The sequence below is a fragment of the Anser cygnoides genome, chromosome 8 (genome assembly GCF_040182565.1).
Source record: "Anser cygnoides isolate HZ-2024a breed goose chromosome 8, Taihu_goose_T2T_genome, whole genome shotgun sequence".
Classification (NCBI taxonomy): domain Eukaryota; kingdom Metazoa; phylum Chordata; class Aves; order Anseriformes; family Anatidae; genus Anser; species Anser cygnoides.
The window spans coordinates 30822381-30944792 of record NC_089880.1 but is presented as its reverse complement, the minus strand read 5'-3'; the positions used below and the strand labels follow the sequence as shown (position 1 = coordinate 30944792).

Here is a 122412-nt window from a genome sequence, read left to right as displayed (position 1 = left end):
TAAGGTAACACCAAATTGTTGGGCAGTTAGGGGAACGAAGCTTCTACTCCTGTATGTGCCACTGGCCTACTAGATCACCTCTGGGAAGTCATCTAAGCATTCATCAATAATCTGCAATATATTTTAAAAAGCCCATTAAATATTTGGCCAACCTGTATGTGCTTTCCAAAATACCCATCTGTGTGTTTTGTAAACAGAACAGACCTTAGGTCAAGGAGCTATAAAGAAGGGAATTTTTCCTCATTTATTTTTAGTTTAATTTCCTAGGGAAGTAAGCCATCTTTGATCTGTTTCCCTCTGGAACGTTTTGAAACCACTCTGCAATTTAATCAGGTTTGCAGAGCCTTGGAGACATTAAATACCTCCGTTTTTTTGTGGAAATTGCTGTTCAAGTAAAAAGAGACCCAGGGATAGGATAAAGGGAGAACACAGGAGCCCAGGCTGTGTTAATTCTGTTGCTCACAGAACTACTTGTTAGAATAGGTTACACCAAGGTTGCTCCCACTCATTTAAGAACAGAAAACCTCAGACATGCTTGTAGCAGGGTTGTTTGCATTTAGCAACACTACTGGAAATAGAATGGTTAGATGAAGGATACAGAGCTTTATAAAGATGAGAAGCATTTTTGATTAAAATATAGCAGCTATGGACAAGTATTTTGTCTCTGAAGCAAACCCATCTCTCTAGAATGTCACAGGTTTCCCAAAGAAGTTGGGATCTTCAAGGTTAACAGTCAATGCAAGCAAGCAATAAAGCAACAAAGAAGCGTGTATGCTTGAGGAATCCTTTCAGATAACAAAGGATTCTCCCATGTTGCTTCTTGAAATCTTCCCACATGCCTGCACAGACTTGACTATGACTATGCTATCTGCTAAGGGTGGCCCTGAGGTCCTTTTCCAGATCGGACTCACCTTTCTACCAAAGTGTGAATCTGCTCACATGTGCCAGGCGTGTCAGTCTGCCTGTGGAAGCAATTGTGACAGTGGTTTGTGCACCATTCTTGAGGTCATGCAAGATGAAAGGGGCAAACCGAGCATACCCCTCCAGAGATTGCTGTTGACGTGTTTGCCTCCACTGATTTAGCCAGCATGGTTCTACTTGTACCACTTACTCCATCCCAAACCAGATTTCCTTTCCAGGATGAGGCTAGAGAAGAGGAGATGCCAATAGGATACCTGTAAGAATCTGTGTCAAGGCTATGTTTAATTTAAGATCTTAGTTAAATAGAAACAGTACCTAAAAGTGATAAACATTAGCAGAAATTAGTCGAATCTCAGTTGGGAATACCGCAAGTCTGTAGCCAAGGAGATTCAAGTTCAAGAATCTGTCTATCAAAATGAAGAAATCTGCAAGTGATCATTCCAAGAGACGAAGAATTTAAAAAATGAAGCAGATGTCAAACGCTGCTGTATGAAGAAGGCTGCAGAAAGGCCAGTGCAGCTGAGGATTCAAATTTCCATTTCTCCTCCAAAAGGAGCTTTTCCTGCAGGAGAAGTACGAGTCTGGCCACCATTCCTGTGCAAGTGTCTGCTGGTCTCCCCACCCGCTCCACCTAAAAATGTGGAGGTAAGTCCAAGAGGAGGGGAGGAACAGCACACCGCTGCTGTTTCCCCCATCTTCTGAGAGCACCAGTGCCTGGAGCTGCTGTTCCCCAGAGAGGAGGCGTGATCCTGCTGTGGGTCAGGCTCAGGCTGGGAAATTTTGCTCTAGGAGACTGTTTTATGCATAGCTGTTGTGCTTCATGCAGTAGTTGACATGATTTGATTCAGTGTCCAGAACTCAGTGTAGCTCCCTTGCCATGTGTATCTCTTGTGATCTCTGATGGTGGTGGCGATGAAGAACATTGTTCCCTCTAAATCTCATCTTTGAAACGCTTAACTCAAGGCACGTTGGCTCAGATTCCAGCTCTGCCGTCATTTGCTTTTGCTGTACCTGACTTGAGCCATCTATAAAAGAAATAGCATGGATGTAAGGGACGTAGTGAAAGCTGCAGGCACTCGGGCAGTCCTCACTCCTTCATTCTGTTACCCTTCCTTTCTCATTCACCCAGTAGAATCCAGGCACTGGCCAAACGAGGCAGCTCCTTCTTGCTCTGAGAACCAGCATCTTCACTCTTACCACATATGTCTTGAAATGATAATTACGCACGTATAGTTTACTTGTGTGTAGTTCCTTAACTATAAGGAAATTACCTGCCTGAGAGAGGCAGAGATTTGGCCCTTAACGAGTTTAATTCCTTTCACTTAGTTGCCAGTAGATGGCTCTCTGAATTTACAGTCCCTTATTTACTTCATTGTTTATTGAATTATGCTGGACGCATTTCCAGTGGAAAATGTTTGGTGTTTTTGCTTTGAGGAAGTTTACGTAAGAACAAGGAAGCGATGGAATGAGTAAATAGACTGCTAAGAGACAAGGCACGGGATCAGTTCACTTTTTGCAAAATGTTTTGTGGCTACAGTCCAAAAGATTTTTCTTGCACAGGATTCAACGTTAGGAATTATCAGACTCAAGGAGTTACATCTGTGTTCACAAGATGCATTTGCCACATTTGATTATAGCCAAGTAAAATTCATTCTCAATAAAAAAAGAAAGCATTTCAGTCACTTATTTTAGAGGATGTATGTGGTTTATGGACAGGACTGGTTCTGAATTCATCGAAACGCTTCTTCATTCACGCCCTTTCAGTGTAAGGGAGAGAAGGGCAGGTGCTGTTTCAGATATGTGTGTTGATAGAGCACTGTGTCTGAGCTATGGACTTCAGATGGGTGGCCTGTTTTTGTTACAAGGTACAGAGAAAACAGAGGCAGAAAGGTTACGTGACTCAGTGCCTGTCAGTGGCAGCACTCACCTCGGCGCTCGAAGTAAGACGCCACATCAGTCACGCTGATTTGTCAGCAATACAGAGGCAGGATTTGTTGGCACTATGAATTGCAACGTCTGGCACTGTTGAATTTATAATTGTGAAAGACTGCATCTTTTCCTCGTATTTCTTCACTTTTTCCTCGATTTCTTTTGATTATTGCTCCACACACTGCAAGATTTAGGGTCGATCTATAGAAGCTCTTTCCAAGGCCATGTGTACATTTCTACTGCCCTCTGTGATCTCAGCATTTAAAGTCATCAGCGCCAACTTTGTAGACTGTTGTTGGGCTGTTACTGCCTGAAGAGTAATGAGAAATCTTTCTGTTATTTTTCTGAAATTGACTTGTTGACTCAGCTGCCTTGGGAGATTTTGTTCATATTCAGTCCAACCATGTGGAGAAAGCCTGTTTATCTGCAAAGCAGTTATCTCCCGATGAGGGCATCTAAATAACTCTTACCAACTGTGTTTGATAGAAGTTTACTTGTATCCATTTTGTATCTTTGAATGGGGAATACACCTATATTGTCTTTTTGTACCTAGATGTTCCACGTTAGATAGGGTGGAGTCAGGGTTTTTTCATCTCTGTTGATACTTGTGTGCATTTACGTGCTTCAACAAGATGAAAAGCAAATCCTTGACAAAGAGGTGAATGTCCCTTGCTCCGTGTAGCTCTGCAGTGATGATGTACAAGCAGCACAAAGGCCCTTTGCTGGCAAGCAGAGACTGTTGCCGTAGTTTAAAGCTTGACTGCTCCCAGTTCCTACCCTGCTCTTCCAGGACAGGAGGCCTCTCCGGCAGGGGTGGCAGAGCAGGATGTGTGTCCCCACCTCAGCCAGCAGTTTCAAGCCCTGGTATCCACGCAGACTTCCCTTCCTCGCAGCCTCCGATGTCAGAGCACATCTGTCAGGCGCGGCTGGGGCGCGGGCACGGCTCACCCGCCTGCCCTTCCGCCGGCAGCCTCCGGCACAGGGGCGGGAGGGCTGCTGGAAGCCGGGCTGCCCAGGCTCGTCTGGCCAAAAGGCAGTGAAAGAGCGGGGCACTGACAGAGGAGCAGAGCTGGCCCCAGAACTCTGCAGCCGGTTACCTTGAGCCCCATGCCACACGCTGCGGAGATGCAGGAACCAGCTGGCACGCGGCGCAGACGGTGCACGGGCAGAGGCAGGCGGTACGGGTGGCTGGGTGGCTGCTTCAAGCTGCGCCGTTCCTGCCCGACAGACAGAGCCTTGAAGTCGCCCGTGTCACTACTACGGTTTGAAACATACCCTCTGCTTTTCAGCAGCCCACACTAACAAACCAGTTGTAGAAAGCTTTAAAATAAGGTATATGTAGCTTTTGGGGATAATACTCGGCTGAATTTGCACGTGCCACCAATGAATCAAGTTCTTCTGTCAGTAGTAGTAACTGACCGGAGAATGAAACCTGAAATCCAAGAGCTCTCTTGATGGACCTTAGCTCCTCTGTGTCTGTATGAGGGCTCGTGGGGCCGGATCGCTCTTGGCACCTTCTGGCAGCGACAAGAATCCCCCTTTTCAGAGATGCAGGATTCTCAGTTTCAGCATAAAAGAGCCAGGCAGTGACAGCTTCCCTTAAGGCAGGACTAAATGAGTCCTCCTGCATCTCAGGCTGATGTCATTTTGGAAAGGAAATTCCGTGCGGGATGGGGGATGGGGAGAGAGGAAACGTTTCTGGTGGTCCCGCATGCCGAGGTCTGTTCTTGTGAGCACACAGCGAGAACTGATTCGGATGTCAGAAGGTTTATGGCTGGCTGGGTGTCCTGTACACCCTCCGTGATGGACTTAGCCGGGGGGGAATCCTACATGCCAGCAGCAATTCAAGAGCAGAAGTCTTTGTCTGGGCAGACAGTTGGGGGCTATTTCCTCCCCTCCCCTTGGGTGAAGAGCAGCCCTCGCTCGGTGGCACACAATGGGTCTTTGCTTTGCAGCATCTCCATCTGCGTGCACGTGTGGGATGCGTGGCAGCACGCTTCTGTGGCAGGCCACAACCGTATCCCCGCCGGACCCGCTTCGCACATGCCACAGCCCCATTAGCTCCGGAGGGATTGCTCGCGTGGGTACGTATCCGCAGATCGCGGGGCCTGCCATTCCCTGGGCAAACACACCCAAACAGAAACGCAGGGTAACTGCGTGCAGCTGCGAGTCGGTGGCTTCTGCCGGTGGAAAAATGGGTGTACTCGGATTGCAGGCACAACGTGCTAGAAACATTCACACAACGCAAACAGATGGGATCGGATGAATTAACACTTGCCACTTTGGGACACTTCCTGGATTACTATTAATAGGTCCCCGGGTTAGATTAATGCACAGCATATGTCGCGTAGCGTTGACTCGGAATTATCTGCGAGAACGCGTCCCGGGTCCAACCCTTTTCTGAAGCACCGAAATAGATTTATTTTTGTGTGTTCCTCCCCGTTTACCCCGTTAAAAACGAGCACCTCCGGCGCAACTCGGAGCCCGCTGCCCAGCTCCAGCCCCCTCCCGGGGCCGTGCCGGGGGGTCCGGGCCCTTCCGAGGGAGGGAGGCGCGGCGAGAGGAGGAGGAGGAAGGAGGAGGAGGAGGAAAGAAGAGGAGGAAAGAAGAGGAGGAGGAGGGCTCTGGGCCGGCTGCGCCGCGCGGGTGCGCGCCTCCTCCGCCCAGCATCAGGGCGCCCGCTCCCGGCTCCCGGCCCCGCAGCGCGGCCATGGCGGAGCGCCGCGCCTTCGCCCAGAAGATCAGCAGGTAGCGGGGCGGCAGTGCCGGGGCTGGGTGCGGGTGGTGCGGGTGCGGGTTATGGCTGCGGGGGGGGGGGGGGGGGGGGGGGGGGGGGGGGGCTCCCGCCGCTGAGGGGCGGCCGGGTCCGGCTCGGCCCGCGGCCCCCCCCCCCCCCCCCCCCCCCCCCCCCCCCCCCCCCCGCCCTCCGTGCCGGCCCTGGGGCCGCTGACGGGGCGACGCCTGCACCCGGCGGGGCGCGGTGGGGCCGGGCCGGGCCGGGCCGGGCCTGAGGGGGGCCGCGGTTCCCCCGACAAAGGCGGCGGCGGGGGGGCGGCTCTCCGTGAGGCTGCCCGCGAACAAAGGCCGCGCCGGCCGCTCCCGGGCGCCCCGCGGCGTTTCCCTGCCGGGCCCGCGCTGCTGCGGCCCCGGCCCCGGCCCCGGCCCCGGCCCGGTGGGGAAACGGAGCCCCTGTGGGGGCCTTCGGCCTTGAGGGGACAGCGTGCCCCTGGCAGGGGGCAGCTGGGTGCTGTTGCTGTCAGCCCCGTGGAGCCGCAGAGCTGTTTGACGCCAAGCAGCGCCGTTTCATGCGTTGTTATTATTATTATTTTAGGCTCCTGAAATTTTCGCTGTGAGTTAGGCTTCCAGTTCCAGGTGGGAGCCGCGGATTTTCTGTGGGCAGGCCAGGCCGGGCAGCTCCGTGGCTCCCCTCCCAGCTGGGACTTGTGGCAGAGTTCAGGTGGGAGCCGTGGGTTTCGCTGGTGCTGTTCGGGAGGCTGTGGGCAGGAGTGAAAGGAGGGTCGTTTTCGTGCCACTGAGTGATAAAACTGTAGGGACAACCGGCTGCAATTGCAGAAATCGTGATAAAGGCCACTGAAAAAGAAGCTGGTCAGAGGAAGAGGCTGGGAAGGAGGTAGAGGAGGGGCATCCATCCCACCCCACGCAGGATCTGAAGGCAGGGGTGAAAACGCTGCTCCTCTCGCCCATCTCTGCAGTTTTGGGTGTGCTCTGGCCAGGGGTTAACGTGGCAGGTCAAGGTCTGAGGAATGGAGAGGACTGGATTCGCTGCCACACCATTTGAGCTGGTTCGGGATTGTAGTCAGAGGAATAGTCACAGGAGAGACAAATACTAGAAGCAGGAGCGTTGGAGTCCTGCAGCCCCGGCAGGAAGTTAAATAAAAGGGCCCTGGGGTCACCACCGTGGTGCTCCTTTCTTCTGCCTCCATCAGCCTCTCGCGCAGCGCAGTCGGTTCATCAAGCAGTAGCACGGACACGTTAATTTCATGGGGTGGTGACCGTGAGGGTTGCAGCTGTGCCACCATTGTGTACCTTTGCATCTAAGCCGCTTGATGTGTTTTCAAGCCAACCAAATGGCAGCAGCGTGTGCGTGCGGGCAGAGGTGGGCTGAGTCGCCAGGCTCATTTGTGGGGTTCACCGTCCTTGCAGGCCGTGCCTGCGCAAGGACCAGGCAGCCTGCGGTGAGGTCAGCTCCTCCGGGAGCAGAGCTGTCGCAACTCCAACTCCTCTTTCTTTCATGCTTATTTGTCAGGCTGCTGCGTTTCTGTCTGGAATTCCCCATGTTTTAGTATCGCCGCCTGAGAAATCTCAGGTTCGCGGACAGCCCGTCCAGTGCACGTGAAAGCAAAAACTTCTGGGCAGAAGATGAAGCCAGGGTGCTTGGACTGAGCTGTAGCCCTCCTCGTGCTGGCACAGAAAGTGCTGCTCTGCATGCTCCTGTTCCCGAGGCTCAGAGACGGGGCTCTGCTCACCAGCAGGCAGCATACGGAAGTCCCAGGAGCTGCCTTGGTGGCTGCTGGAAGCCCTCCCCCGTTCCATTGTTTAAAGAAGAATAGATCCATCACATATTCACGCTCTGCCCTCCGGTTTGGCTTGCTTATTGAGGTAGACATACCATTTGTCTTATTCACAGGAAATGGTCATGCCGCTCTTGGTCTGGCTGAAAGTGTGTAATTCAAATGGGGCATGATGCAGGTCCGTGAAGGTAAATTACTTTAAGGCCTGCGTACCAAAGAGATGCGAGTCTCTAAGCTGGTTATTACAGTAGTGGTGGAAAAAGAGACAGGAGGTTGGCTGTTCTGTTTCTTAGAAAGACCACAGATGTGGTCTTCACGGCACTGATTTACTGCCTGTGCTCTCCTCAAGCAGTGTGGTGAACCTCAAGGGTGCACACAGGACGCCGGGGTCGGGCGGTGGCTGTTTGTTACTACTGACACATTTAAATGTTAGGGTTAGCAGCTATCAGTGACTCCTGCAGCAGTTTGAAAAAATCTTTTTAAGACAGCCTGTTAAAAGATATCTTTCTGACCAGGTCATGCTGCTTTTTTATTGGAAGGCTTCAAACCAGAAGAGATTTTTAGCTTGAACTTTGGCCACTCCATGTACTTATTCATTCTTCTTGACCCTCTCAGAAGAAACTCTCAAGTTAAACTTGCTATAGAGGGGTAAACAGTACCTGAAATCTTGCCTGAAATTGTTAATTTTTAATTGAAAATATATTGTTAATGATTTTTTTATTAAACTACTGGAACATCCTTCTGGAGTATCATAATACTTCTGTAGTCGCTTATACGCTATTTTTTCCATCCCTGTGTAAGAACAGACGTATTTCTATGTAGTGCCTCTGTTCAGCTCATAGGGTTTTTGGGAGACTGGAAAAGAGTTAGCAGAAGGCGGGATCCACTTCAGCTAGGTGAACTACGGGCATTAATACCTGTGGGTAAAAGCCAAACAAGCACCAGTACGTTACTCTTGAGCCAGCCAAGCTGCCTCACCAAGGGCTGAGCATTTGGTCTGAGTGCTGTGTGCGGCCCCTCTGGGGCTGTGCTGTCCCTGCCACATGCTCACCCCTTTTCCTTATCCCCATATTTTTTCTGGTTGTGGTGTCGCATGTGAAATGGGATGTGGAAGCACCACCTCCGAAAAGGTCAGTACCGAGTTCCTCAACGTCCCAGGCACTGAAACGTGCAGGATCCCAGATCTCCAGTCTTTCCAGGGGCCGGCAGAGGAAAAGACCTGCAGATTTGGTTGGAATTCATATAAAGAGAAAGGAAAAATCGCTCTTTAAGCATCACTCAGCATACACAGCTAGGCAGATGAATGCAGCCTTTCATACAAGTCCCTGTTTCAGTGCCCTCTCGTTGCTCATGAGCCATCTCGAGACTGGGCGATGTAGCCCAGAGCTGCTGCTTCGGTCAGACCATCACCGTTCTGAAGGCGTTTGTCCTTGGAAGAGTTTGTTCTTCCTTCCCTGCTCCCGTGGTTGAACAGGGTCCTTCTGACCTGGAATAATGCACCTGCCTTACCCTCAGTTTTACTATGCCTTTCAGCCTCACGCAAAGCTCAGGGTGTGATTTTTTTACTGGTGTTTTTTATTCTCCTGCTGAGGATTTTCGCTTTTCAAGTTCCTGGCTTTTGGTGGCATCTGCAGAAAACACTTTTCACCCTCCCGTATCCACCTGCTTGTCCCTAGGTGCTTCTGCATGAACGGGAATCACCCGGAGCCGCGTGGCACTGCTGCCTGGGGCCGCGGTCCTCAGCAGAGCCCTGCCTGTAAGGAGCTGGTCCTGCTCTCGGATCATAAGTGATCCAGAAATTTTCCACCATCCCGAGGTTTCACATTGCGTATGGACACATTTTTGGAGTCCTTGTCTTGTATTTGCTACATTCGGAGCTAGTGCCTCATTTCTGTGGAAGCTCCCTTGACACTGATGGGGTACTGCAAGAGGAGCCTTGGGAAGACTAAACGTACATTTGTGTTCGCTTAGAGCCCTTTGGCACGGCCTGAGCGATGTGTCAGGGATGCTGACAGCCGCCTTTGCCCTGCCTGAGGTTAAACAGGGGCGGCGTGAAGCCTGCGCCCACCGAAACCGACAGCAGAGCTGCCGCTGGCTTCCATGGGCACCACAAGTGCGGTGGGCTCAGCAGGGAGCCAAGCACTCTGTTCTCTTCCTCTGTCCAGATGCCGTTTGCGTTGTCAAAACGCTTTCCTGGATAACTGAAAGTATTTTTGACAGAAGCTTCTTTCCTCTTCTCCAAAAGCTGCGTTGCTGGCCCTGTTCAGCTGCTGTGGATGTCTCGTGCTGGAGTCAGCAGCGTGCTGCGAGGCTTACGGAAATCCCCGGCTGCTCGGCGCGGGCGAGAAGGCAGAACAGCTTGTCTCTGAGGCTCAGCTAGCGCTGCTGCTTTGTCCTAGGCTTCCTTGTTTGTCTTTAACGTGAGAGGTGGCTGTGTCCTTCTGGAGGATCCAGTCCTGTGGTTTTCACAATCGGGTCTCCTGGGAGCTCAGCCTGGGGGTGATCCTTTCTGCCTTAATACCCGACTGTTGTCAGGAGAGCACCACGGGTCGCGTCGTACGGCGACTGCTCCTTTAATCAGTGGTGAGGAAAAAGGGAACATGTTGTTGTTGTTCATCTCCTGTGCCAATTAAGAACCCACACTTACCCCGCAGCACTCAGGATCGGGCAGGGTATTTCCTCCGCTTCAGGTCGTAAATCAAACCCATTCCACTCGAAAGGAGAGGAAGTCGCTCCGGAGGAAGCAGGACTTCGGGTTTTGGAGGAGGGCTGCGTGCAGCGCACGGCGGCGCTGGCGGGGTAGCTCGGGGCCAGAGCTCTCCCTCGAGCCGGTTCCCTCGTGCACCACGCCGCGTACCTGTTGACTCACACCGCGGTGGAGCCTGGACGGAGCCGTCTGTTGGAAAAGAGAGACTTCCACAAAGCGTTTGGAGAAAGAACGATGTCTCCTACGACATGGGTGCAGGAAAGCTGAGTGTTTTTACAGAGAAGTGACAGCTGTCACCGCATGACGGTCAGTCGCTGGACACTGAGTGAGCACTGAGTTGTGCTAACACCCAAGTCTGAGTGGAAACCCAGTGCTAAGCTCCATTTGGGGCAAAAATAGTCAGCTCTGTTTGACCTGTGTTATTTGTTTCTGAGAAAGGGAAAAGCTCCTAACCCCTCGAGCGACACAACCCAGCATCCAATGTCAAAAGGATGCTAAGGTCCTTGAGAGGTCTTGGTGAGCCTTTCCTTGGGAAGACGAGAAAAACTGATATTTCCAGTACGTTTCCTAAGCTAAAAACAAAAAGGAACATCTCGTGGGTTTGGCAGGGTAAGCCAGATAAAAGCAGGAATATTTTTGTGTTCGGTAACGAAAGATGGACGTGCAAACCAACGGCTTCGTTTTATTCGCGGCTCTGAGCGCTGAGAAAACAACCCGTCATGTTTTGCTTTATAAGCCAGCTCCAAGGGGATTTTTTTTTTTCCTCTCCTTTGTCTTTTTTTTTTTTCTTTTTCCCTGTGTGAACCACATGCACGCACAATAATTAACCAGTGAAGGAGGTCAGAAAGGAAGTGACTGGGGAAGGCGTACTTTAAACATAGAGACCCTGGGCTTCGCGAGACCGCGGGCTGTAATTAACTGGAATGTTTGTCTAAGGATCCCAGGTTACATGCTGAATATAAGATAGCTATTAAAGAGGCAGTTTTTTATGTGTCCTTTTAATTATCAGGAGCTTTAATGGCTCTTGTGTTCCGCCAAATGGATTTTTTTTTTGTTCAGCTGGAGACTATTTTGAGATTTATTTCTTTTTTTCTGGTTGCATTTGGCGTGCCCAAGTTGGTGTAGGAAGCCTTGCTTCTAGTTATAATGGAAACAACGTTCAGGGTTATACTCTAACGTGACCTGGTCATGAATAGATGGCTCTTGTCACGGACAAAGAGCTTTTGGAGATGGAGGAGCGGAAGCCACCTGCATTACCGCTGGTAGGGAACTGGTGCGATGAAGCCGCGAAGAACCCGTCCTAAAATTTGTCAGCTAAGGTGTTTGCTCAACAGGAAAGGGTTGAGTTGTTTCCACTCACGGGCAGGCCTCACTGGGAGTGAGCGATCAGGATGAAACTGCGTTACGAGGCGAGGCTGCCAGCCGGACCAGAGGGCTCTTGGACCTAACCGATGCCACAAAACCAAGCATAAATACTCTTGGTGTCTAGATTTCATTAGAAGATGGTTTCTAAGCGTCAGAAGCACGATGCTTTCCAGCAGTTCAGTACGTCTGTGAGTGCAGCGACGCAGAAAGCTAACTCCCGAGGTCTGTGGATTGGACTGCGGGCTTGGAGTGAGGTGTAGGAAGTCCTGGAGGCGCCAGCTGGGGATCTGAGGTCCGGCCGTAGCCAGCTCGCTCACGTGGGGAGGGTTTGGTTGCTCAAACGCTAAAGGGGGAGAGCAATGGGACTCGGGGGTAACGATGCCAGTCGGGGTCACACCGGGTGTTGTTCAGCAAGGACTTTCTGTGATTTGTCCTTGCGATAGTCCTCAGGGGAACTCTTTGTATTCCTTGAGGTTTTTAATGGGGCGCCGACGTGGAGCAGCCGTCGACGCACAGCACACGGTAAGAAGCGGCGCTGATCAGTGCCGCCCCTAGGTTTTATGGCTTCTCTCCGCCTTGGGCATCAAGTGACCTTCCCAGCAGGGATGACGTCGGGCGGTGGAATCGCAGCCGTGCAGACTCGTGGCGCCCCTGAGCAGCGGTGTCGTCGTAGCCGAGCTTGCTTCTGCTTCAGGTTGGGGTAAAACACACTCGTAGCGGAGTGAAGGTGCACTGACAGGGTGCTCCACATTCAGCAGGGGTCCCAGCCGGGGCCAGCACGCAGAAGAAAGGACTGAGAACCTCTGGAGCACGGGATGCCAGGCACGTCGGGTTCGTAAAGAGCTGCTGCGTGCAGGAGGAGCCTCGCCGAGTAACGCGTGGGCATCCGTCAGCTGTGCCTTCACGGCTGAGAACGAATTTCCTCCTCGGGCTGTACTTTCCGTCTGGAAACAGCGCGTGTCTCTTGAAGCAGGGAAAGATGTTTAGTTTTTCCAGCGCTGCGCTGCAGGCAGGACGTAGGTCCCAATCCTCTGCGTACCGTGACAGTGAGAGAGCAGGTTTAAAACAGATCATCTGCAACGCGGGGAAGCGTTTGCGTCGTATCAGCTGCGGATGTGCCACGTTTTCCATGCCAAGCAGCCATTTTAGTGCATCCCAAGTTGTGCCGGAGATACCAGCAGAACGCGTGGTTTGCTCTCGGGTGTGCACGTCGGTGTGTGTGCTCGGGGGGAGCAGGGACGGGGGCGCCTCAGGGCGCTCGGACACCCCCGGCGTGGTCCGTACCCAGCGGGAGCCCTTTGCTGTGCTTCCAGGAGCCACCCTGCAGAAGTGAAAACAGAGCCTCCTGCGGGTAAGGTCAAACATGCAGCAAACAACGTCTTGCAGCCAGAATAAATAAAACCTGTTTTTTTTTTTTTTTCCTTCTGCAGTCCGCTTTTTAAAAAGACAACATAATGCTTCCTCTAGCTAATCTTACTCCCATCGTTGGCCCGAGGAAACATCTGCTGTCCACGGTAGGCTTCCTTGCCCCAGCGAGTTCCCTTTTAGAGTTTCCCTCTGTCCCATTGGCATCAGTTGCCTCCACCTGCCCCCATCCCTGCCCACCCTTCGCTGCCGCAGCAGTCCCTGGGCTGGGAGTGCTGCCTGACGGCTGGGCAGGAGGGCTTTATCCCCCGTTATATCGCAGGGTGTTAGCAGCCCTCGCACCGTGGTGGCCTGCAGCACCTTCCCCTGAGCGATGACTCTGTTCCTGCAAAGATCGCTGATTTGGCAGAAATAAATCCCCCTGACCGGTACCGTGCCCTTGCAGGTGGGGACCTGTGGCTTATTTGCTGCTTCTCGTCTCCGTGGAGCTGGACACCGCGCACCTGGGAGGCAGGGCAGGCTGCGGTGCTGCAGGATGTGGCCCACAAACTGGGCACTGCCCTCTGCAGCAGCACCCTCCTCCTGCCCAGGGCGTGGGGACGGGTTGGTCAGCAGCTTTGCGGCAAAATGGTTTTGTGGGGGAAGAATCTGGGCTGGGGCTTTGCTCTGAAACAAAAGCGTTCCTGCCGAGGCGAGCTGCGGCATGGCATTTGGCTGCTGGCATTTCCCTCTCCGATGTGCTGTTTGCTGAGGGGTTCCCTCGGTGGCTTTGCCCGAACGTTGTGCTTTCAGGCTTACTGCTGAGATCACGGCTTGCCGGGGAAGGTGAAAACCCCAAAAGAGGCCCCGGATATGTTTTACCCTCCCTCCACAGGACGACTGGTGTGCGTTTCTCCTTGCTGGTGAGAAAAGTTGCCCGCTAGTGGGATTTCTGTCCAGTGGAGAGCACAAGGCGTTGTGCCCTGATAGTTGTGTATCCCGCCACCAGCCCACCGTTGCCTTTGCTTTGTGAAAAGGGAAAGGTTTTTGTGGTGACCCGGCCGCTTGTTTCCCCTGTGCTGCTCCTGTGGCTTGTCAGCCCCCCCTGCGTGGGACAGCTTTCCTGCTGCGGAGCTGGGTGCCGCAGGGGCTGGCTGCTGGACGGAAAGGGGCTGCCAAGCCTCGTCCCTGGGACTGCAGCAAACAAAAATAAGCGAGGGATGAGAAAGAGAGAGCAGAGCACAAGAGCAGATGTGTGGTCAGGCTTGGAACTGCCGAGGGGTGCGGAGAGCGCTGGAGGAGAACTTGCCATGGTGGGAACCGGAGGGAGCCTGCTGGGAACACGTTTATTTGTGCTCAGTGTCCTGTATTTTGTTGCCACGTGTGTGCACAAAAGAGCAGTTCACAAAAGGAAAAAGATGCACTGTTAAGAACATGGATGTGGAGCCTTGCGAGAATTTCGTGATTCTCCAGGAGTTTAATACACGTGGTCTGCTCTCAGCAGCCGGTGACGCTCTTCTTCCAACCAGCGCACTGAGGGCTTGGTTTTACTCCCGCAGCAGAGGAAAATTGGCTGTGTTGTGATTCTTTTACAGAGATAACGTTGTCCCTGTCTCGTTTCAGAACCGTAGCTGCTGAAGTCAGGAAGCAGATCTCAGGGCAGTATGGAGGGTCTCCCCAGCTCCTCAAAAACCTCAATATCGGAGGCAGCGTCTCTCATCATACGACTGTAAGTAATGCTCGGAACACGGAAGAGTGAAGGAGGTGTGCACAGTTTGATTACTGTTTGGAAAGAAATCGCAGGGCCTGTTCACATAGTGACAGGTTGTTGACCTAAGCTGATAACACCAAGGTAAATAATTCTGTGCAGAAAAATGCTAATTTTGGAGGTCTCTGTTCTGCAAGTCACTTGGTGTGGTTGGGAGTTCATGTTCCTGCAGAAGCTTTGTAGGACACAGGGGCTCCCTTGACCAGATCTTAGTTGCTTTATCCCAGAGCAGCTTGCACTGGACATTAAATTCCACGTGCACGTCTGGGTCTCCCCACAAAGAGCTCCTTGCAAGCTTGTCCTCTTCAGGTATCTGTGTTCTCATCATTCTCAAGAGTGGGACCACAGTTACAAAGCTCATTTGGTTTTCAGAGGAAATTTAAATGTTATTGCGAAAGTTTGAATGTGGTTATTCTTCAGGAGTGTATATTTATTCACATGTTTACAGTCCACTTTCAAGAGTGGCTGAAATGTAGGCCACGCTGTGAGGTTCACCCTCTCTGAAATCAGATTTCCTTGCATGGCCTCTCAGTAACCTTCAAAACTTACTCAGCATGGTGGTATAAATTTCAAGAGTTCAGTAAACTTTTCCAGGCTGGAACTGTATTTTTGGAAGTGTTATTTTGATTTGGGTTGTTCCTCTGGGTCATAGCAGTTTCTTTTGCAGCAGTCAACTTAGAAAACAACTACTATAGCATCTCGCTTTCTTCAAAGAGGGGTGATTAGATCAGGCAGTGCTGGAAATATGCCTTGAATTTGATAATCTGTACAAGCATTCTGAGGTCACGAGTTCTTCTCTCGTTTTGGGGTAGTGTCCTGAGCATCTCAGAAGGGATTTCAAAGACTAAGTCGGCCCCTAGTCAACTCGAGTGACTTTGGTGCAGGCTGAAAGTTCATCTTTAAGGAGATAGGGCTGTGCCGGAACAGCTGGGGGCTGGAGGGGGCTGGAGTTGGCGTTGATTCCCCGTACATCAGCTGCGTCCAAGAAGAGCAGAAGGCCGACGCTGCTGTGTGTGCAGCCTTACTGCCGTGAGCACAGAGCAGGAGGGGTTAACGTGCGCAGTGTGTCCAGCTAGTGCTTTATCACGGCAGGCTCCGTAGGGGTGTGGAATGATAATGCAAAGCCCTGACTTGGCGGATCTGACTATCTTCTGCATAATCCAGTAATTAGGGAAAAGGGAGGCCCTGCTGCTGTTAGCAGCATGGGGCTGGGTGGAGCGCTCTGGGTCACGCGCCCACTTCCCTGCGGCGATGGATAGCTGAGGAACAGGCAGCTGCCTCTCAAGGACCTACTGGAAGTCCATCCCACAGACGTCGGGGCCTCACTTGTCTCACACATGGTCTCAGCCAGGAGCAAGTTGGGTGAATTGCCCTTCTACTGCCCATTGCTCTCATAAAGCAGGATCTCCTCGGTGTACCTCTCCAAGCTGTTCTTCAGCCAGAAGATAGTTTTGATGTATTTTTGATAATTATTATTCGTTGGTTGTATCGCTTGTTTTCCATCTGAGTCATCTCTTCCACTTTTTCTTTCTACTTCTAATCTTTTTCTGTTCTGCCACCATCACATGCTCAAAGCTTCAGTCCTGCTGATCTGCACATACAATTCTTAATGCAGATCTGATTTATCGGTCACAACATTGTCGGCCCTGTCTTGGCTTCTCGTGTCTCTCGTTATCCTGTTGCTGTTGTGTTCCCTGGTAAATCTACGCAAGAATCTCTAAAAATCCTGGCAAAGGTCGTGCTAACTGGAAGCAGCCTTTGAACCTTCCCTATCAAACCGCGTTGTGTGACGGCTGATGTGCTTAGCTGCTGGTTTGTCATATTAAATTCTGAGCTGAGCAGAGATGCTTTCAGAAGTACGATTACCATGGAGTGATAGTTTGTAGGGGATAGTCTGTAGGAGAAGTGGGTTTAGGCAAGCCATAAATCTCTGTCCTAAGGCTGCATAATATAGCAGAGGTTTGCTTCTAAGGAATTTTGGGTTAATTTCTCTCCCTTAAGCATCATCAGAATCTGCTGTTCTTGCCTGTTGTGTTTGGTAACAAACATTTTGCCGAGAGAAAACATTACTGCTGTTAAGCTGAAATAGCAATTTGCTGTGAAGTTCAGAAGTTTGTGTCGTAAGACTGGTATGGTGAAGAAATGGAGGGCCCTGGGTCTTCATGGCAGTTCTGTGTAGCCGTACGGGTTTAAAAGCCCTCAGCAGGATTCGTGGCGTGGGTTTACATTTTAATAATGCCGTGATCGAGTTTCGCACGGATATGCCCGCAACGGCAGCAAGTTGTACTGCTGAGTGCGTGACGCGGAGCTGGAGGACTCGTAAAGGTACAGCAGATGTGGTGTCTCCTATCGGGCGCATCTTGCTGGTCGTGCTGAGTACTTACGTAGGCAGCTACCGTCCAGATGAGGTCACATCACTGAGTCTCTGTTGGCAGTTGCCAGCAGCAGCCGCTTCTGGTAACACGTCTGTGAGTCTGGTGTTATCTGATCACATCCAGTGTGATGTAGGCATCTGTAAGCAGAAATGTGTGCTTTTGTGAATGAAAGGCAGCGTGCTGCGTGTGCCTGGCCCTTCTGTTTCTTGTTGGCTGAAGCCAGTGCAGGAACTTTTCACGCTCAGCAGCTTTGGGTGTGGTTGAACCCAGGATAAATGCAAAAAACTGTCAGCTGAATTTTAGCAAGTCTCTTTCCTTTTGCTTCACAAGCAACAGCCAAAATGCTGCCAGAATTGTTTCTAATTTTGTCTCTGGTGGAGCTGGAGAGAAGATGCTGCTTTTGGCTGACTGCACAGGAGCTTGCAATTTATTATTGTCAACCTCCGCCCTTCTGCCACTTTGAGAGCAGCTGATTTTAATTGTGTGTCCCTCAAACCACAAGTACAGGTCCAAAGCCTTCAGAGGCCTTTGCTGTGTGCCCTCACATGCTGAATGGATCTCCTCACAGGACGCAGCCTTTGCAGCATGGAGCTTTTATTTCTGAAATCCAGAACAGGAGGCGCTGACAGGTTGTTATGGAGAAGTAGGAGCTGGTGAGGTCTTAGTACGATGAAGGAGCTTTTATTTTCTGAAGCTACTTCTGCAAGTCCCTCTAAACCCACCGGTATGTAGAGTGTGTGCTTACACCTTGCTATTTGGGTTCAGGATCGTAAGCCACGGGCTGTGCTCATCTCTTCTGTGCTTTGAGAGGTTTGGTGTTCCCTTGTGGGAGCCCGGGCTTCTCCAGCTCCCACTGAACAGCTGCTCAAGAGCAATTTATGGGATTGAATTCACTGGAAACAGAGATCTTTCACTTCCCTTCAAAGAATTCCCCAGCATCTTGCAGGACGGGATATTTACTTTGTTTATTTGATGAACCGGACTGTTTACTATGGGCTATTATAATCCCTTGTGACTAACCACTTTCGTTTCTATTCAAGTTTGTGTTTTTTTTTTTCTGTTGAGCAACTCCTTGTGCTCTGGTGCTTGTTAACTCTGCCTGCTGACCCTTGCACCTTGCCTTTCTGCTGACTGCCGCGGTGTGGCGGAGCATTTGAGGATGCTGCAGTGCTTTTACCTGGATGAAGCTGGGTGGTTGGGCAGTGGTCAGACTGCCATTAGCGTGACTCAAAGCTTTCTCTGCATCCTGATGTGCCTGTTTTGGTTTGCTGTTTAATGGCTGCCTGTTGTGCTGCTTTGGTTTAAGAGCAGAGTTTAGGATTGTATCTACAAATGGACCTGTACTCCATTTGTTCCCTGTGTTTGCTGGCCTTTTATGAGAGCAGGTGATGTTACCAAAGGACAGAAAATAAGCACTAGGTATATGGACTTCTCTTCCTTTCCTGATGTGTAGTTGAGCTGTTGTCTTCTGTGTTCTGCAACCGTTGTTGCTTAATAACACTAATATTTTTCAACTCATACAATGACTTGTAAAATCTTCGATTTCTGAATACTTCATTTTTGAGTGCTAAAGATAGTAATTGACATGTCCTTGGTGGTTGTCCAAAGGTTGACTTTTTTCTCCAGAAAAGAAATTTTTCGTTAAAAAAACACCCAAAACCTCTAGAGATATATTTTAATTAGAAGATCAGCATTTCACAGAACTTGCAAAGAAGCAGGAGGTATGTATAATCAATTGTTTTACAGCAAAATGACAGCTGTTTCCAAAGGACTAGGGGTGATACTTCCTATCTGCTAGCGTGTGTTACTGCAGAACTGAGCACTGCTAAGAGGAGGAACACCGGTATGAGAAATGCTAATTAGCCTGGGAATAAAGGGGGGCTGGATTCTTGGACATGATGTGATTCGATTCGACCGCGCATCTGAGCTGCTTTCAGTGCACCATTTTCTTCATGTAAAACAAAGGTGCTGACATTTACATATCTTTGTAAAGCTCTGCCAGGTTTATGGGCATTGTTAGGGCTAATTGAAGCTTTGTCGCGGGTTTATTGGATGTCAGACTTGGGTTCCGTAAAGGCAAAGATAGTATCTAATTATTAAATAAGAGAATATACTTTAATTGTATATTTCCATTGTTTATTTTAGCATCATTTAAGAGTAGGAGAAAAGATAATTTATGCAAATGAATGGAAAACACTGCAAGGGAAAATCTGACAATATCCTATGTGGGATAGAAAAGGGCGTTTTGAAGTGTTCGGAGCCAAGTAATTTTATCACCAAAATTACTAAAATGGAAAGGAAAATGAGCCAAGTCTTAATGTTCTCTCAAAGCTGATTAAGGCTTAATAGTGACTCCCATTATATGTATTTCCTGGAGGTTGTGCCCTGCCTGGCTGAATGGTCTGTCCTCGGCAGCCAGGGGAGGATGGGAGAGGCATCCACATCCTCTTCCCTGCCTCCTCCCACTGGGGATTGCTCACAGTTAACTCTGCTCTGGTGCAGGCGCTTTCTTTAGTGAACCCAGACTGCTAGGTGCTGGTTATGGGATCTGCAGAGAGTCCTGCTGCAGGGGCTGAGCTTTTTACAAGCAGAGTTGGTGAGTCTGGTGTTCACAGAACAGTTGCTGAGACTCACTTGTCTGCAATAATTTAAGCAGTTTAAACATTAGCAGAGATAACTAATCTTAACTAAATGCTATTATACCAAGTCAATTCGCTTACTTACAGGAAGCGTTACGACAGGCCTGCTAATAAATACTCAGTATCTAAAAATGCAATTAAATCCTGGTCTTTGTTTATTCAAGTTCGTTGTGACACATCTTCAGGAGTAAAACAGCCAGCTCTGACCGGCGGAACAGGAGACCCGAGGCTGAAGGTCCAGCGTGGTACCCTGAGCGTCGTCGGTCAGCAGCGCTGAGCCTGGCCCCGCGGTGGCTCTGCAGGGTTTGGCTGGGTGCTGGTGCTTCCTGATGACTTCCTTGGGAGCTCAGGGGCAGCGCTGAGACGTTGTGACCATCCATACCCAGAGCATGGTTTGTTAGCTGATGCTTTGCTCCCCACAAATGCGAACCCGCAGGGTCCGGAGGGACCTATCTGTGCTGCTCTGATGTATTGTTTCTGCCAAAAGTCTGTGAGTTTTCTGCAGTCTCTGGTCAAACTGTGTTTGATTTTTTTCATCTCTTTAAGAAGGGAGCTTTGATGTTTCCTTTGTCTCGGTTTCGGGGCTCTCAGTTTCGGCGCAGTTTATCAGAGGGTAGCGAACTCTTTCAGATCTGTCTCAGCACTTGCATTTTCTATATCAAAGTCTTTCCGTTCTTGAAATGCTCCTGTGGTGAAATTACATAAATCTTAGTCATCAAAGAAGGTGCTTTCTTCTTACCCATCCTTGGAGGTATAGCTCGTGTTTTCTGTATTTTGTAAGAAGCTGCTTTGGTATTCCCAGATAACTAATTAATCTCTGATTAATATTTCTATACCCAAATGGCTCCTTACATTAGCAGCCAGTTATAAGAGCAAATAACCTGGTGATATTTGTACATGAAACTGGTTTTGTGACTGGGTGTTAGTCATTATATGTAGGATCCTCTTTAGGTATTATGTATATTTACAAATATTTTCTTTCATTAGAGGCTTTCCCCATTTCAAACTTCATGACACTATACGAATTTGGCACCCATTACAGATCATTGGTCTTGTCTGTAAAAAATAATCCAAAACTTAATGGTAAGTGCCTGTAGAAATTTTTGCTTACAGAATGCTTACAGAAACTTTTTGAGGGAGTTTAATAGATATTTTTTTCCTTTGCACAGAGGAAAACTGATTCGTGATTTACAACAACGTGCCTTAAATATCACTGAATTTCCTTAAGGAACATAACCTTCATATTCTTTTACACAAAGGTCACTTTCTCAAACACATTTTCAAGTAAAACGTATTTTTTTCTAGAGAGTTTCTATCTATCCTAGACCAGTGTCTTGAGAAGGGTGAAGATGCCCTTTATTTGAAGAAGATTCTTTGGTGGACCAAATGGATCTTAGCTTCACCAGCAGTAGTACGTTTGCAGTTTGAAATAAAGGACTTTTTAATCATCTATTCTCTGTAGCATTTGCATGTTTCAAAACACCATGCAAAAGAAGTGCTGAGGGCAAAGCAGGAGATAGGAAGCTGCATTCCAGAGGCAGCCTGCGTGCATGTGGTAGGGACTGCATTTTCTGGCTGAGGAGGTGTCATCCTCGCTGAGGGCTGGTAGCCGGCTGTGGTTGATGAAAAGCAGAGATTGCCTAGGAATCTCCTTAGCTCATTTGAATATTTCCATATATTATAAATGCAGCTGAGAATTTAAATGCACGAGTTCTCTGTGCTCGCCAGTCATTAGGAATATGAAATTAAGTGTATGGATTTTCTTGAACTGCAGCAATGAGAGCGGATGGTTCTAAGAAAACGGGATTCTTAGAATTTGGAACCAGGGATGACCATTTTTGGAGCAAGTGTTACGGTGAAGTAAAATGTAGTTTACACGAGTAGAACATGTTTTTTAATTCCTTGAGCATTGTCAGTGGTTAATATTGCATTGCTCATGTTTCAGAGCCTCTTAGATTAACTATGGCCTGTAGCTTGCAATTAAAACCGAACCAGATGTTTCTGTTTAGCAAATATATTTAAACCCTTACCCTCTCTAACTTGACTGCAATTTTTATTTTTTTTTTAGCGGCATATTTCCCGTATTCCCAGATTTACACCGAGTCCTTTCTGCAGTCCATCAGATAGATTTCTTGCCTGCTCCTGCAGCTCTCTGAGATACCAGTCTGCCTTTCAGGGGGACTCTGCCTAACAGGAGCAGGCCATCTGCATTCCTGAATGCTCCGCAAGGGAAGTGCCTGTTTGCCCTGGAGACCTAGCCGATAGCTCAGAGGAGGCTGGGGCTCAGCTTTGAAATGCTAATCTGTTTCTTCTGTCCTTCCAAGATTTTGCCCAGGGAGGCCGTGGGTGGGAAGTTGGTATTAATTTAGAATTTGAAGCTTTGGCACAATCTGTTGCAGTTTTAGCACATTATAAATTGTTTAATATTTAAGGCGGTATTGAAGTTAAGGCGGAACTTTGTCCTACTTTCAAAATGACCAAGAAAAATCACCCTGATTTTGAAAAAGTGCCAAGTAAAACTAGTAGTCAGGATTCTCCTTGTGACGAGGAGCTCTGCGAGGTTAATTTTTCAAGGTCTCTTATCGTGTCCGCACCAGGAATTTTACTCCTCCACAGGAGACAGGAGATACAACCCTCCAGTCTTTGCCAATATCATTTTTACAAGGCCCCAAGTTGTACTGTGATCCTCAAAGACAAATGCAGACTGGGTCTGTGCCCCTGGCAGGTAGGCATCTTGATAAAAGGAAAAATGGTCTTGGACTGGGACAAGGGGAGCTTGGGTTCAAATCCCTGTTTTGCTGGATGCGTCCTGCCAAGCCATCATGCCATAACCGATTAAAATGCTGCTGTGACCCCTTGCGAGAATGAGCATCTTGGGAGGGTGAGTAGGGGAGGGAGGAGGAAATGAGAAGGAAATGGTGATTTTCATGGCTGTGCTGACACATGCTAGCAGGAAGTCTGCAAAATCATAGCTGGGACCTGAGTGTGCTGCTGAGAGTGCATGTCCCACAAGACTACTCGTGGTGCTCCGTAGGATAGGTGTGAGTTAGGCAACAAACTGTTGGAATAGGATCTAGAAATCTCCCCTCTGCCCAGCTCTTTGTGTAGGGAAATGATAGGTTCAAGTCCCTTAGGCAAAAATCTGAATGCCTGTGGGTATTGGGCCGCACAGCAGTGATCTTCACAGGCTGTTTTCAGTGCTTCTGTCAGTGTCTGTGAGATGGGGTTGGTAATTGTCCCTTTTTCTGCCCTCGCTGCCGCTGTGATCCCTTACTGGGCTTCTGTGCTGTGCTCAGGACAACAGACCTTAATTTTTTAGGTACTAGCATAGATGTAATTGCTTCATTAAGGAAGCAAACTGCAGGGGAAGGTTGTTCAGGCAAGGGCCCATAATGATGGCTAATGAAATGGTATGCTAATTAAATACTTCTCCTTTGGTCATTCCTTAAGCGTGATGGAAAAGTGCCTTGATGGAAAGTGTCCCCGCTGCCTGGTCAGTGCCCAGCGAGGCGTCCCTGCAGCCTTCTGGATTGCCTCGTCCTGCACGCCGCTGGCTGCTGCTGTCCCCGTCCCTGCCAGCCGCTCCAGGCCAGCACCGCAGCGTGGCTCTGCCCTTTTCTTCCCATTTTTTGCCTCCTTGGTAGGGCAGAAAAGGGCACGAGCCTTGCAGCGTGGTGCCCCAGGTGCAGAGCTCCTTCCGTGGTAGCCGTTTGTCCCTGCAGCTCCTGGGTGGGACGCGTGGCTGAAGTAAGTGGGAGTTCGTATTACCCTCCACGGGGTTATGCAGTGTCCTCCTGGAGAGGTTCATGCTCCTGTCACCAGGTTTGTGCAGGTGCTGCTTCTGTAACTGATGATGATGATATGGGTGCTCAGAAGAAGAAATAAATAGGAGGGAGACACGTTTTGGCTAGTGGCGCACTAAAACTACAGCAAAATACTATGTTTACTGTCTAGAGAAGGACAAAGTCGATAGGAAACGAAATTTTATTTTCAAGCTTTTAAGGGGATATAACAGTGAAGAATAACACAGCCTTAAAGAAGAAAGCTTGACTGTCCCTGTTTCAGGAGAGTTATAAACCTTTGAAATAGGGTTTTGTAGTGCAACTGCTGAGAGCCATAGCTGCAGCAGCACAGATGCACGTATGGAATACGTGCGTTAAATAGTTTATATAAGCCAAATCAATGGGGCTGGTGTCTCAGTTAAGCCAACAGAGTGTGTGCCCTTGGTCAGATTAAGGATATTTGCAAAACCATGGCTTGCAAGTGATGTTTGATTTGGGGTGATTGGGACGTGTAAGTGTGAAAAAGGGATTGTTTGATTTCTGCCATACCAGAAGCTTAGGGGTATGTCGTGTTGGGTGTTAGGTTGGCGAGTGAGCAGGCCGTGCCCCTCGTAGTTACACCAAGTGTCCCTTTTACGCCTGTGTAGTCCTATTGATTTCTGTAGCCCCAGAAGAGCTCTTGCTGTGAGTGAAGTGGCCCTAGGGATCAAGACTGAGTGAAAACTGTGTTAAGGAATTATCTGAAAGTCTATCCAAAAATTGATCTTTAATTACAGGCTGTTCAAAATCAAGAAGTACTTTTTAAAAGAGCAATAATCACGATGCTGAGAACAGGCTTTCCTTTGCATATTTTTAGCATGTATTTGCTGTTAATTTAAATCATTCTGTTGTCCTAGCTGAGAAGATGGTCAGAGCTCCCGCACAGCTTCAGTTTCTGGAGGGGCTTCCTAAACCCCTGTTGGTGGGAGCAGACACCCTGTGAGCGATTTCCTAACAGCAACGCTCCAGTATTCATTCCCCTGCAAGGTGTCATTAGCGGGTTGGTAGGTGGACTGCCCGCTGGCAGATACTTGACTGAAATTGTCCCTGTGTTATCTGGAGTCTGATGAAGAAAAAACCATCTGCATATGGAGGAAACACCTCTGATGCTTTCTAGGAGCCGCCAGGGCGAGGTGAGAAGGCATTTTGTGGCAGCAGAGGGAGGATTGCAAGATGGAGCTCTGTCTCCGGCCTGTCAACAAACAGCGGTGTGGAATCACAGAATGGTTTGGGTTGGAAGGGATCTTAAAGACCATCTAGTTCCAGTCCGCTGCCATGGGCAGGGACATTGGAAGAGGACATCTTTGTAGCTCCTCACATTCCCTACATTTCTGCAGCAGCAGTTTTCAAAACCTTCTCATATGCAGCTGAAAGTGGGATTTGATATTCTCCTGATAGTCTGGAGATCAGCCATACATCAGAATGATGCACGAGGATAAGGACGAAACTCCCATACACTAAGAAGGTATCACAGCCATCTTAGGCCATGGGAGTTGGCTGTTGAGGTAGACTAGGTCTGGAGACTCAGCGATGAGATAAAACAGGTTCTGCTCCTCGGTTAGCAATGAAGCTGGGATGGTTACGTTGGATAACCTGGTCTTTATCTGAACTTGTCTGACTCCTTCAGTGTGAGCACTGGACCTGATGGATTTGTTTAAGAATTTCAGACAGCTGATGCTTTGGCCAGGCTGCAGGTAACAGAAAAATAGCCCCTTGTATACTGTTCTTGATCTTGGTCTCATCCACAGCTTCAGAGGGATGCAGGAGCATAGAGCAGGACGGGACAAGTTAAGCCGTCAGCAGCAAGCAGCCATCGAGGAGCTGTGGTGATTCAGTTCAAACACGGGGATGCCATTTGGGTTCACTTTCCATTTGGTGTGCTAGTTCATCCTTTTTTCCTCCTCCTCTTTCATCACTTCTTCCCCCACAAATATCTAAAGCTTAAAATAATGTGCTTGCCTTTTATCTGCCAATAGTCTGACACGAAGTAGTTCCTCTTCATAGCCATGAATTTACGTTTGGCCTGTTTACTCAGGTGCTAGACAGTATTTCTGGCTGCACAGATGGTGAGTCTAATACGGGCTTCTGGGTTTGACTTTTATGTTTGTTTACATCTTCATGGTACAATAGTTATCTGAAGAGACAAACTGGAAAATTGTGAAGTGTAACCTTGGGCCTAAAACTGAGGTGTATGAAGGGCTTGGAAATCCCTGGAGCCTGGAACTGCGTCGCCCCACTAGCACTGCTGCCATTTTGCTAGAGGGCCAGCTGGTTCTCCTTCTGTCAAATGTATCACAATGCTGCTGTTGGACAAGTGAAATTTGAGTTGTAAAATGCCAGGAATCGGGAAACGTGGCACAGCTGTGGCAGTCCCTGCCCTGTGTCCGCTCAGTCCTGCGTGGCCTCTGCGTTACTACAGAGAATTTTTTCTTTGGCTTCTGTATTTTTCTGCAGTTTATCAGGGTATGAGGAAACGTGAAAGACCAGAGGGAATGAGGAAAAGGTGCCTCTTTACTAGCCTGGGAAAATGTGTAGGTAAATTAATACATGCTGATCTAAACGTTTGCACAGTCGGTTCCGCTCTACTGAGCCAGCCCACGAAAATGGTGGGTGGGCTGAAAGTGTGGAACAGGGGTCAGCGGGAAGAGCAAAAGTAGGTCTTAAAATGTTAGGGCTTACAAATAGGGTGAGCCAAGCAGCTTTAAGTCGCCCTGAGGGGCTCTCTCAGCCTGCTGTGGCAGTGGGAGGGCCTGAGTGAGGGTTTTCCCACATCTCTGCCACCCCAAAGCTCTGTGGCTGTCACCCAGTGATTTTGTTATTTTTGTCTTCGTTTACAAGAAGTCCCCCTTTCTATATTCTTTGGAGATTCAGTGGTGGAAAGGATTGTGTGCACGCAAAGTAGCGGCAGTAGTATGTAGCAGCTCTTCGGAAAAAAGCATGCACTTCTAGCAATTCCTCAACAATGATACATGACGATTACATTGCACCTCTTTACACAGAAATTAATTGTGCCTTTTACCTAAATTGCAGAAATTAACACTGGGTTTCTAGACATGTTTTATTTTGCTTTTCTGTGTGGACCAGATTCTTATCAGGTATGAAGTCATCTGGCCTAACTCACCTGACTTTATTGGAGTCACGCCATCTTCCTGCTGAAGGTTTGGCCTTATGTGTTATAAGAAAATTACAGTATTCATTGAGGTTGGCTGTGGCAGGAGAGATTCTTTCAATACCCGCTGTGCTAGCCAAGTCTTTTTCCCTACTAAAAAGTTCATTTATTTTAGAACTTTTTGGCAATAGATGTTTAAAAAGTAGACTTTTTAGGTTGAAATAACAAAATTTTTGAGAAGCATGTTTAAAACTTGAGTACTGAGTTCTTATTAAAGCCATCTCCAGTAGAAGACAAGCCATGGGGTAGTTCCCTGTTCCACAGAAATCATCTGGATGACAGGAAAGAGGAAGTAGTAGAGACAAATTGCCGATTTTTTTTTTTTTGTGTTTTTGTGACTCATATGAAACCACTCAGTCTTGCTGGAATGTGCCAGGGAATTCTAGGAAAGCTGTCAGTTGCTGTAGAAACAGGTTCCTCAAAACTAGCTTTTAGTGTTTCATTTTCTTAATGTCTATGTTTATGTGCGGCCTCATAGTATAATGTGCTCATATCAGAATATGTGTGTATCAGTGTAGTATACATATGTAAAATTACAGTTATGTAATGTATACATTCAGTTTATGCAGATTTATTTTTTTTAGGTATCTAAAAAACCTCACTTTTTTCAGTGTGGTGAGATCAGTACATCCAGTGAAACCTACTGCTGCTCGGCACGTGTGGTTGCTCAGTCATTCCTCGTGCTTTGTGTGCAAGCTTTGTGCCCAGGAGAGGCTTTTTAAGCATCTGTTTTACTTAGAGCGGTGTCCCTTCTTGGTGTGGACTCAGTCATATTGGCACAAAAGGGCCCAATGTCAGGGAGAAGAGGTAGCTAGACTTGCACCATTGGTGGACAAACTGTGTTTTGTGTTCACCAGAGAAGTCACTTAATTCAAAATAATGTTAGTCTTCAGAATTCAGTGACTTCATGAGCTCCTAGTAAGTCAGCCCATGCTTTGAATTCCTGTTTAGGGGCTGTGCCTGAGGGTGAAGGGGTTTTTTGCGTCTCGAATTAGGTTCCTTTTGCATCAGAGCAGCAGCGTGGTAAGAAAAAATCCTAAGTCACATACACATGGAAATTGAAGTGTAATATTTGCTTTTGAAGCAAACTCTGATGAATTTCTTGAAAATAGAGGGAAATCTGTTGGTGGGTGTTTTTGTTGTTGTTTTGTTTTTGAGATTTTGATGGTATGCATAATAGGAATATCTAGAGAAATAGCAGATAAAAGATAAGACATGAAAAATAGCATTATGATATGTATTTACTAAGGCTGCTACCACTGGGTTACCATAGGTAATCACTAGGGTTAATTATAGTCTGATTACGTTTCCGCAACAAGGTAGAAGAGCTGGTTTAGAAAACAAAGTAGCATGCATACGTGTATTTTTTTTCTTTGTCCTTGTTTTAAGACCCTTCCATTGCTTGTCTTTTCCCAGGTGCCACTTACAGAAGCCGTGGAGCCAGTTGACTTGGAGGAATACCTTAGTGCACACCCGATGCCAGTCGAGTCTGGCCCTTTGCGAGACTTGTTTGAGTTTCCTTCTGATGACATTGAGGTTGTGTACACCCCCCGAGAATGTCGAACACTCGTGTCGGCTGTTCCCGAAGAGAGGTAGGAGGTGACAGGGTTGCAGCTTACCCAAGGGAATTAGTTGTTCCGCACTGGAACGTCTGCAAGGCTGAAGCCTGGGCTTCTTGTCCATAAATGCCTGAAACAGTACATACAAACCTAAGTGAAAGCCAGCGTGGTCAAAAGGCAGTATCGTTTCTGTGATTTTAAAATGTTTGTTTTTATCCTTTTAACAGTGAGATGGACCCTCATGTGAGGGACTGTGTAAGAAGTTACACTGAAGACTGGGCAATAGTGAATAGAAAGTAAGTACCCTGTGACATTCGTCAGCTTGATTTCATATTTCAAATTTTTTCAGGGTGGCTAACTGGTATGAAGAGGCTCAAAAATGGCTGACCTGGCTACTGATTTCATGTATGTTGGCTTTTAGTTGCCCAGCTCAGCTGAACTGATGCTTTGTGTTCTGAAAATTGGATCTCATATACATCAAAGCCCCTTAGGACAATTTTGAAAATCTAGGCCATTTTCATCAACTGCAGCTCCTTTAGAATATAGGAATGCAAAATTATTTTAGGGAAGTAAAGTTGCTGTCAGCACTTATTTCTTACTTTCTGTCTTATGCTTTTAGCTCTTTCAGTTTTGTAAAGATGTAAGGTTCACGTGCAGGCACAAGCACCTGAAGGCACGGTATTCAGCAGTGTTTATTTGTTCACAAAGAGACTGAGAAAATACGTGGTTTAAAAAAATGATTAATATTTAAACTATCACAATGTTTACCTAATGAGTTAACTGTTTAGGCAGCATGCATACATTGACTATCTTATGCAAATTAGCTGGAAAGTTTCTAAGCACTTTTACTTTGAACGTATACTCTCTCGGATGATTGAAGGTGTGATGACTTCAAGAGCTGTTGTCAAGGAGTAAGTGATCCATGTGATGTGCATCACCTAAAAATGACTTGACTACGGCTACAGCTCTGCCCTTGTGGCAGTTGCTACAATTCACTGGTTTAATGTTGTCTGGAGCACCACTCCAGGGGATGCTGAAGATATGCTCTGCGGTGCTAAGATGACCTAATAAAAATGTGGTTTGTAATCTCATACACAAAAAAAAAAAGAAAAGGGAAAAAAAAAGAAAAAAAAAAAAGAAAGGAAAAAAAAAGAAACCTGACAGAGATGTTTTATTAACTCCCAGCCATTGTGAGCAGAGTCTGGACTGTGCAGTAGGCTTGGACCCACTCAGCAAGCACACATCTCAGTTTCTTAGTGACTTTCACTAGTATCTGTAGTACCTGGCTGTGATTCCTGCGCTGAGGAGCTGTAGTTGGAAACAGTAAATCTTTCTGTCCTGTGCAGGTCAGCTGCAGGTTGTGGTCTGTGTCCACAGACACAGCGAAGGAGTGCAGCGAGAGACATCAGAGTTGCCTGAGTGGGTTGAGGGTGTACTGAGTGATTGCCACAGTCAGACTCTTGCCCCTTCAGAAGAGAAGAGGCACTTTCATAAACATTCATGGCAGTTTTTACTGGGATAACATTTTGTCAGTGCACTGGGGTTGCTGCTGGAACAGAGGAGAAGCGCAAAAGCCTGTCTAGAAAGAACTGAATTGTTTTTCATGTAAAGTCTTGCTGTCTAGGAAACCAGGGATCTGTTACTTGATAGTGGTAACAGATTTCCTTGATCTATCCTATTGGATGCTTACAAGTGCTTTGGCTAGCTCTGGGGCACAAAATCCAGCTTTAAAAGAACATGACTTCTGATGTGCCATACTTCTTTCTCTCCCACCCCAGGGGAAAAAATCTTTATTTCAATCTTTGTCTACAGTTCTTTGTAGCCAAAATATTTTGGGGGGCAGAGGAATCCATCCATTAAGTGAATAGTTAGTTTCATGGTATTGGAAAAGGTAAATAAGTTTTCTTTGTTGGCCTGAAAAAAAAGTGTTATTTCAATCTTAGGGCATCCGTTGCTGTGTGCTAGACTGATGCAGCAATGACCACAAGCATTTCTGAAGCTATTTCTGGCTTAGAACAAATTTAAGGTTTTGAAATGCAGACGTTTTGGTAAGGATTGTACAGATTGCATTGTTCAGCTCTCAGGAAGTATAGCCTAGTGAGGAAAACACTTTCCAACTTTTTCACCTCCCTTTCATTATTCACTGCTAGCACGTCCATGCGTTTGCCATGCCTGTTTATCCTTCTGTGTTAATTTTAGTAACAGGGCAGGATATGAACAATTAATTCTAGATGTGAACCCAGCACTACTTCAGGAACTGACTTAAGAGTTTGTATTGTAAGGACGCTGTGGCTGTGGCCATATGTGTGGGTAAATATAGACGGTGCCATTTGGTATCCAAAAATTTGTTAGTCAAAGAGGTCTGATCTTGTCAGCAACAGCAGACAGACTGTTTACTAGCAAGTGCTCTTAAGCTCTGGATTGTTCTGAAGGACCCGATTCTGTTTATAAAGATGCTTTAGGAAGATGCTCATTTTAGTTGGTGTCAGAAACTCAAATGTTTTCCAGCGTGCTCAGGCCCTTGTGCTTCATGCTGTCCTACCTGAAGCTGATGCCTTGGTTTTCAGGATATTTGTATTCTCTGCTGCTAGCCAATTCCTGCTTCAGCAGAACTGCTGGCCTTCTGTCCCCGCGTTATTGTTGGTTTAAGCTTGGCATTACAATTGCACGTTTTATGATGCCCATAATTGGGCATTGATAATACTTCCTTGGACATCACCCAGCGTGGCTTTATAATTGAACAGAGTCACAGTGTAGTACAGGAATACTGCTTGTGGGATTGTTACCCAGCTACAGCGGACAGTGACTGGAAATACTGTTTGCAGAGAGCAGTTTATGCTTTGAGATGCCCCACGCTGATAATACTGGGTTTGTTCTGCTATTCTGCTTCTGGGTTTGGGATCAAAAAGAATGCTAACAATGCACTTGAAATACTTTGTTTTTAGGTACCACAAATTGGGGACTGGATTTAATCCCAACACTTTAGACAAACAGAAGGAGAGGCAAAAGGGGCTCCCCAAACAGGTCTTTGAGTCCGATGAAGCTCCAGATGGCAACAGTTACCAGGACGAACAAGTAACGTACCTTTGAAACCTTGCTACATAAAACCTGATTTATAGCTGCATTTTAAAAGTGCAGTCCCTTTCCCATTATAAGTTGCTTTTAATCTGTTGAATCTCAGGATGACCTTAAGCGACGTTCAATGTCGATTGACGACACTCCCCGGGGCAGCTGGGCATGCAGTATTTTTGATCTGAAGAACTCCCTTCCAGACGCACTTCTCCCAAACTTACTGGACCGAACCCCAAACGAAGAGATTGACCACCACAATGAAGATCAGAGGAAGTCCAATAGGCATAAGGAGCTTTTTGCACTACACCCAGCACCAGATGAGGTATTTTTATATGGATGTGGGTGAGATTAAAAAAGTGGAGGATATAGGGAATGTGAAATCTGTCAGTCTGCAATTGATTTAGAGGAGTTAAGATCACCTCTGTTTAATTTCCATGAGAACCTTCGCTATTTTGCTGGAGTCATGTTTTTTTCAGCATGCTGTCTTGCCATACATACTACGTTCTGAAGATTTTACTTTATGGTTATCCAGTCCTCTATAATGTAGAAACATTAGGGGAATTTTAACATATAACTGCTGGTGAATACAATACACTGGTAAACCTTAGATTAGATTGGTGCTAGTGTATTAAGAGAAAAAAATGATGCATGTGCTTGCTTCATAATGGTATGAGTGGTTTGTACAAGTCTTGTGTCTAAATGGCTGTTCCTGTGACAAATTTCAGGAGGAGCCTATAGAACGACTTAGTGTCCCCGAAGTACCCAAAGAACACTTTGGCCAAAGACTCCTGGTGAAGTGTTTGTCCCTTAAGTAAGTATCACTCCAACAGACAGCTGCACTACAGGAATGGAGAATTTAAATCTGCTGTTGTATCCACATGCACCTGGAAGTACTTTGCTGCCTTGTTTATTACCCTTAAAGTGATGTAACTTTGTTTAATTTGGTTATAGGCTTAAAGGTTAATTCTGTAAAGGGTAACTTACAGGGCAGTGTGCATCAGACTTGGTTTATCTTCAAGACTTCCTTTATATTGGTGTGACATAAAAGTATTTACCTTCCTTGGCATTTTTTTGCATTTGTTTTCAGCAAGTCTGTAGCTATACCTGTCCCATATCACTGTGCTTGTATGGGGCTCTGCAATTGACCAGCCATTGGTGTTCAGCTCTAACAAGGATATTTAAATGGGGAAAAAACAAATTAATAATTCTTGAGCCTTAAAACGTAAGACTAAAGCCTTACAACGTAAGCAAATCAAAGATTTGCCAAAGTTTAGGCTCAACAACCTTGACTGTGTCCCTTTAAGAGTGAGGACTTTATATACTTAGCCAGCATTAACTGGAGGAATAGAGACCTGTTAAACAAGTTTAATGAAGTGAAGCTCCTGAATATAGGGTTACCTGCAGCTGGTTCATTGCCTATAACTCTTCTCTAATAACACAAGGTAAAATTTTACTGTTATTCCCTTGGAGAAATAAAGTACAAAACTGATTTTCCACACTGCTGTATTCATCTTCTGTGTCCTCAGTTAGGTCAACCCTTCTTATTAGAGAACTCCAGTTAGACTACATTGTAGCTCATAACTGAGATATATGTGTGGGACATAGCTCCTACTCATAGAGTACTCCAGGACCTAATATAGCCGTAGAGATGAACTGATTTTGCAGCCTTTTATGAACTGGAACAACATAATATGCAGTAGCAGTGGAGCTTCATCTCCAAAGAATGGTGTCTTTAGCATAAATAAGTTAAATTCTAGAAATTAATAATTTCTGCTATTTGAGCACCTCTTGCTGACTGCAAATTTATAGCAAATCTGCCAAAGTACGTGCTTGTTTGTGTACCACAATAATCTCTGAAACATTACTGTTTTAATAGCTAGCATCCAAGATTGTGCTATTGTAATGGCACAAAAAGTAGTATGTAGTCTCTTCCCCAGGGAATTTTTCAGTCTAAGGAGAAACATGGGTAACATAGAAAGGTTACCTTTCTATTTCAGATGACCTAAGCAGGGTCATTTTCAGGTTAATCTCACCTTTGTTGCAGAACTAGACAAAATACCTGTTTGATGATGTGGTCCTGTATGTCGTTCTGCCTGGTGGCAAAGAGAATTCCAGGCTGAAAATCTCAGACCTGGATGCCAGGCGCTGGGAGATGCCACCAGGGATCAGGCATTAGTTGCATGGGGAAGCTGTGCAGGCAGGAGAACGGCATTTCAGTCCCTGCTCAATTATTATTATTATTATTTTAATTTCTTCAGCATCCCATGTGAGTTTACAATGAGTTTAGTGCAATTTGGTAATTTAGTGTTTTTTTTTTTGTTGTTGTTTGTTTGTTTGTTTTTGTTGTAATTGGTTCAGTTAGCACAAATGCTTGAATGCCGTTAGGCCAAAGGTACAGTGGCACTGACTAAAAGGTTTAGTTTTATAGTCTGTCTGGGATGGATGCCATATCCATTGCACTATGTGATGTTCTGGTTTCCGTGAAAAACTTCCTTGATAAAAGTTACTCTGAAAAACTGACATCTTCCTGAAAGCTTTTGAGGTACTGGTATTTTCTGACAAATAGTGAAAAGCAGAAAAATGGCACAATAACTGTCCCCAGCTCTTCCAGAGGAAGGAGCTTTCTCATCAGTAATGCCAGGAGGAGCAGTTGGCTATTTAGCCATACCAACATGTAAGCCCTAGTATGTTAGCACACAGGACAGCTTCTTGGGGTAATTGGAGGAGGCAAGCACTACAGCTATCCCAAGTAATAGTTTCCCTTCATTAAGGAAACTCTTACGTTCATCTGTTCAGCTTTCAAGCTTTCAACTAGTAGAGGATAAAAGAATTTATAGATGTTGGGATTAGATTCCCAGGACATGAAATGTACCTTCCTGTTTGGTCAGTGACTTGAAATTTTAGAAGGGTGTTTCTTGGTGGAAGAGAGCAGAGGCAATGCAGAGGAACTGGGACAGGTGAGGAGAAGCGTGGTGAGTGAGACCTACCTTTCCAGGAGGAGGAAGCCTTTAGCTTGGCTCAGCTATTCCTGACATTTCAGCTAACAGGGGTCAGCTTTCACCTTACCCAAAAAGGGTTTGGGGAGTGGGTTGGTTGTTATTTATTTTCTTACAAAATGCAAGTCAAGTGATTTTTATGTATTTCTTTCTATCAAGATTCGAGATAGAAATTGAGCCCATTTTTGCAAGTTTGGCTTTGTATGATGTTAAAGAAAAGAAAAAGGTAGGTTTTTTTATTACCTTACATTTCAATGGAAACATTACAAACCTATGTTAAAAAAAATGGCGGGGATTAATTCTGAAAACAAACTGTTAAGAAGACAGTGACATACTAGCGGTTGGAAGAATGATGAAAGAATTCCATGTACCTTCTTATGTGTTTTAATTCTGCTTAGTAACACAATTGAAGTATAACTACTTTTCTAAAAATATTATTTAATATGTGAGTGCCTGAAATCAGAATATATATATTTTCCGATCTTGGATTTCAAAAGTGTTAGTCTAAATAAAAGGTTTCAGTAAGTTTTTCTTCTGTTTAAGACTTTCTTCTTCTCTTCGTTGTGATTCAGTGTGGTTTGTGACCAAGTAACATTTTAATACATGCTAAAATCAAAACAAAGCTGAGCAGTCTCTTCAATATCTAAGTTATGAAAAATGCAAAATTCATTTATTCTCCTATTTATGTTCTGTATTTAATATCTGAAGTCTCTTAGTTTTCCTAATTCAAGATATCTCTAACATTTTTCTCTTTAGTATTGCTAATATGCATTTTGACATTTATCTCTTTAAGACTTGAATTTAATGCATTGAGTTTTAAGTTGTATAGATGAGTATGTGGAATATTATGTGAACTTTGTTTAATATTTAAATCACATTTCATAAGCCAATTTTATCATCTTGTGAATACATTTTTTTTCTCTCACGTAGTCAGTTCTTTAGTGACCTCTGGTGTTGATAACCAGCTCACGTTCATTTTGGCTTTGAAGCCTTGATACAGTAGAGGATTTTGTGTTTCAGCATGAAGAGCTCACTATTTCCTTCCAGATGCATTATTTTTTTCTGTGAAGGATCTTAAAGATCATTTACTATTTCAATACTTTGATATTTTCAATTTAGATAGCAATTGTATTTTCTAGTCCTGTAACTACGTACCTTACAGGAGGTAGACAAAACTTTATAAGCAGTGTCTATTATTTGCTCCACTTGTTTTCTCTTTTGCTACTGTTCTGCTTTTATTTCATAATGAAAAGGTCATTATTTTTCCTTTTTATGCCTGGATTTGAAAGGAAGCTCTGTTGGTGGGGTTTTCTTTGCATGTGTTTTGAAGTTGTCTGTTCTGTTTGTAAAGATTTCAAGGAACATATAAAGTATAACTAGTGCTTGAAGCTAACCTATTTCTTCTTTAGATTTCAGAAAATTTCTACTTTGATTTAAATTCTGAACAAATGAAGGGAATGCTTCGTCCACATGTCCCCCCCGCTGCTATATCCACGCTGGCCAGATCTGCCATATTTTCTATTACTTACCCCTCTCAAGATGTCTTTCTGGTAATAAAGGTAAGAAATACTGGAGAAATTTTAATTTCTGTTGTCTCTTCTATTTTAAATAAAATAAAACCAAGTGTGATTGACTACCTGACTTATTAACACTTGGAGAGCAGCATTCTATTTTCAAAAATATAAATGTTGGAACCACAAAATTTTGTTTTGCTTCAAATATTCTTATTTGGTACATTAAGTTCTTTTGTAACAGGAACAGTTCAGTGGAGGTATACATTTTTATTGAAAAAATGAAAAAAGCACAAATGTTTGCTTGATATAGAGTATTTTTCTGGGTTTTGACCTTGGTTTTGGTGAAACAATGTGATGACTTCCTAAAATTAGGGATAAGTGAGTAATTCAAAAATATGTCTTGATCTGAATGTCATTTCAAAAATGATATATGCCCTTAAGGCAGGTGTTCAAATGTCTTTACACATTTAATTTGCTGAGATAGTGAGGTCCGTAACTGAAATTAAAAGCCACATTGGTTACTCCTGGAATAAAGTATATGAAGAGAGAAGTTTTCTTTCATTTGATTGAAAGAGCAGACAAGTGTTAGTAGTTTACTTTGGCATTTGAATCAGTTTTTTTGGCCAGTCTCTGCATAAAAATTATCCTATTGTAAAAAGGGGATTTCAGTGCATACTTCTGGTTCACAGGCAGTGGTTGGTTACATTGCCTCCTAGTAAAGTTTTTTGAGAACATTGTTGACTGTGTTCTGTGCAAGGTCTTCATGTACTGCGTTTTAGATGAGGAGTAAGCTTTTGAAAATGAATTAGGGCTTTCTGGCATGACAGAAGAGTCCCAGGTGAGAAAAATGCTTTCAGAGTTTTGGAGTATAATCTGAGTTCCACTTCTCATACAAGTTTCTGAATCCCTTCTAAAAATCACATTCTGCCTGTGTACACATATTCACTCCTCTGATTTGCACAAGATATGAGGAGAAGATAACGGCCTGTTTCTGAGATGGGGATCTGACCAAAGGAGCTCGTGACTGCACATCAGTGATTGTAAAACCAGTGATCCGAGAGGAGCTGGTACTGATTTACTTAGGTGGCTTTTTGATTTGATGATGAAAAGGATAAAGTTAGGGATAAAGAAGACAGATGCATAGCATGCCTTACCAGGTGAATTTTTCCATGGGACTTACTGATGTTATTCACTATGAAACCACTTTTCAGACAGCTGCTATTGCTAGCATAAACTCATCAGGGAGTGCAAGATTTGACGGGAAGTAGTCTTGTTCTTTATAATGTGTATCTTGTAGCTGTACTAATTGACAAGTATGAATGGCACTTTATAAGCATAGGAGAAGATTAAAGATTTTTTAGTCTAACAACAGTATGTGTATGGTAGTAGGCGTGCAATGGAGGGGCAGGATGCTTCTAAAAGAACAGTCTTCATGTTTGTGATAGGGAAGAAGTATTTCTGTCAAAAGCTGAGCGTTAAAGAGTTTCTTGCTATGTCAACATTGACTTATTCAGAGCCTTCAGAAACGAATATCTACTCTTTTACTTATATGTATTTTAAAAATTGTTATCCATTATTTCATTTGAAAACACGCTGATTTAAAATACTGCTTGTTTAGCTGAACACAACTGAGACACTGTCTTGTGCTGCTGCAATAGCTCCTTAATAAGGAGACCAGAAATAAGAACAGTCTTCGGAAAATGATGATGCTGAAGACAATGTAAGCTGTTGATAAAACCTTAAAAATGGGCTGAAAGTGGCTCTAGAACATAGGAAACCAAAGTGAGTTGGTATATGTTCCCTTTGAACCTATGTTTTACACTTGTGATCCAATTATAGCTGGAGATCTGGGAACTTAATGGCTCTAACAAATTGAGTGTAGTGGTTGTTTCTGACTCACAAAGGGAAATCAAGTGTCAATTCTTCTGAAAGAATGTTTTTGCTTCCTAGTGTTTGTTTAATTTAACAATCCTTGCTGGATACATGTCCTTATAATGGTTCATTTTCCCTTCTCAGCTTGAAAAAGTATTACAGCAGGGAGATATTGGGGAATGTGCAGAGCCTTACATGATTTTTAAAGAATCTGATGCAGCAAAGGTAAGATTTGTTGAAGTTTAAATTTGGCTATGAGCATTTTAAGACATTTTGTTATTAACAAATTAAGCAGTCAGGGTATTTTCTTTCACCTTGGACTCAACAGTCATTGATACTGTTCCTGTTGTTAAAAGGATCTGTTTTTAATTAAGAAGCTAGTCATATTCTAAAGGCCAAAGAAGAGTCAAAGACCCTTGAATCTTGATGCCTTATGGGGGGAGAGTAGTTAAAGGTCATCAGTTTTTGTAGCTGACAGGGGAGACATGTGGTGAGCATCAAGCTCAGTCATCTGTAATTCCCTGTCCCAAAGGATCAGCTGTGCGCTTATGGCTGGGTCAAGTGGAGGCAGCCTTTGATGTGAATTTGCAGTAAAATTTCAATTCGTCCATTGCATCTGCAGCTTAACTCCATCTTAGTACCTCTCCCTTGCTCTAGAAGGGTTACAAGCTGATGAAATATGTTAACAGGACATTCTCCATCAAGTCTGGTTTTCAATCGCAATGCGTTTCTGATTCTTTTTTTCCGCTGTTTTCTTCTGTTTTTTTCTTTTTGCTAATACTGTGAAGCAAGACCATACTCAACAGCAGGATAAAGCTGCTATTTTTACATGTACTAAGGGTAGATGAAAAAAAAATTAATTTTAGTGTTCCTTTTTTTTTCATTAACAATGCTCCTTTAATTCTTGTCTTCAGCAATTTGCACATTGTCCTCTAGAGTGCAGTGGATGGCATGGGCCTGCCCCAAAGTGCTGACAAAGTTGTGGTTCCTAAAGTTCTAATGTATTTCTAGCTGAAGAAGCTAACATTTTTTGTCTATCTCTGTCTTTACGTCACTGCACCAAAATGTGAAAAATGGCTATCTTCCACCTGAAGTGTTTAGATAACAGAAGTAAAAACCCCTATGTTTCCTGTGATTGACAAGTTGGAATGTGCTTACGTGAAATTTTGGAGTTGGCTTTGCAGGATGCTTGGAAATGTAGGTTAGAAGGTTGATTTTGCGAGGTCTCCTTCGCAGCAAGGTGCATAAGCATGTGCTGAACATGCGAGAAGAATGCAGGTAGCAGAGCTGTCTGTTATCCAGCTCCCTGTCTGTGGGCTTTTTAAAGGACTGTAGAGAGCAGCCTTTCTGAAGCAAAAATTTGCTGTTTAAAATGCAGAATCATGGCAAAGTCCTTTTGTATCCTCTTTTTCTCAATAACATGAGTATGGTACTGCTTCTTTGAGGAATGTTTTCTGCTTCCCAAGCAATTCCAGATGATCTGAGCACCTGATTAAGGGAGGCCATTTCAGATCTCGCAGAGTAAAATTCAGTTTTTCTTGAAAGAGCAGTGGGCCAGATGAGCTCACTGGGATTTGACAGGCTGCTCAGGAAGCTGAAGAGCATAAAGTCAGCTGCTCTGACGGTCAGGCTGTCCTGTACCTGGTACTGTTGGCCTGATGGCAGTGTAGTGAAGCAGAAGACTGTTTGTATAATAGTGATCTTCCTCTAGAAGGCATGATCGAAGCACAAAATCATTTCAAGCTAGAACAGATGCCATTGTTACGTAGTGATTTTGCTAACTGAACCTTTGTTTGTATTCCTTTCTTTTTAATGGTTTGGGTTTAAACTTTCTTCACAGAATAAAGAGAAGTTGGAAAAACTGAAGTGCCAGGCAGAACAGTTTTGCCAAAGACTAGGCAAATACCGAATGCCTTTTGCCTGGACAGCCATTCATTTAATGAACATTGTGAGTAGCGCTGGAAGTTTGGAAAGAGATTCCACAGAAGTAGAAGTTGGCACAGGAGGTACAGTATATGGCATCTGCATAAGGGAGTGTGGTCAAATCCAGAGTATACTGAAGTCTTGCTTCATGCACTGTGTCTGCTGTTGCTCCTTTTATCACTTCCCCTCCCCTGCTCTAGGCCTTCTGATAGTGTTGGGTCGTGGTTGAAATAAAACAGCAAAGTCCATCATAACAAATGGATTTATCTTTCAAGGATTTTACAAGCAAACCATCTGTTATATTATTTAAAACCAGGCTTCTAACTGAGAGAGTGTTACAGGCTGATGAACATTTTCCAAAGGAGTGGATTAATCTTTGTGAACCACACGGCTCATCTGAAACTGCTCTTCAGCATCCCCAAAACTGCCAACTTCATCATCTTTCAGAGCAAGAGAAATACATAAATCTCCAGATGATAGAGACTTTTATAATAGCAGTAAGGCACTGGGGTGAGGTTGCTGTGAGAGGAGCAGAAGTAGTCAGCTGTGCTTCATAGCCTCCTGATGCCTCAGGAGTGTGATTGTCTTAGCATAACCACCTCTTCTATCACGCTTATTGCATAATTTCCAAAGGCAGCAGCTATCTTCTTGTGTAGAAAATCCTGCTTGGTAGGCTCTTGGACAATTGTTTTTCTTTTTTAATTTCTCTCCCTTTTTGTTTTTTGAAGAACGCAAAGGATCGTGGTCAGAGAGACGGAATTCCAGTATTGTTGGGAGGCGTTCGTTAGAGAGAACCACAAGCGGTGACGAGGCTTGCAATTTGACCAGTTTTAGACCAGCTACTCTGACAGTGACAAACTTCTTTAAGCAGGTATTGTATGAAGCTGCCTAATTAGGAAGTTGCTTCTTGGGCAGAGTTATTTGATCATGTGAAGTTGGGTTAGACCTGAATGAGTACTTTGTGATGCTTTCAGTGCATGCAATGTCTGCTCCCTCATCACAAGATACCTCTGAACAACATGCAGTGGGTTTATTACACTGTGTGCTTATCCTGCCACCAGCAGGTCCGCAGTTGGTTGATGGATTCTTTCAAGAAGTTTACTGTGAATAATTACATTACAGAACTTGAAACTATTAGCTGTTTTTGACTTCAATGATGAAGCATCATTATGGCTCAGAGAGTTAACCATTCTAACCCATAGAAATGGGTCTCCCCAGAAGAATGTCGGTTTATTTTGCTCCAGATTTTTCTAACGTGCACTGGAAAAATCACAGTTTGGACTTTTGGTAAGCATATTTGGCAAAATGTTCATAGAAGCAGGTGCACAAAAGCCAAAGATAACTTTCGGGGGTTAGTATGTGACAAAAAGTATTCCAGATATTTGTCCTCGTCTAGGAGTTGCATAGCCTCTATCAGGATGTTCACTTGACTCCTTTAGTTTCATTGGGTGATAGAGAGTCCTCTTGAACCATCAGGAGGCTCAGAAACAGTTTCATCAACGTGATTTGTGGTTGGCATCAATTCCCTGGACACATCCAGTGATGCCCAAGAAAACAAGGCATTTCTCATGCCTTTTTTGCTGAGTGGCAGCTCTCCTGAGCCAGAGCTTGGGATTTCCCTGAGAATCAGTGGAAAACATGATTAAATAGAGTAAAATCTGTAGTTAAGCTTAGAAAATGGTTTCAGTTCATTAATTTTTTCTAAGGTTTGCTTAATGCCACATCTGGTTAAGGAAAATTATTATTTGAATGTCACCTTTGTGTATAAAATGGATTTAATAGTGTACAACCAGATATTTTTTGGACCGATTCCTTGATCACTGGGAATACAAAAATGTGTATTCTGTATATTGCAAGTTGACTAAGCTCTCTTTTTTCTGATTGTTTTGGTTGCCTGCCAATTTCACTGTGGGTAGCCATCCAAAGTCTGCTCTTAAATTCACTGGTGTAAAGAAGGAGTAATGTCATCCAGGGCATGAAGTTATACTGGTGGAAACCATGTAAATGGAAGGTGACTCATGCCTCTTGTGCTCAGTGCTTTCAAGAAGCTCAGTATGACTGAAATTGGGGTTTGCAAATGTTATATTTGGGGTCTCAGTGACACAGAACAGTACAGGAAGTACCTTTTACTTAGGGTGTTAAAATCTAGTTATGTCTTGTATTTACCAAAAACTTAGAAAGTGAGGGGAAAAAAGTATTACAGTATTGCTAACGAAGCTATTCCATTCATTGGCCTTGTTCTGCAGCCCTTTTTGTAATACACATCAGTTTAAACGTGGTCATTAAATAAGTAATGATCTACAAAAGCATATATATTTACTTTGTTCTCTCTGGACTACTTTGAAACAGTTTGTTTTATTCTTATTTAAAAATCGCTACACATTGATTTAAGATTTTAAGTTTTTAATTCTTCTTACCTTTTATTTTTTATCTTCCCTTCCTTTAGTATCTTTGAGAACGATTAACTTAATACTACTGAGCATTTTTATCCTTCAATTTGCTTTTTCTTTCATATTGGGTTTTATTACCTTTATAATCGGGTATCTTCTACTTTTGGATAGCTAAAGGGTGGCAAAGTGACATTTTCTATAGTGTTGTAACAAAATTTTGAGCTACTAGAATGTGGCACAAGGAAGATTGACAGCAAACTCCTTCCAGTTCCCACTGTTCATTAACACTCCTCTTGACAAGTAAGACTGTTTTAGACTTGTACCAAAGAAAAGGCAGGGGAAAAGGAAGGAGGATCACAATGTGAATGATGGATATTTTTTCAAGCTATTATACTTGCTAAAAAATGGATATTTTTGGGAAATCTTTTAACAACCATTCTCAGTTTTAAAAAAGATAATATTGATGGGGAGACAAAAGGTTTTCACTGAAAAGTTCCTGCAGCTGTCACGATGATTAATAAGATAAAAAAGAAAGGAGAAGGGATGGAGAAATTAACTGTAATTTAGCACGTTAATGTTAACACCTTGTTCTGGGAAGGTACATTTTGATGTCAGAGGAGACTACAGTATCAGATGGCTTATTCATGCTCTTGCAGTCCTCAAGGATTGTGTAGATAATCATTTTCTTCCTGACACCCAACAGGAGGGTGATCGCCTGAGTGATGAAGATTTGTACAAGTTCCTTGCTGATATGAGACGGCCATCATCAGTATTACGGAGATTGAGACCCATCACAGGTATTGAGCAAGATCTTTCTGGCTTATGCACGTTAAGGTTGTTAAGTTAGTCCTTCCTAATTGCCACCCAATTCTTATAAGCAAGTAGATGAAAGAAAACCTGGGAAGTTGTTGACAGCAATCCTAGAGGTGGCATTTTGGCAGTTTTTTTCACTGATGTTCAAATGCAGCTTTGCCACGCTGAGTAGCATCTGTGAGAAGGGGATACAAACCCCGAAGCAAACCTAGCAGGTGCTGAGGAGCCTATCTTTCCCTGAGTAAAACGCTACTCTCCAGCTGAGAGGAGGTCTCTTTGCTGGTTATCACTTGGTTAGTAGGAACAGATTTCATCTCCTGTTTGAGAAAGAAAAATAGAAACACCAGCATGCCAGCATTGAAACATCACCAGTCCCTGACCTATGCTATTTCTGACAATATTTACTTAACCTGCTCTTTAAAATCTCCATTGACAGCAATTCTGCTGCTTCCGTAGATTATCTCTCCCAGCACTCCCGTGTCTCTCTGGTGAGATTAGGTATTAAGAAAACTTTCTAAGATTATCTTTCTGAAAAGTAACCAGATTATGGTCTGTCCTGCCCTCAGGGCAGTTATCACAACCTTTCAAATACCTGAATACTGTTACTAGTTCACTTTTACTCATGTCCATTTTGTAGTAGACTAACCACTCAGGGTTTTTTTTCAGCCCTTTGATAAAGTTTGTGATTTTAAAATTGCTTGTGGTTTAGTTACTCTGTTCCTGAGCTTCTTTAATCTAACCATGCTTTTCTTCAAGCATGGTGCTCTAAACAGGGTACGCTCTTCCTTCTGAGACCTCCTCTATACCAAGCAAAGCAGAGAAATTTGTCTCCAGTGTCTTACACATGAAACTGCACTAATATATCCTAGGATGAGTTGTACTCAGTTATCCGTGTGGGTCCCTTCCAGCTAAGGATATTCTGTGATTCTGTAGCGGTTGTAGCTTTCTTCTGGATGTTGGCTTTTTGTCACTGTTGTCAAACAGCACTTTTCTACAGACCTAATCCATACCATTTTTTTTAATATCTATATCTGTATGAGTGGTGTCTCCTTAATGCAAGCCCTTCACTCTTATATTGAGTTTCACCTTCATCATTTGATGCCATTTCTCCACTTCTTCTGTCCTCCAAATTTTCACAGTCATTCCAACCTCAGTGATATCCACCAATAATGCGTGCTGTCAGTACTGTCAGCTGACTTGCTAAGGAAAATATTCAAAAATCTTGTTGCAGATTAGGTTTCAGCAACTTCTGATATATCCTTTCAGTTTGATAGGCAAGATTCCTGATGAGATTTTGAATATTGTTTTTAGTGCTAGTTGAGTTAGTAGCATTAGAGACTGTATTTCCCCAACCTGCCTATGAGAACAGCATTTGAGATTAAAGATACCTCTTTTCTGCTGGTTGTTACTAGCTGGTACTCTGATCATCCTAGATATCAGTTTCGTTCACTATTACTTGTATTTAAAAAATCCATATTGGCTGTAATTTATCACTTGTTTATTTATGAAATTAATATATGGGATATTAACCTAAAGAAAGAAAGCATGAATAAGCTTTATTGATGTATATTTAATTTATATTTATTATAATTACACCATTTTCTTCTTACAGCTCAATTAAAGATAGACATATCTCCAGCTCCAGAGAATCCCCATTACTGTCTAACTCCAGAGTTGCTGCAAGTCAAACTTTACCCAGACAGCAGAGTTAGACCTACAAGAGAAATCCTGGAGTTTCCTGCCAGGGATGTCTACGTTCCAAATACCACGTACAGGTTAGTTTTGAAATACATCTCACATTTCAGAGCCTGAGATTGGCAGGTCCAAAAATTCGTATCTTATCATCTGGTTTGTTGCAAAACTTGCTGCATCAGTAGATCTGCTGTGCCAGAGAGACAGAAAGGGTCCAGACTGACATAGCAGAAAATTCACAGTTGTCTAGGGATGAACACGGTTGTGTAAAACTTGGCTATGAACAGGGACATGAGAGAGGTTTCTCTGTCTTGCAAAGTTCAAAGTGGAATTTAGTTGAATTGTCTTCGAATTTGCCTAGGTTTTAATTTTTTTCTGTGTGCTAAAACCAGCATTCTCTTACCAGTTTTACTGCTTTCTGGCACTTTAAGTGGCTTATTTTTGTCTTTACAATGGGGGATAAAAATGTAGAAAATGCGTAATCCCATTCATATTTACATTTTGATTTAAAGGAAATTTCCTTGTTTACAATGCTTTAGAAAAAATACGAAGATCTAGAAGAATATTTTTTTAAGCATTTCAGAAAACAACAACCTTTCTATAACTAAGTGTAGGTAGGGAGTAGATTTCTTTTTATTACTTTTCCTCTATTAATTTAAAGTTTTTTCGCAGTATCATTGAAGATAATACACTTCTGAATGTCATTGCCTTCATCTTCAGTTGAGTAATTTCACCAACTTACAAAATCAGTTACTTCTTGTCATAAAAACTGGATAAATACAGACCAGATTCTTAAAAAACAAAGCTTACAAGAAAGAGTTTATTCAAGTTCCACATCTCATGTCTTTTCAGAAGATTTATTTATTTATTTGTGGTAGAGGTTAGACAGGGAATTAAGCAGCACAAAATACATCAGTACAAATAAGCAGCACTATGTATTCTCTTCTTTGCGATAAATCCATAAGAAGTAACAGTATTTTTTGCAGTTTCTTTGTGATTAGCACATTCTATTCATAGTTGTTTCACTGACAAATTACAAGTTAAGACCACTTTTGTATGGTTGCAAATGTGGAGATAAAAAATCTGTACTGTACAAGGGTTATATAAAATATACAAGTCAATATGACTCAATATAACTGCAGAATTGGTGTCTCTGTCATCAAACACTTCTGCAGCAAGCCACCTGCAAGCACATCAACAGTCTTACTGCCTCGGAGGCTGCCTTCTGCAGCTGAAGTTAACCAAATGTGAATGTGTCCTCAAGAGCAGGACCAGCACTGTCGCATGGGTTTTGCCTATGGGGTTCATTGGATGGCACCATTGACTCCATTGGAGTTACCCCCAGGCACAGGTTACTCAGCTGGTCTCTATTTGAAAGATGTTTGGTCATGTGCTCACTTGGTCTTTCATTTCATTTCTCAGTGAGCTATACTAAAAGGTCACAAAGGGGTGGGACTAAATCCATTCCAGATGAGAAGAAACCATCTCTTACTCATTTCAGAAAGCTTTGAAGCTTAGCCCTTAAGTTTCAGTTTGTAAACATGGTTCTTAAGCTATTCTTTGAAGTGTGATATCTGAAAGATTAGGTCTGTGCTCCAGCTTACTTGATGTGTGTGTACACATCCACAGCTGCGTGAGTACAGTGCTTCAGCATAGATCAGCCTGACCTACACCACTGAAAGTTTGTTTGGAAATACGCAAGTCCCTAAAATGGGGAGTTACTCATCTTTTTTTGCCCACAGAAACATTCCACAACAATAACATGAACCAAACAACAAATCAGTCACTTTATGAAACAGAATTTCTTCTTTTTCCTACAAATTAACAACTAAATGTCTTCTGTAGCATTTTGCCAGCCCTTTATATTTGCTGAAGCACTTTTCCTGTTCCCTCCTAAACAACCCAGAGACAAATGCAACATCCTGAAAACCCTTTCTCCCAAGCAATATTATCTAATACGTGAACAGGCAGCCGATTCCTAGGCATTAGGGTTTGATCCTGGGGAGGTAAAACTCTACTTAATTTATAGCAGGTTGACATTTGGGCTAGGGTGAAGGAGAATACTCACCAAACATATGGTAAGACCATCACATATGCCTTAGGGTTTATGTCATTGGAGAATACACCATACAGTGTATGGATTTGGATATGCACCTGTTACTAAACATAACATGAATTTCTCTGATGTAGCAGTGTTCGGTGTATATGTTCTGACTTCACGTGCGTCAGGTTAAGCATTCAGTCAAAGCTCTTTAGATCTGTCGGGTGTATCATTATTTTGGTTGACTTGAGCAAGTAGTATCTTCCTTTCTTAGGCTTCCAGTATAAGCCTTTTCTTCTGTCTAGTCTTCCTTTTGACCTTGGAGCGACGTATTTCCCATTAAGATTGGTTTCCTCGCATTCACTGTGCCACCAGCCTCCTAAGGAAAAAGATTGTAATGTCAGTTGTACCCTATTTGCAACACAAATCTCTTTTAGGCCATTTCCGGCAAAAGTGACAATCACCCACTATACCCAAATGAAATGTTGCTTGCACATAAACCCACTTACACTTGCCACTTGAAGGCCACCACAGAAATGTTGTGCTACCTGTTACTGTCAGCTTCACATAAAAGTGGTGCTGCACAGAAAACGGCATGCACAAATGCTGCCACTGAATTGGGACACTTGGGAGGTTACCTCCACACTTTCACGTTTCCTGAGACCCTGCCCAACAGACTTCCTGATTTCCTGATGCTTTTCTCAAGTAGAAACAGGTAAATCTCTGCATCTGGAGGCTGAAGAGCCTTTTTTAAACAGTTAATTTTTTTTTATTGGCCATGTCCTTAACCACGAGCTTGAATTGTAAGCTCAGTTCTGCTGGCAAAGGCCTGGCCATGACTATTGTGCTAAATATGAAAGTCTAGCACTTTGGAAGTCATTGCCCATCTGCTTTGTGGTCGTTAGAGCTGTGTAACATGCTCAGCATTGTTTCAGACATAGCAGTATTCAAGCTGAGAATGACATGTACAAAATGTTTGCTGCACTAAGTAGGTGCCTGGCGGGCAGTTCTGTATCCTGTAGTTTAATGATTAATTGCTTTTTGCATTGTTTGCTTTTTGCTATAAAGTGGCAAAACATAAAAGCTTCATTAAAGGGTTCCTACATTCTTTGATTTTAATCACATTATCATTAAGGAGAAATGTCCTCAGCCTCGCTTCTTTCTTCCTCTTTTGAGAGTGATTGTAGCATATACTGTTGACAAACAGCTAAAATCTGTCTTTGAATGGAAACTCACCATCATTCTGAACTTTCGGCTTGTAGTCAAAATGGAGCCAAGAGTCAGTTTTTCTTCTCTTTTTTTTTTTGCAAGAGGGGATGAAACAATCCAACCTAGGCTGCCCTCCCAGAACAGGCCTTGGAGGAGGGCCTGCCCTTTACTTTAGAGCTCAGAATCTCTGCCCAAGAGTTTGTTTCAGCTGATGCTGCTAGTTCTGTTTCTAATGCTGGTCATTTACACAGCCTCACCATGCTTTAGTTTTGCCTTCTATAAAACAGAAAGATGATGCCTCGTTGTAGGACTCAACAAAAAACATCTGTTCTTTCCTGCAACGACAAAGATGCTGCTACCCTCCCTTTATGTTTCTAAAGTCAAGCAAATACCGGTAACCACCCACTAAAGCATGCTACCATCCTTCACTTAACAAGGAGAGGGCCATTTCAGCGTACCCGGCCGGCATACTGATACCTAGATAGTTTTCTGGGCAGTTGAAGTTGTTTATTACGGCCATGTCATGGTCTGCAGTTGAGAACCGCAGCTCTGTCTGCTCCGGCAGCGCGTTGGGGATGCTCCCAGAGATCCGTGAAAGCTGAAGCGTGTAGTCTGTCTCTGGGCCTTTCAGGTCGAATGCGTACTCGATGTAACGTTTATTATCTTTCCAGTCCTGCAGCTCGATCCGTAAGATGTAGTCCCCTTGTTGAGTAATGGAATAGGTCTTGTTCAGGCCTAGCCAGAATTCCTCTGCAAAGTCATAGTAAACAGATAACGTGAACATGGAGCCTTTAAAGAAACATTTATCATGTTTTTCAAATATCTAACCCATACCTCAGGTAACTCATTCACCTTTAAAATATCATCATTTGAAAACGTGTATTTAAGTAAGCAGTGCAATGTGAGAATTAAGAGATGCCAGAGGTGAGGATTTGGGGACAGAAGTTACCAGGCAGAGAGTTAGTGGGGAAAGGTGCTAAACTTTCCCTAAAAACCCACATCGCTCCCCCTGCTATTGAATTTGTTTTTACAGATAACCTGTGGTTGGTATATGTGAAAATATAGTATTTAAAAGGATTTATTCATTGCTTTAATTAAATCAATAATATGAGCCTTGGGAACTGTTGATCTTTTCAGAGGTCTCCTGCTACATTCTTTTTGTTTACCTCTTCTTAATTGCACACTAGTGATCAATAAAAGCTAGAGATATAAATGAACTGGAGCTTCTCCCACCTCTTGTGAAACTCTGGGTGGGAGCTCAAGACATTTAAAACACGCATGATTGGAACCGTGTGACAAATGAAGCAAATGACATACATAAAACCTAATTGCAATCGTTGTTTTTTAACAAAAGAACTGCAAAACTAACCTGAGGTTTCGATCCCCTTGTATACAGAGTGAATTTAACCTGAGCATTTTTCTTTTGCTATAATTCTTGATTAATTGCTTCATAAATTATACTCATTAAGTAACTCATTATCAGAGCCACTGGTGTCAGAGCACGATAGGTGATTGCCCCATGTAGAAATAGTACAGCTGAATCTGAATGCCACACGTGCAGGTGGCATATAAAGTAATAGAGGACAAGAGGAGTCAAACACCCCCACAATTTACAGGTGTGGAACAGTAGCCTGGTGTTTTCTCACCTTAGAGCATGCAGCACCGAACCAACCAGTACGTAGCTGAGCATAATGCCATCCTCTGCAAACTCTATCTGACACTGAAAAGATGTGGCCTCATGTTGGTTTAATATATGGGAATTGGAGGCCAATAAAGGGGCAACCACAGCATTCAATACGATCAAACGAACTATGTGGGTAAAAGTCAACCTCAGTTGTGAGCTACTGTCCTAAAATGGTGAAATTTTAATCTCTGCTGTGCCTAGAAAGTCAAAATACTTTCTAAACTAAAGTGGACTCATTTCACTGTAAGAGAAAAACAAGGAAAATGCTCTGAGTAGGGAGGCTGGTAGGCAGCTCTTGGTGATAGAAACTTCTTTGGGGTTGATGATTAACAGGTAAATGTGGGTGTTGCCTCAGCCTGGCCAGCCAGGTGAGGACATTGGGCACCACGTGGGGAGCTGGAGGTGGTTGTGTAAGGGAGCACCTGCAGCTGCAGGCGCTGTTGGAGGAAAAAAAGAGAAAAAAAAAAAAGACAAATTAGGTGGTGGTTCTAAGGGAAACGTGGTTGCAGAAGGGCTGAGAGAAAGTAGTGAAAGCACCTTGGTGAGATACTGTGTTTGTGTAGCTTCAAAGCATTGTGGGGTACTTCTGTAAATAATAAAATCTCAATAGCTAAAATAGCATTCAGAACGCTCTGATTCAGACATGATTCAGCAAAAGTTTCTAGACATGTTTGAAAATGTGTCTTGGAGAATTTTACTAAATTAAACTTTCTGGCAAGCACTTTCTGGCATTCCACTAATGAGGCAAGCTGCTTAGATTTGTCTGTAGGTTATGTCTGCTCTCATGTGAACACCCTTCTGAGAAAATTCAGCTTCTCAAATCAATTTAGACAAAGCAAAGAAAGCAAAAGAAGCATTTTTACCATTGAGATCACCAAAACCCTTTGCATAGGCATCCCAGGTTTGGTTGAAATCTAGTGATCCGTCCACTCGGTTCTGGATTACGGTCCAGGAAGTGCCTGCAGATGCAAAGAGGAAATAAGTCACAAACCTGGCTTAAGTATTTAAAGTACTGGGGAGAAAATTCAGCATAACAGAGTCCACCAGCCCCTGACACACAGACGGTGCTGCTGTGGCTGCCCTTCTGCTGCCTGCCTTTAGCTGGTGGTGTTTGACTGCTGGGAGCACAACTCCAGACAAGGTTTGAAGTGTTGGAGGCCACGGCTGGCTAGGACGGCTGAGATCCTGCTCCTGACCAGGTCATGACAACCTTGTTTAACAAATTTCAACAAATGTAAGCAAAGGGTTTTGCACAGGGCAAGCCCACGCCGCTCTGTGTACACATCCAAACGTATCCCATCGCCCTGTCACGTTTGCAGCAGCGTGTTCCCAGCCAGCTGCGGCGAGGAGCCGTATGGGGAAGCTGGAGAGGACGGAGCAGCACTGCAGGGTGCCAAAACGGGGGAACAGTCAGCTGGCCAAACTACATGTGGCCTCTGGGCAGCGGCAAAGGAAACAGCCAAATGGGTTTCTTACAAAGGTAGAGCTTGGGTAGGTGCTGTGCATTTGGTCTGTGGCGATTCTGGGTGCGTCTGGTCTGTAGCTGCAGCCTCACCCAAACACGATGCAGGAATCCTGTCTCCAGGACTCACCTCTTTGGGTTAGTTTGCTGTATCTCAGTCATAAGCACCAATCCACGCTGTCAAACAAAATTTTGCTAAGGTGTTTATTATTTGCTTTAATTAGGAAATGTTACATCATGGTTGCAATGTAGTGGCGTTCATAATCGCCATTTTAATTCTTTATAACTAAAGGGGCTTGACGTTTTTAATATCAATACGCTTAATATTAATTGCATACATATTAATAAGAATATTAATAGTATGAATATATGTAATAAATATCACATGACTGAAAGTACTTTCCTCAGTATAAACAGCAGGTAACTTTAAAAAGGCAGTGTTGTGGGGACTTTAGGAGAAAGGAAAGTGCTCAAAGCACATACAGAACAGTAAGAGAAGAGGATACACATGACATGATAAGTGCTTGTGTACTTTGGGATGAGACATGGCTTTTTGGCTTGTAAGAAACTACTTATGTGAAAATTAGACTGTGCTAGCACAGCTGTCTTACCAAATTTTGCTTCACAGTAGACGTCGAAAGCTTCTGAGCCATTGGGCTTAATAGTGTAAGTGCCACTGGTCTGAATGCCGCTGTTGTAGAGAGCAGTGCAGTCAGGAGCAGCACCTAGGAAAGCAAACAGCAGACAATTAGAAACCCTGTTTTGGATGTGGTAAGTTTTAATTCAGCTTTGTGACTTGAATTATTCTATTGAGTAGAGCCAACACAAAACCTGGAACAATCTTTTTGGTCATTATCTCAATAAAGGTCATGAAATGGGCAAACTTTTGGGCATGGTAGAACAGCTGTCAAGTTGTATATATATTGGACCACCTACATTTAAGTTTGGCAAGGTTTCAGTTCAGATAATTTTGGAAAATGTGTAAGGCTTAAGACTGGGCTTTGGCAAATGGACTTTCCCATCCCTCATAAATTTCCCAGTTAATACTGTTCCCAGTGCTGCAGTTCAGAAATGCATCTCAGCTTTAAAGAAAGCTTTACCAGATCCTGAAATGAGCTGAAGTAAGTTAGTTCTCTGTTCATACTCTCTAAGACAGGCATCAGCAAGTGCCAGCGAGAGGATCGCCACGGCATGTGTTTACATGGGGTGAATGGAGGCTGAAGATTGAGGCCAGGATTATGGCATTATTGGATATTGTTTCTGTGTGCCACCCCAGACACACATATACGTACAGTGTGGCTAAACAGATTATGGCATTTTCCAAAGCAGAAAATCCAGCTCCTTCCAACAGCACTGTATATAACATAAAAGCATTTTGCTTTTGGTCTCTGTCTACTAAAAACTAAAAGCACTGTATTGTATAGTCGCGGTTAAGGCATATGGTCTCACCTTCATATTTGTATGTTACAGCTGTGGAGTTGTGCACAAAAAAGGGGGTGGCCTCTGGTTCTGTGTGCTCCCCAGTGAAGGAATTCTCTGCGAGTTCCTGGAGCTCTATGTGGTTCAGCTGGGAAGAAGTGTAATTACAGACTGTTAATTTCCCAAGGCTCTGAAATTATGAGGTTCATGTATCAAACTGAGCAATGTCACGCAGAGAGTAATTTTTTTATATGAACATAACCCTTTAAAATAGCCAACTTATGACATAAAAATAACTTGAGAACCACACTGGTGGATTTCAAGTGTATGTACGGCAGCTGTTTGACTGCTCAGACAACCCAGGATTCATGAGGTGAGTAAATGACCAGTTCTCACGAGGTACACCTTAATGGGCAAACAGATTTAACTTATTTCCTCAGGTGACATCACTTAGACGAATAATACCGACATCTAAGAGCACAGAACCCACAGTTCTTTTTATAAAAGGCATTTTCCCTTTATAGCCTCCTCTTAGGAATAAATTAAATATGGGCACGTCAGTTATACCCAGCGTTCCGGTTACACATGTTGAGCTGCAGCACATGGCTCCCTGTTGAAGCGAATATTGGGAAAGAAGAAGGAGATAGAAAGTAATGATGCTTAGAAGACCAAGGGAACAAGAATAATAGGATAGATAATAATAATAATAAAAAAAAAGAAAAATAGCAGTCAGGAAATAGAGCAGCCTGGTACTGATCGACAGTGCTTTGGAGCTGCGTCCTCAGTTGTGTGCTCTAGCCACAGCCCCCAGCCTGGCAGCACAGCAGTCTTTCATCGAAAAAGGTCCCTGTTTGTGGTCAAAATTGCTTATAGCCTCCTCTGCACTCCCAAAATATGAAACAGGGATGGCTGACCGGAATGAATGGTGGGACATTAACTCCTTCAGCGTTATGAGAGGCAACAGATTCAGAAAAGAGAGATGCGATGGTTACTGTACCTTGTCCTCCAGCTCCATGATTTGGTTGTGCTGTTTGTCGAGCTGTGCGTGCTGGTCCTCCACGATTTTGAGAAGCTGCTTGATATGGTTGTCCTGCCGCTCCACAAAAGCCTGAGGACAGAGAGGGAGGGAGGGGGGTTGTGGTTAGGGGCAGCAAAAGGCCTTCACAGGGGCACTTCCTCAGTAACTCATCACAGGGGCAGTGCTGAGAGGCACAAACCATTTAACATTGCCTTTTCCACAGGACTTTCTGCTTTTCCTCTAAAGGTGCAAAGTTCTTTGCCTTTGAAATGAACACCCAGCCTTTTTTGATCCTTTTTTGAGGCAAACTACTGGCAACTTCATAGACTTCTATTGTTATTTTCCTTCCATTTTCATGTGCAATTACATTCTGTGAAGCTGGTTCTTGATTCAAACTAAATATATGGCACTGACAAAAAAAGGAATGATGCCCCGTGTTTAGGGTATTAGCTTGGGATTTGGAAGATCAGGATTCAGCTTTCTGCTCTGACATGAATAGCCAGTGTTTTCTCCCATGCTTTTACAGAACACAGTTAATTCTTCCTTTTCCATAGGAAACCTTGTACCCACCTACATATTTCCAGGTATTTGCATTAAGTCTATTAACACCTACACAATTCTTTGGTCCTGGATGGTCCCTACAGGCACTACAAATATCCATCAGTTTAAACTTCCTGCTTCTGTGCTGAGCAGACAATTCCTAGTGCATTGATTTGTAGTGAGCTGATGACATAAGAAGCTCTGGACTTGGTAATCAGATAATTTTCCTGATTTTTTTTCCTCATTATAATTACGGATTTTTTTTAAAAACATATTTGCAAAAACTGAAAAAGATACAGAGCCTTATCACTTCACCATTTTCTCACTGATTTCACTGGGGAATTATACTGTAAAATAAACCACTTGTCAAATTACAACACTGATTCTTATATGGTTATTGCAGTGATTTATTTCTCAAAATACACAATAGAACTCCAGTGAGGGTGCAGGGAAAAGATGAGCTTCTATTGTATAACTACCAATGATAGCATTACGATTTATTTTGGCTTTGTGTGTCAGGGGTTCTTACAAATTTACTTACTTTGAGTGAAGAAATTTCATTTGTCTCTTGCACTGTAGGCTGGGTAATGGCCAACTTAGTGACTTTGTCCTCCAGTCCCCACACCTTCTCTTGCAGCTGGATTTTGTTTTGTATGAGGTCTTCAATCTTCAGATTCATCTCCTGCGAGAGATTCTTTATCTCTTCGTTGTTGATTTGCAGTCTGGCAGTAGTTTGTCGGAGTAGTTCTTCTTCTTCTTTGATTTCACTGGTTTGCAGTGAGAGCTCATAAAAGGACTTATCAAAAATGTAAAGTTTTTGAAAAATGTCGTTCATCTGCCCCTTTGTCTTATGCACAAAGTCTTTAAGACCGTGCCCAAGCTGGAGGAGTCCATTGGCTAAGATTCGTACATCATCTAGCATGGCAAATCTTGATTTTGTCTCAGGAGATGCAGCTGAATCAAGGGCAGAAAAGTCCTTCTCAGCTCTAGCTGAGAGAGCGAGTGGGGCAATGAATAGAAAGATAAGAATGATTTTCATGATTTCTGCTCCTGTTACGCTTTGGTTGTTCAGGATGCAGAGACTTTTCCTAATAGTTTTCACTGTGTGGCTGTTCTGGGTTGAAGAATTTAATCTATATATACTCCTCTTCATTTTAGAAGAGGCAGACCGGCGAGTTGATCATTAAACTGTGTGTATTTGAACGAATGTAACCCCTCTCGAATCTAGGTTGATACCTGGGAAACCTGAGAGCCGGGCACGTTGCTGATTAAGCTGCCTCTGAACTTTTCCATCTGCCAGACATGCTGCTATAAAATGTTAATGATGATGTATGACGTGTTTTTGACACAAGGCTTTTTTAATAGATTAATTGTGGGTCATAATCTTGACAAGGCCTAAACTGCTTCTTGTTTGTGTTGTCTGATTCCTTTTATTCCCTTAGGACTATAAAAGGGTTTACGCTGCTCAAGAGCGCTGGATGCTGCTGTTCAGGTTATGCAGCTCTTTGATAAGCTATGGAAGGGCACAATATTCCCAGATGATTCACACAATCTGATTCTCATTTTGTGCCGTGTTCTGATGTAACTCATCGCACCGCAGTGGATTTGCTTGTCAGCTACTTCAGATTAAGTGAGAAAGTGGGAATTAGGTCCAGAGATTGTCTGGATGTGATTCTACTGTCTTAAGGTTTGTGCAGTAATTTACACCATATAAAGCTTATTTTTTAAGAGCTGCTTTCCAGAGGTGGGTGAGATAAATAATACCCTGCTTACATTTCTCACCTTACGATTTCCCTTGCTGTTTAAGATTCACACTGAATAAAACAAGTCTACGGGTACTCTGAAATAAATGTCCAGTTCTGCACTGGGTCTCTGCACGGAAGCATGTATATTTTTCAAGGAGTAGTGCAGTATGAGTGAAAGGTATTTTTCTTTCTGGAATCTCTCATAGCAATCCAAAAATAAGTCCAGGCTTAATATAGTCTGTACTTTGCAGGATTTTCAGGTTTTTGATAGACTCTTCTAGCAATTCCTCATCTGGACTTTTTTTGTTGTTGTTCATGTACATGCATGTGTACAATACAAGGCATCAATAGAAACATTATTTTCAAAATTGTTATCTCATACGACGAATTTCTTGTGTGATGAAGGGTTGATAATATGCAGGTAACCTGCCCCTTCCCCCTTAATAATTAAATAACATGAGTGTATTTTAGATCTCTGATTAATTGGTGAATATTTTGTACCAGCATGATTTGGCTCACTGTACTGTCTGAGCAGCCTTTGCTTCGTTTGAACTGCAGTGTGGTGTTAAGCAGCTCTTCAGATATTTCAGCTGGACAATCCTTTTGCCTAGAAATCCTTTCTGAACTGGAAAGAGACCTGAGATACATACAGACCAGCGCAGAGATAACCTCACGGCCCTCCTAGTTCTGTCCAGTTCCGTACAGCTTGCATTAAGGCAGCCTGGAGGCGTGCACTTGTGAAGTGCAGAAAGAGGGGTTCTGGCCAACTCAGTGCCCGGCTGGTTCTCTGCTGGTGCCCTTTGCGAAGCAGGAGCTGAGCCCCCCTGCGTGACGCTGGGCTGCATCTGCTCGCTGCTGGCAGGTGTAGCTTGTGGTAGGGAGCAGCTACGTGCTTAATTGCTCATTTGAGAGTGGAAGGCTGTAGGCAACAAGGAATCTGGTTATGGGCTGTCATTAAAGAAACTCGTCAAATCTGTGTTTACCCGGTGCTGATAAAAATCTGTTAGAAAAATTGCTAAAACAATTAGGGTTATTCATTGGGTGGTGATCAGTCTGAAAGGTTTGCATCGAGTCATCATTCTTGCAGCGTTTTCTCATTTGTTAACAGCAATGGAAATACATGAAGAGATGTTTAAATGAGTTAAAAAAAAAAAAAAAAAAACAAAAACACACGTGCAGAATCTGGTTTGCTCGCATATTGTGCCTATGTGGGAAGTTCTTGGGGATCTTAACAGTTTACCTCTGAAACGCTTGATAGTTTTTGCTTTGAATGGTAGACTGAGATAATGTTTTACCTGATAGCCCTACTTAAACAATTCTAGTGTTTAAAAAGTAGATAAAACGTGCTTTCAATGTAGTGGTATTTTCTGTAGGGAAAGTCCTCAGACTGTCACTTGTGTAGATGAAGTTTAGGTAAAGTTATTATCTGGGCCTGACACTGCTCTGTAATAGGGAACAAAGTCCAGCCTTTGGCATCTGACACAGGGAGTTGGGGCTGTAAAACTTGAAGAACTGGCTGCAAAAGTTAGAAAAAAAAAAATAAAAAAACTTTATGCAATCCACTTGAAAATACTTGGGGTGGCTTTGGTTTTATGCGGTTTCAAAGAATTTGTGTTCTGTTGCTTTAGCTGTTTATTGTTGTCACACAAAGTGTTTTTGTGTGTACAAAACGGGGACCTTGCTTGTCCCCGAGCGCTGCTCAGACGTGGCACTGCCCCGTGGGAAGGTTTGCTTTGCGAAGGGGAAAGGCAGTCTAAATGCTCTGATGTCAAGTGTTAAAAATTCATGACTGGCTGCTAAGCACATGCAGCTGTAGATGTTTCCGTATTAATGCCAGTGCCAATAAAATCAGGCAGTGCTAAGTGCTCTTGAAAATGCCACCGTCCAGGTCTTGCATGTCACAACAGTCACACAGCCCACAAGCAAAGCAGGACTCAGGAAGACAGGGGAAAGAAGACCCTCTGGTATGATGAAACCATAAGACTTGGGAGCTGTGGAAACTGTAAGGGGGAATCCTGTCCCTGACAGCTGTTAGCCCAGCCAAGAAAAGATGTATTTAATAAACATGGTCCTAAAGATCTTTGATGCACCTGGGTGACCCTCTTTAAGTGGGCTTTAAATGATTTTTATTGTAGGAATAAAGCAAAGAAAAAGGTCTCTGGGATTTACTGAGAAGGAGAATTTTAATAATGGGTAGACATCCCCTTTATGAGTTAGGATCAGCTCTTAATGTTTTAATACATTTATGAAGAAATTTGGAAGATGGCTACAATCACATTATATAAATATTTAGGAGAGTGCCTGGTGCCGTTATTTCCAAGGCTTGGGAAGCCTTTGCACTTCAGCCATTCATTTTCCGGAGGTAAAAGTACTTCCGAGATCTGTTTGAGACAATATAAGCTTTGCATACATTTTGCATGGCATTGTAATAAAGGCTCCAGACACAATTCCTTGGGTTTAAAGCTTCTGGCTGAAACTTTTATTGGTAGGAATCTGTGAATACATCAGGAGGTAGCTGTTACTTGGAAGCACAAGGATTAGCGGTCCTTTTATTTTGTCAGTCTATGCCTGGCCTGTTTGTTGGTGCTGCAGTGTTATTTTTGTGGTAGATCCTTCCCCTCACTGTTTTCAGAGGATGGTGTTACACCTCTTGTGTCCTGCAGATGCTACTGAGCTTTGATATTTGTGCATACAAGTAGTGAGATGAGGATTTACAGTGTAATGACTCAAAAGAAAGAGGGTAACAAGGTGAAACTGATTAGGCAGCATCTCAGAGTGGCTGTCAGATGGGGGGATCTTTTTCCCCTCCCTGTATGTAACTGCTCAACAAAAGCGTGGTACCTCCACCGGGAACCTCTCTGGAGAGGAGCAAGCACCCACCTCCCCCACTGCCTTACAGTGGGATCTGAGCATTTGAATTCCTCTGGGCAACACGAGCTTCTTCCTAATCATGTAGTGCATGATAATCGTCCTCTGAGCCTTCGGGGCCTTGAGAGGCAGCGGAGGGAGGAACAGCCTCTGTGTTTCCTCCAGTGTTTGTTGTTACGAGTGCATCAGAGGCCCTGGCTGACATGTCACGTCAGCTCTAACGTCTGCTTGTAGCTCTCTCATTCTCTTCCAAGGTCGTAGCATTTCTCTCATCGAGCTGTTGAAATGACTCCTTTTCTCCCAGGCCAGAGCAGAAGAGCTGGTAGGAGAACAGCAGGCTTGGCTTAGGTTCCTCTCTGCTATCCAGCGTAAATCAATCCCCAGCACAAGACCGCCTTTGATATAGGGTTCCTGTAGCCAGGCTTCCCAAATACATTAAATCCTTCTCTTAAGCACTAATAATACTTAATAAAAGTTTTATGAGCAATGTACATTTTAGAGTAAATTTTCATATCCATTTTCATTTTAAAAAGAACATCAAGGAGCAAATGTATTCATGCCAGAACAAAGTAATTTAGTAGAGCCACAAAAACGGCACAGGCCCCCTCTGAAACAGTAAGAGAGCATCGATTAGGCAAAGCGACCAACGGGGCTGGGATTCAAGAACTTAATTCAGCATGAAGGACTTGAAAGGGAATAAATTTCCCATGTGCCGGCTAAGCATATTCCTCTGCCTGGAGGGGTGAAGAAGTCTGGCTCCATAACACGGCCCCATGTAGCCTGACGGAGCTCTGCATCCATGCTGCCCTTGAGGAGGTTCCTTCTCAGGCCCTTCGAGCTGGCCTTAGGCCCAGCTTTAGGTGGTGGCGGCAGAGAGGGGGGCACCCAGGGGTATCAGGGAGCAAATGGAGTTGAGAATGTCAGAACCAAGTCCTTGGATGGGATTAATTTGCCAAAACCCTGACATCTCAGCTGGCAATTTTGGTTGATCCCCGTCTTTCACCGAGTGGGTACTGGGGTGTGGAATTGGAGACACCATCTCCTCTGAGGCATTGCAGAGATTGCCTTTCTGTTAAAATACAAGAATACAGACGTCCATTTAGTTCAGTCCATTGTCACAGGAGAGGTGTAACCTGAATTTATCATGATGAAAGGAAATTAAAAAAACAAGAAGGTCACAACAAAGAAGGTATTCAGCAGAAACCAGCCACTCTCCTGAGATGTTTTCTCTCCACTTGAACTTGCTAAGTAGTGTAATCACTTGAAAATTTTTGATATGTTTTTCAAGCATCTTTACAAACAGGAACAATTCCAAAATATCACGTAATTTAAGACTTTTGATGTCTAAAAGAAGAGGTCATTATCAAGTCACTTGTGCGGGTGTGCACTTGTGTTCAGGAGAAACCACCGACTAATGGAAAATAACAAACCCTTCACTTTGAGTCTGTTTCTTTAGGGGGTTAAATAATAGCATTAATAATGATGTAAACCCTGTCATTCTCACAGAGATGCCTTTGTCTCTTGCAGGAACCTTCTTTATGTCTATCCTCAGAGCCTTAACTTCGCCAACCGCCAAGGATCTGCCAGGAATATCACTGTCAAAGTCCAGTTCATGTATGGAGAGGACCCCAGCAATGCTATGCCGGTGAGGGGAGAGCTTTGTGCTCAGTGTGAGTGCTGTGTGCTGACGGGACAGGATACACATTACAGCCATAAAATCCCAGTGTTAAAGAAACCTCACCAAAATACCTTTCAAAATACAGAGTTCCAGGAAGCATACAATCAGAATATCTCAAGGTGTTTATAGAGGGAGTTTATATGGAGTATGCAAAGTAACAACTGAGTAGTTAGCGTTTTAAACCAAGATATTGGCAGCGGACACCCTGTGCTTGGAGTAGTGTGTTTGTTTCCATGCCTAAGAAATGAAAGGTGATAGTTATACTTGTGTTCGGTGCCAGAAGTGATCAGCACTTGGTGAAGGTTTAGGTGTGAGGTGCCTCCCCCCTAGGCTGTTACTTGTACAGTTCTTGTGAAACTGCCCTTCCTTGTAGTGTGGCTTGAGACTTTGTGATGAAAATCCCTGTAGAGAAGTTTGTTGTTACTTACTTGTTAATTTCCTCTATTCTCCTTAGTCTGCCTCATCTCAGTTCCGTTGACCTGATTCTCTTGATGTACTCTCCCTTCTCTACTTCCCTCTAATTTCTCCTGAATTCATGATCTTCCTAATTTTTGCCCTTTTGCATCTGCAAAATAGCAGGGAAAATCTCTTGTTGGCTCTGCCTGGTGATGGTTACATGCATCAGTTCTTCAGCTGTATCTGTGTGCATGTGCAAATGGGATTATTAAAATTGTAAACTCCTCAGTGACTGGGTAAAATGTCGCATAGAAGTGAAGGAGCATGTACCAAGTAGTTGCAACTGCACAGACTGATTAATAGAGCTGTACACGAGATTGTGGAACAGATTCTTGGCACAGTTTTTGGGGGGATTTCTGTTGATTTTTTTCTTTTTTACAGGTCATCTTTGGCAAATCTAGCTGTCCTGAATTTTCCAAAGAAGCTTACACAGCGGTAGTCTACCACAACAGGTAAAACATACGGCAGTTTGTAAACAGACTTGGCTCCCTATGGATATAGTGTGGTTCCACCCAAAAGAGGTTTTACTGCTGTGAATCTGTCTCATTGTTACTTATGTAGCAGTGACTGTCTGCATAGCACCTACAGCGACGCCTGCAGTGTCAGTTGATGTTGTTAGAGCTTTGTGGTGACGAGGAGATGAGTCTTTGTGTGCTCTGGTACAAATCAAGAGCATTGTGTCAGAGGCCGTGATTCTGAGCACTTAGCGCAACTCAGCGGATGCTTTAAATATAACCTTCCAGTTAGGCATGATGATTTATGTTATAAACTCTTGTTAGCATGTGTTTTATTATTGCGTTGAGTAATTAGGTACTTAAAGCCTTTTAGATTATAGTTACAAATTGGAAGTACTTGGTCTTGAAAGCAGCATCACAGCAGCTCAGGTAAGGAGTGCTGAGTCTGGCCTTACCATGCTGCATGTCTTTGTGGTTGTACCAGGGAGAGAATTGTGTCCTTCAGGCTGGGTATTGTGGCAGTCTCCAGCCTGTGACAAGAGTTCATTGCTTGTGTGGAGCAGTGCAATTCAGAATGGCTGTGGGGGGGGGACAGACTGCAGTGCAGCAACCACCAGGCTGCTGCTTGCATATTTTGTGCGCTGGAAATGCACACTGGAAGTTTTTCCAGTCCTTGGTAATTAGAAAGTGAAGCTTTTAATCTCTTTGTATGGTCCGTATAACTCCTTCCTTCCAGATACTTAAAAGATCTCAAGCATGAGATAGTAAACCACGCTGCTTATATTGATGACTCAGTTGAGGGTCTGGTCTCTGCACAGGTCGCCCGATTTTCATGAGGAAATCAAGATTAAGCTTCCAGCCACTTTAACTGACCACCACCATCTGCTTTTTACTTTCTACCATGTCAGCTGCCAACAAAAGCAAAACACTCCCCTAGAGACTCCAGTTGGATACACCGTGAGTGTCTTTCAATCTATTTTTCAGCTCAGGATACGTTCGTAATGCATTTAATTGCAATTTGTTTAGCATCAGCATAAGTGTATATACCATTGTAGAGTTTGAGACAGTCAAGCCTGCAAAGTTCAAGAAAACCTAAAGAAGTTTTTGGTTTTTTCTTATTTTTTAATTCCTTCTCTTTAAAGTGGATACCGATGCTTCAAAATGGGCGGTTAAAGACTGGTCAGTTCTGCCTACCTGTTTCATTGGAAAAACCACCCCAGGCTTATTCAGTGCTTTCTCCAGAGGTGAGTTGTTCTTCATGCTGGAAATCAGCAGGAGAATACTTCTGTCAAAAAAAGTGAGAGGATATGTGTGTACCTATATGTTTATGTGTGCGTGCATGTGTATTTTTAACTCTTATTTCTTAAATGCTAAGTTTCGACAGATGTGTGTCTTTATGCATGGGTACACGTGTATGATCTGACAGTAAAATGAAAGGAAATGGCAATTTTAATGAGAATTACTGTAGCTTTGCTTTCTGTCACATCCCCATTCATCTTTCTACTAACCTACAGGTTCCACTTCCTGGAATGAAGTGGGTGGATAATCACAAAGGAGTTTTCAATGTAGAAGTTGTTGCTGTATCATCCCTCCATACTCAGGTACATTTGTGCTGTAATTAGCCATTGGAATATGAAGAGTCTGATAATCTTTTGACAGTTGAAATACTGTCAAAGTTGATACTGTGAAGGGTACAGTAATTACTTGTAGTGAAATTGCAATCTCGTTTTCAGTTCTGAGCCAGCAGACCTGTTTTTCCACATTCTGCTGTGAGTATATTTGAGAAGTTCTGCTGAAAAACATGAGTAGTTTGGCCTTTATTCACAAGGGTTGAATGGCCAACACTGTTTTCAGACCTCAGACTGTTGTTTTTTATTACAACAGATCTAATATGCAGTCCAGGCATACGTTTTCTTGTTTTTCCTTTTCCCCTCTGCCTCTTTTGTTTCTCTGTGTATTTTTTGTGTGTCTTTCTTTAATCCAAAATGAAAGATGGCAATCATTTTGACTAATCATTTCAGCTTTTAGTTTATTAATTCCTCGTATTTCATTTTGATGTTTTTTGTGTATTTTATTTGTGCTGTAATTAGTACCATAGCTTTAGTGCATTTTTGTCCATTTTTCTAAATTCTTAGAAATGCAGTCTGTGGGTTCTGTGGTTTTGCCCTTACCATTTCTGAACATTGGTTGATTTTAGTTGAATTAGACATGTAGGCAGAGCTCTCAGATGTTGCATTTCTGCTAATTTTGTGAGATTAAATGGTTGGATAGAAGAGAGGGAAAGACAGAGAGAGAATCCACCCATGAGCCACAAGTCCACAGAAAGCAGTGTTCCTTTGGGAGTTTCTTGCTGATTATTGTTTTTTGCTTATGTGTAGGACCCTTATCTTGACAAGTTCTTTGCACTTGTCCATGCTCTGGATGAGCACATGTTCCCTGTGCGAATAGGAGACATGAGAATTATGGAAAACAACTTGGAAAATGAACTGAAGAGCAGCATTTCAGCTTTAAATTCCTCTCAACTGGAGCCGGTAGTGCGATTTCTTCATCTCCTGCTTGACAAACTGATTCTTCTGGTAGTAAGACCTCCTGTCATTGCAGGCCAAATAGGTATTTTATTTAAGTTTTATAGAGAATTACATAGCTGAGAGTTTGACACTTCCAATTTTATCATATTTATGTAGAAATAAAGAAGTCCATTTTTATGCTTTATTTTAGTGCCACTAATATACCATGTATCTTCAAAATAAAACATGCTGGCATCCAGATCAGTGGTGACATACACAGGAGCAATATTTAATGCAAAGGTTTTCGAGAATGACTAGTAATTTGGTGTCCAAGTTGAGATACCAGAAAGGAGCCTGACTTTTGTAAATTGGATGCCCAGCACTTTCTTAGCGTTGGAGGCTGTTAAGGTGTCTCCATACTGACATTCAGAAACTAAGACTTTCAACCTCACTAGTCACCTTGGAAAACCTTGAAGTAGGTAAGTTATGAAGATATAGATGCTGTATGTTCCTGTAGCTCTTGTGGATCTGATACAGTCAGCATGAATAATCCCTCCATTTGCTCCCTGTTATGGGCTATGCCTAAATGGCATAACTGAGCATTTAATGAAACTTAAATTCTTGTTATTTAAAACGGTAATTGGGATTTTTAACAGGAAACTGGAGTTTAGACACGATGGAGTATAGGTAACTGACACTACTATGAAAATAGCAGTCATTTATTTTAGAAAGGTTATCTATTAGAGAAAGAGTTTTGCTTGAATGTTTGTTTTTTATTTTAAAGCTCTTTCACTTTTTAAGTGTTTTGTTTTGGTTTAATTTATCTATATGGAGGATTGAAGACATTGGTGTCTAGCTTTGAAAAAAACTAAGATTTCCAGTCTCAATCTGAAGTCTGCTTCATCCCTAACTTGTTTAAAATACCTAGCCAGGTCCGTGTGTGATTTTCTGTACTCATTTTTAGTACAGAATTCTTTTTTGAGAACAGAATGAAATTGTTCTTTTTCTTTCCTCAACTTTTCCTCTTATTTCTTTGGAGGAAATAGTTGACTGAGAAGATTATGATAAATATCCACCAGGTGTTATTCATCAGTTAAACAAGGATTTTGTTACCATTGTAGTTTGTGGCCAAAATTGGGCCAATTCCAGGAATCAGGCCTATATTCATTAGATGTTATTAAAATAAGTGGAAAATTATCAGTGCCACACCTGTCTTCTTCTCGAGCTGTTTGTTAGATCTACTTCAAATACCAGCTTCATTTTTTCTTGACAGATGCTTGCTATACTCTAGCAAGCTTCACCGTTTATCCTTTAGAAGGTGGATGAAGTGCATATTCAGAATTTGATTGTGGCTATTGTTGAAATCTAAACTGAACTTCTAACTTACTACTTTCAGTTAACCTGGGCCAAGCATCTTTTGAAGCAATGGCATCGATCATAAACAGACTTCACAAGAACTTGGATGGAAACCAGGACCAGCACGGCAGAAACAGCCTTCTTGCTTCCTATATTTATTATGTTTTTCGCCTACCAAATACCTATCCCAACTCGCCATCACCAGGTAGCTCTTTTTTCATTTTATTTCACGTCGCAATTTGTTAAAAGCAAGCAGAAAGTGCTTGCTGACAGGTGCTCTGAGCTCCAATTGCGTGGCTGGTTCCCTGCCAAGCCTTTTTATTATCTTTCTCTATGATGCAATGTTGCCATTTAGAAGATGAGTTTAATTACAGTTAGCCATGTCAGAGATTTAACTATTTGATGGTGTTGAGTGTCACTCATGAAGGAGCACAAGGTGAAAATACGGCAAAATACTATTTTTTAAATTTGGTTTCTGTAGAATCATAGGGTTGGAAGGGACCTTAAAGATCATCCAGTTCCAACCCCCTGCCATGCACGGGACTAGATCAGGTTGGCCAAGGCCCCATCCAACCTGGCCTTGAAAACCTCCGGGGATGGGGCATCCACAGCTTCTCTGGGGAACCTGTTCCAGTGCCTCATTGCCCTCTGAGTAAAGAATTTCCTCCCAACATCTCATCTAAATCTCTCCTTTTTTAGTTTAAAGCCATCTCCCCTTGTCCTGTCATAGTCTACCCAAGTAAAAAAGTTGTTCTCCATCATTTTTATCAGCCCCCTTTAAGTATTGTGTTCTGTGGCAAGTACATGGATGTGGTACACATCCTGTTTTGCTTCCCAGTTTCCTTCATTAGTGCTTCTGGACTTGTATCCCGTTCCAGCAAAAGTTGACACACTAATAGTGGCATCTGAAATACTTGAAAACAGGTGTCTGGGTGCAGGAGGGAAACAAATTAATTCTACTTCTGCTGAGAATACGGAAGGAATCTGTATGGGTGGAGAGATGGTGTGAGGCACAGAAAACTAGGCTTTGGAAGGACTGTTGTTCACAGCACTTGTTTCTTGCCTGCTGTGGAAGACATCTAAGGAGGACTGGAAAAGCGGTGTGCTTAAAACTGTGCCCTGTTCTTCAGTGGTTTTCCAGTGTTTGGTCTGGCTAAAGACATACCTCACACTGGCTGCCTAAAGCCACTGGGATCTTCCTGCTTCCCACAGATCAGTGAATAAAATAGGATTTTAATCCCATCACCCTGGTGCTTGCCGTGGAGCACCAGGCAGGGGAAGCATGGGGAAGATTTCCTTAAGGGCCAGACCTACTGCTTACACACAGGTTTTGCTGTAGCAGGCTGGTGTAAAGCAGCACGGGATCAAGGCTATTGGTGTAACAGAATGTTCTTTTGTTCAACACCGTAGGTCCTGGTGGCCTAGGGGGGTCAGTGCACTATGCCACCATGGCTCGATCTGCTGTACGGCCAGCAAGCCTGAACCTGAACCGCTCACGGAGCCTCAGCAACAGCAACCCAGATATATCTGGGACCCCCACCTCGCCTGATGACGAAGTTCGCTCCATCATTGGCAGTAAGGTATGAATGCACTGCTGCGGGCTTTAGGGGGACTTCAGCATCTTTTATTTAATATCTAAAGAAATAACGGGGAAGTTTTTATGTGTTTTCCTATGAAAAGGAAAAATGGCCCCTTCTCAGGCTCTTCCTGGTGGTTGCTGGTTACATACCTGACACTCCAGTCCCTGAAAATTGTTGCTGATCTCTCTGACATTATAGACATCCTGCCAGTGTTACTTCCACAAGCATGGTAGTCAGGCCAAGAGTCCTTCTGGACTTGCCTCTCCAAGACTAGTAAAAATAGAAAGGTTTTACTACCTCAGTTTTCACATGGCCAGCAGCTGTATCCTCTGACCAGCGTTGTAATGTCTCCCCAAACTTTGCATCCCCTACTTTGCCACTCTTTGACCCTTCTTACCTCCCAAACCCAAACTCTCTTCTCCTCTGTGTTCAGCACTAACGGCTGCTCAAATGCTTTCTGTACTTACCTATGTCCGGAGCAGGTACCTTGCACACAGCAGGAATATTTCATGGCCAGACAGATTTCGGATGGTTAGTAATTGAGCCCTGGTCTGGCCAGCTGAGCTGCAGAGTGAATTTATGATGTGCTAACTCAAGCACCCACGATGACTCCCCACACCTTTAGTACTTGCTAAAAGTGGCTTACCAGTGAATGTGGGCAAATTAATGAAGAGTATCTGATGCGGTCTTACTCCAGGTATTAGGTTCTCAGGGTACATACACACGTTTATGGCATGTTTGGGCCTAGATTCATACTGCTTAGCCTCAGGTACATCGTCCGTTTTGGAAGCATGGTTGTCAGGGCTTCCTGTGTAATCAACAGAGAGAAAAAAAGCTCCTTGACAGACAATTTATGCCACACAGGATAGGAATCACATGCAGAAGTGCCTGTCCCCCTCTGGTGTCTTCCAAGTGTGTAGGGCTGCTGCAGTCCCAATTTGAGCACTTCAGTTTTGCACCTAACACAGGTGGTACGAGCCAGGCCAAGCCTTCTGTGTTGGTAAATCCTTACCTGAGAGGAGTGTCTTAGTTCAGTCTGGGTTCTTTTTTTATCTCTAAACTGTGACAACTTACCCAAGATGAGACACTTTCCCACCTGTGTTCCTTGACTCTTTCCAGCATAGATGAATTTCTGAGCCCTTTCAGAGAACTATTACATTTGATCCTGTGGCAAAATCAGTGAAGGTTTATTAATAAAGCCATCAGCCCAACCAGGCAGGCTTGACACCAGGCCTGGGTTTTATAAAAGCAAGAAAAACAGTGTGAGAAAGAGATTGCTAATTTTAAATGAATAATGCTGTCATTTTTCTGACCAAATAGGAGGCTGAAGACGTGTGGGTAGGCAAATCATTATTTCTTACATCAAAGTTTGGACTGAAAGTCTTAAAATATTTTAAAGACCACTTCAATATCTTGCTAATTAAACAACTGTGACCTTTTGTGAAATGCCATAGGCACTAATGTGCATATGGAATTTACACAGGGTATCAGAAGCTTAATATGTGCTGGCTTAGTGAATAATGTCACAGTACAAAATTAAGAGAGATTTTCTTCTAGAGGTAGTCTAGGCTTTAAAAATACTAGTGTGTCCATAATTGCTAATGGGAAAGTTTTCTTCAGGATAGCATGATAGTATCAGAAATTAAGCTCGGTCTGACTATGCACAATTTTAGTTAAATGTAATTATTTCTGTTAATGTCAATAAAAACATGAGATACTTCTTGAGATACTGAAATGTGTATAAGGGTGCAAAAATTCCTATTCTGTTTTTCCAAGCAATGATTTAAGCACCTCTACCCAAATAAGGAACTTGCACTTCAAAATGAATCTATCTGCAAATCTTTCTGCTTTTAGAAAGGACAAATAAGGTTGTTCAATGGAAGTCTCTGGAGTCCAGTCTTGTGTTGTTTTTTCCTGAAATACAAGATATTTGACAGTTTTGGTAAATTTGCTGTAAATCTCGCTCACATCAGCATCATACTTAATTGGGGAAATTCAAATAGTCATCCCCTTTACAGGATTTAGAAGATTTTGGTGTATTTGCATAACAGAGGAGGTTTAGGTTTAGACGTAATAGGTTTAGGTCTTGTCACTTATTTTGCTTTCATTTGTGAGTTGAAGCCATGTAAATTTTATTCCCTACTAAAGTGAATTTATTGAGTGTCTAAGAAGACCTATGATGAGATTTTCCGCTTAGAGTGTTCCTGAAATGTTGGGGATGTGCTGGTAAGAAACAAAAGCTTTGTGGAGTTTCATTGCTCTGATAATGGATTTTCACAGATGCGTGTTATGTACTTGCACAGATCCAGCTGCAGGTTTAAGCCCAGAAATAGAACAGAATTTAACAGGAGTTTTGGGCACTTTGCCAAGCAAAAAGAAGACCTTGTACTCTCTTGTTTTCCAGAGAGGGAAGAAAGCGGGGGGGGGGGATCTTTCAGACATTTACAAAATCTGCTTCTGTAACCATTGTATGTGGCTATCCTCAGAACCAAAGGGATATTGTGATGAGAAAACGTGAACAGAAATGTGAGTGTGGTAAAGGCATGAGCAGAATTAGACCTGGTTTGACAAAACACAAGCTTAGTTCAACATTTTGCAAAATTTTTTTACTTTAATTCATGGTGAGCAAAATAAAGCATGTCTATGGGTCTGAGCAGGACAGAAAGGTTTGATTTATCTCTTCCAGTAAGTAGTTGAGATTAAAACACTCTCCTTCTGTGCGTTCAGTATATTTCTATTGGGCACCTTAAGCAAAATTACAGCATTGCTGTAATAGTGGATAGCTCAGTGTATTTTAATCCCGGGCTCAATCTTTGGGTAGTTTTGTCTTTGTGAGAATAGTTAGGCATGATGGACTTTGCAGCTGGTAATCTCTGTGATGAAATGGGCTGCATCTTTGCTTCATATATTGGGGAAAAACCCTAGGCTGGCACAGCAAGTAGGATAAAAGCTCTCTCAGATGAGGGTTGAAAACACTGTGTGGAATTTTTAAGGAATGACTATGGCATTGCACAGCTGCCTCCCTTAGAGCTGGATCCTGAGACCCGGCTACGCCCGCTGCATCCCACTGAATGGTCTTGACTAGGGAACAGCCTGGGTGTCAAACACAAATTTCATTCTTAGTTTCCTTCGTTCTGAGTGTCTAGAGAGGAGGGAGCCACAGTAATTTTGCACACATGACAACACTGCAGGAGTAGAATTTGGAGTACAAACGAGATCAAGCTGTAAAAAAAAATGATTTTTCAAATATTTTGTTTGGTGAAGCAGGTTGGTTCCAGAAAAGGTATGTCCTCTTTCCTCTGTTTGCCCCAGTGCCCAGAGAAAATGGCCAAATGTCCATGTGAAATCTTGTTCACAGGGTTGCTCTACCAACACTGCAGGATTTTTAGTCCATGAATAGGAAACCCTGTGAGAGCTGACAGTGTTTTCAAAGTTTCTTAGTATTTCCAAAGGCTTTGTAGAGCTTATAGTGTGTGGGCTAGCAAGTAGTCTACCTTAAAAAAAGATCTGAGAAAAATCTGAGAAATCTGGACAGTTTCTTAATGTCAAGCATTCCAGATAGGACAGGCTGGGCCAGGGCTGTTGGCAGTATTAATGTGTGGCGTATGTGTGATGAGACACAAAAATAATCCTCTGGACTAAAACGTCTCAAGAAATTCCTGAGAATTCAAGCAATGTTAACGATTCTAATTGGTGATATGTTTGCAATGTACCCAGTTTGATTGCTTTTAAGGACTACAATTTGACTACTGTATGGCATGCAACATGTAATATTTCTTTCCTTTCCCAACTGCTTTCTATTACATGCTCAGGGTTTAGACCGCTCCAATTCCTGGGTAAACACTGGTGGTCCAAAAGCAGCCCCATGGGGATCCAACCCCAGCCCAAGTGCAGAGTCAACACAGGTGGTGTCTTCAGTAGAGGTTTTTCTGGCTTTGTTTTCCCTGATGTTTCCCTGTAGAATATCTTCTTTTCAGTGCATACTCTGAATTTGGTGGTTTGCTTTTTTTTTTTTTTTTTTAATATTCCTTGAAAACTTCTTTGTGAGTTTTGTTTTATAAATTAGCATCTTCTCCCCCACCACCTCACTACACTGCATGAAAATCCTTGAAACGCGTGATCGTGTCCCCTCCTTTCATTTCAGTGGTTGCTGGTCTGTGAAATGTAAATGCTGTGACTGCTTTTCTTTTCTGTTTACTTTCTCTGTTTCTCATTAACATTAGTTTCAGCTTCAGATGGAGCACATTTCTAAATGGGAACATCAATCACAGCTTCATACTTTTGTCCATGTTTGCCATTCCTCTCAACGTTGTGAACCATCTTGCCATTTTCATCAAGCATTTAGTATTCATAGTCACATAGTCATGACTGTTTGAGTGGAATATTGTTAAACAAAAATTGATACACATGTGAAATTCTCTCTTGAAAGATGTAAATTTAAGTGCTGGAACCAGTGACTTGCTAGGTCCGATTTTATCTGTTCTGTGTTGCAAAGTATGAAAACTTTATAGCAGCTTCAGTCCAAAGACTTAACTTATTCAGTCCCCATTGCCTGCTGCTTTCCACTGCATGGTTGCCTCGAACATACCTCTCAACTGTACTTGCTTTCAAGTTTACCAGTCTTCCAGAAATATTTAATCTGAGTTCATTTGCACTCACGGCAAATTATTTCCACCAGACATAGAGAGAACCTCAGTGATTTTCTGATTCTCTGTGCCAGTAGCAGCGTCGCCGTGGGGGGTGCATCCCCACGTGCTTGGTCTCTGGTAGATTGAGAGGTATGGCACTGAAATTACGAGTATTACTTCCTTGACATATGCATGTTGATAAAATAGAATGATGAAAAGGTTTCATGCTTTGCAGCATTAAGTGTCTTTGTGCATAAGAACATGCAGTTATTTAAATAGCCAATATGTCAATAAAAAGTACTGTCATTTTGTTTAAACCAGATCTGTAAATGAGTAAGTCTTTGAGAATGCATAAAAAGATGTAAAGACAGTAAAAGCCTACAGTTGGAACAGTATTTTTGTAAACGTACATTGTCCTTGAGCTGCAAAACACATCCACAGCAAACTTTAATGTCCTGTCATCATTCATTCATCTCCACTCCGTAGGCTACGGATCGAAGTTGTAATCGTATGTCTTCGCACACTGAGACGTCAAGTTTCTTACAAACATTAACAGGACGATTACCAACTAAAAAGGTAGATTTCAGTGAAGACAATTGATATTGTGGGGCAGGGAGGTCAAGTCATTCTGAAAACATGATGCAATCTATTCTTTTATTTATAGCCTGATCCTTTCCGAGGTCATTAGGAACTGCTGTTGCTTAGCACCTCCGAATGTCCAGGCTGTAGCGAATATGAAGTATTCTGACAGAGCTGAATTGGGAAAATTACAATGATCAGGAGTAGCTTGTCTGATTTAATGTCCACACTGTTTTGAGCCAAAGTATTTCTGGCTTTCAAAAAATATGAATAGCACTGTCTAGACATGTAAATGATACATCCTTCCGTGCAAAATTACAGTGCGTTAGATGGTTAGCATTACAAATGTATGCTCAACTCCGTTGTATAGGTGTTAATCCAAAGTGACTCCAGAAAGTGAAGGGGAGTTACTTGGGAAGTGCACTCCCTTAAAGGAGATGAGATCCTATTAAACACGTCAGAAAGACAAAATGCCTGACTTTTTGTGTAATGAAAATGTGATTGCTGACAATGTCCAGTCTGTCCTTCCAAGAAAAGAAATCAAAAAGCAGGTTCTTAGTGCCATGTTTCTTTCTTACTGTTTTAAGGCCTTTCTCACAGTAAATATACATCTTTATACAAATTGCTTTATATGTCCACTTTTTACTCCTTTTTCCTGCATAAATCAGACCAGGCAGAAAGGTAGACTTTTAAAATGAACTAATTTGAGCACCAAACTTTTTTTTTGGGTGGGTGGAAAAATTCTTTTGACACTTGAAATTCGATTTCGGAGCAAGCTGCTGTGAAACGTTTCTCACATCACATATCATGACATCATCCTTCATTGTTAGTTGGGGATTTCTTTGAGGGATGCCGCCACTGCTGTCATGTTCTCAGTTATTATTTTGCTTAACCTCATTGTTTGCCATACTTCCCATGGATCGTGCTACCATTTCTCATGCGGACTGTTTTGTGAGCTGATGGTGAGGCTGGGACTAACTCTGGATTTGCATCTGTGTAGCTTTTTCATGAAGAGCTGGCCTTACAGTGGGTTGTGTGCAGTGGGAGCGTGCGGGAGGCAGCCCTGCAGCAGGCCTGGTTCTTCTTCGAGCTGATGGTGAGCAACCTGGAAACACTTTGCTTATTGTCTTAAAATCTGTAGTTTAAAACACAAACAGCACCAATTGAGCTTCCCTCCCTCTTCGTTTCTATAAGTGACTCCGCTGTAATTTATATTCCTATAGGTGAAGAGCATGGTGCATCATTTGTATTTTGCTGACAAACTGGAGGGTTCGCGAAAGCATCGTTTTCCTGAGCGTTTCATGGATGATGTAACTGCTTTGGTCAGCACAATTGCCGGTGATATAGTCTCTCGGTTTCAGAAGGTAATGGCAAACAATTAAAGTGAGCCCAGGTCAGAACTGAGGCACCAGACCTCATGCGTATTGTTTGCTGGTGCCCAGACCAGGAATTGTCATTCGAACACATTATATTACCATGCTACTGCTCAGTGTGCTCTTTGTCATTTTCTTTCCTATTTTTTTTTCCTTTTCTCTAGGATACAGAAATGGTTGAAAGGCTCAATACCAGTCTTGCATTTTTCCTCAATGATCTATTGTCTATCATGGACAGAGGATTTGTTTTTGGTCTTATTAAGACCTGCTACAAACAGGTGAATGCAGATAAATGTTATGACTTAGCTGTGAACTGTAGCATAGCCTATTATTCTAACTTTGCTTGGACAGACAGTGAAGTATGAGCACAGAAATTTTCTATTCAGGTCTCTAGAGCAAGCAGGCATTCCTGGTGGTTTGGAGTTTACACCCCTCTGATTACACTCTTACATGTGAATTAAGCATAACTCTCTTGGGCGAATGGACGTGCAACGGGAAGGAGGAATTATTCCCTCTGTTCATCACGTTCAGAGTAACTGAACCAAAAATTGTAGGAGGTTTTGTTAGGGAGCTCAGGCTACCATGTTTTTTTCAGCGGGCCTGTCAAGCTTAATCAGTAGCAGCGCAAAGAAGTGACATGGATGTGATCATTTAATGATAACAAGTTCTTTAGTTCTTGCTTTGGAAGTGTTTTTTGGGAGCAGTGATGGGACAGGGGAGCTGGGGCTGCCTTTATACTCTGTTTCGGTGCTGACTGCAATCTTACGGGTTAAACTTGCCAGGTGTCAGCAAAGCTCTATACCATACCGAACCCAAGTAACCTGGTATCTTTGAGGCTGGACTTCCTTCGCATCGTCTGCAGCCATGAGCACTACGTGACCTTGAATTTACCCTGCAGCTTGCTCACACCACCTGCATCTCCATCACCATCTGTGTCTTCAGCAACGTCTCAGGTACCCTTGTGACAGGGATCCTTTGTGAATATGCAAGTTGAGCTCTGTTCTGAGGCTTAAATCATAGGAGGCAGATGTATCACCTGCATTTTCAGTCTCTGGTTGCTAGTATTGGAAATGTTTATTTAGAAATTAACTTCATTCAAGAAAGAACAGGTGAACAGCTAAGAAGTGCACAAACACAGCTCTCTCTTGAAAGGCCCCATTGCCAACGACATGCTGGGGAAAGGTTGCGGTGGAGGGATGTGGGTTATGTGTGGGACAGGCTCAGGAAACCGTACAAGAGTTGCTGGCAGTTTGGGTGATGTGGCTTTGGATACAGCAATCTTGGTTTTACTTCTTCCTGCAACATCTTGAACCCGTATGTGGGTTTCAGCAATAAAAGCTGGAATTGTCTCTTACATCCAAACCTTGAATGTTGGAGGCAAGCGTAAGAGTTTTTCCTGCCGTGTAGATTTTGACTTACTTGGTCTTATAATGTAAAAAAATAAAAGCCATAGCTATATTCCTCTAGTGTCCAAACATCCTTCTGTTCCTAGGTACGTAGCCCCTTATTATGCATGAATGTAAATGAGCTATTAAAAAACTTTGTGCAGTGTTACCCTCTTAGAAAACAAGGGGCTGGCTTTCTGTGCACTGTAGTAATTTGAGCTAACTAGTATGTCATTCAATCGGATTAATTAGTTGAAAAATTAAGTAAACTAAATCAAATTAAAGTGTTCTTAAGCCTGAATAAAAGCATCCATACCTGAGTTAAAAGTTTAACTAATCCACTTTTAAAGGTTATTTGGCTTAACTTCCCTAAGGCCTGCCCTGTAGGTGAGAAGGCATTAATGACAAACAGAATTAAGATGAGAGCTAGTAAGCTTGGATGTAGTGTAAATAAATGTGCCTAGATCCAAACAAAAAAAAAGTGAAAAGGTAGTTTACGTGGAATTGTCTTTAATTCTGAAAACTGCTTCTGATATGTTTTGTAGACTTCAACTCTCTGTGTTCTAAGGGGTCTTATTATGCATCTTCTGAAACTTGATTTTTTTTTCCACAGAGTTCTGGGTTCTCCACAAATGTCCAAGACCAGAAGATTGCAAACATGTTTGAATTGTCTGTGCCTTTCCGCCAACAGCACTACTTGGCTGGGCTTGTGTTAACAGAACTGGCTGTCATTTTAGATCCTGATGCAGAAGGGTAAATCTTTACAATTTTTTTTCTCCCATGAGTTTTCTGTAATTTGAAGTAAATGGTGGATAACAACCAAGTTCTGGCCTGGCCAGAATTGATTTATGTTGGTGAGCTGAGAAGGTGAGAAGCCTATTATTTAACTCTGAGAATCTTCTTTCTCCATGCCCCTTGTATTTCTTACTTCCTTACCACTGACGCTGTAAACATGATTCCAATCACGTTTTTCCAGCTGAGAAAGAGGCAGAGAGGTTCCTACTGGAGCCCCCAGCTGGCCACAGGGGCACCTCTGGAGCTCTGAGAGGAAAAAGCTATTCTCAATTGTAACAAACAGATAATTCTCAACATTTAGGAAGTCTCTGGTGCTGGTGGTTTTAAATGTTGTAATGCATTTTGCCTGTGGCCCTACCAGCTCTGTGTAAACATAAATTATGCATCAGTGAGACCCCTGTGGGTTACATAAATAGATTAATAGAGTCAAGCACGCAGAGTTAGTCAGTGACTTGCCTGGGTTGTGCAGCAAATAATTTTCTGAAGTAGGAGTGTAGCCTGTAGTCCTGACAGCCAGTCTGTTACTTATGTTATTTAGGGCTGTATTCTGCCTTACCGCTTTAAAATGGATTTCAATGGAAATTATTGATTGCTTCTGCAGTCCTAAGTTCTCTCGCAGCCATTTTCTCAAGGTGGACCCAGAAATAATCAGCAGAGTCGACAAATACTGATAATTCATGGGTAATTCTGCTCCTTTACAAAGTGGTGTCAGGAGTTAAACATTAATTCTGTTTTCTGTTGGAGAAGAAAGTGATGCCATAAATGAGAATATTTTCTTGTATATGTACATAACACACTGTAGTCCCATTTGTTTGGTCTGAAATGGGAAAAGCACCAAATCTTTACCCATAGACCGTCTGCAGAAATCCTTTTTGTGGCATAGGAACATCCTGCTCCCTGGTTAGAAATCAGGTCCTGTCTCTGTTCATATTTGCTCACTCTTCACAAACTTTCTGTTCTCACATACCTGCTTCTTGAGCTCTCTCATCTTGATATTCTTAACCCTTAGCTTGGACACGGATGGTAATCTTTGCCCAGCAGCACAAAGGAGCTGTCAGTATCATCTTGCTCATCTCCGCTGGGGAGACAGCTCTTATCGCTAACCCTGTGTAGGCAGAAAAAGTCCACTGGTAGTGGTTCAGCTCTGGAGATCAATTTTGACCAAAGCTCCTGAATTTTGGTGAAGATGTGTATCAGTAGTGCCTTCATTTGTTACGATTTTCCGGAATGACTTGTAGTTTGCAGCCTGTTAACTGTTCTCAGGGTTAAGCCTTCAGCCTTTTCCTGATAAATGCACCATGTGAAGGATGTCATTCTATTAAAATCTACTCTTCCCATGTCTGTGAAGAGTTCTAATGGTCAGATAGGATCATTATCAGGTTATTAGTAAAGGATGTAGACATGCTTGCCATTAAAATGTTTTGGCCACCCTTGGAAAAAGCTCGCAATAGTTCTCAGTTGTATTATCCTGCAGCAGGAGTGGAAAGGGATGTCTAGTTGCTTATTGCATTAGAGCTTTGCCTTAGGTCTTGGTAAGTGGTGCAGAGACTTACATTTATTCTCTCCTTGCTCTTTTTTGTTCCATTAGCAAAATAGGTTACGTTTTAGCTCGCCCATTTTATAAGAGCTCCTTGGATTCCCTTGGACAGAAAAGACTGCAGTGCCCTGTTGCCTAAAGGTGATGCTTTAGTTAGACCCCTCTGTGCTAGGTGTTGTGCAATAAGAAAAAAAATTACAGTCCTCCTCCAGAGCACTTGCAGTCTAAAAGATGAGACAGCATGTGGATGTGACAAAGCAGACAGTTGCAGAAGGGGAAAACAGAGAGTGAGGTCAGGCAGATAGAGCCTGAAGAGATTTTCTCTGCTGTCAGTGCTGTGATGCTTTGATTATTTGAGCATAATAATAATTATTGCTCATTTCATAGTGCCTACATTGCCCATAATGAGCAACGTTACAGGTCAGAAGTGAGAAAATCAAAATTTGACCCTCAGTATTCACTGACAAATGTCATTTTTCCAGAAGTGTGTGTTGTTGACCCAAATTCATGCCAGGGCTGAGAAGTCAGAGGGGCTGGCTGGAGGGTGGCAAGATCGATTCATTGCATTATCAGCCAGAAAGATTAGCAGGTCACATTTCCTCCTTGATACAGATCGATCTACCACAGTACCTGTTCTGTTCAGGAAAAGGGGAAAAATATCCATGTAGCCCTAAGTTTTAATGACATTGCCGTGTCTGAATGTGTTTTCCCTGTACGTAGCTCCATGGCCTGCAGGATAGCTTCCTTTCAGCTGTTCACACGTGGCCTAGATGCCACTCCTTCAGAATAACACACAGACTTCTCTTTAACCTTAATTTGAAGGAGTCGGTCAGTTATATATGAAGTATAGCTTCAACTAGCTAATGACCTCCTAACCTCTGCTGGTGTCTTTATAATCATTTTAACCCCCCGACAACCCAGTCAGAATCTCTCATCTTTTTTAACCAGAACTCAACTCTACTTTTCAGGTAAAGTGGATACTGCCTGAAATTCGGCCCTTGTTTTAATACCTCAGGTTTGAACACTGAAGCTTATGTTTTGCTACTGCATAATGTATGAGCTTCCTTGGCTGCTTCGTGCATGGGGTAGAGTTGTCTTCCTGGGCTGGTTTGCCTCCAGAAGCAAATAGCCATAGAGACACGTGCTATTTGCTCTGGGAGAGTTTTGCCTCTGTGTGGTGGCTGAGGGGATTGAAAAGGGGCAGAGCGAGTTCTTGAGAGATTCAGAGGAGTTTGTGTTCACAAGCCATGAGCACCAAGTAGGCTCACGCAAGGTGTCCTGCAAAAGGGAATGGTGCTGGGGCTCTGACGTGAATTGCATCTTAATAATAGGGAAGGCCACTTCTTGCTGTTTTTTCCTTCTACCTCTCCATTTCTTTGACATTTTTAATTCAGAGTTACTGATCTGTAGTCTACTGTTTTGGCTGAATAATTGCATGGGGGTTCAGGGAACGGAGGCAGAAACCTACTGATCATTTGATAAAAGCAAAGTTCTGTCTTAGGAGGGCTTTTCTCTGTAAATAGTGTTAAATAGAAACAAAAAAAGAGCACTACAAATAGTTTCACTAAACCCACTGTCCTCTCAAGTTTCTCTCCCTGTCTTCTCTACTCCCCAGGTTCTCCTAACGTTCTCCAGTTGATTCAATCCTTCAACATAGCAGAAGTTGGGGCTTTGTTTTTGTATGGAAAATATGAGTGTTCGCATTATATTGCGTGTGCACCTCAGCAAGATATTTCTGTACATTTTATGTGGCATGGGCAAAAGCCAGCCATTTATAAAATCCAGGGGAGATCAAAGAATACGCGTAATGGTGGTTTAAGTGAAGTTAAAAATAAAAACCGGGATTTTTTTTTCTTTTTTTGAAACCTCTCAGTTACAAAGTATAGTTTGCTTTGAAGGTATTAACTAATCTGTGTGACCCAACTCTCTTTTAACAGTTTATTTGGATTGCATAAGAAGGTCATCAACATGGTACACAATTTACTGTCCAGTCACGACTCGGATCCGCGGTACGCTGACCCGCAGGTAAAGGCCCGGGTTGCAATGCTGTACCTACCTCTGATTGGCGTGATCATGGAAACCGTGCCTCAGCTCTATGACTTTACAGGTATTTTACATTCTGTGCCTTGAATATTCATCTGCTCACAAGATTTGAGTGTTGTCTTTTTTTTTTCTAAAATTGAACAACAAATCCCTTTGCTGTTGGATGAGTTTGTTTGTATTTTGAAGTATTTGTAACTGACATGTTTTTGAAACCACACTTGCAAAATATATCCAACAGTATATCCAAGTTCAACAAGTGAACACTCAGAAGCTGCATTTGCCTACTTGTTTGCATGAAGTGAAAAACTAGCAATGCATTTTAGTTGCTGTCTGGCTGTTGTCTGTATGTGCCCAGCCAGCCTCCCTGCTCTGACTGGCTTTAGAAGTCATTCCATGTACTGTACAAGTCTCAGAAAAATTACAAAGGATAAGCAGACTGTGCTTTATCAGCAGCTCATTTCAGGTGTGCTTTGCACAGTGTCCTGCAGAACCCCAGAGGTGGGATGCATCAGTTCAGGGCAAGGGAGTCTGATCTAGAGTAATTTCAAATTGGGAGTCATCGCTGTCCTTTGAGTTTGATGACATAGTAAAGCTGCAAGTAAGGATTTGGAGTGGAGTATTCAAAGGTGTAAAAAGTCTGTTTTCAGAAGGGTTCTAGATACTGAAGTTGTGTAGGTTGTATTTGAAGATGGGTATTTGCTTTGCTTTGCATAACCTCATATAACAGTCAGTCCTGTATACTGCAGGACCCTATCTGTGAGTGTGATGATTTTCAGTTTGCATTTCCAGACAGTTCAATGAAACGAGTGCTGGGGAGAGCCACTTTGAATTTGGGGATTTACTGGGATGCATGTGTTTCTTGGCAGAGAGTCACAACCAGCGAGGGAGACCAAGCTGCGTCGCTGTTGATGATTATGAAAGCGAGGGTGGCAGCATGATAAGCCAGACAGTTGCCATGGCCATCGCAGGAACATCGGTCCCTCAGCTCGCCCGGCCCAGCAGTATTATACTCGCCTCATCGGTACAAAGCTATCCTGCCTATTCCTTGACCCTCAGCCTGTGTCAACAAGCAAATATTTACACATGCATGCCCTGTAGGGCTGATCAGTGAGCGGTAGGGACTCATATCAGTTTGTAGATTTGGGTGTCACACAGGGAGGCAGAGGGTGAAAAACAAGTGGGAACAAATCACGGTTGCATGTTGCCGTGCCATTCTCATAGGGGGTATAATTAAATGCCAAGCAGTGACAAAAATCAACAAAGGTCAGAAAACGGAAGCATTTTCTGATATTCTCTTTTTCTGAGACAATCTGATAAAAGGTCCGTGAAGTGCAATGGCCATTATAAGTTTTAAGTGAAAGATCTAAGTCCCACCTAGTTTAAGACATAAATGGGTTATTTCCCTTGTTCTCTGCACAGGGGAGGGAATCCCACAGATTCTGGTAGCAGGCAGGTCCTTCCATTTCTTTACTCCTGCCTCAGGACCCCATTTTGCTGGTACATGCACTCAGAATGAAACACTGTTCTGGATGAGACCCAAGTACATACATGAGAAAACAAGCAGAGCCCCTCTGCCTACCTGTTAACCTGCTTCATGTTATTAAAGGCATTTTGAGGGATGTGGGTCTTTGCTGGCTGAACAGAAAGACATTCCCGTAACATGATGAGTTTGCTTCAGACATACTGTGGCAGCTCCACTGAGCTGTTAGGTTGGGAAGGAGAAATGTGTATTCCCTAATTGTTAGTAAAAAACATCTATTCACTTTGTATTCCTATCTGGTAATTATTGAGGCCAGAGTGGTAGCTTGTGAAGATCCTTTTAGTGAGGATTCAAGTGTTTGGACATGAAATCCAGTGTGGCAAATGTCTTGACTTGTCTGTTTCAGAGTGGCAGGCAGCACTCCACCTTCTCAACAGAGTCCAGCCGCAGCCTTCTGATCTGTCTCTTGTGGGTACTCAAGAACGCCGATGAAAGTGTCTTACAGAAGTGGTTCACAGACCTGTCAGTATTGCAGCTCAATCGCCTCCTGGATTTGCTTTACCTTTGCGTATCCTGCTTTGAGTACAAGGTACTGCTATTTAAACCTTGTGAAGTTTCTTCTAAGGCTTGCAGGGGAACTTTACACTCCAGTCCTTTGCACAGCTCCAGAAAGGCATTTCCTGCTCTCCCCAAAGTATTTCCTGTAATCTAAATCCCAAGGCTAAGCATTTCTCTGTGCAACCTCTAGCCTTCTTCCACGTTCACTTTTCAGCCATGTAAGTGTGTCTGACTCCTTCCATTTCTTAGGCAGTTTCTGCTGTTTGCCACTCGTGTGGGAACTGCTGCAGGGAAAGGGGATAGCTCTTGGCCATTTTGCTTGCTCTGTTGATGAGAGCTTTCCGTAGTGATGCTGGAGTCTGGGTAGATTATCTAGCTAGCAACTAAATCTGTGTTCCTTTCTTGCTGTATGTCTTCAGACAGGAAAGATATTTTGAGATGTTATGCTTAGAAAATAACCCAGCTTGAAAGACTCTTTCCTCATTGTCATTTGAAACATGCAGGGCAAGAAAGTATTTGAAAGAATGAACAGTTTGACATTCAAAAAGTCAAAAGACATGAGAGCCAAACTTGAAGAAGCTATTTTGGGAAGCATAGGGGCAAGGCAGGAAATGGTCCGAAGAAGCAGAGGACAGCTAGGTAAGTAAAGATGTCTTCTGTGCTCTGCCCTTTTTCCAAAAGCCACTACTCCCATCCCCAGTGGTTACTTGCATATGTCTGTGGCGTGGGATACTACCCATCAAAATCTGCAAAGAGGCCCTTAGAAAATGCCATTTGTAGTGTGAGGCATCCTTCACTGGGTCTGCAAAATCTCTGCTCATTTTTTGAGTTCAATCTGCAAACAGCTGTTACTTGATTGCTTTGGTGTATGCATGATCATGTCTTGTTTATGGGATATTCTTGCCTGAACTTCTTTCACCATAAGCATTTTTCAGGACCACCTTCTAGTATGCCCTGTGCAGGGATCAGAGCGGAAGACAGACTGTCTGATCCATCTGAAAACATCTGGATATTTGTACTAATTTAGTGAGACTTGAAATAGTCAGTAGTTAGCATAACGTGCATCTTGTGATGATGCAACTTATTTTGTTTGGGAGAAAGAAGGGCCAAGGGATTAGGACAAGAATCAGAACTGGCCCGCAGGCTTCCTGATACATGTTAGCCCTTATTATGGGCTACATTGAATAAATATTTTAGAGGCATAATTAATGAATCATTTCAGAGAGATGGGGACCTTTGTACTTTATTTATTTTTTTTTTTTTCCAAATCTGGCCCTCATTGCCTTTATCACTTACCTGGGACATTGCATGGTGAAATTCACCTGCCCTCCCAGCAGTGACAATAAAGATAGAAAGGCTGTAAAGTAGGAAAGGGGGGGGGGGTCTCAGCACCATCGTGGAGACGCTACTGTGTGTCAGCTGAGGACAGCAATGTCACACTGCAGAGGGTTGCCATACATCGGCCCCTTATGTAGCCCAAGGAAGGTGCTTTTCTTAGCAGCCCTGATAGCTACCTCCCTGATTTGAGTATCTCAGCTGCCTCTCTCTGTTAGCTCCGTAGTGAGCTGGTTTGTGGCAGCACACAGAGTGGTCTGTGTTGTTCGTTGTTCTCTTGGATGAAAACCGCTGCAAGTGAAGTTGTCTCTCATGCCACTTAGCACTGACAGAATTAGAGGCTGTATAAACATCTTGGGTGAGCGCCACGGCCTTGGGCTCTAAGAAGTTATAGTTTGCTGTCAGCTGTCATTGTGAACAATCTAGAGTTGCTACTCGTGCAAAAAAAATAATATTAGATGACTGCTGTTGTTTTAATATTGTCCCACAGAGAGAAGTCCTTCTGGGAGCGCATTTGGAAGTCAAGAGAATTTGAGATGGAGAAAGGATATGACTCACTGGCGTCAAAACACGGAAAAGCTAGACAAGTAACTCTGCCTTATCCTTCTACTTTCACAATGTCACACTGCCTGTGGTTATGCAGGGTCTCTTTCCCCATAGAAGGTCAATGGCAGCAGTCCACTGAGCTCTCGTGTGAGCACGTTTGGGCTCTCAGCTGGAGCAGGGCTGGCAGTGTGCAAATAACTTTTAGTCTAACACTGCACAGTCTAACTCTTTTTCACTGTCCCTTGGTTTCTTAGTATTTTAAAACGAGATTAAAAAAGACTGATACAAGTCCATTGCCTTCTTAAAATCCTGTAGTAAGCTGTAATTTAGAGAGAAATTCATGAACAATAGTCACAGATAGCATATATATCTCATGTCATATTTCCTTTATTCCATAAGAGCATTCTGGAGTTCTCAAAGCTCACTTTCCTTTCCTGTCCTAATCCATCACTTTGATTGTTTTTCCACATGTGCTGTGCTTTTAGAAGCCACAAACCAGCCAGGTACTGTAGCATTGGTGTGCAGTTCTTATAAATTGCTATTTTGTACATCTGCAGACTCAATCATCACAGCCTTGTTTGTGATGCTTGGCAGAAGTTTTCAGTGTGTGTGTGCAACTGGTTGGAATGAGCTCTTTTTGCTTACTACACTCATTTCCTTTAAAATTCCCTCTCTTGGTGTGGTTTAATCCGGAGGGCTCAGGAGTTGTGTTTGAGCTTTGCTGTGCTTGTTTTCTGTTTCCTCAAATTGCAACCTTCAGTCTCCATCCTCCCAGCAAAAGAATTGTTCCTAGTCCTAGGAATGCAATCTCGGCCCGAGGGAGGCTCTGAAGAAACTGGGAAGTGGGGTCCTCAGAGCCAGCGTGGAGATCAGGCCAAATTTTATCCACAAAGACAGAATGATGCTTCCTGGATTTGAAAGTACATCTTCACAGCTTCTAATTGCTTTGTCCGACACAAGAACACAATCTCTTGTTACATCAAGTAGTGGCTTTTTGTCCAAGACAAAAAACAAGTCCGGTTGAGGCATCGGAAAAGCCAAACGACCAGTGTGTTTCAACCTGCTGATGAAGTGGCGTAGGTATAAATTCCACCATGGTACAACTCCAGAGATGTGGGCAGAGTTGTACCGGAGTAAAATTTGGCCTGCAGAAGTCACCAGTTGCTGGCACTGGGTCTGAGCCCCTCTCCTCTTCCCAGAAGGACTTCATGTTAAACAGCTGTGGAATACCACAACGATTAAAGGATGGTATCTCGCCCCTCAGAAGAATCTGCTCAGATAACTCTGGAAACCTGCTTTGTAACCCATGCTTGCTCACTGTGAGCCTAGAGCCATCACACCCAACTCCCCCTGGTAGCCGTGGCACTGCAGGTGTGCCTTGCATGCATAGGTCTAGCCTGAACCTTTGAGATCTGCCAAGCAAGACCTGTTTCACAACGAGAAATTGTGCACAGCTAATTGCAGGTGGTATTGTTTTATGCAGGCAGTACAATTTTATATAGGGCCATGCCCCAAGCCTTCATATTCTGGAGTCTGAAGAGCAGATAATGAGTGTATGGCCCAGCTCCCAGAGGAAGCAGTGCGGGGCAGGGTTGCTGCAATGCCAGTTCCAGGAACACTTGCAGCTGAATCAGCTGAGTCTTTAGTGTGTGTTCTGCTTGGATTTTGTCAGTTCTCATGGGTCACACCACCAGCGTTATTTGGCCTGGCGTGAGTCTGTCGGATGGCACCTGCGTAGGGCGAGCTGTCGTTGGGCTCTTTAAATACACTGCTGGGTCCTTGCCAAATGCAGCTCCTGTCACTGAAATTAGGAGATTTCTGCTGAATTCCTGGGACCCTTGGTGTGAGGTGGTGTATGAACTTCATAAGCCTTTTGAGAAAAGGGAGTGCCTGTAATTTATCAGCAAAACTGTGTATTTTTTTTGTTCTTGGAGAGGAAGATATTCTTCAAAAAGTGTAAGATAATATAGCATAAAAATTACAAAGATCACACCTTCACAGTATGCACTCTGTGCTACAAGCAGTTTAGCTGCTGGGATCAACAGTGCATAAATACCAGCTCGTGTAGCACCACCTTGTGTCCATAGCCTTTAACGTGAACCCATACGTTCTGTTCCTGGTTGTGCTGTTGCATGCCTTACAATGCTACTAAACCAGTTTTGAGTTGGACTTCGATTCTAAATTGTTGTTGTGTTCCTGGGAGAGCAATCAAGTGTCAGAAAGTAGTGTGATCTCTGCTGAGCATGATGAACGTAAATCATGTGTAAGTTTGTAAATGTAAAAAAGCAAGGCTTTCTTCCTGTCCTCTTAATGGGCGCATCAAATATCCTTGTAGTGTTGTCCAGTATAAATATATGCATTGTAACCAGGGGCTTCCTGCTGATGAGAAAATATATTTGAAAGGGAAATATGCAGGTTTATTTCTTAAACAGGAAGTAATTTTATTGCTTTCTTTTCTCTGAATAGATCCCGGGCAGAGATAGAACATGAAGCACTTATTGATGGAAATCTTGCAACAGAAGCAAATCTAATTATTTTGGATACGCTAGAGATAGTTGTGCAGGTAAGGATGATAAGAAAATAGAAATGTAAGAGCATTAGGATCACCTGGCCAGGCAGCAGTTTGTTAAACAAAACCTTCCTGCCACTCTAATTGACTGAACACTGTCAGAACTGTTCAAGTCCATTGCTGAGGGTTTCGGTGCAGGCAGGGTTTCATCCCAGTTTCATGGCTTTTCCAGGAATCCCAAGCTTGCACCCTGCACCTGAATCACCCCCTTAGAGGACAGCTACATTCTTTCCCTCTAGTATAGCAAGGTCCCAAAGGGTCAGAGCCCCACTGGATGGAAAGCACCATCATTCCCCAAGCTTCAGCTCATGGGTCAGGTTTTCATCATCTGGGTTTGATTCAGAAATGTGCCTGTTACGCAGGTCCAGCTAAGTGAGTTATGCCTTTTTTTTTTTTCTTGGCAGAGTTCTTACTGCCCCGTCAGGAGGCTTGCTTTTGCTCATATGACTCTTGGTTTACTTTTGTCTGCAGACCGTTTCTGTGACGGAATCCAAAGAGAGTATCCTGGGTGGAGTGCTGAAGGTGCTTCTGCATAGCATGGCCTGCAACCAAAGTGCACTTTATCTCCAACACTGCTTCGCCACACAGAGGGCATTGGTCTCAAAGGTGAATTCTCTGCAGATGCTGTAATATATCCAGAGCATTACTGACGGAGGACAGGGCTGTTTTTTTCTTTTACATTGGTGTCATTTCATCAAACATTTATTGTGTTGTGCAGTACTAATTTTCAGGAAATGGGGTCTAGAGGTGGATAAAACCTGAATGGTTTTTGTGGTTGGTGCCTATATCTTTGCACTTCGCATTTGATGGCTGTGCACAGAGGTGCAGTTCACAAAGGCTGAGTGTGATGTAGGTTCCTGCTGGCAAGCTATAAGTGGGCAGAGGTACTTAGCCAGTAGGCAGCACAAAGAACAGGTGGAATTAAGGATGACTCTCACTTAGAATTGATCTTTATTTTTTTTATTGGGACCACAGTTTAAACAATGTATCTGTTTCTGTAGATACACTGGGAATAGCTCAAAGTTTTAAGCCTGAGTTTTTAGAATTGATGTAAATCAGTCCAAGGGTGGAGCGCAGTGTTTGGGGCGGTATGTAGAATTATTCGTCTTCTTGCGCTGCCAGAGACTCTGCTTTTGTCTAACTGTAAAAGTGAAGTGACTCAAATTAGCACAATTTCCTTCAAACTAGAGGATATTGGACTTCATCTAATGCTGGTGTATGCTCACTGCTGAGGATCGCCGTGGCATTTTTGTACAAGAGTTTGTTTCTGTCTGTCCTGGCAGTAGTTTTCTCATGTGCTGTTTTTCCAGTTCCCTGAGCTGCTGTTTGAAGAAGAGACTGAGCAGTGTGCAGATCTGTGCCTGAGGCTCCTGAGACACTGTAGCAGCAGCATCAGCACAATACGGTCGCACGCGAGCGCCTCGCTTTACCTTTTGATGAGACAAAACTTTGAGATTGGGAATGTGAGTATCCCGCCGCCCTTTGTTAGGTTATTACATGTAAACTGGTTGGGGCTGCTGGGTGGAGCACTGTGTGTCCATGTGAAAGAAAGGCTGTTGGAGAGCTTATCATCTAGACAAGCAGGAAAATGTGTTAGAAATACTGGGATTTCGTTTTTACTCAGATGCTGGTAACCTCTAATTAGATCTTGTTTTGACTAACCCATGTGTGCTTCAAAGTGTCAAGAAAATTCTCAGCCTTAACTCTTCCAGTTGGTGTCTTGCAAGCACCCACGTAGCTGTGTATCACAAAGGGTTCCCCCATGCACACTTTGATTACAGTCCCCTATGCTGAGCAGCAGAGCTGGAGGGACTCACTCCTTCTGCGCCCAGGGACAGGTAGCAGTGAGTTCACAGTAACACCAGGTTTTAGGCTAGATCAACCAAAAAGCAAGTGTCTGGAATGAAGACTGTGTTCATGAGAGGGGTTTGAGCATCATCCTGTTCAGGGTGCTTGAGAGAAGAGGGAGAAGGAGGGAAAAACAAAACTTGAACAACCTTCTCCTGGAAATAAATGAAGCTGTCATCAGATTGTGAAGTTAACAGCACCAGAAATTTAATTTAATCACTACTCTAAGACAGCCCTTTTCACAAAAAAAGTTTTCTTTTTTGCATTAGGTGTGTGTCAGGAGGAGGGTACAGTGACCACAGTACTCACGTTGCAGCAGAGCTTTGCGGTATCTCCAGGTTGTTAAAATACACTAACAATTTCCCTGTTGCAGAACTTTGCCAGAGTGAAAATGCAGGTGACCATGTCCCTCTCATCCCTGGTGGGGACATCCCAGAATTTCAATGAGGAATTTCTGCGACGTTCCCTGAAGACTATTTTGACATATGCGGAAGAAGATCTGGAACTCAGGGAGACAACGTTTCCTGATCAGGTAAAAGAAATACCGCAAGAGAAGCGGCATGTAGTTCATTAGCAGGCTGGTCTTAAACTTCCTGTTCTACAGCTGGAATTTGCATGTATTCCCAGAAGGAGGTACATTTTTTTTAATGACCTGAGTACATAAAACCCAGGTCCTTGATTAATTCTGACAGCAAGGTAAACACACAAAGGTTCAGAGCAACTCTGGCCCCAACATAGCAGTAAGTAGCTTGATTCCCATTGCCAGTTCATTACAGCAGTATATATTTTTTACAGGTCCAAGATCTCGTGTTCAACCTCCATATGATCCTCTCTGACACAGTTAAAATGAAGGAACATCAGGAAGATCCAGAAATGCTGATTGACCTGATGTACAGGTAGAGCTCATAACAATTGCACAGTAGGGACAGTAGATGTCAGTACTCACCTGGTATTTGAAAAAGCTTGGCACCTACAGCACTTCTCTATTTAGAGCATCAAGTGCTGTATTGCTGTGAACCTTGATTATGCGTGTTCTGTTATCAATTATTTTACTTTGAACTTAAACCTTTTTTGTATTGCTTGCCATGACTCACATTTCACTTGAAATCAACACAGCTAATTGCTGTTGGTTTTGGACTGAGATGTTCATTTGAGCCCTTACAGAGCATGGTTTGGAGCAATTAATTACACAGCAGTTCCCAGTCTCAGTGCTCATGGACAGCTATGCACCTGTCTGTTGTTTCACTGTGATATTCTTTGGTTTTGTATGGCATTTGTGGATCTTATTGCAGATAAAGGTATTTTCCATTCCTAAGTAGTTTCTCACAATCTTGTCCTCCACCTGAGCAAAGACATCTTTCCCTGCTTGCATCAGGAAAAACTTAAGAACCTCTCAGGACCTACTTGAACAAAAGGCTGAAAAGTGGTGGTACCTGTGATGGTCTAAATAGGCAAATATATTCCAGAACCGTGCTAAGAATCCAGCCACCAAATTGTGTGGTATCATCTGCACAAATGGTCCTGAAGGCTTCTTAGAAGGCAGAGATTTTGTCATAAGCAACCTGGCAGGTCTGCTCCGACAGTCCCACACCTCTGGCTTGCTACCGATCTCCAAGTGAAATGTGAATTTTGGTTGAGAGTTTCAGCAGTCACCCTTAAAAGCATTTTGCCGTCACTAGGTAGCTCCAGTTACTTGCCCGCCGGTAACTGGCTGAGAAATCTGTGAAGTAGTTTAGGGTAATTTCCATCTACACAGCTTACTATCTCATATATTTCCAGGTAGCCTAGCACTGAGGATGATTGGTATTTAAGCAGAAGCAACTAAATACTAATAGCAAAGGGCTTTTTTTTTGTCTTTTTTCTCTCACGCTTTTTTTTTTTTAAATTAGGATTGCAAAGGGCTATCAGAATTCCCCTGACCTGCGCTTGACCTGGTTGCAGAACATGGCTGGAAAGCACTCAGAGAGGAGCAATCATGCAGAGTCAGCCCAGTGCTTAGTCCACTCTGCAGCCTTGGTGGCTGAATACCTAAGCATGCTTGAAGACCGGAAATACCTCCCTGTAGGGTGTGTTACGTTTCAGGTAGGAGTTGTCCTATTTTTGTATTTTTAGGTTCTGTCATTGCTGCTAAGATAGAGTATCTCCTATTTGCCAGATACTGCTGTGCCTAGATACTCACACTGCACTTACTCGGTTTATTTTGGGGAGAATGCATTACAGCAAGTTCTGAAAATCTTTTTTTTATGCTTAAAGGCTGTCTTGGTTCCACTGAGTAGGCTGAATGAATCCAGTTCTTTTTATTTCTCCATATAAGTTGTCTTTTTTTTACCCTCTGTTTAGTCCAGCCTTTGTAGTGGGTGCAATTGTTCTGAAGTAACTTATGCAGTTGGTTCTTGTGACTACTACCATTAGGCAAGGCACCACTGAGCAGAGCAAACAAGCACATACTGAGCTTTGAGCATGTAGGTGGTCCAGTACAATTAGCTTTAGCATGTGCTGAAACACCCTGCTGGTTTGGTTCAGAAGGAAATGACATAAAATGCTCGTGAAGAATGTTAGTATTTGATTGAAAATCAGCTGGCTTTCAAAGTATTGATCGTTATTTAAATTGAGTTAAATATTTTATCTACATTATTTCTCCTTAGAACATATCTTCTAATGTTTTGGAAGAGTCAGCAGTTTCTGATGATGTTGTATCACCAGATGAAGAAGGTATCTGTTCTGGAAAGTATTTTACAGAAGCTGGTCTGGTGGGATTGCTGGAACAGGCTGCAGCATCTTTCTCCATGGTAGACGACTTTAATTTCTTTATCTGTCTCCTTCAGCAATCTTATGTTGCTGGGCAATATACTGGAAAATGTTTTCTCTATGAGGCTGTATAGCTCTATTGTAGCTGTTTAATTCGCATGGAGCATTGGGAGTTTTGGCTGTTCAAGACAGCTCAGTTTGCCCTCTCAAGTAAACTGCAGTGAACGGAGTCTGGAACCAAAGAGGGCTTTGTGTGCTTCCAGCATCTCTCACTTCAGCACTGCCCATTTTGGAGTTCACAATAGGAGAGAAAGGCCATACTGTTTCTCCGTCTATTCGAAGAGAGTGGGTTGAGAGCTTTGTGTGAGCAGTGTTAATGAGCTAGTGGTAGTGTATCCATCTGAAACGAATGAAAGCAAGTGAGTTATTTCCCACAGCACAATATCAAATATTCAGTGGGTTTAAGTACAAGCAGCTATAACTCCAGAGCAAAGACTCAGAACTGATGTTGTGGGCAGGCTAAGTTTTATGACGCAGTGTCTCTTTTTTATGAGTCACCTCCGCTAGAGACATCCTAACAAAACTTCACAAAGCCCATTTCATGGAGTGCCAAAAGTGGATGTAGAAGTCCCTTAGGTTAAAGATGCACTAAACAGAATGAGCTGTATTGTGCACTTAAGCTTCCATATTCAATTCCCATAGATGTGGTTAGAATCCTATTTAGCTTGTGCTCTTGTGTGTATATCCAACCAAAATAACCCGATTTTATTTCTTTCAATAATCTCATTTACTAGTAGCAATATGTAATGCAGTAGACTTAATTCCTAAGGTAACTGGGGATTTTATTCCATGTATGTATGGATATATTTTAAGAAAAGGTACTGATTACATCACAGTGCCTTTTGGTATGCAAGTCACCTTTACAATCTTGCAATGTAAATGCTGGGAGTATGTTTCACTCTTGCTGTTGAATTGCTGGAGGAATCTGATGGACGTTATTTTTGTAGGCTGGCATGTATGAAGCAGTTAATGAGGTTTACAAAGTCCTTATTCCTATTCATGAAGCTAACAGAGATGCCAAGAAGCTATCTACTATTCATGGTAAACTCCAAGAGGCATTCAGCAAGATTGTTCACCAGGTAATGATTTGAACTTTCCACTGTAATGTGAATTGCAAAGAAATTTCAAATGCTTAGTTCAAATAAAAACTACCTATCAAGGAAAAAACATTTTAATCAGATTACACAAGAATTGTCAAATGGTGATCCACAGTAAATACAAGGGATTTTTCTCCCTCTGTACATTTAACTTGAGAAATGTGAGAGAACATCAAATACCTAGTTTTATTGTAACTTCAGAAATATCCAAGAGTTAAAAATTCCGATTATCTGTCAGTTTATCCTTTCAGATATTATTTTAAAATGTGTTTTGCATGCTGTATTTCTGGAAAAAAATAATTTTAAGAAAATTGTATTTTACCTTTAGCCTGGTAGGTAACACTGAGAAATGTTGGGTTTTTACCTGTCTGTTCAAATGGTGACTAAGCTGCTGAAGGAACCTTTCTAAAGTTAGACAGTACAAAACCCACCAACTTAAGTGCTGAGTATTTGATGAGAGATGTCAGACGTTATTAACTCGCACAAAGCTCAACAGACCTCAGCTAAGCAGGAGATGAGAGCACATGGCAACTTTCTAGAAGCACGTGTTACCTTCTAGGAGAGGCCTGTTGGGTGCATGCCTTTCTTGCAGGCGGGCAAGTGCTCAGCAGACCCTCCTCCAGGACATGCCAGTGCGACTCTGAGTCCCCCACCCCAACCAGCTTTCTGGTTGTGAACTGCTGGGTCATTGTTGTCTGTTGGTGTGGTTACCCTTATGCTAACATCAGCTCCTCAATAGGTGAAGATCAATGCATCAATTCCGTAGAATCCACCAGGTCTACAGCAGCTGAGTGTCTGGTTGTTTTCTGCATGTTCTGACATTGCCGGATTTGTAAGGTTAAATGAACCAATGAAGGACAATCATTGAGTGTCATTCTGGGCCAGAAGAGGTTGTTTTGTTGCATGATGTCTTTAAATGAAACCATTTCAGGTTTACAATACCTTATATTGATGGTCATGTTTTGGCCTTTGAAACTTTTTTTTTGGTTTCTGTGACATGCGCTTTTTACTTTTTATTACACAGAGTACTGGCTGGGAGGTAGGTAACTCCATTTTAGTTAGTAAAGAACACTAATAGATTTATCAGATGACTCACGCCAATGCTTGCCCACATGTGCTAGTTGTGGGTATTTCTGTTGCTGTCTGCTGTTAAAACTGAATTCATTAACCAAAGAAATACCAATAAACCAATTGTGGTTGTAGTAGGAAATTCTTCATAAGAAGCTGTAGGTAGTGCATGGATGCTGATGTGTTCCACTAATGAGGTTCTTTGGTGAATGAGCCACTGTATCATCACTAGTTTGTTTTTATAATTCGTTTATATTTCTTTTCATCAGCATTGACACAGAATATCATCCCTTCATACCATATTTTCACCCCACCCACAGGGGTCGATTTAAGCAATAATGCTCAGAGGTACTAAAAAACAAAACTGGTTTATTGCATGTGCAAATCGTATCCCAGACAATAGGCTCCTTCATTCTATTCATTTAAGAACAATCAATTTGTTATGTAGCTTTTTTCTGGCAGTAAAATAGCTTGGTTGTGTTAACTGGAGTCAGTTTTGCTGCTTTCATTTTTGTAGAGGCTATTTGTTCACATTTCTACAACATACACCATGAGAACCACACGTTGGATTAAAAATATAAGCAAAGCAGTCATCTTTGTCTGAAGTTGCACCCCGCACAGCGAGTCTGGTAAATCAGGCCCTAGTCCAGTTGACACAGTTGGTACATGAGTGTTGAGAAGTCCTAGGAGATATTTTGAACGTTTTGTGAATATGATGATACATTATTTGCAGAGACTTCAGCTGCCCAGTTAATCTCTTATTTTCTGCAAATCGGGCGACTCAGTAGGAGCCATCTCACTCCACGCTTCCAACACGGGAGAGCATTTAAGACCACACTTCCTGAACTGGGGCCAAGATCAAAGTTCTGTTGCATTGTGTGACATAAATCATTTGGGCTGATGATGTCCGAATGACAGTTGTTGAATTTTGGCCTAGCAGTAGCTTAAATTAACCCCCAACACTTAAGGGCTGGTCCTGTAAATCGTTTGCTTATTCCTGTGAGAGGTCCCAGCAAGTGAAGTGACACAGCAAACCGCAGTACGTGTCGTAGGAATGGAAATGATACACGTTCAATACCCGACGAACGTGGAGGCCTGTGAGCATCTTTTTTGATTAGTCTGCCCCTAAATCGACCCCTGAAGAAAATCCTGTCATTGGTTATGATTCTAACATCACTCAGTCATGTTTTATTGCATGGTAAAAGACACCCATGGTTTATGTTCTCGTCTGTCATCGTGCTCTTTCATTGCCACACTTCTGATCTTTGTGCTTTGTAGCTTCCAGATTTGTTGCATGTGTTTTCCTTTTCCCTTATTTTTAAATACCTTAATTGATGCTCACCCTTTTTTTTTGTTTTAAAATTTATTTGCTGCCAATTTGCTGCTTGTTTGTTTTTTGGAATTTCCCTAATTAAATACTTTCTGTTTTCTCCTCTATCGCCCTGGTTGCTGACCCTCCTCCCCACTCTTACTATTGTCTGTTGTGGTAAGTTCCTACTTGTGGAATTTTTTTTTTTTTGCTTTCTTTTTTTCCCCCCCTTTTTGTTTTTTGTTTTACTCTGTGAAAATCCCAATTTAATTTTACCAACAAGCTATGCCAACAGCAGGATTCACCCCTTGTGTCACGGGAAAAGCAGTATTGCCAACTACAAGCCCATGTCCTGAGTCTGACACCAATGCAATTCTGAGACCTGCTTCACAATACCAAGTGGTGGGTTTTTGTTTAATAAATGTTGAATTCTTTTTGTTTACTTCATAATTAGGGAAATTCTGAGGTAAAAGCTTTTCATGCTTTGCCATGAGAATTCAAAAATGTGTATTTTTAAAATATGCACAGTGAGGTTGCCTTCAATTGCAGGACTCCAGGAGTGGTATTAAAAAAAATAAAAATCGATATTGAAAGATTTGCAATAGTTGGCAACACTGCAAAGGACCTTGGGTTAAAATTGAGCAAGCAAATATAATACTTGGTTTGGTGCAGGTGGCTGGATGGTGCATTCTGCACAGTGTGTGTGAAGGAAGGGGTTGCTTTCCTTCATACATACTTGAGGCTGGTTCTGCCACCTGGCAACTGCTGTTGTGGTGGTCTTGGTGGAGAAAGCAGATGATAACTCTTGGGTCTGATTTTCCAAATTTTGTTGGCAAAGCTTCTCGTGTGTATGCAAGAGATAACTCTAAAACTTTATTCCCAGCAATTTTGAAAGGTATTTACCATGCATAATAACAAATCATGAACCTTCATATATCATGGTGGCTGTTATGTGCTCTGCCAGTTCTGTAATGGCTATTCAGTGTTCACCTTCATTCTCTTCTCCTCCCAAAGACCTATTATTTTTCAAAAAAAAATAATAGGAGATAAAATGCTTTTAATATTTTCTCCCTCATATCTGCATTTTTAGCTCTTTTCAGAAACAAGACCATGGAGTATATTTAAGTGACCAGTTTTGATTTCAGTACTGTGATTACAGAGACTAATTGGCTAAATTTCAAAGACAAGCTGCTGGTGAGGATTGCAGAGCCATCCCATCCCTAACTCCAGGCAAGAAGTGGAGCTCCCCTCACCTCAGGCAGCTCCCAGCTCCTGAATGTGTCTGCGAGGCAGGGATAGCCTGTGGGCCTTCGCTCACCCTGAGGAGTGTGTTCCAGGTGCAGATCCCCAGGCACGGCCACAGACTGGGAAATTACCTGCGGGAAGGAAGCAGGGAAAGGAGTTAGCCAGGCCAACCCTGCCTGCTCTGGGCAGGATTGAGCAGCAGAAAGCTGCCAGGTGAGGAGAGCAGAAGTCATGGTGTTGGCCCAGGGCTGCTTGGTTTCTCCCCAGGCACCTGACGTTCACGCTGGAGGCATTTCTCCTCTGTACCTCCCACCACAGACCCTTCTTTAGCTCGAAAGACACTCTCACAGAGCCTCAGGGAGTGGAAAGGGTTTGATGGTTTAGCTTGCTGGGAGCGGTCACTGCTCAGCTCACGTACATTTAATGGCTGACGGATCATGGCTCGGTGGGGAGATGATTCTGTCACATCAGGAGCTAACCAGGGCTCCTCACTGCTGGCTTTTCTCCCTGGCATGCTTATGATACCTGAATGTCAGCAAATGGGTTGAGAAGGAAAAGCCAGTACAGCTGGTGTTAATGGTGATGAAACACGTACGTGTACTGGGATCTGGATCTCACCAGGCTTCCCAGCTGCTCCTGGGACAAGGCCACGTTACTCTTATTTTATGCATTTAGTACCATTTTAGTACCAGAACTCCTTACTGATGTTGATAATAGCATTTTCCTCCCCCCTCATTGTTATTTTTACAGCAACACAAATGTACACTGGCTGTAACAAAACGTTGTGTGTGCAAAAGTCCATGTGGCCGATACCTCGTAGGAAGTGGGTTCTGCAAATGCTTCATAACCTGGAAGATCACAATCTTCTGCCTTACAGCATTGAGATTGAATTGTAAAAAGTAGCAACAGGGAGGGATTTTAGCATAATATTGTCCAAAAATGTGGCTTTGGAAAGGTAGTGCTAAGTAAATGAAGGGTTCAGAAGGCTGGTCATTGCCGTGCGGGTCTGGAGGCAGGGCACTGAAGAATAATGAAAATATAATGAAGAATAATGAAAAATAACAGTGTGTCCTTCAGGCCAGTGGCTTACTATGATTTTTCCAGTTTCTGGAGTTTTCCTGAGATTTTTTTTTTATTTTTGGTTTGGTTTATTTGCCCTTTTTGCCTTCTGTAGATCATGTTCACCATCAACACAAGAGCTCAGTGTTGCCATAGCAAAATACCAAATAAAAATCATACACAGCAGCCAGGACACGTGTAGGTGCTGTTTTGAACCTAACACTAACCCCAAGCCAGGAGCAGTGAGCACTATGCTCTCTTTGTCACGAGAGTAAAGGTGAACATTTCAGAGTTTTCTCGCTGAAAGGCATTTCTGGTTTGTGCATGCGGAGTGACCTGTTTAACCAAAGCAGAGGTGTGGTTTAATTTTAAAGCATTTTTCCTCTTTCTCTTAATCGGATTTTTCTTTGTTACTTTCCAGCACAAATCTTTCTGTTTCTCTTCTTTTGTTGCATTTCTGGGCCAAACTCACCACTGGCTCAAAAGGAAGCAGGTACATGACGCAGTGAATTGCATCTGCTTTCAGCAGCAGTGACTTTGGCCCTCCGTTTTAGAAATTAGTTCCTAGACAAGATTGTAACACCTTCGGTCGACGTGCTGCCCAAACAGTACCTGGTGTGCGTGTGTGAGTGAGCTGGGCGCTGACATCGGCCCAATCCTGCAATGACTTGAGCACGGATCACGGGGGCTCGGTGCGGGTGATTGCCAGGGGTGTTTGTGTGCAGCATCCTCCCTGCATGCTGCAGGCAGTCAGCGGCTACGGACCAGGGTAAGGGGCCTCTGCAGAGGCTGGAGAGCCTGAAATAATGACCCAAGCAAAGGAACTCGCCTTCGTTCCTCAGAGATGTCCAACAGCTCCAGGTTCCTCCTGGGGTAGGAAAAGTCATTGCAGGGTTGGGATGATGGTCATAACCGATCCATAAATCTCACGTTAGTTCATAATTTCATCGTGGCGTTTGCTGCTAAATGCATTCATGCTGAGTTCCAGGTGTGTTTTTCTTTTCTTTCTTCCTTTCTGTTTTTCTTTTTTTTTTTTTAAATTTCGTTTTGGTTTTGCATAAAATCCGGAGCTCGTCTGCAGCCATACTTGGGGTGTGCTTGTCTCCACATTGAAATAACCTTTTGTTTCTCCAAACCTAGGATGGAAAGAGGATGTTTGGCACCTACTTCCGCGTTGGTTTTTATGGAACTAAGTTTGGAGACCTGGATGAACAAGAGTTTGTTTACAAGGAGCCGGCGATAACAAAGTTGGCTGAGATTTCCCATAGGCTGGAGGTGAGATGTTTGTGGCTGACCTCAAATTCTGTCTGTGAATTGCACTTTTACTGTTTTCCATCAGTCATTTAAGAGCTGTGTTCCCAAAGCACAGGACCACCAGGTTTCTTACCTCCACATCATGTTTCTCTGCTCCTAAAGACTGTGCCCTTGAAGGAATCTGAATTTCAGAGCCCCCAAAACTGGGGTATCTCAGGTCTCTGAAGTTTGTTTCAGCCATGAACACGCAAAGGCAACTCTGATGAATCTAAATGGAGCTTGGGTGTGTTTCCAGGCACCACCCAGGGATCATCTGTCTGTACTGTGTGGTTGTTAGTCTGGTTCGGTGCCAACCTACGTGTGCCTAGCCAATGTCTTGGGTCAGAGACTTCCCGGCAGCACTGTGCACAGATGAGGCCATCCCCTTTGGAAGATGCAGAGAGTTCAGCAGCACCGCTCAGGGCTGTGCCATGCAACGTGTTCCTCAGACCCGGCCCTGTGTTATTTGCTAGACTAGCTCTGACGTCCTGTTGTTGCTCACAGCTCAGTTGCTCTCACGTGGCACTGAGAGCAGCGATGTTATTTGAGGTCTGAGCACATGAAACTGAGCTCAGATCTGGCCGTTCATCCAGGCCAGCAAAGCCACGCTGTGATGTGGCACCTGATTTCCACGCAGATCCTGTATTGACCCCGGTTTTCAGTTGAGCTCCCAGACACACAGCCAGCTCAGAGGCTTGTTAAAAGCCATGCAGTGTGTGTGTGCAGTTGGAAGGCTCCCGAGTTCTCCTGGCTTCCAGGGCGTTGGGCTTGTTTTTTTCCTGTTGCCCCTGGAATGTGATTGATTTAATTCCCCTAGGTTCAGCAGATCCCATTCAGCCCTGGCACAGCTTCTGTTGAAGGCATTTTGGGCTTCACCTCTCCTGAATGTGCCTTTGTCTCCCCAGCCTCCATCTTTGATGACCACATTTGATGTTCTCTTTCAATGTATTTGCTCTCGATTGTAGGGTTTTTATGGAGAACGGTTTGGCGAAGATGTGCTTGAAGTGATTAAGGACTCAAACCCTGTGGACAAATGTAAACTAGATCCTAACAAGGTAAGAATACAAGCAGAGATGTAGCAGTATAACTGGTCCTGAATGTACAAAAATGTAACGGGCCCAATCCTGCCCAGACTTCCACCAAGTAGGCAATGGAATACACTTAGAGAGCTAGAGAGCATCTCGTAGCTGCTCGGGGACAGAGTTGGGGAAAATCATCCCAGCAAAGGAGTGCAGGATTAGCCGTTTCCTTTGGGAAGGTGGGAAGGGAAGGTTAAGAGACAAAGGGACAGCACAGACTCAGGCTGCATTCGCCTTTCTCTGTAATCTCTGCTAAATGCAAGGAAGGAAGGGAGTTTTCCATTCAATGGCCTCTGGCTTTTTTGCAGCTGTAGCATTTTGTCATTCTTGTGCTATGTCCTTTAAGCATAGCAAAAATAACAGGAACATGCCTAGGAAACAAGCTTTCAGTTTAGGGAAAAGCATTATCTGCAAAGAAAAGAAGGAAACACTTGAGGGGAGAGGGGCAGTGTGCTGTATCTAGTCCAGAAAGTGCTGAGCTGCTACCAGGCACCCCTATTCACCATCAACATAATGTGTGATTTTTCGGAGTAAAGACAAAGAACAGTCCTAGTTCTTCAGAGGAAGGAGTTAAAGCCAGCTGGGTTATTGCGCTACTAGAAAGGAAGGAGCAGAAATCATCTCATCTGTGTGGCCTCCTGAGGCACTGTACTTGACTGCGCACACCTGGGTTCCTTCCTGCAGGCCTACATCCAGATAACCTATGTGGAGCCTTACTTTGACACGTACGAGATGAAGGACAGAATAACTTACTTTGACAAAAACTACAACTTGCGGCGTTTCATGTACTGCACGCCCTTCACGCTGGACGGCCGAGCTCATGGGGATCTACACGAGCAGTTCAAGCGCAAAACAATCCTGACGACGTCCCACGCCTTCCCGTACATTAAGACCAGGATAAACGTCATCCACAAAGAGGAGGTGAGGCTCGCGCTCTCTGCACGGCAGACGTCCCCAGGGGTTTCCTCAGTCTGAAGGGAAATATTATACAAGATTAAGGGAAGTGGATGTTGCTGAAACTCTTGCATAATGTACCCTTGGACATTTAGATTAACACCACGGCCACATATCTTCACACTGTCACACGAATGCAGGTGCACCCTCTGGCCGTCATTAGCCTACCTTTCCCTTCTCTGCTGAAGATGCATAAATTTCACACAGGGTAAGAGCAGGCAGTGCTGTCCTGAGCTACTCTGGCCGTTCACTTCAAGGACTAGTGTCGCATCCTTTCATTTTGATTTTAAGACTGGCTCATTCCTACTGAACTGCTTCCTGTTCCTATTCAACTTAAACCAAACTCGGACCAACGTACAGATGCAGCATGTCCTACTGCCTCTTTCACCAGTGTATGCAGACACAATTAAAAATTCATTTCCGTGCAAGGTGGGGAACATGCAGGTGTTTGGGCACTGACACAGTACTGTAGCCCCGGGTATTTGGTAGAGCACTAAGGGACACTGCAGCCTGCCCTCTCAGGAGCAATCTCAGAAAGTTTTTGAGTACTCAGGTGTAGAAACACATTTAAAAATCAAACTTTTTCTGGATGTTCCTAAATTAAGATTGAGAGGATGCTGTTTCTAGAGTGCTTCTCTCCAGGATACCTGTCCTGTTCGTGTCCTCTACCACGTCAGTGTGCCATCCCAAAGCATTTCTGAACGTCTGTCTGCCTGACAGTCTCAGCCGTAACAAGCATCCCGTATTTTGTCTGCTTGCCTAGATCATTTTGACGCCTATTGAAGTTGCCATAGAGGACATGCAGAAGAAAACACAGGAATTAGCTTTCGCAACTCACCAAGACCCCGCAGACCCAAAGATGCTGCAGATGGTGCTACAAGGATCAGTAGGTACCACAGTAAATCAGGTGAGAATCCTTTTTGAGTTGGAGACGCTGGGGTGGTGCGTATCACTCGGTTCAGAGGATGGGCAGCATTGGGCCTTATTTCTAAATTACCTTGTGTGGGTTTTTTCCCATTCAGTCTGTGGGATGTGTTTAAGGTTACTGGTGGGTCTAGACCAGCTGTTCTCAGCAACTTTACAATTTGAGTAAGAGTCCTGAAAACACAGTTAGACCTGGAAAATGCCTGAGTAGAGAGAGCCCTTCTCCCTCAGTTATCTGCTGGCACCCTCAGACATTTCTGCTTGCTTCTCCTTCGTTTCAAAAATAAAAAATAAAAAGGAAGTTTTATTGCTTTACCTTCAGTTAGCCAGGCCGTGGTGGGTGGAACTAAGATCGTGTCCTGCTGTGGTTTTTGAACAAAGTGGAAAGCAAAGCTGGAGTGGAGAAATATTGAGGAAAAGCTGAGGGAATGTGAGCAGACCTCTATTAATACACAAGCTGGAAAAAACGGGGCTGGAGTTTCAAGTTCTGGGTTTGAGTTCACAGTGCTGGCAAAGGCTTCCCTAGTTCCATCTGCATTGTTTAAACTTTTTCTTAGTTGTCAGTTGAGCAAACTTTGTCAAGAATCATTGTAAGAGAAAACAAATGTAGAATCTGTGTACTTTCTCACACTGTTTTCCAAAAGCAGAGTTTTATTTAAAAAATGCCTAAAAGACATACAGTGGTCATGATATTTGGTGATTTATGCCAGATTTAGCAGCTGCAATTCTTTAAGAAGCATTCTGTGAGGAAATGTTGCATTTTATGAATGTGTCTACATGCAAGAATTTTCTCCAGTGAGTGGATGTGACAGACGGTTCTTAGAAATGTACTTTTTGTTTTTACTCCTAAAGGGACCATTAGAAGTTGCACAAGTTTTCTTGTCTGAAATACCCAATGATCCAAAGCTCTTCAGACACCATAACAAACTACGTCTCTGTTTCAAAGACTTCACAAAAAGGTATGGAGTATTGTCTTCAAACTGCCTGCCAGACGCATTTATTGCTACCACATCAGACAGGAGCACGTACAATAACACAGGGGCTATCCAGAGAGAGGAGTATTCACGTTGTAACTTCATCTGTTCAGTTTTGATACGCAGCTGTATTCCTCAGCTGCCCTCTCGGTTCCCTGTGGTACTGCTGGTCCATGACTTCAGCCAGATCAAGTGCTGGAGTCATTTGGCTTTGCTGTTTATCAGGAAGGAATTAGTGATCGCAGCTCAGTTGTGAACAAGTGTTCCTGGTTCAGGAAACAGCTAGACACATTGGCACAAATGAACTCACAGGTTGGCAGGGTCAGGCGAAACAGTTGAGCTGGCCAGGAGTTTTAATTTCCTCCTGAAGTGAATTTCTCCAAACGGAGTGGAAGCATGCTGGCAGAATTCTCTCAAGAAACTGCGCTGGCTGCTGTACTTTCCTCTTGAGTAATGCAAACCACAGCCTCAATCCAGCATCTTTTGTAAGCACCAGGGAATAATAATAAAAAAAAATGAAATAAAAATGTTCCAAGCAAACAGATCCAGTGGCAATGTAGTTTTTCCATATGTGACGAATGGTGTTGATGATACAACTCTTTTCGAACCCTTTGTTTAAACTACATCTTTCCAAGTAGAAGAGTTCCTGATGAACATTTCATAGTCTGCTTTTTATTAATCTTTGCTGGTGAGAGCAGTTGGTCTGTCAGTCTTTAAATCTGCTTGAACTAGAAGTAGCTATGTACAGATAACTTTTCATTTCTCTTCAGCAAGGATAAATGTAATTGGAGAGTGAAACTAAAATTTAAAAAGTTGCCACTCTGGAACTGAAATGGAAATAAGAAACGTGACACCCTCTCCTTTCCCCATGGAGAACAACTGGTTTAGCTGAGTCTTTATTACCCAAAAGACAAGATAGAAAAGGATATTGTGTGTCATCCCAGAGGAGGAGAAGGAAAGCTTTTGTGCTATTAAATTAACAAGTCTCTAGCTAGCATGTCCTTTTTTACATGCCCAAGTTTCACAGGCTTTTGTTTTCTAGATGTGAAGATGCTCTGCGCAAGAACAAGAGCTTGATCGGTCCAGATCAAAAGGAGTATCAGCGAGAACTTGAAAGGAATTACCACCGGTTAAAGGAAGCTCTCCAACCCTTGATAAACAGAAAGATCCCACAGTTGTATAAGGCAGTGTTGCCAGTCACATGCCACAGGTGGATATTTGATTTTACTCTTTCAGCAGAGATAAGGAGGGTATAAAACCGGGCTGTCTGATCTTCCTGGTGAACCTGTGAAATCTCTTTGTTTTTAATCCTGTCTCTCTTCTGGCTGAGTCCTTCCCTCTTCCCTTCTTTCCTGAGCTCAGAACACATCCCCATCCCAGCTGTTATGGTAGGTGGTGTTTGTCATCGTCCATTTTGTTTCTGATCTATGAGATTTTTTTTTGTGTGTGTGCTGCTTCTGTTGAGATTCAAAGCCACCTTCAGCAGGGTGGGACTTTGACACTTGGGCATTCCCAGTGGAACTGGGCTGAGGAGCTCCAGGAGCAGGTAGCATGACGTAAATGGAAAAACTGTTTGTGTTTCACATTCTGGAAGACTGGTTAGCTGAGTCAGGGCTTTTTGTTCCTCTGCAATGAGACTGAACATAAAAACCCCACCGGGAGTGTGTGAAGTGGCTCGGAGCCCTTAGCACTGTTACCTGCTAGCACCAGCTGTGGCTGAGCAGGGGACTTTGGGTTCAACTTCTAACAAAATTCTGGCTCCATGAATAGGGCAGAAGTACTTTTCAGCAGGTACTCTGCACATGATCTTTGGCTTTCCGCTACTGAAAAATACCCTGCCGTCTCCTCTTTTAGCAAGGTAGGCTAAAGCAATCCAGCAAGACTGCCCTGGCATCGTGGTCTAAAACCAATGGGTGTCGTGGGTTGTGTTTTGGTGAGGTTTTGTTGGAAGCACTGTGTTAGCACTGAGCAAGACAGTGACAGTACTTTTAGTGACAGATCCCTTAGAATATTTGTGTGCATGTGGACTTCAGCTCGTGTACACACAGTTGGCTTAGGAGAATACAACCCTGGTTTTGAACTTGTCCTCGTGCAGGTGTTGTTCAGAGAAAAAGAGCAACAGGGAATATCAAAAATGTATTTTTTCTGAATTTCTCTTTTCACATTGTAAACACAGCAAGACTTGTTACTAGATGAAGAAGGAAATGAGTGTTCCCAGCTTGCACTGAAATGCTCAGCAGTGTTTCTGTAGCTGGATTTGATGTGTTTCTCTGTATGATATATGTTACAGAAAGGTGGCCTTTCTCATTACCCAAGTTCCTGACTTTTTAAATGCTCCCCAGATCACGTACCAGTTGCTAGCTGTTCTCAGCTGCAGTCAGTTTTCACGTGCTATTCCAAGCAAATCCCACTTAGATGTTTATTTGAAGGACTTCACTAAGATTTAAGTAGTGCAGATGGTTTGTGCTGCTTCTTTGCATACACTTGAATTCAATTTTCTGTCAGCTTTTCCTGTTGGTAACCATTGAGCAGTTGAATGATCCCAGATACAGGCCCCTAACAAATTCACTTGCAGAAGCAATGAATTCATGTCAGTGGACTTAACTTTTGTAGTAACCAGCTGTAGAAAATACTGGGAATTATCTAAAGAATCATTCATATTCAGACACTTCTTATTTCATCGTGGGAAATACGAGCTCATCATTGTATTTTCTCTCCCTCAGAGACTCCTTCAGCAGGATGAGCCTTCGCAAAATGGATATCTAAACGAGTTAAAAACCAAAATTAAAAAAGCACTTAAAATTAAGGTTTTGAAAAGAGAGAGCCTTGCTATCAGCGCTGGGAATCAAAGAAGTTTTATTGTGAAATAAAACTTGGACTTCATCCTGGACATCCCACACACCTCTTCCTCCATCAAAGTGTTCAGTGGCCAAAAAAATCATTTTGAATTGTCAAATGTAGACTTATCGATGTTTGAAAAAAATCATGAAAGTGGTATCCAGAGTATTGGTGATAAGCTGTAAACTTACCTGTTTTTTAAGGCATTTTTATGACTCAAAGGTACACTAAACGCATTTACCTTATTTATAGCATTACCTAATGTTAAATTTATTTACTTTTAGTTCATATATTTAATTTATATTAGGACCATACGCAAATGCATTTTTGAAGTTTTTAATGTAGTGATGATGGTTATTTTGATGGTACTATTAAATATGTGAATGTTTACACTTTAATTCCTGTGCATTGGACTTCAGAGCTTGCCATCCTTGGGAAAAAGTTTCAGAGTAAGGTAAGTCTTAACATTAATGCTTCGTAACCAAGTGGTAATTTTTTTATTTTTTTACTCTTCCTATCCTTTCTCCTTTGTAACTCTGAATACAAATTGCTGCAAAGAAGAATAATTCTGTCTGTCACCGTCAGAAGAACTAAGGCATGACTTGTAACCACTTCATCTCTGTCAGTACCAGTGAAGGCGAGTTTCAGCATGAGTATTGTGTGGTAAATGGTTGTTTCCACCAGCTAGGGAGTCCAGGCATAGCCCAGTTACCTCATCGTACTTTAAACATACAGTTCATTTTAGCAGCTTACATCTAGGCTGCTTCTTCTGTCCCTCTTTCAATTTAAAAACTAATTCATGCAGGATGGAAGGTGGGGAAAGAAGGACAAAAATGATAAAATAAGAGTTAACAGAGTTAACAGAGGCATTCCTCACATTGTTATTTATGTGAAGCAAAAGAAATCTGTTCTAAGGCAGTTGTTTTGGTGGCTAACACAGCACTTCAAGGAAACATCAGAATTGGAGCTGACTGCATTACTCCTAAATCTAGTCCTTCGTCTTTTCCTCTGTAGTGAACAAGGTCGCTTGGAAAAAGGGTACGTGATTAAACACAAGCTTACTCACTCTACATGAATACCTAAATATACATACATAAACATGTATTTATGTATATATAGGTTAAAAAAAATAGATAAAAGTACTTCTATAAGTATATATGTAAACATACAAGAAAATATATATATGCTTTTTAGCCAGGAGCCTTTAAGGTTGCAATCACATTGCACATCACCAGTTCCAAATTGTAAGAGTTTGACCTTTCAAACCTAAATAGCTTTTATGTTGACTCTGGCCGTGCCCATCCCCAAGGTGCTGGGTGCTGTTTCTTTGGGTCCCCCCCTTTCTGTTTTAGCTCCTGTAGCGGCAGCAAGCACCCACCTTTCTGCCGCAGCAGCGAGGTCCTTCTTTGTTCTTGTCGCACTTATTATTATTTCTGGCTGCCCGTCACACACAGTGCAGAGCAGTCACACTCTTGCTCCTGAGCAGGGCTGGAAGGGCACCGGGCCTTGGAGCCCCAGCGGGGCAGGGGCTGAGGCTCTGCAGCCTGCTGTGGGTGCCAGGAGGAAGGGGAAGCAGCACAGATGATTCTCGTTTTCTCCCATACTCTTTTTTTTTTTCCCAACAGCTGCGTAGTGGTGGTGCTCTTCTCAGCTTACGGGTCTTTGAGTGTTTCCCTTGATCACGTCATCCTGAACTAGTTCTGTGTTACGGGTTGTAACACCAAAAGGTCAGCATGGAAGTTCCTACGTGAAAAAAAAAAACGATTCCTCTAACTTAATCCTTTTTTTTTTCCTACCCTCATTTCAAAACCTCATTGCTAAGTATGGAGCTAAGAAGGTGTTGAAGGTAGCAGGGGAGTTGGGGACTCTCACAATGGAAGATATTAGGGAGGAAGGGGTAACTTTGCAAGAGATTGATAGGAATATTTACAAACCGATGGGGAGGGAGGGTAGAATCCCAATAGCCATGGCAGAACGAAACCTTAATTCACTGTAGTGCTTGTAGATGCTTTTCTGGCTGAAGAAATAATATATTTTAATACAAATTGTGGACAACTGTCCCTTGCTTGTACTGTCTAACCCCACTTCAGCATAAGTCTGCATGGCTTATCAGTACAGGTAGCTCAGCAATTACGTAAAACTCGAGTGTTGTGTCAAGGAAGGCTAAAATTGAGCAGTCACTTTTTGTTTTCAGTTACAGCAAACCACGGGTCACGTGTAACGCAAGACACCAGCTACTGTGGCATATTACTAATTCAGGAAGGGCAGCGAGTGCTTTATTTGAATAAACCTCAAAATGAGGAGGAAAAAAAAAAAAAACTATGAAAGAATATTTTGTATAGCCTCATGCCAGGGGACTGGTTTTACTTCAGCATATTCCAGCTGGTGACACTTTGCCTTCAACCACTTACACAGGCCATTTCTCTCAAGCTGTATGGTGTGATGGAAGGCAGCTGCATCTACCTTTCTTTGCACTGTAACCACTATTTTGTTGCATATAACCCTATTTATTTGCGTGGAACATTTCCTGTTCCTATAGCTGGGTAAGAAAAAGATGTCCTGGGTCAAGTGTGGAAAATTCAACTTCTGTTTGGAGGCTGAAATTCAGCAAACTACCCTGTTGCAGGCAGAAAAAAAAAAAAAAAAAGCATTCTTTAATGTGATTTGGCTGTCCTTGCAAGGTAAGAGTCCAGTTATTTTGGGTGATTTTTTTTTTTTTTAAGTGTAAGTACGTCTTGTTTTAGGCAATGAAATTATTTAGTTAGTATGATTACAATGTTCTGGTATCTCATTGCATTTGTAATTCAAGAATTTGCTCCTCTGCAGAAATTATTAGAGACAGCTGTTCAGCATGAATTTATAAGCAGCTCTCAGGGTACTCCAGCCTTTTTTACACTTAATATTGAAAGTACAAGTTCTCTAGGCTGAAGCGTGTTTTATCTGTTGCAGTCAAGGCCCGTACAAAAATCAGCATTCCACCAGAACAAAGATATTTTTCATGCGTTATCTCAGTGTTTATTACATTATAATAAAAAGATTGTCAAAAAAAAAAAAAAAGATTGGAGAATAAACCAGGTACAGGTTTCTAGGTTTTCTTGTAAATAATTTATATTTGGAAAAGCTTGAATATATTCTGAAAAATAGAGTGTACTTACACATTGGAGAATATCTTTCCTTGTCTGTGCAGCAGCACTTCACGTCATGTCAGCCGCACTCTGACAACAGAACTTAGCATATGTCATGCCATGTATTTAAGATTCTAATTGTTTGCAGTTTACAGGATGCTGCTCAACATTTTAGCGTCTGAGTTTGGATTTTAAGCTCTAGTATTTAAATGTCAAACATTTCATTTGTTTTTACGATCATCTTGGTTTTCCTTTCCCATTGCCTCCAAGCCTTACTCTAGTCATGAAGTCCTTTCAGCTAGGATGTTGATGTTGTACAAGGATCAGTTAAAAACACAGAATGCTACCTCTTTAAAGCACTCTCATCTTCTCTTTCAAGGTGGATCATTTCCCAACCATTCTGTAACAGTGCCCAACCACTCCCACTTCCCCCTTTTTCCTCTCCAAAGACAAAGTCTGACTTAGTCATCTCTGATGCATATCATATTTTTTTTTATTTCATATATACATTCTCAACAAAGGATCAAGCCAAATGCTTTCGTTTTCTCACCTCTCAGTGAGCTCGAAGTACAAATTAACTGTTATAAGATCACCACTAAATTCCAAATCCACCCAAACAGATATGCATATTAGAGGGCTTTACTCTTAAGAAGTACAAAAGTATTTTAATTACACTACACGCTCCCTGTTTTGAAGTATTAATCACACCTATTTACACTTATGCCCATTTAACACCTATGCAACAAGATGTAAATTAGAACATCAAACATTTCTATTAAGTTCAGCTCCTTCCAATACACTAAACAAAGCTGTAAGCCCCTTTTCTTGTGCTTTGGGATGCACTGAGCGGTACAGAACAGGGTAAGGAGAATGCCATCAGCAAACCACGTCGATTACTCAAAGACTATATATGAAGTATTACTTCGCAAGTTACAAAAATACACAACTTCTGATGAAATCTGCTAGTTAATATACATTTACTCCAGAATATGAATACAAATAACTTTTATTTAAAAAAAAGCTAATAATACAAGAGGCATGTCTGAGAACTAGAGTTGTGTTAAAACCACTACCGTGTGTTGTAGGCATCATTCAGGAACTATACAAATCGGTATTCCTAAAAGATAATATCGCTATTCTCCAGCATAAAAGTTACTATGTGAGTTAAGTTCTAGGTCATGGTTTATTAATTCAAGTTGAGCCACTTACACAGAATGCAAAGACCAGAAAATTTATGATCCAGTAGCTTCAAGAAAACAAACATCTGTTTCTTCCAGGTAGTCCTGATGCAAACCAGACAATAGGTGTATGGAAATCCTTAATATTTACAGTCAAAATACAGTATCACTCTACAATTTTCTTATAAAACAGTAAGTAAGGAGTTGATGTAGATGATGACGTCGGAGAAAGAGAATTCAGAAAGTCCTTTTCCTCTGTGACCTTCACTTCAGAGTCATCAAAAAGCAACCACTTTCCTTCATACTCTTTCAGGCTCTGCAATACGTACAAAGCTTTGTTTTCTAGTCCACTGGAAGCAACACCATTCTGATCGCTGTGTTCCGTGCTGCACTCCACGCTTCCGTTAGTATTGCTAGACTCAGGGTTTCTGTTTTCAGTAACTATATTAAGAAACTTCTCAGCGTTAGCTGGTTTGTTATTGTACAAGTCACAGTCAGACTTGCTCTTCTGTCCGCCCAGAAGTCCAACAGCTTCCATGTTCTTTTTGTTCAGCACTTTCCCTGGCTGGGCATTCCCATTGGCTCTAAAAGAGACTTCACCGTCATCGTAGTCTTCAGCGACAGTTCTCGCTTCCTCCTCGTTCAGTGGTTCTGGCTTAATCATTTCGTACATTTGGTCAGTGATGAAGTTTCCCTTGTCTATCTCCAGGCTATTAAGATCTGTAATTTTGACAGAGGCTGTGTAGTGTCCACTGCTAATTGTAATGCCACTGTGCATTACCACGGCAAATAATCCATAGGTGTCATTAGTTGGCTTCGTGCTCCATTCTTCTAGCGACAATTTGAGAGGCGTCAGCAGAGGAGTGTTTATCTTGGACAGTCCGCCATAGCAATCAAACCTTCAGAAGAAAAACAAAGTTAGACGTCTTGCCCCCTCAGCACACAATAAATCCTGCTTTAAGTGGCCCGTACATTGAGCCTATATTCTTTTTCTTCTATTAAAAACATAGAGAGATGAATTAGAGACAGAGATATGAATGTGAAAAGCTGCTGCTTACTTTTTTTCTACTTGCTTATCATGAGCATCTGCCCCAGGCACCCATTCAGTAAAGACATTTTTGCAAGTATGCGGACTGGTAAGTCTTACAGCCTAAGAGCCGTGTATTCTAACTATCTAAGAGACTTCCCTTTTTAGAAGCTGATACTTCTTTACTTAAAGTAAGTTTTAAATAGTGACAAAAATGAGTTTTTAATTTTTATCATTCATGCTTCTGTGATTATACGTCTACTTCTTTGCAGACATCAACCCGCTTACCAGCTTTGATAAGCTTCAGCATCCAAGGTACAGAGTAAGCAGGACTTTTTCCTTAAAGGTTTAGAAAAAAATACTTACTAAATGCCACCCAGAGAAACTGACTTTTTACTATAGTAGGTAATTTTTCTCAGATCACCTTAAAGCCCTGTAGTGTATTGCCAATGGTATGCAAAGGACAGTTACCTAAGGGTAATTAAGTAACTTTCTTATTGCTAGGGATTGGTCATTAACTGTCCTATCTTAGTCAGTTTCAGTAATTAGCTAGCTGATTCACTTTGGAAAAGCATTTAGCATTTCCATAACTATATAGCATTTTGTTCTCAGCTCACAAATTTACAATGAGCAAAGTTTAAGTCCTTTCATTTAGGATCTTCTAAAGAGTTTGGAAGGCAAAAAAAGAATCGGGACATAATCAGCTCTTTTGTGTATTAGCCTCTTTGAATCATTCAGCTTTTACATGATTTACAGACTGCATAGCCCAATATAATTAACCCCTTTATTTAACAATATTTTCTGGTGTCCCAGTAGATTTCAGTGATGTTTCAGTCTTGGTCAAACATTAGGGTGTTGTAGGGAAAAACAGTGCAGAATACAGGCAAACTCTACTTTTGTTTCAAGAGCCAGCTACTATTATTCACCTTTACTTTTCCCATAATAAAGGATCGTAACTACTTTTAATCCAAGGGAAATGTAGACAGACATAACAGTATAAGCATGATTGGAGTAACAGAATATTACTTTGGTTTTACTGGGTTTAGTTTTGACTCTGCTGTACTTTTAAATGTTTCGCTGATGTTCCCAGCCATAAACCTTCATAACCACAAACACATTCACACATACACAGGTACCCTCAGTCACTCAAGTGGACTTTACTATAAACCTAGGTCTACAATGTGAAGGGATTAGAGTTAACATTTAACTGCACCAAAAGAAAAAGAGCAGATCATCAGAAATAAAACTTAAATTTTCTGGAAATCCCTATTATTAGCCAGAAAGAGATACTCAGAAAGAGAATACTCAGAAACTGCTTACTGATAGCCTAAGATAGAAATGCAGTCCCACTCAAGCACACTACAACAATCATATTAAAATAAAACGTTAAAAACAGGCTCTACCTTTTTTCTGAATGAGATCCAGCATCAGAAAGATTTGGAGAGGAGGAAATAAGAGAGGAAATCTTTTCCTATTAGCTTTTTGTTCTTCTTAATGATAATCTGAAGACAGAAAAATTGCATGCCAAGTACTCTGCCTCCTCTGACTGCTGCACAGTAGTTCATACACAACAAACCTGACTTCTGCAATGGTATCTTTTGGGGCCATAAATTCGTGGAACTTTACCCGCTGTACTGATTTAATACCTCATTAGAGACCTTAGAGGCTTAAGCTATTTTACTTCAACTCTTCTGACACATAAGACATTAAATAATCCAAATAAGGATTCTCCAGGGCATAAGCACTACTTTCACTAATTAGCAAACGTGACAGTTACAAAACCTTACAGTAAGACTTTATTGAAACCAGTAAGTCACCTGGCCTTACCTGATACCATTTCACTAGTCAAATACCTCATTTTCTCTTCGATGCCAATTGCACATTGTGGACAGGCTTAATGGGATGTTACCGGGTACACGTTTCACTTAATAACTTCCTCATCTGAGCGCAGGGCTGTTTACCCCCATGACCCAGTACTTCCCCTCCCCACCCTTGCCAAACAGCATTACTCAGCCCCAGGCTAGTGGATGTTCACACTGGGTGCTTTATTTTTAAAAGCCACTTTGCAGGTCAGTCTAGAAAAGACGGAGCAAAGCCCTCCTAACTGCAAATATTTATTTACAGTACCCTTGCTTTCTGTTTTATTTTTCTTCACTTCTTTTGAACTCAGTTGTCAGGAAACTCAGTAGAGCATGACTGAGAAGCAGACAAGATTTCAAAGATTTTATTGGAGCCAGGAGAACAGTGATATGAACATTCTCAGTTTAAGCGTCTTAGTTAAAGCAGCAAAACCATCTGGTACTACTTTTTAGGACAAATTACTGCAGTCTTGTCCATGGAGAACAAGTTTTTTTGTTGGTTTTGGTTTTTACAATAAATATTACAAGTTAACTGAACTGGGGGAAGCTCCATCAAAGCTTATAGTGCAAAACACGCCGTAATAACAGCAACTCTAGATACTATAGGGGAAGCCAGCATTTTTATTTACTAGCCTTGGCTCTTTTGGCTCTTTCCCCATTTGATTTGCAGCTGTGCGTTATTACTCCAAATCAGTATGTTTAGAAATGACATGGTTTTGTCCAAGATAAAAAGTCCAAGCCAAAAACTGAGAAGCGATCTTCCACGCAGTTTGGTTCATCACTGACTCCAGGACTATGTTCGATTTTTCCACTTCTACTTCCTCAACCTCTGGCTGCTAGAGCTTGGCAGAAAATACAGGACACATTCAAAGGGCACAGGAGGAAGACCACAAGAGGCTGGATTCACTCTGACCTGGGTACAGGTCTTAGTATTTTTGGAGCAAGGACCTGAAGATTGCCAGGACAGAAGAGGTAAGTGTCTCAGCAGATGGCTGGTTAACCTGTAAGCTGCAAGTGCTTCCTAACAGAAACAGAGAGGTAGCAGATGTAGGCACAAACTGACAGTAATGTCCAGGTTTTCCCTCTCAGGTTGTGTTTTTTGAATAACCTCTAATGATACCAGTATTCCATCTCACATCAAAGCCTATTCAATAACATTGCAGTTGTCAGAAGAAACGTTAGCAGACTTTACAAAGAGGAAGTTTTTTGCTTTCTGCTGAAGTCAGAAAGTTAATACTCCTAACAACAAGCACTGAAAATTGAGGGTGAGAATTCCACTTTCAAAAATCTTAGCGAACTACCAGTAAAAAATATCTTAATACGATCCCTGAAAATAGTTCTTCACAAATCGGATTTATATTGACCTCAGTTATCAGCACTTGTTTATAGCGTGTCCTGTGACAAGTCACTCAACTCATACTTTGTGTCTAGTGCCAAAGGTCCTATCCACTTGCAGTGGTGACACAAGTGTTAGAAAATGCCGCTGAAGGCTTCGTGCATTAGATTTCCTACCGTCAGGATGGCTCTGAAGGTCTAAGGCCAACCAACAGGGAATGGCTAAGCACCAGGAACTTGGTGCATAAAAAGCCAAGCTAATTTGTGCCTAAATAATGTACCGTAGGTCACAAAGGAGCTCTGTTAAGTCTCAAAATGAAGCTGTGCCACCAGAACACTCAGTTTATGCAGGGTTATAAACTGCGCAGGCTGCAGCACTGCAGTGTGCTTGGCTCTCTGAAACAGATGCCATCGGGGGGATACTCAGCCAGCACAAGCTTCTCTTCTTTTGCAACATCCAGCAAAGTTAATACAGCGTGCAAAAGCTACGTTTTAGTGAGCGCTGGAAAAAGTGGAAGGAAAGATCAAGTCTACAAGTGTTACTAAAATCGTCTTATCACTCAAAAATGCGAATCAGTCGTATAACAATTTTCTAAAGGATCTAGGGGAATGTCGCATAGTTAAAGTTCTCATTTCTCATTATTCGAATCTCATTGGAGCTACTGCAAAATGCTGTGCCATAAGTTGTCACGGCACTGTTTTATTTGTGTATCCTGTTGTAGGGATATAGTCCTGTCCCTCACCCCAAAGGAAATCCCTAAATTCCTAAGTACAAATAACAGTAAAAACCAAGGATTTTCATAGTACATAACAAACTGATTGCTTGGCAGTTGAACATGAATGACATTGATCTATTCCTTTAAAATAGAGTATTAGCAATTTGTCTGTAGGATGTGTTAGATCTTCATTCAAAGTGTTGATCTAATCCCCCCCCAGTTTTAGTACTGCTGTTCAGTTAAAGACCATAGCACCACTAGCTGTGAGCATAACGTTGTTTTGTTCTCATCACTTGTTCTGCTGAAGTACTTAAAAATGCCTCTATACTCTCACACACAGGCGATGTTCAAAATAAAGTTTTAAGAAGCATCAGGATATCGAGCTGTTCTAAGCACAGCGGTAAAGCTTTTTGGCAAGAAGCCTCCTAAGAGTCTGTTTTCCTGAGGATAAATTTTTGTCACTGCTTGTAACAACAAAAAGCCCTTATGAAGCTACGTCAGTGGGACACAGCCCCTAATTTCAATCTAGAAACTTGCTTTTGGAGAATTTAAGGCATTTTCATCTCCCCAGTAAGATTTCCCTTTCAACAGCACACTGTTTTGTACCATAGCGTATCAGCATACTCACTCTAAGCCACTAGCAGCAAAGCACTTCAAATGAATTGTTATAACTTCAGGCATTTTATCAAATAAAAGACTGCGTTCCGCTTCTGTGTAATGATGACAGTTCTCGCAGAAATATTTATCCTCTCCCACAATCCTTTCCACTGATGCAAACTGTGAAATTGCCCACTTAAGAGTCTTCATTTCTGTTTTTGGCTCTGGAGAAACTGAAAGAGAATCATTACATTCATAGATACGTGACTATTTATACTTCCAATGCACCCCACCAGAAGAAAAACAAAACGAGATTTATAAAGTTAAGACATCTTCAAGAACTGCCAACAACGCTGTGAAGAATATCCAATGTGTGTGAAATAGAAAACATATTTAAATCTTTGAGTCATTTCAGGAAATTACATAAATACCAATCCATGGATGCTCTTACTTGAAATACACAGACCTACACCACCACCTACGTTGCCTGTTCGCATGTTACATATGAACACCACCACGTACACACACTGAACTCGGGAGTGCTTCAGCAAAACAGGGCAGGCAAAAACAGCGAAAGCTGCTCTGAATTAAGTCTATGAGCACTAAAAATGATTTATTTAAAATTCTGAAATTCACAGTGTCTTGCTGCCATGCTTACTGCTTACTTTTGAGAGTAGCTCAAAGTTAGGCGTGGATTGCTACCAGCTGTGGCACACACCAGAGGACTGACGTTTCCAAATGTAAAGCACACAGTACTAGGGTAATGACAAAAATGTTTTCTAAAAATAATTTTAAAAATAATTTTTAAAGCAAGATTCATTTATTTTAAGAAAAATAAAGAAAAAAATTCTTCTGCTTAATCTTGCATTTATAAGAATCTCTTACCAAGGAAGAAAGGGCAGACCCAAATCAAAGAAAATACCCATTTATAAGCAGGAAAATATGTACATGAGTGAACGATTGTAAGCAGCCCGTCATATGGTAAGATCTGAGGTGATTTCAATAGTGTCTGTATCCGTCTACGTTAACTTTAGACTTTGTAAACACAACACTGATAATCAGGACAAGAGATAACAGAACAGCGTCTAATTTTAACCAGCACAAACAAAGGACAGTGCCGTATTTATCAAGGAACAACGCCTTCCTCAATGGCTGCCTGAAGCAGAAACAAGCCACAACCCTTTTCGGTAATTACTTACTTTCAGAACTTTCTTCAGTTTTAGAAAGTTCATCTTCTTGCACTGGAACGCTGATGTCCTGGAAGTCTTCTCTTCTTTCAGTGAAGCACTCGCACTCCAAGCATCTTGTTCTCAGTACTAACTGGCCCTGGAACAATTTCTCCACTAGTTCAAAAACAGCCAGCTCCGTACCTAGAGAGAGTATATGCCACATCACTTACCTAGGCGTGCTTTGTTCAAAAGACACTACAGAACCTGGCGACTTTATGGATAAAAAAAATCACTGTGTTAAGAGACATGGTGCCTTAAGGATTCTACATAAGAGTAATTTTTTTTAAAAAGCTGCTTATCACATGAGTTTTCACAGTATCGCTGCTTACTACTGAACAGGAAGCCTTTCTCTTTGCTCTCAAACTTTTAAGTTCTAAGATTAGATCCATCTTTTATAGTTGAAGTTTGTGTCACATTCTAGACAGTGTGTTTGCCATCAGTGCACTCGCTGCCTTCTTTGTACGGACTGTCAGTCTCCTCAATGAACATCACACTTGTATTATTGCCTGCTTTGTATTGGGTCTCAGCTCCTCTCCTCCAATATTTTCCAAATTAGTTGGCCAATTTTAGTCAAATCTGATGAAGAAATGGGGATCTCAAAAGATTCTGCATTCCTTCAGACATTTTCATAAAAATCGGTGGTTGGATAAGAAAATTCCAAACTAGTAACTACTAAGGCGTACTGTGCCCCTTCCCTCAGCAGTTACCTTGCTTTGCTGACGCTCAAAATTCACACCTGCCAGCCAATTTGCATACATCCCGTGGCTTTCCTAGTTCCTGGGAAGGCTGAAAATATGGAAAGACTAAAGAATAGGGAGGGAAGGTGAGAATATTGTTTGTAAGGGCTTAGGACACAAACCCATTGCCCGTGGGGTTTCATTCTGTTTCTCCCTTTGAGTAACCTCCCTTTATGTTTTGAATTCACTTCCTATTTCTATAGATGACAAACGTTAGTGGGAATATAAGCCTGGTAATATGCTTCTTTTTTTATATATATATTGAACAACGATTACACAACATTAGTGAAAGGCCTGTTTAGATCCAAGCTAAACAGGCCAGGGTATAACACAAAAATTACAAATGTATAAAACAAATTCAAAAAAATCTTTTTCAATTTTTGAAAATGTAATTTTGTATTTAGAGAGCTCTGCTTGCAATGCAGTCTGAACACTGACTTCCAATGCACAGTAATTTCCTAATCATTCTAATTTTAAGCCCATACGCTTGTTCACCAACCTTCCTTTTTTGGTTCTTTTTCAGTTCCTTTCTCATGGCTTTCCACAGGAAATGCTGGTTCATGACCTTCTTCTTTAACCTTATTACCATTTTCACACTTTACAGAAGACTCTTCAAGCTCACAGTCATCGTATTCTTTCGCTGGGTCTTTGGATCCCAAATTTGTCGTTAACTTCCCCAGACTATAAAATTTGGACAGAATACTGGGTTGTTTGCACGAAGATTTTAACCAGTTTAATCGAAGTCGTGACTTCTTCTGTGTTGGCTTTGCACTCTCGTTTTCAGTGGAGCACTTGGCAATGGCCTCAGTTTGATTTTCTAGCTTTTCTCCCGTTGCTTTCCTCTTTGACCTGGTTTGTCTCTGATTTTCTTCTGCTGCAATTTGTTCTTTTGATACTTTGGATTTTTTCTTTGCGTTGCCACCTTCGGCATCACTTTTTCTTTTCCCATTTCCTTTGAGCAACTTATCTTCGGCCACCTCTCCCACAGGGCCACTTGGCTCACTGTCCTCCTCCTCGGCAGAGTTGCCGGTTCCATTGCTCTCGATATTTTCGTCAAGTTTTTCCTCCGGTTTAGCTGTAGGCTCTTCCAAAGGCAGTTTGTTCAATTCTTCCTTCTTCAGTAGCTGACACGTTTCTTGGATGTTACCTAGGATACACTGCAGAACCTCCTGGGCATCGTGCTGCAAGTAGCCTTCATACATAGGGTTGAGCTCTCTATTAAAGGCAAAAGTAAACGAGCAAAGTAACGATGAGCAGATTACTAGCTAGCTAACATGACCAGATACTTAAATTAGAGAAGTTCTGCTATAAAAGCAGGGGAGGATCCCCTCCAGGCCTAGAGAGAAGTCGTCTCTCACAGATTCCCATGGGAAGGTAGTCACAGCCTTACGCCGAAGAGCACTTAAACACACGTTCAGCTGCAACCTCACAGCGGTACTCTCCAGGACAACAACAATACTTACATACTTCAGGCTAACCACTGCTTTAAATCCACTGTGGGGCTGAAATTATGTTCTGACAAAATCTAAATTTATTTCCAAACTTACGATACCATCTAGGTAGCGATAAACACAAACCTCCCCTTTGAAATGTAGGAAACCTGCCTTCCTACGATCGCGTAATGATGCCCCAAATTTAAGATCATCTACCCCCCAAGTCTGTACCGTACAATCGCAGCCACCTCCAAACTTGAGGTGAAAATTCTGACAGTGTTTTAGATAACCTGTACCTCAGGGTATTGAGTAGCCTTCGTGGCTGAGTAGCAAGCTCATCGGTGTATTTCTCCGGATTTAAGAGAAAGCTGGCTTGAAGCTGCTCAATGGAAAGAATCAGGGAGTGCAGACTGCAGATCAGCTCGTAACTTGCCAGGGGATCTTCTTTACAATTTCCCTGCAGTAACAATATAAAAGGAGTAAAACACTTGCAGGTTTGTCTGTAACAAGCAGTTACACTTTTTTTCCTTCTCCCACTTAAGTTTTCTAACAGACGTGACAGATTTTCTGTCCAGTACGGGAAAGAGGCAAGTTTATGTCAATATACTGCTCTTCTGCCAGCAGAAAAGAAACACGAAAGCCAGACTATACATTATGAAAACCCAGACCGTCCCTGCCCAAACTCCGATTTCCATCCGTTCAAAATACTGCACCATCATTATCTTCATTTCAGAAACGGGGCATGATAACTCTGCTAGTTTCTGAGAGCTTAAGGCTCGCGCTTACAAGTTTACAGACACTCTGAGCACTGCCAAGTTCGAACACAAGTTCAAAACTTCTCACACTTATTTTTTACCTGAAATAGCACTACAGAAAACAATACTTCAAAACTTATTACAAACAGAAGGAAACAGCTCTATTTTCAGTACCGTCCTGGCACGTAGCCTCACCTGCGCAAAGGCAAGTAAAGGAACACGTAGGGAGATACGTTACCTTTTCTGCTTTTTGCTCTCCTTCTTCTTTCAAAGATTCTTTCTTCTTTGAAATGATATTATATAAATGCTTTACTCCAGTTTTAAAACCAGGACAAAAATATAACACCTAAAAGCAACAGTTTAAAACAAAATAATAATTGGTAAGCTAAGTTATTTGACATCACACGTCCACACTTACAATCCAACTAGCTTTGCACCTCCCGAGGCTGCTGCACAGCACGCGAAGATTTCGGATTATTCAGGGCAGGGACATGGCTGGAGTATGTAAACTGACAAATTAATCATCAAGACAATCCGTGGTGCACACGCTTCCTGCACTATCATCCTTTTCCTGCACTATCATCCTTTTTTCCCCACTGTAACTAGATTCCCTGTATACAACACCCAGACATCTCCTATACAATGTCAAACTAAAAATCTCATCTATTTGTGCTTAACCAAAACAAAAGGATCTTTTTTGAGGCCCCGAAACGCGATCTTACCTGAAGGATGCTGTTCAGGTAACAAGTGTTACCAAGATTATTCAGGCCCACAAAAGGCAACATGTTGTCTTTCTTCTCACAGCTGACAAGCAACGGAGGCTGTGCTGCAGGAACAACCTGGTCACTATAAAACAGTGAAAACAGAATTAATGACTAACGAGCACAGATGAAAACGGTGTCAAGGCATTTCTGAGAATCTCTACATGGCTACTCCAGGCACTCAAAGAGAGGCCAACTCCACCGTAACCCTTCTTTCTAGCAACCTACTCAAAAAGAGGCAGGTTTACGAGAGGCGTGTGTCTGCCATTACTCCCAACACCCACCTCTCAAGAAGCGGAGTGATTTAAGGCACCAGTAAAGCTCTCTTTACAATACTTTTGTGTGTTCTTTGTTCATTCTTAGTGCAGCTCCAAGAAAAACGCTATGTGTGCAGCACATATTTTCTATTACTGTCCCTTGCTCCAGATTCATATCACTTCATTGCTGGGAGCATAACAAGCAAATAAATATAGAAGGGGGGAAAAAAATAACAAAAAACCTGGCGCATTACACACAGCGCTGATGCACTGTACTGATACACCAGACAGAACCACGTCTCAAAGCCTCCAACACGTTTATCGCAATGAGGCAATTTTCCTTCTCCCATTTCACTTCCTCACTAGCTGCAGGGAGACGAGCTGCCGAGTTCACCCAGGGCTCAAACACCCAACAATAACGCACGGCAGTGAGCGGTGGACTCGGTGCTTTTACTCCCAGCATAAGGGACCTTCCATATCCAATGTTTTTTCTGCAGGATTCATTTTGTAAAAGCGACAATTTTAAAGTTTCGATACTTCAGCAGAAGGGGAATCGCTTTCTATCGAGCTGAGCTGAGGGAAACTTTGTCTGAACCTCCCGAGGCAGCCGCCGGCAGCCCGGCCGTGCCGCCGCCCCCCCGCCCCCCGGCTCCCCACGCACACGTCGGCTCCCCGCGGCTCGGGGCTGCTCCCGCCGCCGTCCTGCGGCTCGGCGAAGTCCAGCGCCCGCTTGGCCTCCTTCTTCTGGAACAGCTTCAGCGACAGCCGGCTCCGCTTCGACGGGCTGCCCCGCAACGCCGCTCCGCTCTCGCTGGGGAGCACCCCGGGCATCTTCCCGGCCGGGAAACGCCACCTGCGGCGGGCACACACGGGGCGGCGTCGGACCGGCACCGGCACCCTGGGAGCGGCCCCGGCCCCTCAGCCCCGTCCCTCACGGCCCCGGCCCCACCGCCCCCACCGCCCCCGTGGCCCGCCCCGGCCCCTCAGCCCGGTCCCGGCGCTCACCGCTACATGGCGGCCCTGCGCGTCCCGTCACGGCCCGGCCCGGCCCGTCACGGCCCCGCCGCCCCCGCCCGCCGGGGGCCGTCGCTATGGAGACCGCGGGCCCCGGCCGCGCCGCCCGCCCCGCCACGGGAAACTTGGCGCGTTTGCCTTGCCGCCAGGACCCCCGCCCGCCGCGCTCCTCGCGCCCAGCCGCCGCGGGCTGCCCTGATCAAACGCCCGACACGGAGCCGAAGGCGAGGCTCGCTGGCACCGCGGGGGCATGGTGGCCGTCGGGCTTCACCCGCTCGCTGGGCGGGGGAGGCAAAGCAATGCCTCAGCGAGCGCTCTGCCGGCGGTACCGGCGCCGAACCGCTGTCTCCGCCGTCAGGCAGTGCGGCGGGCAGCCCGCGGGGTCCTGCCTGAGCGCGCGCGGGCGCTGGCAACGGCCTAGGCAAAGGCCCGGGACTCGCGCCGGGGGAAGGGGGGGGGGGGGGGGGCGGCTGGGCCGAACCATTCCGCAAGGACACCCCCGCCCCCCCCCTCCGGAGGCGGAGGTGGATTGATCCAAAGGAAGCCCCGCCCCTCCCCGCCTCAGCCAATCACAGCGGGAGGCGCCGTGAGGCGGCCGCCGGCCCGCAGCGCCCCCGCGCGGCTGGTTGGGGGGGGGGGGCGGCAGCTGCCTGCTGTGAGGAAAAGCTCGGCTGCCTCAGCGGCGGGGAGCGAGCGTTCGGACTTCTTAATAAAAATAATTAAACTGATTTCCAACCCAGCGCCAGTCGTACACGAAACGAACATCTGCACAACACAGAACCGCCCTGTTTATTCAGTAATTCGTCCGTGGCTCCACATGCTGAGAATCACAAGCTCTCGCCTGCACATCCATTGCTGCTCGCATACTTCACAAATTTGGGGGGCTCTGAGAACTGGTCCATATTTACTCCTTATAAGGTCCATTTTTCACAGTTATTCTCTCGTGGGACTTAGTGTGAGATGGGAGAAATATGGCAATGTCACCACAGTAAATATTTCTTATGAAGCATAAATTGGCTATATTAGGTCTGTACACTACAATGCTATGTAATTGAATATTGCTCCAAAATGTCAGAAATCTTTTAAAGGTTCACCTTTTATCTGAGAACTAAGGAGTTCTGTGTGGCACGCAAAGCTTTTAGGCACTGGTGTTACCAGTTGCGTTACGAGAAAAGCCTGGTAAGCCAGGACACTTGTTCATTTAGATCACATCTGTGACTCACAGGAAAACTTTGGTAAAAAAATTCCACCTTACTCACTAAGATATTTTACCCGTTTAGCTTCATAACCGACTTTCAGCCATGCCCAGGCATTGGCCTTAGCTCCACACCATTTTCTGAAAGCTGTTAGTGCTGACCCCGTCCTCGCCACGTGCCTGTGTTTTACTCCCATCCCTTCAGGCAGCTCCCCAGTTGCTCATGTTTATGTCTTTGGGTTTCCTGCACAGCAATGTATAACTTTGCAATTTGCTGTGTCAGATGTGTAAGTGATAGAACAAAATTAGAAGCCTGGCTCTTAGACTAAAGAGTGTTTTTTATAGCCGTTTAATTTTGAAAAGTTCTTGGCGATCTTTTTGGATTTTTTTACCTCGCTATATGAATTAATTATTACTGTAGATCAGTTTCCTTAAATATATATTTGGATTATGGCAGAAGCGATAGATACTCTGACAGTCATGCACACACTTGCTACACGTATTTGGCTATCACTTACAGGGCAAAATACACTCATATGCCTGCATACGGACAGGCCCATCACCCGAGGAACCAAGGTTCAGAGTCTCAAGGTACATATTGAGCTAAAATCTTATTAACCTGTCTAGTGGGACATACAAAGCCTCAAAGCTGGCTGGATAGCAAGCTCCCAGTGGAAGTTAAATGGATTTCGCATTTGTCCGAGTGCCTCAGGGGTCTGGGGTCTGCTGCCCTGCACTGCACCCGTGGGCAGATCCTGTATGGGTTCTGTTGACTGCACCAGCTAATAGACACCCAGCTCTGAAGAGGTTCTCTTGTACGAGACAAGAAGTGTTAGGAAGTCTTGTCCAGGGGGGTGGTGCCCAAAAGCCACGTTACTGCTTGGTTCCTTAATAACGTGTTTCATTAAATCTGCTTCATGCTACCCGTTTGAGTGGCCAGCAGAGCAGCGCCTTCAACAAGAGCTGGGAGCTGTTGGGCAATTAGGACCGTGGTAGTAACAGGGCTATGTGACTGGGACGGGGTGAAATCTGTCAGCGTTTGGACCTTGAATCAATCCTGAGCTGGAGTAAACTCCAAGGGCAGGAGTCCGGTCGTTCCAGGCAGCCTTGGATTTGATATGGCAGCGCTCCTCGCACATCTCTGTCAAATGGCACGACTGAGGCGGTTTATTACTTATTTGTATTGCATTTCAATAAAAGTCTACCCTGTCAAGTGCGTGGTTTGCTATCTGCTTTAACAAACACGATACAAGACCATTTACATCCAAAGATTTTACAATCTGACAGCCTGATCCACATGTACCAGTGTTTAGGTGAGTTTTAGGTACACTTGTGAATACAAATAGCATCAGTGACTTCAGAAGGCTTAGCTTTGGGCTTAAAGGTAGGCTTGTGAACGTTTACATGGTTTTCATTTCAGGTGCAGTAACTGAGTGAAACAGGGAAGGGAG

General features: G+C 43.2%; 3 protein-coding genes across 19 annotated transcripts; 1 reads left to right on the top strand and 2 right to left on the bottom strand.

The window, feature by feature from the left end:
• Window positions 1-5435: 5435 nt before the first annotated feature.
• On the top strand, window positions 5436-104141 carry DOCK7 (dedicator of cytokinesis 7). 16 transcript variants are annotated; one of them, XM_048062207.2, is made up of 51 exons: window positions 5438-5598; window positions 14422-14527; window positions 27987-28162; window positions 28357-28425; window positions 31075-31204; window positions 31311-31523; window positions 31927-32012; window positions 34357-34423; window positions 35607-35756; window positions 37728-37808; window positions 39424-39589; window positions 40235-40377; window positions 42600-42693; window positions 44322-44484; window positions 59915-60032; window positions 60903-60973; window positions 61795-61933; window positions 62119-62220; window positions 62491-62577; window positions 63355-63586; window positions 64880-65044; window positions 66250-66419; window positions 70232-70324; window positions 71534-71623; window positions 72627-72722; window positions 72850-72990; window positions 73164-73277; window positions 73782-73952; window positions 74998-75137; window positions 78654-78823; window positions 79626-79780; window positions 80646-80828; window positions 81301-81436; window positions 82623-82719; window positions 83164-83181; window positions 85145-85241; window positions 85719-85853; window positions 86558-86710; window positions 87469-87627; window positions 87891-87991; window positions 88985-89177; window positions 89741-89884; window positions 90851-90982; window positions 92025-92039; window positions 96831-96956; window positions 97940-98029; window positions 98738-98974; window positions 99771-99914; window positions 100784-100890; window positions 101948-102115; window positions 103629-104141. In XM_048062207.2, the coding sequence occupies exons 1-51, from the start codon at window positions 5561-5563 to the stop codon at window positions 103669-103671; spliced, it is 6414 nt and encodes a 2137-aa protein (XP_047918164.1). In that variant the 5' UTR covers window positions 5438-5560; the 3' UTR covers window positions 103672-104141. The 16 variants fall into 16 exon arrangements, with proteins under 16 accessions (XP_047918177.1, XP_047918164.1, XP_047918162.1 ...); XM_048062205.2 differs by having other exon boundaries at window positions 96822-96956; XM_048062215.2 differs by lacking the exon at window positions 70232-70324 and having other exon boundaries at window positions 96822-96956.
• On the bottom strand, window positions 44521-54969 carry ANGPTL3 (angiopoietin like 3). Its single transcript, XM_013176202.3, has 7 exons — window positions 54316-54969; window positions 53214-53324; window positions 52247-52364; window positions 51409-51522; window positions 50199-50294; window positions 48129-48401; window positions 44521-46821 (listed from the first exon to the last, which is right to left on the bottom strand). The coding sequence occupies exons 1-7, from the start codon at window positions 54925-54927 to the stop codon at window positions 46640-46642; spliced, it is 1506 nt and encodes a 501-aa protein (XP_013031656.3). The 5' UTR covers window positions 54928-54969; the 3' UTR covers window positions 44521-46639.
• A 3197-nt stretch (window positions 104142-107338) lies between the features above and the next one.
• On the bottom strand, window positions 107339-119919 carry USP1 (ubiquitin specific peptidase 1). 2 transcript variants are annotated; one of them, XM_048062224.2, is made up of 9 exons: window positions 119758-119919; window positions 119414-119605; window positions 118457-118580; window positions 117973-118080; window positions 117276-117436; window positions 116046-116761; window positions 114780-114950; window positions 113612-113813; window positions 107339-108945 (listed from the first exon to the last, which is right to left on the bottom strand). In XM_048062224.2, the coding sequence occupies exons 2-9, from the start codon at window positions 119581-119583 to the stop codon at window positions 108213-108215; spliced, it is 2385 nt and encodes a 794-aa protein (XP_047918181.1). In that variant the 5' UTR covers window positions 119584-119605; window positions 119758-119919; the 3' UTR covers window positions 107339-108212. The 2 variants fall into 2 exon arrangements, with proteins under 2 accessions (XP_047918181.1, XP_066857830.1); XM_067001729.1 differs by lacking the exon at window positions 117973-118080.
• Window positions 119920-122412: the final 2493 nt, after the last annotated feature.

Excerpts from the sequence above, each read along its gene's own strand:
- DOCK7 (XM_048062205.2), top strand. The coding sequence starts at position 5,561 with ATGGCGGAGCGCCGCGCCTTCGCCCAGAAGATCAGCAG. Across the intron at positions 39,590-40,234 it reads AGTAGAAGTTGGCACAGGAG|AACGCAAAGGATCGTGGTCA; the intron begins GTACAGTATATG and ends TGTTTTTTGAAG. Across the intron at positions 99,915-100,783 it reads TAGGTACCACAGTAAATCAG|GGACCATTAGAAGTTGCACA; the intron begins GTGAGAATCCTT and ends TTACTCCTAAAG.
- ANGPTL3 (XM_013176202.3), bottom strand. The coding sequence starts at position 54,927 with ATGAAGAGGAGTATATATAGATTAAATTCTTCAACCCAGAACAGCCAC. Across the intron at positions 48,402-50,198 it reads GGGTTTTGGTGATCTCAATG|AGGAATTCTGGCTAGGCCTG; the intron begins GTAAAAATGCTT and ends ATGACTTTGCAG. Across the intron at positions 46,822-48,128 it reads CTGCCCAGAAAACTATCTAG|GAGGCTGGTGGCACAGTGAA; the intron begins GTATCAGTATGC and ends CTTTTTCCTTAG.
- USP1 (XM_048062224.2), bottom strand. The coding sequence starts at position 119,583 with ATGCCCGGGGTGCTCCCCAGCGAGAGCGGAGCGGCGTTGCGGGGCAGC. Across the intron at positions 118,581-119,413 it reads GAGCCGCGGGGAGCCGACGT|TGACCAGGTTGTTCCTGCAG; the intron begins GTGCGTGGGGAG and ends ACTGTTTTATAG. Across the intron at positions 113,814-114,779 it reads AACTGAAGAAAGTTCTGAAA|TTTCTCCAGAGCCAAAAACA; the intron begins GTAAGTAATTAC and ends ATTCTCTTTCAG.